At 51.5% G+C, this 140,343-nt stretch overlaps 4 protein-coding genes, 1 long non-coding RNA gene and 1 other non-coding gene across 16 annotated transcripts in view; 4 read left to right on the top strand and 2 right to left on the bottom strand.

The window, feature by feature from the left end:
- Positions 1–2,348, bottom strand: part of LOC136115850 (procollagen galactosyltransferase 2-like) — a 16,367-nt gene extending 14,019 nt beyond the window's left edge. Inside the window, 2 exon segments of the mRNA XM_065862066.2 lie at positions 215–350; positions 1,028–2,348. Coding sequence (XP_065718138.1) covers positions 215–350; positions 1,028–1,182 — 291 coding nt within the window. The 5' untranslated portion in view covers positions 1,183–2,348.
- A 31,699-nt stretch (positions 2,349–34,047) lies between these two features.
- LOC136115846 (uncharacterized) lies at positions 34,048–38,176 on the bottom strand. Its single transcript, XR_011735983.1, has 2 exons — positions 35,182–38,176; positions 34,048–34,477 (listed from the first exon to the last, which is right to left on the bottom strand). It is a non-coding gene; the product is annotated as an uncharacterized lncRNA (long non-coding RNA).
- Positions 38,177–46,021: 7,845 nt separating this feature from the next.
- On the top strand, positions 46,022–52,371 carry LOC139825443 (dynein axonemal heavy chain 11-like). Its single transcript, XM_071799822.1, has 4 exons — positions 46,022–46,418; positions 50,508–50,704; positions 51,358–51,516; positions 52,267–52,371. The coding sequence occupies exons 1-4, from the start codon at positions 46,071–46,073 to the stop codon at positions 52,316–52,318; spliced, it is 756 nt and encodes a 251-aa protein (XP_071655923.1). The 5' UTR covers positions 46,022–46,070; the 3' UTR covers positions 52,319–52,371.
- An 8,497-nt stretch (positions 52,372–60,868) lies between these two features.
- Positions 60,869–89,087, top strand: LOC136115863 (dynein axonemal heavy chain 9-like). The gene is made up of 16 exons (XM_071799836.1): positions 60,869–60,948; positions 61,928–62,041; positions 63,869–63,937; positions 64,885–65,011; positions 66,900–67,155; positions 68,996–69,237; positions 71,989–72,124; positions 73,151–73,347; positions 73,442–73,866; positions 75,861–76,083; positions 78,351–78,517; positions 78,884–79,754; positions 82,785–82,915; positions 84,027–84,153; positions 87,547–87,699; positions 88,911–89,087. Exons 2-16 carry the CDS (start codon positions 61,950–61,952, stop codon positions 89,085–89,087), a joined length of 3,393 nt encoding a protein of 1,130 aa, XP_071655937.1. The 5' UTR covers positions 60,869–60,948; positions 61,928–61,949.
- A 548-nt stretch (positions 89,088–89,635) lies between these two features.
- LOC139825453 (dynein axonemal heavy chain 9-like) lies at positions 89,636–133,333 on the top strand. Of its 11 annotated transcripts, XM_071799819.1 has the most exons (22): positions 89,636–89,907; positions 90,998–91,158; positions 92,191–92,347; positions 93,750–93,854; positions 96,504–96,661; positions 96,966–97,104; positions 98,309–98,596; positions 99,072–99,282; positions 101,554–101,681; positions 102,160–102,268; positions 102,950–103,097; positions 104,366–104,540; positions 107,495–107,668; positions 109,052–109,259; positions 113,886–114,051; positions 125,932–126,218; positions 126,333–126,915; positions 127,203–127,324; positions 128,797–130,914; positions 131,621–131,668; positions 131,792–132,333; positions 132,789–133,333. In XM_071799819.1, coding segments are annotated over exons 1-16 (2,433 nt in total). In that variant the 5' UTR covers positions 89,636–89,802; the 3' UTR covers positions 125,933–126,218; positions 126,333–126,915; positions 127,203–127,324; positions 128,797–130,914; positions 131,621–131,668; positions 131,792–132,333; positions 132,789–133,333. The 11 variants fall into 11 exon arrangements, with proteins under 11 accessions (XP_071655920.1, XP_071655921.1, XP_071655919.1 ...); XM_071799820.1 differs by lacking the exon at positions 125,932–126,218; XM_071799818.1 differs by having other exon boundaries at positions 125,932–126,915; positions 132,789–132,930.
- On the top strand, positions 127,796–127,880 carry LOC136115866 (small nucleolar RNA SNORD45). Its single transcript, XR_010653318.1, has one exon. It is a non-coding gene; the product is annotated as a small nucleolar RNA SNORD45 (small nucleolar RNA).
- Positions 133,334–140,343: the final 7,010 nt, after the last annotated feature.

Here is a 140,343-nt window from a genome sequence, read left to right as displayed (position 1 = left end):
CCACCAAGATTTGGGATGCTGCCACTCAGAGAGGCGCAAGCTGAGCTGAGTGCACGTCACCGAGCTACAGCAGCTTCTTTTCAGAAAAGGACGCTACAAAAACAGACAGGAAAGCCCACAGGACAGAAACCACAACCCACCACTTCACAGACACAAGAGGCCTTTGCAAACACAGCTTGCACAGTCGCCCGGTAGCGTTCAGGAGGTCACTTGCCTGGGGGGTGATGCCACACCAGAAATTTGAGTAGAGAGAGCGAGACTCGAGCATTGGTGCCACCAAGGTCTTGTTTTCTGCTATCAACAGGGTCAGGGTTTCTGCGTTGGTCAGTGAGTTATCTGTATCAATAAATTAGAGAAGAGGGGAAGAGAAAAATAAATTTGTTATTAGATTAAATGATATGCTTGCCCTGATGCTTTCTTGGGAACAAGGCAGCCAGAGGCATGAGGTTGTCAAAAAAAACCCAAAAAGCACTGAGCTGCTGGTTTTGATACCGTAGGACACATCTCTGTTAAAGGTACATTATGAGACGGGAAGAGATGCGGAGTTTCCCTCGCACTCCACGGAATGTTCCTCCAACACTGGGGCAACGGAGCTGCGAGGGAAAACATCACTGCTGAAAATTCAGGGTGCGTTTATTCTGCGAAGAGGATCACTCTTAAAAAGTGGCTGCTGCAGTCACCAAAGCCACACATCTGTTCACAACTGTTCCGTAGAACTATTCCCCTTACATTCCATCACTAACAGGTGGGGTTTCCATCTGAGGGCCCCTTGCAGGTACCTACCCACCACCAGGACTACGTTCAGTCCTGACCGCTGGGCAACAAACCTTGGGTTTACCCATGGACTTCTCTCTCCAGCTGCAAACTCTCTTGCTCATCAGACCAAGAAACGATACACGGCATCTCACTGCAGAGAGCTTTGTCTTTAGATGGACAGGAAACTTTTTGGCAGCCCCGGAGTTATCAGAGTGACTATCTGAAAAGCTTTTGCCTGAGGACAGTTAATAAATCAAACCTTGTACTTACCAGGATGTGGTCTGACCCCTTCTCTCGTGCAGCACGCAGGGCTGCCGGTCGGAGTTTCGTCCCGTGAGTGAATCGGGAGCTTGGCCAATGTTTTGGCCCAAATTCTTCTGGGTAAGACGTAGCAAAAAAAACCAAAAGAAAGTGACTGCAACCCATGTCTAGAAACCTATTGCGCTAGTTAGAAAAATAAAAAGTTCCCTTACTATCTTCTTTCCAAAATAAAAACAGTGTTAGAGTCACCTCAGGCAACCCAGGAGCGGTTTTGAGAGAGAAAGATTCCAAGTTTCGTGCTGGCGTGTGTACACAGGGCACTGGAAAACAAGCAGCGCTGCAGCGTTTTGGGCTGAGCAAGTGACTGAAAGCAAAACAGCACCATCAAACACACCCAGGAGTTTCTTCAGCAGCAACAGGCCCTGATGGAAGCAGAGGTTACACCACCAAAATGGGCTGAAGCTGATTTACCTCACCTGACCCTCTGGTAGAAAGTCATCTCTCCTCTGCTACAATTCAAGTTTAAACTATAAACACAGCTTCCTTGAGCCCAGTAGAATCAACAGAACGGAGGAGGAGAAGATGAAGGCAATCTGGATTCCCTTGGGGTCTGGGCATCACTAGCAACTGTTAACACATCCTGCTAACAGCTCTGAAATCTACAGACACCCAGCGCCCAGCGCCAGGGGCCCAAGCACGTGAGTGAAGTTACCCACGTGTCTCTGTTCTCAGGATCAGGTCCAAAAGCAAACGCTTTGTTACAAAGACGGAAGGAAACACCGGGACAGAGCCCTATGTGGAATAACAAGTCAGGATACAAACCAAACACACAGAGTTCTTCCTCTTTGAAATTCTGCATATAAATAGGTGTTGCTTTTCATTCCTTATAGGAGGATGCTCTTTAAACCTACTATCGTATTTCAAAGCAATGATCCTGCAAGTCATGCAAAGGCATAATATGCTGAATTAAATCTAGTTCTCTGGCTCAGAACTTACTGAGAATTCAATGTCTCGAACAGAACTTTCATAGACACTAATGGGAATGGGCTACGATTTCTCTGTTTCCTTGAAAATAAAGAATGACAGTTTTTATTCCCTGTAGTTTTTGATGTGATTTGTTTTCCAGGCACAGAGAGCAGCTGCAGACGTTAAATAACTGAACGGAAAATATTTGCTAAAGTTCTGCATGAGTTGCTTCACCGAAGTCAGAGACCTTTTTATGGGCTCCATAAGGACACAGTTTAAATGGGACAGACCCGCCTCCCCCCGCAAAATCTACATTTTAAGTACACCTCCTTATTTGAGAACAGAAAATCTAGAAAACCGGAGATACAGACCAACCAGTCAGCCCCTCACTGCAGTGCTCACTGGGGCTCTTCCATCGGCCTCCACTCCACACCGTGGTAGAGGTTCTGCATGTTCTTCAGCCACTCTCTAAGCATTGCTGTAGTGCTGTCAACATTGCGGGCAGTGGCCACCCTGGAAAAACGAGAGCACAAAGAGCCCCATTAACACACGGTTTAGGTCCTTCGCTTTTTCCCAGCCAGCAATTGAGTCAAACAGAGGCACGAGCTATTTATTACAGGCACATCCAGTTCCTGGAAGAACTCGGGGCAGCTCCACAGAGGTGCAAGTCCTTGTTTAAGCACAGAGCAAAGCCCAGATTCCCCACAAAGCCAGAACGCGGGCATCCTTGCACATCTCTCCCCTCTGCTCATCTCCTCCTGCCTCATCGAGACCACAGCAGCTTTAGCACCGAGCAGGTACAGGACTGAATTCTGTTCTTAATGACCACACGGTGAATTCTCCTTGCCAACTGTCACCATCCCTGGGAAGGTTTAAAAGACGCACAGATGAGGCTCTCAGGGACGTGGATTAGAGGTGGACTTGGCAGTGTGAGGTCAACGGTTGGACTTGATGATCTTAAACATCTTCTCCAACCAAAACGGTTCTATGATTCCAGCCACGTCCGTTTAAATGTCCAGTTCACCCACTGGGAAAGACACGACAGGCCACCACCACATGAATGGCCGCAGGTAAGTTATTATAGCTGTGAAGATCCTACCTCTAGAGGCACGGGGATTTTGTTCTGCTTGCTGTATTGTCCCCATACTCTGTGTTTAAGCTGAAAGGGCTGGGGCTCAGAGACGGCTGCTGTTTCCTCCCATGGAGGTTCTAAGTTTGTAAAAACACAGAGGAGCTTTGTGCAGATGCTGGGCTCTCTTAAAACGCTGCAACAGCGCTCAGTCTCAAACAACGGGGTGGAAGGAACCCGCCTGCTCCTTCCCCCACCCTCCCCAAAAGCAGCATCTGAAGAATGTTGGTTTTTTTTCCTCCTTGGGGTTGAGCTGTGCAGCTGCACAAACTGGAACAGGATGCACAGATCCATGTTCCTGATGGGAATCACATGGAAACGCTCCCAAAGAAGCCAGGAGCTCATCGGCACAGCCCGGCTCCTCATTCCCAGCCTGCGCTTCCCCGGGACCACGACTTTGCGGATCCGACACCTGGCCATGGTAGATCCCACCGAAAATTCCCTCCAGCCAAAGGGCTGCTCATTTTTCCCTAGGCAAACGGCAGCACAGCCCCATGGCAGGACACAACCTGTGCAGCCACAGCTCCTCTGAGAATTTACACCTTTAAATTCCTCTGGGAGTAGAAATACTCCCAAAAGGTCTCGTGGAGAGACAGCAAAGAGGGTATGGAACACATCCCCAAGGGGAGGGGGCTGGAAGGCTGTGCTAAGCCCCTGTCAGCTGCTCTTAATCGCCTCTCTTGTCCTCCAGCTCCAGAGACCCAAAGGCATCTCCCACAGCATCCTCCATCCTACTTGAAGTCAGAGATCCCTGTAGCTGGGAGGGAAGAAAGGAGGGGGGGGAGACACTGAAGGGAGAAAGGGAGCACATCCCAAACCCTAGAGCTACTCCAAACTATTTCAGGAAAATACCTCCACCCCAAGCCATCGTGTGATCCTCCAGACGAGAATCAGACCATGAACCCTTTCTAGCTCATGCAATGAGAGGACATCAATCCCGTGGGGTTTAGCCTGGTTTAATTTAAAAATAAAAGGAATCAAGAACGCAGAAGAATGCAATAATTTAAGGACAGGAAGCTTATTTGTTGAGTATTTATTCCTGTCTAGCAAAGCAATAAATAAGGAAAGTTCAGCAAGTGAATGAGGGTTGGTTTCTTTGCTATTAGCTGCTCTCCTATGCCAGAGCAAGGCTGGGTTTCGTCATAACTTCGGGGTTTGCTTTTGACCAAGACCCTGGGTTGGACTGCACTGCAAATCCAGCTTCGCGAGGATGTTTAACTGAACTAAACCGTCAGTGTTGACTTGGTAGAACAGACTCGTGTCCAACTTGCTCCATGTATTTCACAGATCGCAGATTCCACCCCAGTCCCTGTTCTAATACACTTGCTTGGGCTTCCTGCTGCCCTTGCGCATTTCACTGCTCTCGTTCAGCTTTCCTCCCACACGCCGGCTGCACAGTCAACAGCTCCAAAATTCCTAAAATACCAAAGAACCGTGAAAACGGTTTTGTTGTTCATTGTCATTGCTGGAGCTGCAGTGGCACCAGGAAGCTCCTGCCACACAGCAGGACCACACTGCAAGTGCGTGTCATGCAAACCAAGCAAAGATGATGGTGGCCTTCCTGAAGAACGTCAGAGTCCATCTTACACCACAGAATCACAGTTTGGGTTGAAGGGACCTTCAAAGCTCCCCCAGTGCCCCCCCTGCCATGAGCAGGGACATCTTCACCAGCTCAGGTTGCTCAGAGCCCCGTCCAGCCTGGCCTGGGATGTCTCCAGGGATGGTTCATCCACCACCTCTCTGGCTGGTGTTTTACCACCTCTTTGCCAGGCCCAGGCTAGTCTTAAAGATCTTGCAAACCCTTAAAGTAAGCCTACAAACCCTAGAGTCTGGTGTACATGCCCGTTTCTCTCATCAGGCCCCATCCCAGACCTTCTATCCTTGTGTAAGATCAGTGGGGACAACCAGATCCCATACACCCGGGGTTCTCCATCCTGCTCCTGGTAGGGCAGCATGCTCTGCACACAATCCACCCCAGAAGACCCCAACACCTGACAACCCCCAGACAGACGTGAGACACAGGAATCTCTACATCTACCCACAAGGAAACTGCCAGAAGAAAAATGGCATTTTACTGCCCAAGCTGTAATGGTGGTGTTATTTAAAAGGTAAATTCACAGCCCAGTAGACCTTTAACAAGGACATTGATGAGACAAAACTGGCACAAATACCTAACTCAAGTCTCCAGGACCATCCACCCAGCAGCATTTCTAAGCCCAAGAGTTCTCAAAGGCAGTAAAATTTGTCACACCCTGGACGAAACATGCCCTACGACCAGCACATTGGCAAACCTTTGTTTTTCCAGCTTGGAGCCTCAAAAACAACACAATTTAAAAAAAAACCCAACAAATGACTCAAGCTATTCTGAAAAGTAATTATCACTATTAGTCTCTGAACAATTAACATTTAAGATCAAACAAAATTTGCGCTTACTCCTATTTTAATATCTGAACCAGTCCACCTATCCCCCCGGAAAAAAAATAGCAGCTATAGTATTTGCGTTATCACTGTATGGAAAAACAGACACTTCTTTTTTTCCTCCCTTTTTTGAAATAACAACCCCCGCACAAGAAAAAACAGGCAAATAAAAATATGAGCAGGACTTCCCACTGGCAGTGAGAGCTCCTCAAGCCATAAGAGGAACATCAGGACAGGCCCCATCGTACACATTCTGTAATAGTTTGTAGGATGTCAAGAAGCTGAGTAGACAGTTAAAACTTCATTGTTCTAACTCAGATGGACCACTTGGATTCTAAATCCATTTTGGAGACTCATAAGGGCATTTCTGCTGCAGATGTCACCACCGTCACTGGTGGTCTGTTGTCCATGGTGCACATCTCCTTGTTTCTGGAACACTGAGCGTCCTTTCCCTGGGTGAGGACGGTCAGGAAGGGTTGAGATGCAGGGATGGAGTTGTCAACGCTTGTGACAGGGCTGGTACAGTGAGACGAGGCCATGGGATGAGGCCGTAGGTGTGATAAACCAAGGGTAAGAAAGCACCACATGGAGGACACTGTTGGCAGCATCCCGTGCTGACTCCCCTTGGGAAATGCTCCTGATAGGTGAGGTAAATCACATTTTTGGAGTGGATTAGTTAGTCCCCAGACTACATCCCTGTGAAGGGTTCTTCCACCCCAGGTGCAGGACCTGATGAAGTTCAGGAGATTCCCTGCAGGCACCTCTCAAGCCAAAGCCAACACACTCCGCCTGCAACCAGTTATTGGGGGAGACGGCTTCAACAGCAGGATTCCCTCAAAAGAGACCAGTTAGACCCACAACCTTTGCACTAAAAGGGAGGCAACTTCATGTTCAAGAGCTGATTAACAAAGGCTAAAATTTAAAGAAAAAAGGTCTCCTGCAAGATTTACAACCTACAGCCTGTGCGACACAACCAGTTAAGGTTGGTGGAGTGACAAGGAAGAAACAACAACGAAATATATATTAAATTCCTGCCACTCTTTTCTGAAGATAAAGCTTAATAAATTAAACTGGAACAGCTCTACAGATGGACACACCTATTCCAGTAACACGGCAACTTTTTCCATTCAGATTTAAACCTATTTCCAATAAATAGAAGTTAAATTTTAGAAAAGCTTGAGCAAGAATGTTCATATAGGGGCTTATGTCGGTATAACTATAACCACCTCAATATTTACTTTGGCTTTAAGCAGAAGTCTTACCATGGACACAAACCCTCATTGTCCACGTTCAGTAAAGTAGCCCCCTCCCAAAAAAACACAAGTACCGCTAATAGCGGAAAAGTAAGCGCAACATTAAGCTCCTACTGTTTTAATTAAGTAACATGTGAGCAGTAGCACAGGAGGAAAACTGCTCCTTTTACAGACTGCTCATATATTTAGCCTGATAATGTCTGATCAAACTGTGTTTGCAAGAGGGAGTTAATTTAGGCTTCGATGGTTCTCCTCCTGTTTTCCTCCACACCCTTGAGAATCAAAATCACCCTTTTTCACTCCTCCACATCCCAGCCTGCTCTCCCAAGCTATTTACAGTTTATTTACCCCAGGCACTAGGTCAGAGGAAAAAAAGTCACCTTCACCATCTGTATAGGAAAAGTACTACAGGACAAAACCAGCCCTGTGTGCCTCTGGTTCGTCAGAATCTGGGTCACCTCGTAACACAAATTGTGGGAAACTCTATGGCCAGGGGCCTGCAGTGATTTTGCTACTGAATTTAACATTTATCAATTCTTCCCTTTGGCAAACAGGCAGGGAGAAAGGGCTTTGAAGAGATGTAAGCACTTCACATTCAAGAAGTGCGTCCTGCAAAGCAGAGCCAGAACTGGAGGCAGTTTCTATGATTCTATGGAAAATTGAAGTTCCTTAGAGGATCCTTTCCCATCCTGATGATGTTTCAAAGACTGTAAAGGCTTGAGGAGGGCAATGGGTTCTGCCCCCATCCCAGTGTAACATAACACAGCAAAAAAATGGACACAGAGAATGGATCAGCACTGTTTGAGTCATCTGCTCCCAAATCCTTGATTGCTACGAGAGCCAAATTCAGCCCCTCAGGTCCAAGCGGCCCCTTCCCATCGCCCTGCCAAGCACGTACATGGATGACGATGGTCAGGGTGCTGCTGACGGCTGGGGCTGCATTGAGAACGGCTCCCAGGAGGAGGACACCCTTGGCTTTCCAGGGTTGCTGCAGGACTGAGCTGGGCACGTAACCAAGTCCCAGGAAAAGCCACAGATATCCAGTTCAGCCATCCCTCTCGCTTTTTCTCCGCTTGCAGCCAGAGATCCAGTTTACCCACCAGGCTTGCTATGGGATGTAGTCCAAGATTGAGTTCCACTGAAACAAGAGCCATAAGTTGGCCATGTACCCTAAATCTGCGGAGCCTCGTCCAAAGCGAAGCCCAAAGTCAATGGAAAGCCTGTTAGCAGATCACTCCCAACAACCATAGCACAGAAACTGGTGACAAAAGCACCAGTAGCTCCCCTTGGCCATCCTCCACAAAGCAGAGCAGCAATAAAGCATTCAGAGAGACTCTATGTCTCAAAAGAAACAGCGATGGAGGAAGCATATCTCTGCATGCCAGAGATACCCAAATACTCAGGTTGGACCTTGAACCCCTCCGTGCCCTCACATGTTTGAAGTAGCAAGACAGAATAGGAAGGAGATCACCTGCAGAGCCCCATCTTTCCTCTTTTATTAGAAATAACACAGACTCACAGGCTATGGCAGCTCGGGCCCTGCTCTCTTACTGTTGGTTAAAGTTTGGCAAGGTCAATTGACCTGCCACCTTCCAGCCTACTAAAAAAGGCTGAATTCTACAGTTATTTCTAAGAAGTTTCCTCACACAAGCATAAACCCTCATGGGGAATCTGGCTAGTCTGGGATCTCCAGAGAAGTCTAGGAGACAAAAAGGTTCTGTCACTGTCACCAAATGGCTTGGTCTTTGAGTCAGAGCTGTGTCCCCCACTCTTGCTATGAGGGCTACAGCCAAAGCTGGTCCCACCCGATGTTTCCGGAGAGCTCAGCCCTCTAAAGCAGGACTCAGCATGTTTGTGAGAGACTAAAGAAGATAGCAAGGTACTTTTGGCTTTGTAAGGGTCGCTAGAGCCCTCAGAATCATTTAGATGCTGCAGCAAAAGCCCACTTCAGCTTTCAGTCACTTTGGGCAGCTCCAAACGCCGTCTGGTCCAAGCAGAGAACCGAGCTTAGTGTCACACAGACCGATGACTGCGCTTATTCTGGAGGTGAATTCGGCCCTGCCAACAATGGCAAAAAGAAAAATAAAATCCAGCACTGGAGTCCTAATATGAGTCCCATACACATTTGGATTTAGATTTCCCAAAACAAGCATTAAATTAAGTAACAGACGAGTCATTTCTCCCTGTCTTTGTGTTTGGATGCTGCCAGACTTAGAAAACTAACTCAAAACATAAACCCCACCAAACTGGCAGTTTCCACTGTGAATCAGTGATGAATTCGCTTGACTAGGAAACACTGCGGCTGGGAGAGCCTAGAAGAGAAGGTATGGATCCTAAAGGGAAAAAAACATTCAAAACACGACAGAGGCAAAACACTTTTAAAATCCAGCGAGAGGGAGTCTGCCAAGGCAGCGGAGAGCGACCAAAAAAGCAGCTGTACTATTACAATGGCTTAAGACAAAGCTTTTGTAGGTCTGGCTCCATCACCTTCCTGCCAAGAAACAGAACACACTACTCACCCCGTGGCTTGATGCACAAGTGAAGAGCTGTTCAGCACCCAGTATACCCAGATTTCCCAAATTCCGGTGTTCTATTCCAGCTGTGAAAACGCCCTTCTTTACCACACAATAAGTGGCATTGCTACTGTTCATGACTTATGTTCTCCAGCTCAGCACCTTTCCCAAAATTCTGCAAACCAAGCAGGGTTCATTGTATTTTTTCAAGCACTCCTGCAGCAACAGGCAGGTATGAGGCTCTTGTTCACCCAGCACTGACCGAGGAGGCTCAACTAATTAACAATTTTCTTTTAATTAGAAACACTCTGTTGCTTTGTAGATATTTTTGTGTGTGCCTGTCCTACCTTGCATGCATTAATCTGGGACTTGACACCTCAAATCCTGCAGATACCAACAGATCAGGGGATAACAAAGCTGGTGAGGGGCTGGAGCACAAGTGTGATGGGAGCAGCTGAGGACCTGGGGGTTCAGCTGGAGAACAGGAGCTGAGGGGAGACCTTCTGATCTCTGAACTGCCTGAAAGGAAAAGTTTCTTCACTAAAGGGGCTGTTGAGCATTGGAACGGCTGCCCAGGGCAGTGGTGGAGTCACCATCCCTGGAGGGGTTTAGAACACACGTAGATGTGGTGCTTAGGGACGTGGTTCAGTGGTGGACTCAGCAGTGTTGGGTTAACAGTTGGATTCAATTATATTAAAGCTCGTTTCCAACCGATATGATTCTATAACGCATCACGAGATGTCACCGAGCTATCTCACAACAACGCAGTTCAGCGCCTGTGAGCAGATTTAAACCTTCCTTGCCACCACTTATTTTACCACAATTATACTCACACAATTAATAAAGCCTGATCCTTCAGGCCCGAGTTCAAATATTGTTTAAGCATTTAATCAACTTGCTAAAAATCTGAATGTAAGCATAAGACTTTTTGGCTTCATGGGGACTTGGCATTTGTTCTAGGGTTTCCATAATTCAGGACAGACTTTTGGAAGTACCTTATTTTTTAACCACTTTACCTTGGTCCCCCAGACGTCAGCTCCTGTGCAGAGATGGTCTGAGCCCCGAGCAGTGGCAGGAGTTGTGTGGGAGTGTGGAACCAGTGACAAGAGCAGCAACGCTCCCGGCTGGGCAGCTGGACAAAAACAGGACCTCACAGCCCAGGAATGCAACAAATAGGTCTCTTCTCTGACTTTTTCCCTATGCCCTTCAGCAGCTTGTGGATAATGCATTTTGCTGGCAGCAGCAGCGATTTTAAAGCCTTCAATGATCTTCCAAGGCCAAGGGAATGATTCACAGCTGTACATTATTGCATACATACGTTGAAACACACCAGGATCTTGGCTCTTTCCACACAACTTCAAACCAGACATGGGGAAGACATTTTTTTTTACACCAAGGGTAGTGAGAGCCTGGCCAGAGAGGTGGTGGCTGAACCATCCCTGGAGACATCCCAGGCCAGGCTGGATGGGGCTCTGAGCACCCTGAGCTGGTGAAGATGTCCCTGTCATGGCAGGGGTGGCACTGGGGGAGCTGGGGAGGTCCCTTCAACCCAAACTGTTCTGTGATTTTATGACACAACAAGGGAAACAACATCTCCCCAGAAAATCCATCAGGCTGAGGCTGCTTATGGTTCTCTCATGCCCATAGTTAAAAATCCCCATGCAACAGCTTCTTTGGCATCTGTGTGAGGGGAATTGTCTTACAGTGCAGCAGAGGTTCTGACTGCTCCAACCCCAAGTTCTCTCTTAATCTTACTTTAGTTCTCCCCACGGTCACCCTGTTGCAGACAAAGCTTTAGAAGCAATAAAAAAAAACCCCAAAACAACAAAAAACCATCTGCATCTGGCCTTGTCAATATTTCCAAGCAGACTTGGCTTCCAGGAAACAATTCCCATAAGGAAAGCCCAGGAAATCTCATACGCGCAGGATCAGGGCTGTGAGGAGCCTCTGAAATCAATTTGCTCAAACAAAGAATTAACTACATCAGCACTGTAATTTCTGAGGGGATAGTTTGTTCCCACCAATGCTAATTGAGACACCAGCTAATGCAGCTGTTCAAGATCAATGAAAGTGAGTAAGCCACTGGGAAGGAACACTGGTGTTTAGAAATATTCTTGGCTCTGCTCATGCAAAATGGACAGGTTTTTCAAAGAGCAGAATCAGCTCAAATTTAGGTGCCCAGCACCACTGATTTTTCAATGGGCACATTGAAGATGGACCCATACCACGTTACCAAGGGTCCCCCAAAATAGGAACATCTGCAAAGCTCTCCATCTCCGTACCAAGCTGGCAGAAGAACGAGCACAAGGCTCCCACCAGACACCCGGTATTGGAGTGAAAGGCAGACCCAGTTTATCGCACCCAGTGGCTTACTTTTTTAATTTAGTGGTGTGTTTTGTTCTGTTTTTTAATGTTTTTTCTCCCCAAAAAAGTGAGAACCATGCCCTGTAAGTACTGGTAAGCACACAGCGCTTACCTCCCAGCCCGAGATTTCATCCTCAGGTAGATCTTACAGTTCTACATACACAATACTGAGATTTTCAGAATGGAAAAAGTAGGTTTTGCGATCAGGAAAGAAAACCTAATACCTCTCTACATCTTCCTTTACCTTCCCTTGACCCTCACCTCCTTTCCAAGATTAAAGGTCCAAAGCTTGTCAGTATTACTGCAGACCAACATCTGTTTTGCGACAGTTCTGGTATGGATGGACAGACTTATTTTCCTTCAAAGTAGGCAACAAATAGTGGCATATTTATTTCACTATTATTTATCTCAGCATTACCCCACCCTGCAGAGAACAGGCTTAGCTGAACACAGCCAGGTTATGGGGTTGAGACAGTGTCCTGGTTTTGTTAAAAACAAGTTTCTCTTTTAGTGAATTTGCCTGTCAGCCAAAGCCTTCATGTCAGCTGCATTTTCCTGGAGAACCCAACACATGTTTTGGTTAAACCCAGCAAGGGAATGCAAACTTATTGATAAGCACGGATGGACATCTCGCGAGGGGGGCAACGAGAAACTGATGACTGAGAGACTGACCAACAGTGAATAACATTCCGTTCACGTGAATACTTCATATAAAAGTGGGAGATCACGAGGATCTCGCCCCTTTTCCCTTTTTTCCCTCATGGCCGACATCAGGAGAGGACCTTGCTGGTCGTCCATGCGAACGGAGGCCAGTGAGAGACTGAATCCAGCTCCGGTTGGCTACAGAGCCTAATCCAGGACTTTGGGTGCTGGCTCTGCAGTTGCTGAGACTTACAAGATGGGTTTTGTATATTTTGTATTATTTTCTCTATTTTATCAGTAGCATCAGTAAAACATCTTTAACTTTTCCAACTCCCTTCTCTCTGTCCTTCTTTCCCTCCCAATCGCCTGCCCGGAGTGGGAAGGGGGGAGAGGGAGGGGCAAAAGGGGGAAGTGGGGGGGAGAGGAGGTTGACAACACATCTGCCAGGGTTTGATTGTCACCCCGCAATCTTAACCCTCGACAGGGACAAAAGCGGTCCCCAGGATGTCACAATGGGCCCTGGGGACAAGGGGGGGTCCTCGGACGTCACAACAGACCCTGGGGACAAAGGGGGTACACACGGTGTCAATAGTGGCCCTGGGGACAATGGGGGGTCCTGGGATGTCACAAGGGACCCTGGGGACAAAGGGGGCTCTCCAGGATATCACAATGGGCTCCGGTGACAAAGGGGTCCCCAGGATGTCACAATGGGCCCTGGGGACAAAGGGGGGTCCCCTGAATGTCACAATGGGCTCTGGGGACAAAGTGGGGTCCTGGGTTGTCACAAAGGGCCCCAGTGACAAAGGGAGTCCCCAGGATGTCAAAATAGGCCCTGGGGACAACGGGGGGTCCTGGGACGTCACAGTGGGCCATGGGGACAAACGGGGTCCCAAGGATGTCACAATGGCCCCTGGGGACAAAGGGGGGTCCTGGGATGTCACACTGGGCCCTGGAGACAAGGGGGGGTCCCCAAGATGTCACAATAGGCCCTGGAGACAAAGAGAGGTCCCCTGAAATTCACAACGGGCCCTGGGGACAAGCGGGGTCCCCACGGTGTCACAATGGACCCTGGGGACAAAGGGGGTCCCCATAGTGCCACAATGGGCTCTGGGGACAAACGGGGTCCCCAGGATATCACAATGGACCCTGGGGACAAAGGGGGTCCCCATGGTGTCACAATGGGCTCTGTGGACAAGGGGGGTCCCCAGGATGTTCACAATGGACCCTGGGGACAATGGGGGGTCCTGGGATGTCACAATGGGCCTTGGAGACAACGGGGATCCACATAGTGCCACAATGGGCCCTGGGGACAAACGGGGTCCCCAGGATGTCACAAGGGGCCCTGGGGACAAAGGGGGGTCTCCTGAATGTCACAATTGGCTCTGGGGACAAGGGGGATCCCCAAGATGTCACAATGGGCCCTGGGGACAACGGGGAGTCCTTGGACATCACAATGGACCCTGGGGACAAAGGGCGTCCTCAGGATGTCACAATGGGCCCTGGGGACCAAGGGGGCTCCCCAGAATTTCACAATGGGCTCTGCGGACAAAGGGGGTCCCCAGGATGTCACAATGGGCCCTGGGGACAAGAGGGGATCCTGGGATGTCGCAATCGGCCCTGGGGACAGAGAGGGGTCCCCTCAATGTCCCAATGGGTCTTGGGGACAAAGTGGGGTCCTGGGATGTCACAATGGTCCCCAATGACAAAGCGGGTCCCCAGGATGTCACAATGGGTCCTGGGGACAAAGGAGGTCCCCAAGATGTCACAATGGGCCCTGGGGACAAAGGGCGTCCTCATGATGTCAAAATGGACCCTTGGGACAATGTGGGGTCCTGGGATGTCACAATGGGCACTGGGGACAAAGAGGGGTCCCCTGAATGTCACAATGGGCCCTTAGGACAATGGGGGGTCCTGGGATGTTCACAATGAGCCCTGCAGACAAGGGTGGTACCCACGGTGTCACAATGGGACCTGGGGAAAAGGGGGTCCCCAGGATGTTACAATGGGCCCTGGGCACAACGGGGGGTCCCCATAGTGTCACAATGGGTCCCCAGTGACAAGTGTGGTCCCCACGGTGCCACGATGGGCCCTGGGGACAAGGGGGGGTCCCCATGGTGTCACAAAGGGCCCTGGGGTCAAAGGGGGTTCCCAGGACATTACAATGGGCTCTGGGGACAATGGGGATCCTGGGACACCACAATGAGCCCTGGGGACAAGGGGGGGTCCTGGGATGTTGCAATGGACCGTGGGGACAAAGGGGGGTCCTGGGATGTCACAATGGGCCCTGGAGACAAAGAGGGGGTCCCCAAAATTTCACAATGGGCCCTGGGAACAATAGGGAGTCCTGGGACGTCACAATGGGCCCTGGAGACAAGGGGGGGTCCCCTGGATGTCACAATAGGCCCTGGAGACAAAAAGGGGTCCCCTGAATGTCACAATGGGCCCTGAGGACAAGCAGGGTCTCCACGGTGTCACAATGGGCCCTGGGGACAAAGAGAGCTCCCCAGGAAATCACAATGGGCGCTGGGGATAAAAAGAGGGGTCCCCAGGATGTTCACAATGGGCCCTGGGGACAATGGGGGGTCCTGGGTTGTCACAATGGGCCCTGGGAACAAAGGGGGCTCCCCAGGATATCACAATGGACTCTGGTGACAAAGGGGTCCCCAGGATGTCACAACAGGACTTGGGGACAAGGGGTGTCCCACCCTGTCACAATGGGCGTTGGGGACAATGGGGGGTCCTGGGATGTCACAATGGCCCCTGGGGACAAAGGGGGGTCCCCAGGAGGTCACAATGGGCCCTGGGGACAACGGGGCGTCCTGGGACGTCACAATGGGCCATGGGGACAAACGGGGTCCCAAGGATGTCACAATGGCCCCTGGGAACAAAGGGGGTCCCCATGGTGTCAATATGGGCCCTGGGGACAAAGGGGGTCCCCAGGATGTCACAATGGGCCCTGGGGACAATCGGGGGTACTGGGATGTCACAATGGGCCCTGGGGACAAAGGGGTCCCCAGGATGTCACAATTGGCCCTGGGGACAAGGGGTGTCCCACCCTGTCACAATGGACCCTGTGGACAAAGGGGGTCCCCACGATGTCACAATGGGGCCTGGGGACAAAGGGGATTCCCAGGACCTCACAATGGGCTCTGGGGAGAATGGGCATTCCTGGAATGTCACAATGGGCCCTGGAGAGAAAGGGAGGTCCCCAGGATGTCACAATGGGCCCTGGAGACAATGGGGGGTTTTGGGATGTCAGGATGGGCTCTGAGGACAAGGGGACATCCCCATGGTGTCACAATGGGTCCCCAGTGAGAAGGGGGGTCCCCATGGTGTCACAATTGGCCCTGGGGACTAAGTGGGGTCCTGGGATGTCACAATGGGACCTGGGGACAAAGGGGGTCCCCACGGTGTCACAATGGGCCCTGGAGACAATGGGGGATCCTTTGATGTCACAAGGGGCCCTGGAGACAAGGGGGTGTCCCCAGGATGTCACAATGGGCCTTGGGAGAAAAGGGGGGTCCTGGGATGTCACAATGAGCCCTGCGGACAAGGGAGGTACCCACGGTGTCACAATGGGACCTGGGGAAAAGGGGGTCCCCAGGATGTTACAATGGGCCCTGGGCACAAGGGGGGGTCCCCATAGTGTCACAATGGGTCCCCAGTGACAAGTGGGGTCCCCACGGTGCCACGATGGGCCCTGGGGACAAGGGGGGGTCCCCATGGTGTCACAAAGGGCCCTGGGGTCAAAGGGGATTCCCAGGACATCACAATGGGCTCTGGGGACAATGGGGATCCTGGGACATCAAAATGAGTCCTGGGGACAAGGGGGAGTCCTGGGACGTCACAATGGGCCCTGGGGACAAAGAGGGGGTCCCCAGGATTTCGCAATGGGCCCTGGTAACAATAGGGAGTCCTGGGACGTCACAATGGGCCCTGGAGACAAGGGGGGTCCCCAGGATGTCACAATAGGCCCTGGGGACAAAGAGAGCTCCCCAGGATATCACAATGGGCCCTGGGGAAAAAGAGGGGTCCCCAGAATGTCACAATGGGCCCTGGGGACAACGGGGGCTCCTGGGATGTCACAATGGGCCCTGGGGACAACGGGGGATCCTGGGATGTCACAATGGGCCCTGGAGATAAAGGGGGTCCCCATGGTGTCACAACACACTGGGGACAATGGGGGGTCCCCAGGATGTCACAATGGCCCCTGGGGACAAGAGGGGTCCCCGCGGTGTCACAACGGGCACTGGGGACAATGGGGGGTCCTGGGATGTCACAATGGGCCCTGAGGAAAAAGAATGGTCCCTAGGATGTCATAATGGGCCCTGGGGACAAAGCGGGGTCCTGGTATGTCACAATGGGCCCCAGTGACAAAGGGGGTCCCCATGGTGCCACAATGGGTCCTTCGGCCAATAGGGGTCCCCAGGATGTCACAATGGGCCCTGGGGACAAAGGGGGTCCCGACGGTGTCACAATGGGCCCTGGGGATAAAGGGCATGCCCAGGATGTCACAATGGGCCTTGGGGACAAAGAGGGGTCCTGGGATGTCAAAATGGGCCCCAGTGACAAATTGGGTCCCCATGGGGTCACAATGGGCCCTGGGGACAAAGGGGGGTCCTAGGACATAACAATGGGCCCTGGGGACAAAGAGGGGTACCCAGGATGTTAACAATGGGCTCTGGAGACAATGGGGGGTCCTGGGATGTCACAAGGTGCTCTGGGGACAAATGGGGGATCCCCATGGTGTCACAATGGGCCCTGGGGACAAATGGGGGTCCCCAGGATGTCACAATGGGCCCTGGGCCCTGGGGACAAAGAGGGTCCCCATGGTGCCGCAATGGTCCCTGGGGACAAATGGGGTCCCAGGGATGTCACAATGGCCCCTGGGCACAAAGTGGGGTCCTGGGATGTCACAATGGGTCCTGGGGACAAAGGGGGTCCTAATGGTGCCACGACGGGTCCTGGGGACAAAGGGGTTCCCCAGGATGTCACAATGGGCCCTGTGGACAGAGGGGGTTCTCACGGTGTCACAACGGTCCCTAGGGACAAATGGGGGGTCCTCTCGGTGCCATGATGGGGCCTGGGGACAAGGGGGTCCCCAGGATGTCATAATGGGTCCTGGGGACAAATTGGGGTCCTGGAATGTCACAATGGGCCCCAGTGACAAAGGGGGTCCCCATGGTGCCACAATGGGCCTTGGGGACAAAGGGAGTCCCCAGAACGCCACAATGGGTCCTGGGGACAAGAGGGATCCCCAGGATGTCACAATGGGCACTGGGGACAAAGGGGGGTTCCCCATGGTGTCACAATGGACCCAAGTGCCAATACGCGTCCCCACAGTGCCACTATGGGCCCTGGAGACAAGGGGGTCCCCCGGATGTCACAATGGGCCCTGGGGACAAAGGGGTTCCCCAGGATGTCACAATGGGCCCTGGGGACAAGGGGGGTCCCCAAGATGTCACGATGGGCCCTGGGGACAATGAGGGGTCCTGGGACGTCACAATGAGCCCTGGGGACAAAGGGTGGTCCCCATGATGTCACAATGGACCGTGGGGACAAAGGGGAGTCCTGGGATGTCACAATGCGCCACAGGGACAAATGGAGTCCCCATGGCATCACAATGGGCCCTGGGGACAAAGGGGGTCCCAATCGTGCCACGATGGGCCGTGGGGAGAATAGGGTGCCCAGGATGCCACAATGGACCCTGGGGACAGACGGGGTCCCCACGGTGTCACAAAGGTCCCTGGGGACAAAGCGGGGGTCCCCTCGGTGCCACGATGGGCCCTGGGGACAAGGGGGTCCCCAGGATGTCACAATGGGTCCTGGGGACAAAGGGGGTCCCCAGGATGTCACAATGGCCCCTGGGGACAAGAGGGGTCCCCACGGTGTCACAATAGGCACTGGGGATAAAGGGCATCCCCAGGATGTCACAATGGGCCCCAGTGACAAAGGGGGTCCCCATTGTGCCACAATGGGCTCTAGGGACAAAGGGGGTCCCAATCGTGCCACGACGGGCCGTGGGGAGAATAGGGTCCCCAGGATGTCACAATTGGCCCTGGGGACAGACGGGGTCCCCACAGTGTCACAGTGGTCCCTGGGGACAAAGGGGGGGTCCCCTCGGTGCCACGATGGGCCCTGGGACAAGGGGGTCCCCAGGATGTCACAATGGGCCCTGGGGACAAATGGGGTCCTGGGATGTCACAATGTGTTCTGGGGACAAAGGCGGTCCCCAGGATGTCATAATGGCCCCTGGGGACAAGAGGGGTCCCCACAGTGTCACAATAGGCACTGGGGACAAGGGGGGTCCCGACGGTGTCACAATGGGCCCTGGGGATAAAGGGCATCCCCAGAATGTCACAATGCGCCCCAGTGACAAAGGGGGTCCCCATGGTGGCACAATGGGCCCTGGGGACAAAGGGGGGACCCCAGAATGCCAGAATGGGCCCTGGGGACATTTGGGGTCCCCAGAATGTCACAATGGGCCTTGGGGACAACGGGGGATCCTGAGACCTCACAATGGGCCCTGGGACCAAAGGGGGTCCCCATGGTGTCACAACACCCTGGGGACAATGAGGGGTCCCCCGGATGTCACAATGGCCCCCGGGGACAAGAGGGGTCCACACGGTGTCACAATGGGCACTGGGGACAATGAGGGTCCCCATGGTGCCGCAATGGTCCTTGGGGACAAATGGGGTTCCCAGGATATCACAATGGGCCCTGGGGACAGAGGGGGCCCCACGATGTCACAATGGTCCCTGGGGACAAAGCGGGGGTCCCCTCGGTGCCACGATGGGCCCTGGGGACAACGGGGGATCCTGAGACGTCACAAGGGCCCTGGGGACAAAGGGGGTCCCCATGGTGTCACAACACCCTGGGGATAATGGGGGGTCCCCAGGATGTCACAATGCCCCCTGGGGACAAGAGGGGTCCCCACGGTGTCACAATGGGCACTGGGGACTATTGGGGGTCCTGGTATGTCACAGTGGGTCCCAATGACAAAGGGGGTCCCCATGGTGCCACAATGGGCCCTGGGGCCAATAGGGGTGCCCTGGATGTCACAATGGGCCCTGGGGATAAAGGGGGGTCCTGGGATGTCAAAATGGGCCCCAGTGACAAATGGGGTCCCCATGGTGTTCACAATGGTCCCTGGGGAAAAAGAGGGGTCCTAGGACATCACAACGGGCCCTGGGGACAAAGAGGGGTCCCCAGGATGTCACAATGGGCTCTGGGGACAATGGGGGGTCCTGGGATGTCACAATGTGCTCTGGGGACAAAGGGGGAGTCCCCATGGTGTCACAATGGCCCCGGGGGACGAAGGGGGGTCCCCAGGATGTCACAATGGGGTCTTGGGACAAAGGGGGTCCCCAGGATGTCACAATGGTCCCTGGGGGCAAAGTGGGGTCCTGGGATGTCACAATGGGCCCTGGGGACAATGGGGGTCCCTTAATTGTCACAATCAGCCCTGGGGACAAAGGGGGTCCCCATGGTGTCACAATGGACCCTGAGGACAAAGTGGGGTCCTGGAATGCCACAATGGGTCCTGAGGACAATGGCGGTCCCCATAGTGCCACAATGGGCCCTGGGGACAAAGTGGGTCCTGAGACGTCACAATGAGCCCTGGGGAAAAGGCGGGGTTCCCAGGATTTCACAATGGGCCCTGGGGATAAGGGGGGTGTCACAATGGGACATGGGGATAATGGGGGGTTCTGACATGTCACAATGGTCCCCAGTGACAAAGGGGTTCCCCATGGTGCCACAATGAGCTCTGGGGATAAAGGGGGTCCCCAGGATGTCACAATGGGCCCTGGGGACAAAGGGGGGTCCCCAGGATGTCACAATTGGTCCTGGGGACAATGGGAGGTCCTGGGATGTCACAATGGGCCCTGGGGACAAAGGGGGTCCCAGGATGTCACAATGGGCCCTGGGGAAAAAGTGGGGGCCCCATGGTATCACAATGGGTCCTCAGTAACAAGGGGGGTCCCCATGGTGTCAGTATGGGCCCTGGGGACAAGGGGTTCCCCAGGATGTCACAATGGGCCCTGGGGACAATGGGGGGTCCCCATGGTTTCACAATGGGTCTCCAGTGACAAGGGGGGCCCCATCCTGTCACAATGGGCCCTGGGGACAATGGGGGGTCCTGGGATGTCACAATGGGCCCTGAGGACAAGGGGGGTCCCAACCCTGTCACAATGGGCCCTGGGAAAAAAGGGGGTTCCCAGGATGTCACAATGGGCCCTGAGGACAAGGCAGGGTCCCCATGGTGTCACAATGGGCTCTGGGGACAAAGTGGGGTCCTGGGATATCATAATGTCCACTGGGGACAAGAGGGGTCCTGGAACGTCACAGTGGATGCTGGGGACAAGGGGGGGTCCCCAGGATGCCTTTGAGGTGCAAGGTTTGGAGGTGCAAGGTTTGGGAGGGAATTCTTTGGGGTGCAGGGTTTGGGGACAGGTTTAGGGGTGTAGGGTATAGGACGGAAGGATTTGGGAATGCAGGGTTTGGGGTGCAGGTTTCGGGGTTCAGGAAGGTAGGGAGGGCAGGATTAGGGGGTGCAAGGTTTCAGTTGTAGGGTTTAGGGGTGCAGAGTTTGGTGGGGCCGAATTTGGGGGTGCAGGATTTGGGGTGCAGGGTTTGGGAAGACAGGATCGGGGTGGGGGATTTGGGGGTGCAGGATTGAGGGGCAGGGTTTTGGTGCAGGGCTTGGGGTCAGGATCTGGGGTGCAGGATTTTGGGTGCCGTGTTTGCGGGGCAGGTTTGGGGTGATCACTGCTGATCCGCACACACTCGCTTTCTCTGGTATTCACCTCCACTCCTGCTCCTCCACCTCCCCACTGTTCTCTCCATCTCCTCTCTTCTCGTTCCCACCACACTCTGCACACAGACCCGACCACTGAGAATGTTCCAGAACACGCTGATCCAAACCCCGCTGGGACCTCCGGGCTCCATGGCAATGTGAAAATTGAGTGTGCCACAGAATCCCTTTGGGTGTCAAACACCTTGAAGGTGTCCAAGCACAACCCCCCGGCACTGCCCACGGCCCTCAGGAGCTCCTGTGGAAACCCCTCCACGGATGGCGGCTCCAGCCCTGCCCTGGGCAGCCCGTTCAGTGCCCGACAGCCCTCGCTGGGAGGAACAGCTCCCAGGCTCCAGCCAGAAGCTCACCCGGTACCGCTGGGGCCGTCTCCTCTCCTCCTGCCGCTCGTTCCCGGGCAGAGTCCCCGAAGCCCGCTCTCCGGGCGCTCTGCGGGCGGCTCCTGGCCCGGCCGCCCCCCGCACTCCCGCTCTGGCTCCGCCCCAAGGCTCAGGCGGGAACGGCCGCTGCGGCCCGGCCGGCCAATCGCAGCTCGCCGCCTCAGCCCCGCGCGCCGCCGGCCGGTGGCCCCGCCCCCTCATCCCCCATCCCCTGAGGAGGGGCCGCACCCGCTGGTGCTGAGCGCGGAGCTGCTGGCGCCACTCGGAGAGGCTCCAGGGGACACCCCCAAAGGCAATGGAGCCCTGCCCTGCTGGGCAGAGGGGGAGGGCCTGAGACAGCCCCTGCCCTGTCGCTGTCGGGCACCGCTAGGGGACCGAAAAGATGACGAGGGTTGGAGGCGAGTTCCAGTTCGGCGCCACGGGCATCCTGGGAAAAATATGCAGGCTGACCCAGAAAGGTACAGCGACCGAGAAGAGCTTAGCTGAGAGAAAATCGCTGAAAGAGACCCGGTCTGGTTTGTGACAAAACCAGGACACCCCCAAATTGTGTACTTTGCCCAAAAAATGTGCCCCAAAAATGCTTTTTCCCCATAAAAATGGGTTCCCCGCGAAACTGAGTGTTTTCCCCCAAAAATGGACCTCAAGTAGTGGAAGTATTGGTTTTTTCCCAAAACAATGGGTCTTGTTCCCTCCAGAATGGGTACTACCCCACGAAAAATGGGACTGAAAATGGGTGTTTCATTCCAAAAATGTGTCCAAAAAATGGTGTTTACCCACAAAATGTGGGCCCAAAAGTTGTTTTTCCCCCCCAAAAAAAATGAGTGCACCCAAAACTGTGTGCACCCTCCAAAAATGGGTCCAAAGATGGGTGTTTCTCCCCAAATATGGCGCTAAAATTGGGGTTTTCCCCAAAATATGCACTTGTTTCTAATAAAAAAATGTGTTTCCCCCGAAAAAATGGATCAAAAAATAAGTGTTTCCCCCAAAAAGGTTATAAATTTTTTTGCAAATTTGCCAAGTTTGGGCAAAATTACGGATTTTCTTGTCAAGATTTGTAGATTTTGGCGCAAAATTGCAAGGTTTTGGGGCAAGATTTGCGATTGGGGGGGAAATTAGTATTTTGAGGCAAGATTTGCGCATTTTTTGGTTAAATTACAAATTTATTTGCAAGAGTTTGGAAGATTGGCAATTTCTTTTTGGCAAAACTACTCAGTTTGGGGGCGTTATTGTGCAAGATGATGAGAGAGGTTCTCCTGCCCCCCTGCTCTGCCCTGGGGAGACCACCCCTGGAATGTTGTGTCCAGTTCTCCCTCAGCTCCAGAAGGACAGGGAACTGCTGCAGAGAGTCCAGCGCAGCCACCAAGATGCTGGAGGGAGTGGAGCATCTCCCGTGTGAGGAAAGGCTGAGGGAGCTGGGGCTCTGGAGCTGGAGAAGAGGAGACTGAGGGGGGACTCATTGCTGGGGATCAATATGGAAAGGGGGGTGTCCCAGAGGCACCCCAGGTTCGTTTAAGGGACAACAGGGTCCAAAACAACTTCTGTTAAACCGGTGAGAAACAGGGTTTTAGCATCCAAAAGTGACTCGAATACAGGTTCGGATACCAGTTGAGGAAAATGATGAAGGGGCAGCAACCAATACGACAGGCGGTGCACAGAGTGCATGCACGTGGCTTCACCAAAACAGTGCCGGAGCCGTCCCTGAGTCCGGGAGGAGTCCGCACTTGCCTGAACACGGTGTGGGGTTATTTTGAAGAGATACACGTACTGCAGTGAGTACGGAAAGTGCACACTCGCGATTCTGCGAGGGTAAATTTACAATACACTCGCAGTCCTGCGAGGGTTAATACACGTGCAGATGTGCACGGAAAGTTACACGTGCTTGTGCGGAAGCAGGGGAGGAAAATACACCCGCGATTGTGCGAGGAAATAATTGATACACGTGCTTGTGTTAAGCACGGAAAGTGCGCGTGCAAACGTGCACGGTGTTACAGATGATCACGATAAACAGCACGCACTCGTCGGAATAAATTGCTTAGAATTTATTGCAGCAAGCGGGCAAAAGAGCGCTGGGCGGCCGGGGAGCCTGCGCTGCACCACGGCACCTTTCCAGGAGCGGCCAGCTTGGTTACATGTGGTAAAGGATTACGTGTTCATGGTTATTCCAGGAACGCCTATACACATTCATAACTTTTCCTCAACAAGGCCGTTCTTATTAAAATGAGTTCCAAGGAATTATATCTATAGTCTTCAGCTCTGGCTCCTTCCTGTTGCTCCTGCGCGGTGTCTGCGGGTGGTCACGGGCGGGGGTCTTTTGGATGAAGGCTGCGGTCCGTTTTTTTGTGCATTTCTTATCCTTGGCCTAGCACGCTGGGTTTGGCCAGGGCTCCAAGGCCTTGAGCTGGTTTTCCTCCCGCTTTGTGCTGAAGACCCCGTTATCCCGTTCACACAAGGGTGCAACTGGGCCCTTCTCTCTGTCAGTCTCTTCCTGAATGTTCTGCAGGGTACGCTAAATTAGGCTTTTACACGTATCTGTGGAACAAGTTTTTTACAAAGACTACGTACAGGTTGCATTGTTTAATGGCAGCATATACTAATATCACACGCTCAGGTTTCACAGCCACTGATAACATATCCATTTAGACCGGTTTGATTAACAAATATATCGTTAAGTCTATTACAGTCCCTAACCCCAGGAAAAATACACCCACGTGTTTAGAGAGAAATTATCTTACGGATATACGCTTGCCTGAATCTGGCAAGGAATTCTTCAAGAAAATCCACAGCTCCACAAGGCAGAAAGGCCGGGGCACTGCCTGTGCGGCCCCAGGGATGGGTCCCCAGCTTGGTGACCTGCAAACCACGTTTTTGTGCAGACGGGGAGGAATGGGGACTGAATCATTGTTAGGGAGGACGAGACAGGAGGGTGCTGGGGACCCGGAGGGTTCTGAGAAAAGGATTGTCAGCGTTGTGGCGATGAGGAACGATTCACACAGACGCAGACGGGGCGCACAGGCACAGGGTTCTTGTTGGCAGCAAGAGCAGAGCCGGGCAGAGCTGAGCTCTCTTTTATTAACGGTTCTCCGTTTATAGATTTACAGGGATGAGCTTGGGCTAAGAGGTTAGACAAATGACTTTGTTCAATAATTGTTATTCTAAACACACCACACTCCTATTGTGACTGGTTTCAGTCACGTTCCCATGCGTATCTTGTGGGCGGCGTTCCGACCCACTCGTTCACACGCCCAGGCCCAACATTCACACATCGCACACACGGGGGTGGTTTTCTGACCCGAGATATCGTTCTCACCGGTCTGGGCCATCACGTCTTACACCCATAGAAAACACTTCCGTGTAATCTGTCCAAGGCCCTTTAGCTGGAACCGCACACCCTGCCATTCCCGCAAGAGTTATCGACCCTGAGCCCTTCGACGGCCCGTGGGACCAGGCGGGCGGCCTGGAGCCGGGCGACCTGTGGCACGGAGCGTTAATGAGCCCTAGGGCACCGCGAGTGCTGCTGCATGGACCAGGCCTCTCTCCTGGGAACACCAAGGGAGCAGCGGCCATCCACCACCACCCGGTTTGGTTCGGCAGCCTGAACCCCCTCCCCGAGTTTGGCAACGGCACCCCCCTCAGCACCTTCAGCAAATCAGAGCAGTGCTCTCCATGGCACTGGGAACCGTGAGCAGCGGGAGCTGCAGCGGGACCCGTGTGGGAGCAGGTCCGGGGCTGCCGGGGCCGGTGGGAGAGGGGTGCAGCCGGCTCCAAAGCCGGTGTGAGCAGCCATCGCCTGCCCAAGCTGCGCCAGGCAGGGCAGCCGCGCTCCCCGCTGCAGACACGTTGGGTGAGAGGGGCAGGAAGAAGCGGGGAAGGGTGGAAGGAAGCCCATCGGCCCTTGCAGCCCGGTGTCCCCATGTGGGGACATGGCAGGGGTGGCCTGGGGAAACCCCTCCCGCTCAGGAGACAGTGGGGTGGGGGCAGCTCCCGGAAGCCCCTGCCCACTGCAGAGCCCCTGGCAGGGCCTGGGGGGAGGGTGTGTGCAGCCCCTCTGTGACACGGTCCGAGGTCACAGTGGGACAGCCACACGTCACAGTGGTGACAGCCCCCCTGTCCCTGTCGTGACCAGCGTCTGCCCCACTCACCCCGTGAGGCCGAGTCGACTCCAAGTGCTGAGAGCTGCTCTCGCACCGCTCTGCTCTGGAGTAGCTGCTCTGCAGTGAGGAGGAGAAGGCGGAGAGAGGGAGCAGGACAGCACCAAGGAGGTGAAGGGTGGAGAAGGAGAAGGAGGAGGAGGAGAGAGAAAAAGAAGGAGGAGGAGGAGGAGGAGAAGGAGAAGAAGGATCAGGAGAAGAAGGAGGAGGAGAAGGACGAGGACAAGGAGAAGCAGTAAAGCCATTGTCCAGCCACTCTCTGCAGTTGTTGACTTGAAGCAGGAGTGGAACTAAGATGGCAAGACAGCTCTTCTTGCAGCCTCACCTGAGCCCAACTATTGAGAAGCTGGAGCGTTATGGTAAGGCCTTCAGGCCCAATTCCACATGTGTGTCTGGGTCAAGGACATCTCTGAAATCAGGCATGGAAACCCGAGGGCTGTGGGGGGTGGTTGCTCAGGAGTGGTGAGTGCAAGGAGGGACCTGCTTGACCATCCCAAAGGGCTGAGGGGCTGATGTGGCAGCCAGGGCTCCTGGTTCCCTCCCTGACGTGGCCCCTGCCTTCCTGGGGCAGCCCAGGCAGAAGCCCCTGACCCCAAGGGGCTGCCCTTGCCTGGCGCTGGGCATTGCCCACACTGAGCTCACGTCTGAATGGAAGAGCTGAAGGTGCTCGTGGGCCACGTGGGCTCTGTGTGTTCAGAGATGTGAGCCAGCAAAACCGGCCCCTGCTGGGGAGACACCAGGGCCTGCCCTGAGCCTCCGAGAGCCGCGTGGAGCGCAGCCCCGTGCCCCGCGGGCAGGGCAGAGCACTGCCGGCTTCCCGTGGGAGTGGGTCACACCCTGGAGAGCTGCACCCGCAAGGAAAGGAGCCCCTTGGAGGCAGCAGGAGGTGTCCCTTGGTTCTTGCCGGGCTGGAGAGAGACCACCTGAAATGCCTGAGTGGAAGATGCATCGCTCCTTGGACAGGAGTGGGCCGAGTGGTCTTGAGCTTGCTGCCTCAGAGCATGACGGGTCTTTCCCTTGTTCTTCCAGAGTTCGCTAAGATTTGGGCCAGCACATCGTATCACCTCAGCCTGCAGCTGGCTCTCCACCAGGTGGGCCTCACCTCCTTCTCCCCTCACACCCTGATGAACGCTGATCAAGTCCTGACAGCCCTTTGCCATCGGGTGCAGCTGTTCTTCCCCTGCGTTGAAAGCAGGAGCAACGCCCCAGCACAACACTGCAATGCACACCGTGACATGGACACCTTCTCTGTCCATTCAGATGTACAAGAAGGTCCCCCCGTCAGAGTTGCATGTGAAAACCTGGAAGCCTGGGACACATCTGGATTTATTCCAAGCGTGGGAACCCCCTGCCTTCTATCTGATTGAGCCAGAGGGTGTTTGTCAGCTTTCCCTCACCTATTTGGTTCTTCGTAGCTGAAGGGGGGTGCGAGGGAAAAGCGCAGCCCCTGTTTGTGTTCTCCCAAGGAGCCCATCTTGCTCCTTTGTACCTCAGGCCAGGGCAGGGCACTAAGCACCATCAGCCTCCTCTGACAAGTCACCCGTCTGCCCCTCCAAGGCTTCTTCCCATCCGCCATCTCCTCTGTTCCAGGCTGTCCGCGTTCCCGGAATCGGGACTTTTGCGGTTGTCACGAAGCGAGTAGCCCTCAGCGAGCAGGATCTGGTGATCGTGGAGAGACCCGTGTTCCAACCTGAAAAGGCTGTTGCGCAGGACCGTGAGCTCCGCTGTGCTTGCACAGACTTTCCTGGTGAGCAGCGTGAAAGCGGCGCTGGCCTTGAGCAGGGTGGGAGGGGTGCTGTGCTCTCCAGAGGTGACTGAGGGGAGCACCAACCACCCACCGCGGCCCTGCCAAGAGCTCCACTCGACAAAGCCGGCCGGCTGTGGAAGGACCCTGCCTAGCTGTTTGTTTTAAAGAATCACCAGAGGACAATGCAGCTAAGAGCGCACTCTCTTTGTCCTGCTTCAACAACAGGGTCCCTCACAGCTTCCTTGGGGTGGTGTCTTCTGGTTCCATGATGCTTCAACTCTTGCTCCCCCTTTCCGCTGCTCTAGACCTCGTCCAGGCAAATGCCGGGGCTCTTCCAGCTCCCTCAGCCTCCTTGCACGGGGGAAAAGCAGGGGAAACCCAGGGGGGAAAGACGGTTCCTTCCAAAAGCCACTGGCGGGACACCTGCGCCTTCTCGTCACTGCTGCCTTTGGGGCAGCTGTTGTGGGACCCCGGGGAGCACCAGGAGCTTGGGGCTGTGTTTGGGGTGCGTTTCTCTCTAAAGACAAAGACAGCACCGAGTGTGGGCTGGCACCCTCCAGCTGCCCTGGGACCTGGCGCCTATCTCCCCACTTTGTCCCGCAGTCACTCTTCTTCCCACCAAGTCCCTAAGACTCTTTGTTTCCCTTTCTGTATCAGAGAAGCCACCGCTGTCTGCTCCGCACCTCACTGTCCGCTTTAAGAGGAAGGGACAAGCCGAGCGTCTCCTCAGAGGCGCTGGCCCAGCCAGACAGCCCAGTACCAAAGTGTTGCCCGAGGGCCTGGAGGCTGCAGGCCTTTGATTGTAGCCTGCCCAGCAGGTCTGCAAGCTCATGTGTTCCTCTTCTCTCGTCTTTCAGGCCACCAAGATTTCGAGCAGCTGCCGTATGCTCAGATAGCCTCAGAGAACGCTGTCTCTGAGGGCACCGTGCAGCTCTACATGGAAAGGACCACGCACCTTTTCCATGCCTGCGTAGAGAACGGGCAGAACGTTGCCATCATCTGGAGGGACGTGGGCATGCTGATTGTCCAGGGAAAAGACGTGAGAATGAGATTTTACTTAGACTTTCTGGAAAGGCTGAATGGCGCTGGCAAGATGCTGCAAGCTCTTCTCGAGGTAGGATTTTCACTTTCCCAGCGCCACTCCTGCTGCTTCTGAAATGCTTTCTGGGGGCTGCTTTCCCCTGGCCGGCCATGCCTCGTTCAGCCCCTGGGCTCCTGGAGCTCTAGAGCACAGCAGGCTCTCTGCAGAGCACCTCCCTGGCGTGCAATGGCCGGGCTTTGCAAGAGCCGCCCCCAGAGGAGCTGCCCTTTGCGAGAAAAGGCCGGCGTTGATGGCGGGGAGCGCTGCGTGCCCCACTGTGGGGGCCGGGAGCAGAGGCACAGGCAGGGCAAGGCTTGCTGAGCCCAGAGCCCTTGGGCGGCTCTGGCTCTTTGCTGGCGCTGGGCTGAGGCGGAGCGAGCAGCCGGCCCTTCCCAGCGTCCGCTCCTCCCGTCATCCGCCTCTGTCCTCGTTGCAGATGCCGGAGATGAGGGACTCGGTCATCTCACGCCATGACACCGCTGCTTCCCAGACCTCTTCTGGACGTGTTGTCGTCCTGCCATGGTACGTTTGACTTCACTTGGAGGAACGGGGGACAGTGGCACAGCTTCTGCATCTGTCCTGCTGTGGACCTAGAGACGCATTTAGGCAACATTTCCCGCTACGTTTCTCCTGCTCCTTTTCTTTCCTCTGTGGGAGAGACTGCTCTTAGGTCCGGAAACGTTAATCTGCAAGGCTCTACGAGGAACTCGGAGGGCAAGATCAGAATTCAAAGGCGTCTTAGAAAACCAGAGCACTAGATAATACTCTGCTCTCCATGTGCGCGATGAGCAGAGTCATTTCCCCAGAAGCAGCAAGGGGGTTTTGTGGGAGGACGGCCATTCTCAGGGAAGGATGGAGAAACGCGGGCACAGGCTGACGGGGCCTCTCCCGGCACTGGAGCTTCTGCTGCGTCCCTCCGGGTTGGGCTGCGGTGGGAAACAACGTGGTGTCCTTTCTTCAGCCTGCTGCCTTCTTCCTCTGCCAGGTACCAACTTGAGACCGTGCCCAAAGTGCCAGCGCTGATAGACCTGAACGGATGTGTGAAGGGAAAAGGTGACGGCCTGTGGTGTGAACCTGCCCCAGCAGCAAATCTGTGTGCACGGGACCAATGCAGAAACCCCAGAGCCGGGTTCCCGTGAGATAAATGATTCCCCTCCCCAGAATGACTCCTGGACAGCACCAGTATCTGCCATGGAACCCCCCGTTTCAGCACACGGATGAGAGAAAGCCATGCAAACAGTCTTCCCCAGGGAATAACGGTGCACTGTGGGCATGGGGCGTTGGATGAAAAAACAGTGTCAGAAAAGGCCTAAGACCTCCCAGGAAACATGGCTTTCCCCCAAAGGGACGAAAAGGACCACCTTCCCCAGTGTTACCACAGCCCTGAGCAGACCCGCACGTCACTCTCCTTGGAACTGGCACACGAGTGGCACCCGGTTCCCAGAACAACACCGAGATGCTGTTCTGAAGAACCGTCTCCTTTCCCGTTTCTAGAGGATGCTGCCGGGAAGCGCCTCCTCCGTCGAGCCAGGCTTCCTCCACATCGGTTACCTGCCCTGACTGTGATGCCGGAGCAGGGTCAGAAAGCCGAGGGGAGTGAGCCTCGCGCCAGGTGAGACACTCGCATAAACGGGTGAGCGTGGCCCCCTGCTCCGGTCTCTGTGGGAGCGAGACGTTTCTCCCGGAAACACCCCACGTGCGCTTTGCCCACGTCCCACTGACTCACGGTTTCTTGCTCATGGCAGTGTCTGCAGCTTCTTGGCAGACTCTGCTGGCACCACCATTTCTTTCTTCCCTTCCGATGTGCAGATCTCTTGAGTAGCCAAGTGCAAAGGCTCGTTCCAGGAGCAGAAGGTCATTTTGGCTTTCCCTTCAGGTTGAAATGAGCCTGGCCTTTCTGTTTGCTGAGAACAGAGTTCTGCAGTTAGTTACTGCAGAGGATGGCCCTGAGTAACCAGGAGCCTCTTCTGCGCTGACGCCTGTCTTACGGAGAGCTCAGTGGCAGGATGGCCCTTCTCGTGGGGTCGTGTCCTCCCCCCTTTGACACTGTGTCCCCAGCGCCCAACCTGCCCGTACAGGGCGTAGCGCTATCTCCGGGCACAGGACCCTGTTCCTCTGGGTGCTCCAGCAAGAGAGGGCCGAGACCTGGGCATCCTGGGTTGCAGGGGGGCTGTTGGGCACATCCGAGGCTGACAGCTTGGGGTCTTCTCTGTGCCTGGGGACTTGATCACAAGGCTGTGAGCAGAGCCCGTTCTGCTGCAGAAGCAGGTGCGCCACCTGGAAGCACAGGATGCAGAACCAGCTCCTCCTGCGCTCCTGCCAACACGCCCTGTTGTGTCTTTGCAGGCAGCTACCGGTCATCCAGAGGAGCTGCTTGAAGGAAAAGGAGGAGAAAGGAAAGCTACCGCCTCTGGTTGCCCCCAGAGAAGTGGACTTCATAGCCAGAGCCATTGAGAGGAGAGAAAAGGTACCCGACACCGGATGCTGCAGGAGCACATCCTACTGGACTGTAGAGCAGCGTTGCTCCACACACGCCAGCGCTCACAAGATTCTTCACTGGGTGTTCACGGGACCACTGACCGGTTGCTTTGGTGTTTGCTTGGAGAGAGGCGGGTCACTGTCAGTTGAGAATATACTTGTCACTTCCAGCAGCCTGGAAACACCCCCAGAGCCCTCACGCGGGGCTGTTTCTGTCGGCCCGGTGGCTGCAGGGCTGGTCTGGGCTCGCCAGCTGCCGGCTGGTTTGTAGCCCGGTGGTGGCCGATCTCCCTGGTCATCCCAGACGGGCTCCTCGGCGGAGCCTGCGGGAACCTGGGAGCAAACCAGCGTGGACAGCGAGGCAGAAGAGAAGGGAGGGAAGGGAGGGAAACAGCTCAGCTGTGGCAGGACAGACTAATGCTGCCTGCTATTGCATTTCATTCGGCCTCCAGAATAAACGGCAGAAGAAGAAAGAGGAGAAGCTTCCACAGTATATCCAGAAATTCCTGGAAGGAGAGGAAAAGAAGAAAAAAGAGGCGGCGGTAGGGGAAAAAAGTAAACGGCCGTCAGCCGGAGCAATGACAGCAAAGGCCGAGGCAGAAAAGGAGACACCCGGTGTGGAAGGAGAGGCAGAAAACCCAGAGGAGATGCAGAGGAGCCAGGTACTTGGGATTCCTGCAGAAGAAGAGCACTTTCTCCCGCGGGGCGGCTGAGACCGCAAAGCACCTCTGGCACCCAAGCCGTCACAGCAGCGTTGCTGCAGCAGAGCCGGGCGGGTGATGCTGCCCTTCCTGAGCAAGAAGGGGGACACAGAGCTGCAGTGAAACCCTGGTGACACTCAGAGGTCACCCCAGGGCCTGCTGAGCTCCTTCTCCCGGTTCTCCCTGTCCCCTGTGGTCCATTCAGAAGTGTTCTGGGGTCTGCGTGCTGGGAAGCAGCACCCTCCGGGTGCGGGGCTGTTGTGTGAGAGTCTCCTCCTGTGCAGGAATCCAGCTCCCCCGAGTGCTCCTCAGACAGCTCCCCGAGCAGCGTGGAGTCAGACGAGTCCAGCTCGGACCTGCTGGAGATCAGGACCATTATGGAGGACTGGGAAGAGGCCGGAGAAGAGCCCCCCACAGTCCCTGAGGACAACAGCGTCCCCCCGAAGCGGTACGAGTGTGCCCGCTCCAGCCGAGCCTTGGGGCCGTGGGGGGTGAGCCAGAGGTGGTGGGTACAGGGAGCCAACCCCCGAGCCACGGGGCTGCACAGGGCGCCCGGGGATTTCTGCAGCCACGGGAACGGGCTGGGTTAGACCCCACGGCAGGGGCCAGAGCAGGGGCTTGAAACCCCTCCTGCCTCCAGGGGGCTGTGGGGCAGAACGGGGCCGCATAGCTGTGGGGCTGAGTGTGGGAAGAGGCAGGACGGTCCCAGCTGCAGAGTCAGGGAGACTTTGTCCTTGCTGTTGCAGGAGCCTTTCCCCACGGACAGACCGGGCCCTGCGGGAGGTGGTGACCTGCATCCTGGGGCAGGTGGCCCGCAAGAGGAGAGGGGAGAGGGATGAGCAGCTGGATCTGCAGGACAAGCTCCAGTGGTAAATCTCTCCGGACACGGGCAGCGCTTCCTCTCCCGCAGTCCCTTCCTCCTGCTCCCCGCAGCCCCGCGGGAGAGAGCCGCTTCTCCTGGCACCGGCCTCTCGGCAGAGCCGCTCCTGCGGCCGCGGCTGGCGCCCAGCTGGGAGCCCGGCTGGAGCGCGCTCCTGTGCTCACACCGCCTCCTCCCGCTGTGTGTCTGCAGCGAGCTGGCCGTGCTGCGCTGGGAACGGTCGGGGAAAGAGGCAGGCAGCAGCCAACACCTGCGGGAAGCTGCACCCCAGGCTGCACCCCCTGCCAAGGCGGGGGAGAGGAGGGCAGGACCGGTACGTCCCCAAGGTTGATGTGGTGGCGTTTGTAATGGCGACGGCGCAACGGTGCGGCCAGGCTGGTCTGGGACAGCAAGCAGCCGGGTTGCTTTCAGCCCCGCGCTCCCTTGGCTCAGGGGTCCTTGCAGAAAGGCTCTGCAGTCGGGACCGTGAGCAAAGCAGGGCTGATGGAGAGGCTGAAAAGAAGGGGCAGGAGGGAGGGGGGCGCTGAAATCCCCCCAGCCCCTGCCAGGGACACCAACACTGCCTGCTGCTGCATTGCCGTGGTCCTGCAGGCGCAGCCCCGCGCGTGCACGGAGGAGGAAACACGCAAGCTCTGGGAGTCCTTGTGCAGCAAGATAGAGCAGAAGCGCAGCAGTGGCACCGCCAAAGGCCTGGAAAAAAGAGCCAGAGCAATGGGAGGCCCAGGTACCGCAGGCCGTGAAAAACAACTGGGGAAAGAGCATTCCCAGTTGAGTGTTTGCCTTTTGGAGTGCTCGCCTCTGAAAAAGGGGGTGTGGGCCAGCTTCAGGCCAGAGCTGGGCAAAGAGGGTGTTTTCCTGACAGCCCTGGGGGCACGGAGAGCAGCAGGGTGGGACTGCACCCCAGGGACCTGGACCTGCTCTCTCCAGACAGCAGCAGATCCCACCACAGGTGTCCTGACCAGACTTGTTGCTCTGCACCTCTGTGCATACAAGACTGCAGAGCTTTGTACTCAACTCCGCAGCTCTGGAGAGCGGATCTGCTCCACGTCGGCCAGTGCCAGGAGACCGTCTCAGGCGCTGAGGCTCGCGAGAGAGACGTCCAGCAAGAGCCTTCTCCGGCGTGATGAGCGCCAGTGCCGGCCAGGCTGCTGGCACCAGCTCTTGCCCCCATCAGTAAAGCCCCCCCTGCAAACCGCTGGGTCTCACGCTGTGGGTGTTTCCTTGGTGGCTGTGAGGCTGCGCTGGGCAGTGGGTGAGCGCTGGGGGGGCAGGGCAAGGCCTGCAGGGAGAGGGCTGGAGCTCCGGCCCTGCTCCAAGGGCAGCCCTCCCCAAGGCTCTGCTGGACCCGCTCGGCTGCAGCCCCGCTCTTGGTGCCCCTGCACCTTGTGGCCCTGGCACTGAGCCTGCTGCAGCTGCACATCCCGGACAGGAGCGGGAGGAGGAGGAGGAGGAGGATGTGAAAAATGCAGTTGTGATTTGTGCTGATGTCAGCAATCAGGACACAGAACCACGGGCACAGTTCCATGCGGTGCTTTATTCCAGCGCTGGGAAACCAGGGGTTTGCACCCAAAGCTTCCAACAGCTGATTCAGACCATACCTTATTATACAAGTCGGTCACATACATATTCATTACACCCCTGACAACCATTAGAATATTCCACACCTGTAATAACACAAACTTCCTATCTAAAAGATGCTACAATTATCAGTTATTTTCTACGGTACCAACTTTAAAAGAATATATCGTAAATCTATGTCCACCTTAAGAATAAGGCTCGGTTACAGTTACCTGCCTTGTAAGAATATACCATAAATCTATGTCAGCTTTAAGAACAGAGTTTGGTTACTGATTACAAGAGTTCTATGGCTACAGGGCTGGTTGCCGTCCTAATATTAATCCAACTGTAAGAGATCCAGCGATATTCAGGGAAGACCCATCCTGTCCTGTTCCATGGAACAAAACCTCTTGTCAGGTTGATTCCTCTCAGCCGCAGGCCCTGCCGGCCGCCCTCACGCATCCCGGGGGCGCCGGGGGCTCCCGCCCCGCGTTGCCCCGCACGCAGCGCTCCCGCAAGGCCCCGCACACCGAGGGAGCGGGGGGAGGAGGCGGCTGCGGGGGGATTCGAACTCGGCACCCGGAGCACAGGGGGGGCGGGGGGGGAGGAGAGGGACGGGGCCCGCGCGGTGCAGGGGCGGAGGGGGCGGGGCCAAGGAGAGGGGGGCGGGGTGATGGGGGGGCGTGGCCACGCAGCGGGATCGCCCGGACGCCTGGGTCCTCTCTCCCGAACTCCTGGGTCCCTTGGGGCACTCCTGGGTCCCCCCCCAACTACTGGGTCCTTAGGGGTACCCCTGGGTCCCCTTTCCCGAACTCCTGGGTCCCCTCTCCAGGACTCCTGGGTCCCTTTCCCAAATTCCTGGGTCCCTCCTGAACTAAATCCCCACCTGAACTCCTGGGTCCTCTCTCCCGAACTCCTGGGTCCCTTTCCCGAACTCCTGGGTCCCTCCTGACCTGAATCCCCACCTGAACTCCTGGGTCCCTTTCCCGGACTCCTGGGTCCTCTCTCCCAAACTCCTGGGTCCACATTCCTGAAAACCTGGGTCCCTCCTGAACTGAATCCCCGCCACTGGAGTGCAGCCATCAGACTCACAGAACAGTTTGGGTTGGAAGGGACCTTCACAGTTCATGCAGTCCAACCTCTGCCATGAGCAGGGACATCTTCACCCAGATCAGGTTGCAGCTGGTAGAAATGATGACCTTTCAGAGCGTGCTGGTGGTACTTTGTCCCTTGTGCCCTGCCCTGATGTGCAGAGGAGACAGAAGGGACACTGGGAAGCTTTGGGGAAGACCCCCCGTATGCTGAGGTGTTGCGTCTCCTTCCTCTTCAGCCTCTAAAAGGTATGTGGTAAAGAGCAGAGCTGGAACCGGGGGTTCCCATCATTTGGGATAAACCCTAAAAACTCATTAATCATTTTGGTTGGAAAAGACCCTCAAGATCATGGAACCCAACCATAACCCACCCCTGGCACTGACCCATATCCCTGAGACCCTTGTCTAAGGCTTGACAGGAGCTCCAGCGCAGTTGTCTGCAGCCAGTGCCGGCGAGAAACCTAAAATAGGACATGGGAGAATTTGCATGGGAGCGTTCACCACGCGGAAATATCTCTGCCTTGGGAGGGCTGAGATTGAGTGGGTTGGAGGTTCTTTTTGTTTTCAAGGATGTGATCAAAATCACATGAAATGACACACAACGAAGGGTAGGCACAGGCTGGGACTGACACCGGAGCCTCAGCACCGCGTTTTATCCTTCATGGAGAAAGGGAACCAGGCTAAATCAGCCAGTTGGAGGCCAAAACAAGGGGCTCCTTTGGCTGTTCTGGGACGGGAGATGCAGGCAGGGCCACCAGTGTGGGGTCTGTCCTGGAGCTGCAAGGGTGGGATGCGGGACGAGGCAGCCAGAGCTGCATCCACACAAGGAGGCACAAACATCTGCCATTTCCATGTTGGTTTTAGGAGGGTTAATATATGTGATGGTGATTTTTGACCCACACATCGCCTGGGTTGGCATCACCAGCCACAGGTTGGGTTTTAGGATCGTTCTAAAATGCTGGAGGGAGCAGGGTGGGACTGAGGCAGCACTGGTGACAGAGGGACAGAGCCCCTGGGGTCCATGTCTGTCTTGTGCTGGACAACCCAGAGTTGGACTCGGTTCTCTGGGGAGCCCCAGGAGAGCAGAGCAGAGGGGGAGCATCCCCTCCCTCCACCTGCTGGTGATGTGGCCCAGGAGACACTTGGCTTTCTGGGTGCGAGTGCACATTGCCAGCTTATGTCCCTTTTGTCACCCACCAGCCCTTCTCCACAGGGTTGCTATCCATCCATCCATCCATCCATCCATCCATCCATCCATCCATCCATCCATCCATCCTTCCCCAGTCTGTGCTGGTACTGGGTATTGCCCTGACCCAGGTGCAGGACCTTGCACTTGGCCTGGTTGAATTTCATGAGGTTCACATGGACCCCCCAGCCTGTCCAGGTCCCTCTGGATGCCACCCCTTCCCTCCAGCGCATCGACGACACCACTCAGCTTGGTGGAAAAGCAGAACTGAAGTGTCTTGGGTGATGCAGAGGCCAGGGAAATGTGCCTGGCTTTAGCTCTCTGCCAAGAACACCTGGGGAAACCCTTTGAAATGCTTCAGCCACTTTAGCAGAGAAAAATAACACCCCCACACAGCTGCCAGGCTTTCACTGCTCACGCAGGGACAAAGGACAGCGCGGGGACAGCACAGCGCTCACTCTGGAGCTCGCCGGCTCTGACACCCGTGCCTGTTTGGGAGAAATCTCAATGGGAAAGATTTTGTGCTCTGGGATTCAGGTCATCTGAAGAACACCAGCAAGGAGAACGACTGCCAAAACCTGCACAACGATGTGACCAGCTCCAGCTCCCCTGGGGAAGGAGGCGGCTGGTGCTTGTCCCAGCCCAGCCATGCCATGGGCGACCCAGAGCGGATGACAGCAAAGCCTCTTTCCAGGCTCTCTTCGCTGTGAGACCGTGGGGCAGGGTCCCATCCAGGGGGAACACGGGGAGCACATCCTGCCCGAGCTCTCACAGGCCGCTCTGCTGCACGGGGAGCAGAGGAAGGGACAGAGGGGTCTGGGTGGCCCCAGAGGAGCTTGGAGCAGAGCAGGGGGCACAGAAACCCAGGGAGGGTCTTGGAGACGGGTCCAGAGAGGATCCAAGTGTATATGGGGAGGGGGAAAGGGATGGGACGGTGCAGGGGGTGTCACACAGGGTGGGAGTGAGCATGCAGGGACCAGAGCCAAGCTGAAGGTGCTCGGTGGGGATAGAGGTGATTGAGCAGGGGACAGGAGCAAAGTCCTGCGGAGGGCAACGGAGCTGGAGGGGATTTGGAGGGGTAAAGAGGAATGGGGGAGACCCAGGAAAGAATCTGGGGCATGGGGGGTGTGAGGGGGAAGCACAGGAGCTGTGATATTTGGGATCAGAGGAACTGGAGAGAGGATGCAGAGGGGAAGAGGGATGGGGAGAACCTAGAGTGCACAGAGAGGGGGGCAGAATGGGTGCCCCCGGGGTGGGGGGAAGGCTGGTTTGCCAGTCATTGCCCCCCAAATGAGCTGGGGCTGCAGGTGGTCCCAGCACCCCCACCCTGGGCAGCAAAGGGGGACCATGGCAGCAGCAGCAGGTCCCACTGCACATCCAGCATCCATCAGGGGGAAATAAAACACCTAAGTGGGGGCAGATAAAGCAGGAAACCCCCAAAGTGGGCACAGGGAACAGAGCTGAGCACAACACATCCCAGCACTGGGGCTGCTGGGCTTAAATTGGTGTCCAGGAGCATGGGGGTGCAGGTGAGGATGCTCAGGGTGATGAAGGCATCAGAGTGGGGATGCCTGTGGGAGGGGGTGGTGGGGGCTCTGAGGTGCTTGGGTATGTGTGTGTGTCCCCAGCCCTGCAGGGGACAGGGGGACAAGCACAGCCCTGTGACACACACGTAGTGGCTGCTGCTGGGTGTCACGGTGTGGGGACCCAGGATCACCCCAACATGCTGCCCTGGGCTGGGGCCAGGCGGGTGCTCCCCCAAACTGTCAGCACCCACTCCTGGGCACCCCCCACTGGCTGCAACCCCCTGGGCAGGTGTAGTGGCAGAGCCCCCCCGCCCCAGGGGGATGGGGTTGTCCCCGGCCTGGCTGAGAGGTGAAGCCAGAGACAAAAGAGACTAAAGGAGCACCATTAGAAGGTAATAATGAGTGAGCAATCGCCGGACACACGCGTGCAGAGCGCGTGGACAGTACATGCAGCCTATCATGTTATTGTATAACACGAGTTACAACCAATCACGTTGTTGTAAGGCGCGTGGACAGGGCAGCTTTGCTATAAAGCCAGCCCGGTCCGACAATAAAGCGAACTCTGTGAACATCACATTGGTGTGTCAGGTTCCGTGGCTCGCATGGATAAAGCAACACTTTGGTGACCCCGACGTGATCCTTCGTATCGAAGCAAGATCGCCGGAAGTGAAGACGCGAGGACGCCACCTGGGGGCGACACCAGCCCAGCACTCAATCATAGCGGAAAGTAGGCCTGGGGGGAGCAGGTGGCATGGGAAACACGGCATCCGTGGAAGGAAAAATAATAGTGAAAAGTATTCTGCAGCTGGCTGCAAGAACAAGAAGAATTTTGGAAAAAGACGCGGTGGAGCGCCTTTTACTATTCGCCCAGCGTAAGGGCTGTGTTCGTTCGACGGACGAATTTTTTTCTCCCGGTACATGGGAGGACATAGGGACCGAACTATGGGAAGCGGTTACAAGGGGGAGCCGCGAGGCTTGCGATCTCGCCGGACCCTGGCGGGAGGTCAGGCAGCTGATGCAGGAAGTCTCAGAGGAGCCGGAGCTGTGTGCCGTCCCCTCGGAGCCACCCGCCGCGAGCTGCCCACCCTCCGAGAACTCCGAAGAATCAACACCGCTGGTATGTCCCGTATCAGATCTGGAGTTCTGGGGCGGAGAGCAAATTACACCCTCTGCGCCCGTTGAGCCATTGCCTGGCTCCGACAACGAATGGCAGCAACCGGCAAGTTTCAACAAGCCAGGACAAGTTAATCCAGCCGACGTGCCCTTGCCGGAGGACCCGATGGAACACCAGGACGGAGCGCGCAGAATCGCCCTGACTGCCAGGAGGAGAGCCACGTGCAGAGCCTGAAGGACTTACTGAGACGGCAGGAGAGCCAGATGCAAGAAGTTCTAGAAGCTATGAAACGACTGGATGGCGGTAACAGTAAAACTTCGCGGTTAATAGCATATAAAAAGGCGTCAGATGCAATTAAGGACGGGCTGGAGGCAATTGGCAGGGAATGTGAAAAACGGGGAAAACAGGAAAGGGAGGGGGTGGAATTAGACCTCACTCCGGAGGAGCTCCGTATTAAAAGGGAGCGAATACAAAAATGGGCTAGACAATGTGTTGAAGATGGAATGTGGTCTGTAAGAGAAGCAGATGAATATTTGAGAGCGCGATATGGAAAAGGGCTGGAGACTGGGTTAGCAGATCGGTTTGCAAATATGCGTCGACTTACTGATCCACAGGGAAACACAAGGGAATTGTATAGCAGTGATAATAATGATAATTTGGGTGCTGCCCCTGTGCGTCAGGGTAGAGATATTCCTCGAGATCATTCTTATAATGCAGGGCAACGTTGGCAAGGGGTAATCAGAGATGCAACCATTGAAGGGATCATGTTACCTGGTAGTATTACAGCAATGCCAGTGCACATAGATAATAGAGGACAAAGGCAGTGGTCGCCTTTTGATTGGAAAACGGTTAAGCAATTGCAAAGTGCAGTTATGCAATATGGTATGGATAATAAGCATGTGATGCAGCTAATCAATTCATTTTTCAAGGGGCAAGTACTAACTCAAACAGATATTAGGGCATTGATGGAGTTATTGCTTCCTCCAACGGGGTATTTGCTGTTCTTGGACACGTGGCAGGGGAAAGTGGAATTGGCAGTATTAGAAAATGTTCGTTTACCAGCTGATGATCCGTTGCGGTTAGCTAGCATGGACCAGTTACTGGGTCGTGGGCAATATGCGGATGGTGCTACTCAGGCAGCACTTCATCCAAGGATTTTGCAGCAAACGCAAGGGCTTGCCTTGGCGGCAGTGAAAGAATTGCCAAATATAGGTAACCCTGTGCCACCCTATTCTACAATAAAGCAGGATCCTGGGGAACCATATATGAAGTTTGTAGATCGTTTGAAAGAAGCTATAGATGCCTGTCCTAACTTGACTCCAGAGGCAAAAGCTGCTGTGGGGAAAGATTTGGCTATGATGAATGCAAACACCCAATGCCAACAGATACTAGCCGGTTTGGGAAAAAGTGCTTCTTTAGCAGAGATGGTGGAAGCTTGCACACGGGTACCAATTATGCAACAGGAGGTAGAAAAAGCAAAAATACATGCTCAAGCCCACGCTGCGGCCTTGGCTGCAGCACTTAAGCCTGCAATGAAAGGTCGAAGCCCTTCTTCTCGCGGCCTAGCGTGTTTTACTTGTGGACAAACAGGACATATTAGAAGAAATTGCCCTCAGTATACTCGGAGAGGGGGACCTAGTAATGGCACTAGTCAGTCACCAGCCCCTCTCAATAATTTGCGCTTTGATGGCACGTGCAGCCGGTGTGATAAGTATGGACACCGAGTAGTGGAGTGTTGATCAAGATTTAAAAAAGATGGGACACCGCTGCCGGGAAACGGGAGGACCAGCGCCAGGGGCTGGGGCGCGATGACACCACAATACCAGCCGAGAGGGGGAACAGCCATGGTTGCTTGTCCGAGCTCAGGGCAGCAACCTCAGGAAGCGCAGGCGTCGATCTGGCCGTGGGAACAGACGTCACAATAACAGACCGGTCTGTACATGTAGTTCCATCTACAGTAACAGGGCCCCTAGGGTATGGATTGAGTGCACTTTTAATAGGTCGTTCTTCTGCTTCAAGACAGGGGTTGTTTGTTTTGCCAGGATTAATAGACTCTGATTATGTTGGACCCATAGGTATTATGTTGCAAGTCTTAACACCCCCTGTGACTATTAAACAGGGGACCCGTATAGCACAATTGGTACCTTTTAAAGCATGTGTTCCAAAGGCTTTAAATACAGAAAGAGGTCAGAAAGGTTTTGGTTCTACTGGAGCCCCTGTGGTTGCTTTCACGGAAAAACTGACTTTGGACAAACCATCTAGGGTAGTTTCCATTATTGGGCCTGGCAGTGAGATTAAGAGGAAAAGAATGCTTTTAGATTCAGGCGCAGATGTGACGATTATCCCTCGCACTGACTGGCCTTTGTGTTGGCCTTTAGAAGCAGTAAATACCATGGTAGTGGGGATAGGGGGGGCCACTCCCACCCACATCAGCACACATATGGTTAAGATAAGGGAGGAGGGGGAGGGCTTAGAGGCATGGGTACGACCTTATGTTCTAAACACAACAATTGCATTATTGGGAAGGGATGTGATGTCTCAGTGGGGAATAGTTATGCAGTCACCTTTTTAATAATGGCCATTGCAGCGAGCGACACCCGGCCATGTATGAAGCTGAGTTGGGAAACAAATGATCCTGTCTGGGTGGATCAATGGCCATCACCAAAAGAAAAGCTCGCACATTTAGAGGAGCTGGTTGAAGAGCAACTCAGTCTCGGACATTTGGTCCCTTCCACCAGCCCGTGGAATACACCTGTTTTTACTATCCAGAAGAAATCAGGGAAGTGGCGTTTGTTACAGGACCTCAGGGCAATTAATGCAGTAATGAAAGATATGGGGGCACTACAACCAGGTCTTCCTACCCCAACCATGCTTCCAAAAGATTGGGATATAACTGTCATTGATCTGAAGGATTGTTTTTTCACGATTCCTTTACACCCAGAGGATTGTGAAAAATTTGCCTTTACTGTTCCAGTGCTTAATCATCAAGCTCCCACAAAAAGATATCATTGGGTAGTGCTACCTCAGGGAATGAAAAATTCTCCTACTATTTGCCAATGGTATGTAGATTTGGCTTTAAAATCATTCAGGCAACAACACCCTCAGATGATCATCTATCATTATATGGATGATATCCTTTTGTGCAATAAAGAGAAAATTAGTAAGGACATAATAACTCAGTTGACAAAGCAATTAGGTCAATGGGGTCTGGTTGTGGCACCAGAAAAGGTACAGCAAACCGCACCATGGAAATATTTAGGATATGAACTAACTCAGGCCATGATTAGACCTCAGAAGCTTACTGTGAAAGCAAAGATAGCAACCCTTCACGATGCAATGAAGTTAGTAGGGGACTTACAGTGGATAAGAAATGTTGTGGGTATTACAAATACAGATTTGCAACCGCTGTTTAGTCTCCTCCGTGGGGGACGAGACCCCCAAGAACCACGGTGCCTCACACCAGAAGCACAGAAAGCCCTTGAGCAGATTGCAAGAAAAGTTTCACAGAATACTGCTCAGCGGGTAAGATCAGAATTGCCTGTTACTCTCTATGTCTATAATACCAATAAGGAAGTGGCAGGACTTTTGGCCCAGTGGAGCACGGAAGAAAAGGATCCATTGGTAATATTAGAATGGATATTTTTAAACAGCCAAAAACAAAAAACCATCATTCAGAGGTGGGAAGCCATTGCCCAAGTGATAGTGAAAGGACTAAGCAGATTTCTGACATTGTCTGGACTATATGTTGCTAAAATTGTGATCCCTATTTCCCTCAATTTGTTTGAACAGATCCTTCTCAAACATGACGATCTTGCCTCAGCTCTTGCCCGGATTCCGGTGCAGGTGGACAATCATTATCCACCACATCCTATATTTAAGACCAACCTCCCCTTAGAGCCTATGTCAATTTTTAGTGAGCATCCACTAGATGCTATAACCATTTTCACAGATGCGAGTAGTCGCTCATGCAAAGGAGGCTTTGTATGGTTTGAGAATGGTCAGTGGCATTCACAGATTGTCATAGCTGAAGGATCGGTTCAAATTTTAGAATTGCGAGCGGTGACAGCAGCATTGCAAAAATGGCATAACTCTCCAGTTAATCTGGTAACAGATTCTCTTTATGTTGTGGGAATTGTACAAAGAATACATAGAGCACTTTTGCAGCGAGTTTCCAATTCCTTATTGTTTGAAGCATTGTTAGATTTGTGGAACGTATTAGATTATAGGACAGCACCAGTATTTATCATGCATATAAAAAGCCATACTAACATACCAGGTGGTCTAGTAGAGGGAAACAGCACCATAGACAAACTTGTGGCAGTAGCAGATATATCCCCTTTTGAACAAGCCAGACAAGCTCACGAATTCTTTCATCAATCCTCAGCAGCACTCCGAAAGCAGTTTACAATTACAAAGGAACAAGCTCGAGCCATTATTGCAGCTTGTCCTGATTGTGCCCGCATAGTCCCTCTCCAACAAAAGGGAGTAAATCCTCGGGGCTTGCAGCCAGGTCAGTTATGGCAAACTGATATTACTGAATTTGCACCATTTGGCAGACAAAAGTACATTCATGTCTCCATAGATACCTGTTCAGGACTGCTGTGGGCTACAGCCTTGACCTCAGCAAATGCAAAGGCAGTAAAACGTCATTTACTACAAGCTTTTGCTGTCATGGGTGTCCCTACACAAATCAAAACAGATAATGGCCCTGCATACCACTCTGACAGACTTGCAGCCTTCCTCACCCAGTGGAAGGTACAGCACCTGTTTGGAATCCCTTATAATTCTACTGGCCAAGCAATTATTGAGCGTGCACACCGTGCATTAAAAATCTCTTGTCTGTTTTGAAAAAACAAGGGGGAATTGGTGTGAGCCCAGAAGAGGTATTGATGAAGGCATTGTATGTGCTGAACTGGCTTAATCCTAAAAGTGAAACTGAAATGGAACCGGTTGTTATGCACCAAATCAAAAATGTCAAAGATTTTTCCGAAAATGTGCCTAAGGTTAGTGTGTTTAATCCGACAACACAACAATGGGAAGGTCCTATGTCACTAATAACCTGGGGAAGGGGATATGCTTGTGTTTCTACAGGTAACCACAAAAATTCATGGATCCCAGCAAAGTGGGTGAGACCTTGGCCAGCTAACAGAGAAGAAACCGGTTGCAGTGATGACAACCCTTAACCTCAGACTTGTTATCGCTTTAAGCAATGAATGTAGCCAATGTTGAGAATACCACTTTGTAAAACAGAGCAGCAATTAATTTTTTGTTATTGGACATGTTCACAGTTATGAAGAGTTTGATTGTATGTGTTGTTTGAACTTAAAAGTTAAAAAGATAGAAGATTTGCAGAACAAGAAAATAACAGAAGATACTGGGTTTTTTGGGGTGAATGCCTTGTTTGGTTAAAAGGAATATTGAAAACAGGTTTGTTCTTGTTAATTGTAATTGTATCAGCCTTAATGTTCTTACCCTGTATTTCACACTGTATTTAAAGCATGATATGGCGTATTGTTAATATTAAATAAAAGAGGGGGAGATGTAGTGGCAGAGCCCCCCCCGCCCCAGGGGGATGGGGTTGTCGCCAGCCTGGCTGAGAGGTGAAGCCAGAGACAAAAGAGACTAAAGGAGCACCATTAGAAGGTAATAATGAGTGAGCAATCGCCGGACACACGCGTGCAGAGCGCGTGGACAGTACATGCAGCCTATCGTGTTATTGTATAGCACGAGTTACAACCAATCACGTTGTTGTAAGGCGCGTGGACAGGGCAGCTTTGCTATAAAGCCAGCCCGGTCCGACAATAAAGCGAACTCTGTGAACATCATATTGGTGTGTCAGGTTCCGTGGCTCGCACGGATAAAGCAACACCTGGGCAGTGCCAGGCGGTGTGAGCAGGACAGAGCTGAGCACACAGCGGGTGGGACGGGGTCTGTGACACGGACAGGGAGCAGACCCAGGGACAGAGACACAGCTGCAGGAGCACAGACATGGGCAGGAAGAGTTAACTGCTACCAGAAATGCTGGGGATGGGATTTAGGAACCTCTCTCACATCCCCTGCAGTGCAGACACATTTCCCAGTGCAACCCCTGGTCTCCTCTCCTCTCCATCAGAGCCTCTGCCCCGAAGCCATGGGGTCCAGGTCCTGAGTCTCCACCTCAGCAGCTGGACCTCCAGGGGAAGGGTTCCTGGAACGTGAAACACAAAAAAGGTGCTAAAAGTACTTGCTCTACAGTGTCATTTCATGAGTGGCAGCAGCACAGCCGGGTAAGGAGAAGGTTCCACAGCATGCCCGTCTGCCTTTCTGTCCTTGCTTTATTTCTCAGAAGCACTGCAGTGTTCTTCCCTGTTTCTCCACCTGTTCCTGGAGCTCTTGCTCTCTGGGGTTGGGGTGGGACATGCAGCTGAAATATTCCCATGGTATGCATGGTCTTAGGAGCAAAGCACCGTGACTCAGCCTAAGTAGATCTGCCGCTTATTCTTTTGTACTGCCAGCAGATTGTGGAAGTAGAGTATAAAACCCATCCTTATGGAGAGATCTGTGCATTTTAGGCTTAGTCTAAGTAAGTGGGACCGGCGGGCAAGGACTGAACCGGAACGGCGGGGCGGTTGGTCCTACGCAGGGACAGGAGCTGGACGCGACCGAGCGAGCCTCTCGCGGGTGGCTGCGGGACAGCGTACGCGACTCTACGAGTCGAGCTTTTCGACCCTCGCGATCCGTGCACACGCTCGGCGAGTCCGTGTCTGGAGTTTCGGGGCTCGCGCGTGGCGTGGGGATGCGGGTTTCGTGGCGGTGTTTTTTTTTTTTTTGGTGGGGGTTTATTTCGGCAGGGGCGGCGGGGTCGTGGTGCTGTCGTCGTGCCCCCCACCCGCACCTGCCGCCGCCGCCGCCGCCGCCGTATAATTTCACTTCGTGTTCCGGCTCAGACTGCACGGCGAGCACAAACACCCCCCGCCCCGCCCGCACCCCAAAGCGCGGTCTCTCCCGCCCTCGCCTTGCCCCCCGCCCCCTCCGGCCCACCCGCGGGAAGGGCCGGAGGGGGTCGGCAACTGCGCGCGCCGCGCATGCGCGCTCTCCCCGCCGCCCGGCAACCGGCCCCCTGCCCCCCGCCAGGTGCCCAACGGTCAGTCGCTCGGAGTCAAGCCCGTCGGGCGGGCGGTCGCGGGGAGGCCAGCGCGGGAGCGTCTTGCCGATCGGCCGAGGAACCCCGCGCGCGGGTAGGCAGGGAGGCAGGCGGGCCGGGACGGGGGGACGGGGACGGGGACGCGGTGTCTCTATGCCTCCCCGGGGGGAGGCAAAGCCGCTGGCGGGGTCGGTTTCTTCTTCAGCCCGCGGCCGGGGCGGGCAGCGGGCCGAGGGACCGAGCGAGCGAGCCACCGAGGAAGAAGCGCGGGAGGCGGCAGCACGGGCAGGTGAGGGGGTTAGGCCTCCGACAGCGGGGCTGAGAAACCGCGGGACGCCCGCGTGCCCCCCCCGCCCCCGTCCACCCCCCCCCGCCGTCCACCCCCGTCCACCCCGGGCACGGAGCCGGCAGGGACGCCCCGGCTTCCCGGGGGGGAGGCGAACTCGCTGGCGGGGGGTGGGGAGGACTTGGACTACTGAATGTATTAACTGAACAAAGCACGGGGTCGTACGTGGCACAAACAGTAAACCCAGAAATGCACATACTATCATGAAGCCTATTTTCTTCCACCAGGCTCCCCCAAATAAGTTACCCCACCAATGGCTAGTAAGTATAGAATTCCACTTCTGTACTGGTACATGTGCAACGCGTTTTATCTCCTCTGCTATTTTCATTATGGCTTCCCCATCGTTATCTCTTTCCAAACAACACTCCGAAGTGTTCAGTTTCCCACAGACGCCCCCCTCTCTTCAGCTAAAAGCCAATCTCACGCTCCCTGATTTTGGTACACTGCAGCTCTGGTCTGAGACAATTGTCTCGCTATGAGATTCGGTGCCTCAGCCGTCTGGTTGCTTATTATTTCAACCACTGCTTGCAACCGAATAATTTGGTTTAGCATATATATAGGGGTACGGGATCCCCAGTTTCCACCCCCCGCAGTGAATCACTCCCTGACAGCCGGGCAGGATGGGGGTCTCGGGCCCGGTCCCACTGCCCTGGGCGCTGAGCAGGCAACAGCTGCAATAAATGGTGATGGGCAACCAAGCACTGGTGTGGTCTGAGTGGGGTTCCATGGGGCAGGATGGGAGAAAGCCCCACTGTGTTTGCTTTTTCAGGAGAAAAATAAGTGCTAAAAAGCCACTTTGGGGGTGCCCAGGTGGATCCAGTGGTATCCAGACCCCCCCCAGAGGGAGCATCCCCCAGCACCCCCAAGTCCTTCGCAGGGCTGCTCTCAGGCCCTCCATCCCCAGCTTGTGTTGATACCCGTGGTTGCCCGGGGCAGCTGCGTCTCCCAGGCGAGCTGGGTCCCGCCCCGGCCCGCCCCCGGCTCCTCGCAGTGTCCCTTCCCCCGGGCAACGCGGCTCTTCCCCGCAAACACCCGCCGGTGCCGGCCGGATGGAGCAGGCGGTGGAGCCGGTGCCCGGCGCCGAGCGGCTGTGCCGGTGCGCGGCGCGGGGGCTGGGGGTGCCGGCGGAGCGCTGGGAGCGCTGGGCAGGCGGGGAGGCGGCGGGGCCGCTGCTGCGGAGCTTCCTGGCGGGGCCGGCGGGGCCGGCGCTGCTGCTCTGGCGGGGCCCGGCCGGGGAGCTGGAGCTGGGGCCGCCCCCGCCGCCCCCCGCCGCCCGCCGCAAGGGGCTGTTCTTCCTGCGGGCCCCCGGCGCCGGCCCCGGGGAGCTGCTCTGCGGGGACCTGCCCGCCGATGCCCTGCGGCACTTTGCCGCCCTCGTGGAGGAGGTGAGGATGAGGGGCCACGGGGGCAGGCTCAACAGGAGGAGAAATTTGTTTGCTGGGAGATGGCAGAGCCTGGCCCAGGCTGCCCAGGGCGGGTGTGGAGTCTCCTTCTCTGAGACATTGAAACTCGCCTAGACCCACCTGTGTGATCTGCTCTGTGACCCTGCGTGAGCAGGGCTTGGACTGGGGGATCTGCAGAGATCCCTTCAACCTAACCAGGCTGGGATCCTGTGAGGCCTGGGCAGCCCCGGAGGTGCAGAGGGAGCCCTGGCACCCATGAGTACCGGGTGCCCCTCGCACATGGCAGCGGGGAAGGTGTCCCCTCCTACAGACAGGCTCCTTGGCCTCCCTCCCTTCTCTGCTGATGCACTTGTACCCTTAACTCTGCCCTTTGCAGTACCATGGACGGCTTTAGAACTCATATAAACCACCTGAATGCTGATCCACATCAGCTCTGTCTATCAGTGGGGTCCTTGTGGGACTGATGTACCCACAGGTGCTGGAGGGGACATCTGCAGGTCACCTACTCCAAACCCCTGCTCAAGCAGGGCCATCCAGAGCCAGTTGCCCAGGGCCATGTCCAGGTAGCTCTTCATTATCTCTAAGGATGGAGACTTCACAACCTCTTTGAGCAACCTGGGCCAGTGCTCGATTACTCTCATAGTGAAAAAGTGTTTTGTGATGTTCAGGAGCCTCCTGTAGCTCAGTGTCGGGTTATCTCAGGTGGGCTGATGTTTTCTTAAAGAGATCGTCAAGAGGTTCGAGTGCTTTTGCTTTGCTGTGTTATTAGCCTGAACTAGACAATGTTGTTTCGGTTTATTCCTGATGGCTCCTCACCGGGAGAAGTCTCAGGAATGAGGCTGTAATGGGAAAGCAGAGGAGCTGCTGGATTTGAGAAGCTCTGATCATGATGTTTGGTATATTAAGATGGTGACTGATAGATTGGATTCCCAAGAGCAGGCTGCCAGACTGGTTATCCTGGTTTTGTGAGAAAACACATTATTTATACGGGTAGCTTTTGTTTTGATGAGCCCCGTGGTCTTGCGAAGTCTGCACAAACAGTGGTTTTGCATCACGGCTGGCCAATAGCATTGCAAGCACCGTCTGCTATGGGTAGATGGTGGGGTAGGAACACTTTGGCAGATCCTGTTAAATCCTGTTTTCTGGATGCCTTTGGGAGCCGGGATTGTGCGTCCCAGCTGCGTGTTTGCAGGCTTTGCTCTCCCCTGTGCAGACATGCAGTATTTCTGCAGGGAGCAGATTGTGCCTGGTTCTCATCCTATTTTCCTCTCAAGCTTCACTTGAAGGCAAAAGCAGCGGTGGTGCTGGGTCAGGCAGATGGGGTGGGTCTGCGTGAAGGTGAAAAAGGTCTTGAATTTCCTGGGGTTGGGGTCGTGTGTTCCTCTGCCCACACTTTGTCTTTATTCAGTGAGGGGTCACAGCTGGTGACCTTGTCCACTTGTTGCTTCACTCCTGCGGTGCCGAAGGGAACACACCTGCTCTGTGGGCTGGGGCTTCATCCTGAGTCCAGTTATCATTTTAACAGTCAGAAAGAAAATGAACGGCTATCATTTGCCTGGTTACAACATCACTGGCATTAGCAGTCCACATGCTTTAAGTAATAGAGACACATCTTGCTAATAATGCAGCTAAAACTGCTGAAGGTGAACTCGTCAGCACCTGCCCGTGTGTTCCCTGGGGTTGTGCTCCCCCTTCCCACGGCTCCCTGGGCACGAAGGTGGCTGGTCGGGTCTTCTTCGGGTCTACAGAGCCAGCCACAGTTCCAAAGAGTCTTCAGCATCCTGGGACAGCACCATGGAGGTGCTGAGCTGCTTTATTCCGTTTCAATTTTATGTCCATTTGCAGCTATTTTTATGCCTTTAGTCACCTCCCCCCCCTCCCCTACCCCCACCCTGAGTCCAGTAACACAAAGGGCTGTTGTTTGTCACTAGGGACAACCTGGCTTTGTTAGGCTGTTGCCACAGGCTGGTCCCAGTGCAGAGCCAGCCAGGATAGGTGACAGACACGGTGTTGCTGTCACAGCTCAAACAAGCCAAAAGCAGCTCAAATCTGGGCAAACCCCGACCAGCCCCACAACCCCATGCTGCCGGGTCAGTAAAAGTGCTGATAAAGGCAAAGCTCCTGTTTGGTGGGCTGCAGCTGGGACCTGGGGGACCCTCACCACCAGTGTATCCCAGGGGGTACCAGCAGACCTTCCCTTGCAGCACACTGAGCTCAGCCCAGCCCTGGCAGGCTCAAAGGGCAGCCTGACGGCTGTGCCCATGGGCAGGGACATGGGGACCAAGCACCGGGGACAGTTGTGAGGGCAAGGGACAGCAGCCCATGGGGCCATCTCCAGTTGCGGGCTTGAAAGGCTGGGAGAGCCTGGGGATGGGGCTGCTCACTTTGCCTACTGGCTTCCACCCTCCTTGGCTGCTTGGATTTGGGGAAAAGGGTGTTCTGCTGTATAAAGTGGGCCTGTAGAGATGCCCATTCATCATCAGCTGCCTCTATTTCACATGGGAACTGCTTGAGACAGCAATGAATATGGGTCTCCAGGCTTGGCCAAGCACAGACCTCAGAGCCTGGTGGCCCGTCCGTCTCCTGCTGCACTTTTTTCTCCATTGGTCTTCCGTGACTCCCGCTGTAGGTGATCGTGCCCATCCTAACGAACAAGAAGAACCATCAGGGCTGGCCACAAGTGGTGTCACAAGACATCGTGCGTCATGTCCACAACCTCAAAAGTACCATTTTCACAGTTGTTGGCCAAGTAGACGGCAAGACCTTGCTGCCTCTCCCAGCTGGCTCAGAGGGAATTGAGGACATTGATCTGGAAAATGAGAAATCGTGAGTACCACCCCAAAATAACAGGTTCTGGAAGGTCCAGAGAAGCAGATGCGTTTGTACATCAAGTTGTCATCGTGTCTGGGCTGCGTGCGTGCCCCTGTGGAACCCCAGGAGATGTGTGGGTGCAGTGGAATGAATCACTCCTCAGACAGGACGTGGTGCGGGTGGGATTTTGTGAGAAGTTACTGCTTCCAAGGCAGTGGGGTGACCTGTCCTCAGCTTCCCAGCCCACTTGGTGGTGTTTCTTGCTGAATTAAGTGAGTTAATGACTGCAGGGATGTAGAATATTTTGAGGGAGAATGGTATGGGGAGAGAGAATCTTGCTGGATGTGTGAGTCTCCAGGTCAGATCCTGAACCTGAATGGATCTGATGTGACAATGACTGGCTGTGCAGAGAGGTGGCGACTGGCTCTTCATTTCCACCATTCACTTTATGAACAGTGTTGTTGCCCACACTGCTGCAGACGTTCAGCCATTTTCTCCAGAGTGTAATTCCTATATTAAACCAGTGACAAAATCTTATGGGGTTTGATTGTTTTGTGGTTTTGAAATGTGAAACCCTGTAAAATCCAGCTGCCCACACGGCCATTGGAAGTAGATCCAACTGAGCAATGCACATCAACAAAGTTAATCACGTACTCTGTTTACTACAGCATGGAACGGATAGATAAATCTCTGGTGTATGCCATGGAGTCGGCCATCATAGACTGGAGCCACCAGATCCAGGAGGCACTGAAGAAAGAGTCTTCAGAGCCTCTCCTGCAAGGCAGCAATCCGAACCCGAAGGTGGAGCTGGAGTTCTGGAAGAACAGGTACCCAGAGCAGCCTGGCCAGTGCATGGTGCCCTGTGGTGCTGGTTTTGTGTAGAGGGAGAGTGCTGGTGGTGGAGCTGCTAATTCCATGAGTTGAGAAGAACAGGCCACTTGGGGTTCATGTAGGCTTCAACTAAGGAAAATTGCTCCCGCACAGAAAATCATCATGATCTGCAAAGTGCCTGGGAGGTCACTGGGCAGCTGGCTGTGTTTTAACTTAGCCCCACCACAGGGGCTACACCTCAAGGGACTTTTTTCAGAAATGCCCTTTACAGGATCCCAGGCTGGTTGGGCTGAAGGGACCTCTGCAGATCCCCCAGTCCAAGCCCTGCTCACGCAGGGTCACAGAGCAGATCACACAGGTGGGTCCAGGCGGGTTCGAATGTCTCAGAGAAGGAGACTCCACACCCGCTCTGGGCACTCTTTCGTCACTGTTCACTAGGAGCCATCCACAGGAGTAATTGCTGGTGGACACCTGCTGGGGGCTGTCTGGAAATGGTGCATCTCAGCTGGCTGCTGTTCATCTGTCAGGGCCAGAGGGGCTTTAGATGCTCAGGAGCCTGGGAGTGGTATTTCCTCCTGCCCTTTGAAAACCTTTGTGCTGTACTGGTTCAGGCTGACTCGGGGCAAAGCCCTGCTGGCTGGAGAGCTGTTGCTAATGCCTGCAGAAACACGATGGCTTTTTTTCAGCGATGTTCTGTCAGTAGCAGAGCTGCTGTCATGCTGAACTCAGCACTTTCTGTCCTGTAGGGTTTGTCTGTGCCTCATGCAGCTTGCTCCCATTTCCACAGTCCATGTGTAGCTGGAGGAAGCCCTGAATCAGGCCCAGGGGAAACAGATGATGTTGGGGGACAGCTGATGGCCCAGTGTAGGTGGGTAACATGGCCACCAGCATCCTGGTGTGCATCAAGAACAGTGTGGCCAGCAGGCCCAGGGCAATGACTGTCCCACTGTACTCAGCGCTGGGGAAGCCAAACCTCAAATCAGTTTTGGGCCCCCCAGGCCAAGAAAGACCTTGAGGTAGTGGAGTGAGTTGAGAGAAGGGAATAGAGCTGGTGAGGGACTGGAGCACAAGTGTGATGGGAGTGGCTGAGGGACCTGGGGGGTTCAGCTGGAGAACAGGAGCTGAGGGGAGACCTTCTGATCTCTGCACTGCCTGAAAGGAGCTTGGAGCCAGGGGGGGTCGGGCTCTGCTCCCCAGGAACAAGCGCCAGGATGAGAGGAAACGGCCTCAAGTTGCGCCAGGGGAGGCTGAGGTTGGATATTAGGAAACATTTCTTCCCAGAAGGGGTTGTGAAGCATTGGAACAGGCTGCCCAGGGCAGTGGTGGAGTCACCATTCCTGGAGGGGTTGAACAGTCACAGAGATGACATTCTCAGGGACACGGGGCAGTGCCAGGGGTTAGGTTATGGTTGGACTCGATGATCTTGAGGGTCTCTTCCAACCAACTGATTCTGTGATTCTGTGTCTCGGTTGCTGTAGGTGTGATGACCTGGAATGCATTTACAACCAGCTGACAACGAGGAAGGTCAGGAACATGATGGAGCTGCTGGAGAGAGTTGAGAGCAGCTACATCCCAGCCTTCAAAACCATGCTAATGGATGTTGAGGCAGGTGAGATGCTGGGGCAACTTTATCACAGTGCTGGCTTCTGGCCTTTCTTCATGGCCTGGTGTGACTGATTTCAAGCCAAATCTTTCTAGTTTGTGAATTGAGACTGGGCTGCTTGTGCTTGAGTCTAGGCTTTTGTTTCCAGGCTGGGACAAGCTCCATCGCTGGTCTGTTGAGCCAGACTCTTGCCAAAGTTCAGGGTGAATGGGTTTGGGAATTTATTCTGCTGTAATAAAGTGTTTGCATTACTCTAACAGGACTCACCTCAACTTCCACCAGCTCCTCTGGTGTTATTATGCAGGAATGGGAGTTCAGACTAAGAGGACAGATCTTGTACCTAAGACTGCTTTGTTAGAGCGCTGCTTCTCAGGCTTTGGCCACTGCAGCCCGAATTTCCTTGCTTTGCTTTGCTTAGGGGAGTTGAGCGCAGCCCAAGGAAATATTGCAAATCCCTGTCTGTAGTGAAAAACAGTGTAGTCCTGCTGGTCTGTCCCTGCAGACCAACACAGCTGGACATCCATGTCCAACCCAGCTGCTCTCTGGCACAATGAAACCATCTAGACTGTGTTAGCTGTGCACGTGCTGGCAGAAAACACTGTTCTTCACCACTTCACGTGCAAACATTGAATCTCTTAAGGATCTGTGTCACACTCTGCATTGTGCAGTTTAAATGGGCTGGAGAAACACCCCTTATATAAGGAGCCAAGGGTTCATTGTTAAACTAATTAATACTTTAAGGGTTTAATCAAAATACAACAAATATTTGGTTTTAATCCGGCTACAGCGATACTAACCCTAATTGGATAATTTGGACTATAATTGTTAATTTCCATTACAGCGCAGTTCAGATTTGTGTGCACCTGCTTTTAAGTCTCTGCCCCTTTCCCTGGCATTGTACTGGTGTGGCTGCTGTTGGTGGACTTGCTGGGAGGGTGATGCTGATAGTGGGAGTCTCTTCTTCCTTGGTCTTGGGCCTTAGGGGTTATTTTTGCATGCATTCAAGCACTTCTGTCACTTCTTGTTGGTCCACAGGTTTAATTGCACAACGATCTGGTTTTATTAATGCTTGCGCTCTGGGGTAATTCTTCAGGGTAAAACCACACAGCTGTACAGAGCTAAGCTAAAGCTTTCGACGAGTCAGACATCAGTTGCTTTACTGTTGACAGGTTTTCTATTACAGTCAGGACTAGTGGGGCCGTCGTCATCTGCCCACTGGACAAGGAGTTGCTTGAGCCAAAACTGAGCTAAAAAGGGCTCAGGCCAAGGCTGTACAGCCTGTCGTGCTGTACAGCAAGGCCATGGCTCACAGCCATGGCAGCACTGTATTTTTGGTGCTGTTGGGCAAATTCCGTGTGACTTTTTAGCAGTTGTGGACTCAGGCTCTCCACGAAGCCCTGTCCCAGCTCCCTGTCCCCTGCCATCACATCAGCTTATTTCTGTTCTGGTTACTGCCGCAGGTGAGTGATGTTCACGAGTGAGTGACCTGCAGCACACAGGTGGCTGAGGGTGCTCAGTGCTTGTCAGGACAGTTTCTTTTCCCAGGCACTTTTCCATGTGGTGAGGCCAGCACCTAGCTGGGAACCCAGCACACCGCAGCTGGGTGGTTCTTACCGCTTCTCACGTCTCTCAACACAGCTTTGACCGAAGCTCAGGACGTTCACCTGCACCTGACACCCCTCAAGCGCCGCTTGGAAGACGTAGAGAGGGTTGAGTTCAGCGAGGGGAAGCCTTTCCTGCTCCCCCTGCTCCACGTGGTGTGTTTGATCTGGGTCACCTCCAAGCACTACAACATGCCCGTGCGGATAGTGGTGCTGCTCCAGGAGATCTGCAACCTTCTCATTGAGCAGGTCTGTGGCTGTGATGCCTGTGTTTGCAGTCCCCTGTGTCCCCTCTCCCCTTCTTCCTATTGTCCTTCCCTGGAAAAGTGATTCTTTAGGCAACATTTAACTTAATAAACGGGTTCAAATGTGTTCAACACAAGAAGTCCTTGTTTTCCATGATGGCAGAAGTGACCTCTCAGGTGTGATTTTGCTCTTCCAGGCCCTGGTGTACCTGTCTCCAGAAGACCTTCTGAAAGGGGACATGGAGGAGAGCCTGGGCAAGGTGCGAATGGTGCTCGGTATCCTGAACATGTTCAAAGAGGCATTTGAGGAGAGAAGGGAAAAACTGCACATGTATTATGAACCAGGCCAAGAAGTGAGGGAGTGGGACTTCAGCTCCACGATGGTGTTTGCGAGGCTGGACACCTTCCTGAAGAGACTGGAGATGGTGGAGGTGAGACTCTGGTCTTGAAAAACATTGCAAACCGTCAGGAGAACTCTGTAGCCAGGAGATCACTTGCTGGCATCTTTCCTTTCTATAGCTTCACCTGATACCAGGGAATGGGGCCACTCTTTTGCTGTTAGGTCTCCTGTTACAGCGAGTCTCAGACTGTGTTTTACTATGTCCTGCTCAGTGCATATGTAAGCTGGTCAGGTTGATAGGTGTGTTTTTTGCTCTCAGGAGTCCCGTTGGACTCCTTGCTCCTGTTGGGGCAAGAGAAGGAGGATTACTGGAGGTGTGGTTTGCACAGCTGTAAATAAAGCAATGTAATCTCCCAGGTCTCCTGGTGCCATCAGAGACAGATTTAGGTTATGGTTGGACTCAATGATCTTAAGGGTCTCTTCCAACTGAAATGGTTCTATGATTCTACGACACCCTAGAGCTGGGTCCTGCCTGTCTTGGAGAGGCCAGATGGCAGGATCCCCTTGGCTGTGCCACGTGGGCCTGGGGAGGAGCAGGGACACGTTCCTCACCAGGTTGTCCCTTCGCATCCTCATAGTCCATCAAACTGGGGTGCTGTGGCTCAGGGGTGTCCCTGTTTGCCAGATCTGTCACCTGAGGCAGGGACATTGGGGTGTCATCCCTGAGCTCCCAGTGTGGCCAAGGGCTCCTTGAGCCACAGGAGATGTTCTGCAGAGAGCAGGTCTGAGTGTGAATGTGGGAGCTCCCTATGCTCTCCTTACCACATGGCTGTGTCTGGAGACCACAGACATACAGACACCATATGTACCTGTTATACAGACACTGTATATACCTCTTATACAGATACTGTATGTACCTCTTGTACAGACCTTGCATGTACCTGTTATCTCTCACGTGGCTAACCACACACATTCATCTGCTCTCCACACACATCCCAAATGAATTTCTTTGTTGATTGTTGCTGCGTTCTCAGTGTGTAGGGTTGGATGGCCAGTGTACAGGTTGCTGGTGTTTGCAGTTTTACTGCTTTAAATGTGCCATATACTTTTATGTGTTCCTTAATTAACTATGTTGAAAACTGTCATGACTGGTGCCTATTTTAAAAGTATTCATAATGATGGTTTCCAGTAGGGTTTGATGTGAAATAAACCAAATTATGCTGGTCAGTGTAGAGAGGAATATAAATAGACACAGGAATAACTGCAGGTTATCATGAGGACAGTGTTGGTGACAGGTTTACTGGGACCCTGTAAAGGCTCTGGGGCACTGACTGCTGGGATTCCATGGATGCCATGGGCACACTGTGGATATGGGCTGCAGACAAAAGCCAGTGGGGAGGTTTTGAGCTGGGGCACTGTGCGTTTTGACCAGTGTCTGTTTCCTCCTTCCGTGGCTGTCCCACACTCCAGGGACAGTAGAAGCTGCAGTATCTGGAGTCAGAGGGAGAGCCTGCGGAGTGAGCTGTAAAACAATAATTAAAAGCATAGTGCACACCAGCCTGTTAATGAGGAAAACTGCTGCATCCCTCTCCGTCTCAATTTCCCCTCATCACTTCATTTCAAGCAACCTTGCAAGACAAAGCAAGGGACAACTGGTATTTCCACATTATTTTTTTGCCTTACTAGGTATTTGTTCAAGCGGATGTGCTGGTGTGTCGAAGTGAATATGAATGCATATGTGCATTTGTTTTCGAATTTTCATAAAAGCTGCAGTTACACTGGTGCATGGGTAGCCCATGAGCACGTGAAGAGGGAAGGATCCCTTTCCTTTGGTTCGTTGCCCTGTTTCATATTACGTGTCTGTGGTAAAACCTGCTGCCCTGCTCGGGTGGCCCCAGGACAAGTGCAAGCAGAGAGTGGCCACCAGTACATTCCTGTGCACATTTCTCCTGGTCCTCTGAGACAATGGATGTTCAACCAGCCCTTACTTGGCCCTACCTAGGGAGACAGATGAGGTGGGATGGCAGCAGAGCTGCCCAGTGCTGCCACCACCACTGGGGGAGCGGGACATTTTCCCAAGAGGTGACACTGCCAGGCTGCAGAGGATGGGAAGGGAAGGGAAGGACCCGTGTGCCACCTCAGCAGAGAGGGCCAGCGGGGCAGGTGCTGCAACACCCACTTGGACACGTGGAGGTTTGACTGCGCAGGAGCTTTGGACAGTTTGGGTACCTGTAAATATTAGAAATCTGTCCTTGGTTAATACCTATAAAATTGGGATTCTTAGCTATGCTGGATGACATATAAGAGTCTCATATCCTGCTTTGGATCTGTCCTTTAAATACACTTAAAAGCGATTTTACAGTTGTCATGGTATTTCTAGTGGCTGCAGCAGGTCTCACTGGGCAGGGACGTGTTATGAGCAGCCACTGATGCTCAGGACAGGCAGATCAGGCTCCCCCCTTCCCATCCCTGCCACCCAGCCTGAGCACCAGCGCTGTGCTTGGGAAGGTCCCTCAGCAAGTGCAACTCTGTCGTGACAACTGTTGTCATCTTCTTTTGTCAACATCATGACCTGTGTCTCCCTCCGTTGACTTTGAAGGATCTCCTGGCAACTTCCTTGGACTTGATGAAGCTGGAGAAAATTGAATTCAGTGGGATTAAAGGGAAGACCCTGGGCCAGCAGGTCCTGGACATGTATGAGGAATTCCAGGAGGCATACAAGGTGTTTTCAGAGCGAACCTATGACTGTCTTGACCTGACCAACACGGTAGGTGGGACCAGTTTGCGGGAACATCAGGAACATGTGCATGTTTCCAAAGCAGCAGTTTCCTGCTATCTTCTTCCCAGCTCTTTCCTCCTTTCATTATGATCTGATCTGGTACTGGAGGGAACAGGGAGCCGCTGGCCTTTCCTGCAGAGATTTGGGACTTCTTGCACGTCTGTATCTAACATATCTTGCTAGATCAGCACCTTAGATCAGTGCAGCTGGGAAACTGGGATTTCCATGAGTTATGCACAAGCTTTTGCTGTACATGGTGCTTGCTGAGGTATAAGAGCTATACCAACACCCACATCTCTTTGCTTTCCTGCTCTTGGTATTTACCATGTTTCCCCAAAAATAAGACCTACCCCAAAAACAAGCTATAGCATGATTTTTCAGGATGCTTGAAATATGAACCCTATTCAAAAAATTAGCCCTAGTTACAGTTCATAAAAAAGTCAATTTAAATAGGGTCCAGGCAGCTATACATGTAAAAAAGTAAGCATCTTTTGCAGCAAAAATTAATATAAGACTCTGTCTTAGTTTTGGAAAAACAAGGTAGTTTGCCTGATGAGGGCCAACTCAGATCATCTCTGGGATGTGTTCGCTCCTGCCTAGATGAACACATGGCATCTGGGGCTCTCAGAATTCAAGGATGCTCTATTTTATTATCAGTAGTGCTTTAATTAAAGGAATATTCCCAGCCCTCTGGGACCTGCCTGGTGTGGGGATGGGTGGCTCGTGCTTTGCTTCCTGCAGCTCCCAGTACATCTCTGCAGGGGGTGGCACGTCCCCAGTGTTTCTTGCTGGAAAGCTGCTTGCTCCATAGCACCCCTCCTTCAGCAGGGCAGGCACAGAGGAGAGGTGACAGTGGCTCTGCAGGAGGTGGCTTGGGTTTGGTGACCCCATGGCCATTTGTGTGACTCTGAGTCATGTTTGTTCTTTCAGTGCTCTAGTTTTGCACCCTCTGCCACTGCTGGAGCCGTTTTTTTTAGCTAAAACATGGCATCTGGATCTGCTGGAGCTCAGCAGTAGCAATAGTAAAAGCTATTTCCTTGCACTTTGTCCTTTGGAAAAGAGACACATGACCTCATTTTTAGTGGTTTTGTCCAAGCTAGAACAGAAGGACTGTCACGGACTGTCAAGTTCAGTCTTTGATTTGGACTCTTTTACGTGTAGGAAAACAAATATAGATGTTACTCTTGAAGTTCAAAGGATTTATTACAATTGAAGCAAGAAAAGCAGTGCAAGAAGATGATGGAAATTACAGAAACCCAGTACTGTTGAGTTTGAAAAGGACCTCTGGAGATCACCCAGTCCACCTTCCCTGCTCAAAGCAGGCTCAGCTAGAGCAGGACTGTGACTGGTCAGGTGAAATATCTCCAAGATTACCTATGTCCAAGTGTGGAGACTCCACAGCCTCTCTGGGCAACCTGTGCGAGTGTTTTGAAACGGCCTCACTCACAACCAGCTCACCATGGAACCACAGGCTTGTTTTGACTTGAAAGTAGGTTGGATTTGGGACTCAGCAGGTGCATCCGTGGGTTTTCTGGATGATGGTGTGGTCTTCAGGCCAAGTGGTGGGGGAGAGGGTGTGGAAATAGTCCATCTTGCCTGTAGGCTGAAGATAGTGCCATGTGGGCTGTGGAAAGCCCTCAGGACCAAAGGGTCCCTCCCAGAGAAAGGGCCAACATCTCAGCCATGGGACAGCACAGAAATGTTCTCAAGCTTCGTGAGGACTTTGCCACGTTGCGATGGCTGAAGATTGGCCAGAGGAGTGGCTTAGTTCACGGTGAATAAGAGAGGGCATCTCTGGATCGAGGAGTTACAGGTACCTTCCTAGTGCCATCTTGCAGCCTCACAGCTTGTGTTTTGCCTTTGTGCAGGACTTTGAGCAGGATGCCTTTGGTTTCCAGCAGAAAGTAGAAGACATGGACCGTCGGCTGGGCACCATTTTCATCCAGGCTTTTGATGACGCCTCCAACTTGGACCACGCCTTCAAGGTTTGTTTATCGCTCCCTTGCTCTTCCCTAAAAGGGAAATCAGGGCACCCGGCTCGGTGAGAATCACGCTGAGGAGACCAGGCAGTGCTGGAGCCACAGGCACATGGGGCTGGTGTTTGCTGGTGGGACAGTGGGACTTGTAGCTTTTGGGCTGCTCTTGGTTTGGGATGCTCAGGCTGGTGGGTCCCTCACAAAGCTTTTGGATGCCAGGAGATATATTTGTGTCTCTCTCTGCAAGTTGGGGGAAATCATGCTTTTTCTAGGATTTCCTGGTGAGAATTGATATTGTTAGTATCAATTTGTTAATATTATTAATACATGGATCTGTTTCAGTTTTGGAAACAGGTTTTCTAGAAACAAAGCTGGTTTATTTATCAATTAATCTATCTTGCAGAAATAATAAATGGTATTTTTTTAAAAAAATCAATATAAGCATTTGTAGAAAAGACTTTAGCAAGTGACAGTGTTTATCTTTGTAAGTTTTTTGAAAAAAATAGAAAATCTTGAAGCATTTGAAGAACAACAGTTGGAATGTGGTCCAACCCCAGAGAAAGTCTGAGAGGCCCCGTAACAAAGGGAGCAAATTTCCTTTTTCCAAAGTGCCCATCGGTGCGGACAGTATTGAAGCATCTGGGCTGGGGAGGAAGGTCCCAGCTGATCTCTCTGCAGGAGTCGGGGTTGTAAATTTTTCCCCTCTTCTTTTCCTGCGTGTTCACCCCAACAGCTGCTGGACATGTTCGGGAGCCTTTTGGAGCGACCGGTAGTCGCTGCAGATGCTGCTGGCAAATACTCCGTCCTCATCAGCATGTTCAGCAGGGCCCTGGACCACGCCAGGCTGATCTACTCCCGGCACATCCAGGCAGAGCTGAAGCTCGGTAGGTAGAACGTGCTGAGTAAAATGGGTTTTACAGGGAGTTTGATTGAGATTAATTTGGGGGGGAAATGATTTATTTTTCTAAGGAACCCAAAACTTTACAAATTGCAGATGTTTTCAGCCTCTGTAGCTCCTAGTGGCAATGGAAATGCCTGGGAAAGCTCTGTTCTTAGTATTAAAGCAAATAATTGGTTAGGAGTAAAAATACCCTTTTTCAAATGTGTATGCATGATATGTGACTGGGAATGGAGACACATGCTGAGCTTTTCTCCCAGCGAGGCTGTGACAGGAGGTTTCTCTCCACATTTGTGTGCTGCCTCCAACACCCCATGGGACCTGCAAACCCACTCATGTGCTCCTCAGAATGAATTTATTTTGTTTCCCTTACAATGCTTAAAATGCAAAGTATGCGAGTGGGACTTTGTAACCAAGGGTTTAATCAGCCTTTTCCAAGTTTATTATTCCCCGTGACTGTTGGCACAGGGGGGAATGGGTGGATTTCTATCAGATTATGAGGATTCAAGTGTGTCATTTTGAACAATAACCTATTTACTTGCCTCAGAAAGATCATACTGGAACGAGACAAGTCCTGGACTGGAGAGAATCATGGAGAGAATCATTTGCTGTGAATTTGTGGTTATTGTTCTGTGGCTGTTAGATAAGATGGACAGAAGTAACTCCTGGTCAGAAATCCCTATGTCAGTGTTTGTGAGGGGCGGGGAATGTGTCCCAGGCAAGGGACACCTCACATCAGCTCAGGTTTGGACATAGTCTGGGCTTCTCGTTCGATCTCAGCTCCTTATTCAAGATCCAGAGGCACTCGCCTTGGTCACAGACCTACATCAGTGTGGCAGATGTTGGATTTAAGGAAGGAAGCTGGGAAATCAGAGCAGTTTTCTGCAAATGAGGTTCTGTTGTTGCATCTTTGGGGTTACAAGTGCAGTGTTCAGTCCAATGCTGTTCCAATGTGCCCTCCCCAGGATCCCCCCTGTGCACAAGAACATGCCGCCGGTGGCTGGAGCGCTGCGCTGGGCGCAGGAGCTGCGAGCGCGAATCCAGGTGCCGTTTGATCACTTCAGGCACATCCCACATCTGTGCGTGTCTGTTCCAGCTAAGTTGCTTTATGACCACCTTGCTATCTTCTCTGTAATCAATCTGATTTTCTTTCTGTGGTGAACATTATCCCATGGTTATAGCTGAAATAATTCTTAGTCAAAGAGGTGTGAAGTGGTTGCACTGGTGCTTTTCAGCTTCCTTGTGATCATTATTTTTTTTAAGAAACTCATTAACTGGATTTGTTTTGAAGCGATTAAGAGGCACAGTGGGCTATTCAGCTTTCAGACATAGTTCCCGGGTTGCAATTGAAAGAGGTATCAGAACCTTTCCTGCTGCAATCCCACTCAGCATGTTCTCCAGGACCTCCTCAGCTGCAAGTCCTGGTTCTGGCATCATCCAAACTGTGAATAGCAGAGAAGTGCTGGGCTGGACTCAGCTGAGATGGATCGATGGAGCTGGGTTTGCATGTTGGGGAGCAGACGAGCATTTTGTTGGGCAGAAGAAAACTTTCTCAGCGTTAAACAAAGGAGCCATCTCCCAAGATCAAGGAAAGAAACCAATGCTGGTATATTTATCACCCAAATGCTTGTTATAACGGATGGTGTCAGGGAAGTATGGCCTCATACTCACAGCTGGCACCACATGAGACAACATTTAAGAGCTCCGTAAGCAAGGCGGTGTTGGACTTATGACAACTGAGGATGTTCTAGGGACTGCACCTGGTAGCTCACAGGAATGGCTTCACGTGTGCTGGTCAGGATTCTGTGTAAATGGATCCACTTTTTTAATGTACTTGACCAAAATAACTTGACCGTCACTGTACCATGTTTGTAACCTTCTCTCACTGTATCTTGCCATTAAGTGTCTTTAAGTGCACAGTTATTCTGCAGCAGCAAAGACATTGGTGCAATGAAACAAACTCTTGGGCTGTTCCCAGCACAGAGCCCAAGTTATCATGTCTGATTTGAACCTAAATGGCAAATTTTTGTCCACCATGAAGGACCCAGATCTGCATTTCACACTGATTTTCTGTCCTCTGTTTAGAGTAGTTAATAACATGCTCTGCAACGGTGGTGACATGATGCTGTTGAAAGGGAAAAAGGATTAAAAAGGAGAAACAAAAGTGGTTTTGCTGGGATTTACTTGGATTTGCTCAGAGGACTTGTTTACTTCCAGCAGGTTTCTCAGCACTTGCCCAGCGGTGACTGCTCAGGCGCTCCTTTTTTCCAGCTTTTGGTTAAGTTAATTCAGGTTTTGTCAATATGTCCTCCAAAATCAACAACCATCTTGAGGAAAACTTGGATATTGTAGATGAAACAGTGGGGAAAAGACAGCATGATAAGAATTCCTCTGGCCTGCTGTTCCCTGGGCTGTACAGCCCTGGCAGCGTGGCCAGGGCTCTGCCTCCCGCACTCTGGGACACCTTTGCTCTTCGGTTTGAGGGGCATGAATTGGGCACCGCCAAGAGCTTCATCTGCCGGGAGCCACACTCTGCTTCTTTCTGTGCCTCTTTGACCTCAGAAAGTGGTGGCTGGTGAGCAGAGGTTGCCCTGCTCTGTGCAAACACCGGAGCATTGAGTATGTTACGGAGACCAGTGTTCCTCCAGCAGCTCTGGGCCCTTGTTCTTCCCCCAGGACGTGGTTCTCATTTGCCAGTTGCCATGCAAACACCCGCAAAAGGGCGCACTGGGGCTTGGAGAGCTTTTGTGCAGTGAAATGGTTTTGGGCGATATGGTGGGGTTGGAATGTAAGATCCCCAGCCAGGCTCTGCCTGCAAGGTGGTGGGTGGTTTTGGGAAGGGGTAAATAGAGACTGCAGCCTCACAGGGCTAAATGTAACGCTGAGCTTGTCTGTTGTGCCACCAGCTGCTTGGACTCTGCTGAAGGAAGAAGGGTGATAGAGAAGTATGAAGAAATGATCCAGCTGCTCGACAGGTAAGTGGTGGCTCAGGCATGACTGTAACTATATGAAAAAAAGCCAAACCTTATAGAATCATAGAATTGTTTTGGTTGGAAGAGACCCTCATGTCCATCCATTAACACAACCCTGGCACTGCCCCGTGTCCCTGAGAACCTCGTCTCCACGTCTGTCCACCCCTCCAGGGATGGTGACTCCACCACTGCCCTCGCAGCCTGTTCCAATGCCCGACAGCCCTTTGGGGAAGAAATGTTTCCTAATATCCAGTCTGAACCTCCCCTGGTGCAACTTGAGGCCATTTCCTTCTCCTTCTCTAAACCACCTTTCAGCACATTTGCAAGCCCAGGGCCTGAGAATGTCTCTTTCTAAGCCAGAAGGAATTTTGTGATGAGAGAGGAGGAGGAATCCTTTGCTACACACCACAGTCTTTCTGTGATATCTTGAAATGAGGAGTTTGCATGGGAGGGACAGGGGCTGTGCAGCCCAGCAGAAATGTTGGAACGAGATTCTTTTGGATGTAGGAGATGCTGTGGTAGAAAACCTGAGCTGACCAGAAGTCTCAATCCACTTGTGCCCATTCACAGTGTACTTACCGTGGCTGTAATGTGTGTGTTCCACAAGTGGGAGTGGGATTCGTTGCACCTCACTTAATATCTTAATGTTTGATGCTAAAACTGAACTGATTGCTCTGAGCTTTTGAATGTTTGTCCCCAAATTTGAATCCTCTGCTAAGAATGGTACTTGGGGGATCTTTGTTTTCCTGACTTGATGCTGTCACTGGTTTTCAGGTGTTTGTCTTTGAAGCCAAGATCTTTATGGAGGTGGTGTGGGTGGGTTTTAAATATTCCTTGATGTTCTTCAGCCCTCAGAAGTGGACTTGGCTTTTATTTGGTTATATGTCTTGGTGTGCGGGCTTGGCAGCTACGTGGTGGATGTTTTAATTTGTTTGTTTGTTTTTCGGCAGGTATCAGGAGAAGCTCTATGCAGACTGGTCCCAGACAGTCTCTGAAAAATCACAGTACAACCTTACTCAACCGCTTATCCGGCGAGATCCAGAAACCAAACTGATCACAGTTAATTTTGATCCCCAGGTAAGAACTAGCTTTCCTGTCTGCTGGAGGGCACGTCTCCAAGCTGTGCCCCACCGTGCATGGCAAGTCTGGTGGGATCGCTACTAGATCTGTTCTGCTGAGGTCCCTGGAGCATCTGTTATGGGTGACATGAATTAACCATCCCCTTTGTGGGCTCTGTCTCCTGGTAAAATATCAGGATTACAGTTTAAGCAGCGCAGATTGTAATTAAAGCCAGAAAGTCTGTGAGTAGCCAGATGTTAACTGGTGTCAACATCTCCAGAGCAGGTTGGTTTGACGCTGGTGTGGGGAGCGTAGGAGCATCATCCTACAGACGTGGGTTCGTGTAATGTTTACCTGAAATCTGAGCTTCCTGAAAGGGTATAAAAATCCCAGGAAAGGTTTGTTTTGTTACTTCAGTGTTGTGGCTGTTGGATTTCCTTAATTGTGGTGCAGGAGGCTTCCAGTAGGTCTCTGTTCCCTAGGGCTGCCCTCTCCAGCACAGGGAGGCCTGACCATCCCCCTGCCCAAAGCAGAGGCAGGGTCCAAGCCAGCAGAGTGCAGAGGTGGATTCAAAGGTTCTGGGGCCTGATGAGAGCTGGGGCCTCTCAAATGTGAAATGCCATTTGCTGCGGAGGTGCTGAATCTCAGGGGCCTGGGAAAACATCAAACACTTCCCCCTTTCCCTGGGACTTGCTGCTGTTAGAGAAAAGTGTTGAGGTTCCAGAGCTCATTCCAGCTTGGCTCTCAGACAAAGGATTTGTCCAGCTCCTTGGAATCTCCTTGCTAAGGTGGGAAGCAAATGGCCCCAGGGGATGTTTTCCACCCTTCACCCTGGTGCCAGGGTTTGGAGCCTGTGACGTGCTGAGCATGTTCTCAGCTCCAGTCTCTGAGTGCTTCTGCGCTGCTCTCAGCTTTCCGTACTGAGGACTGCCTCATGTCCTCAGGTGCCTGCTTAGCAGCCCCTTCATGCCCTTCAGAGCAGATAGGAGCACCTCATTTTGCCTAAAGGGAGGATGTATTTGCAACCCTTCAACATTAAAGAATCTTCCAGAGCTCACCTTCCATGGAGGAGAGGGAAAGAGGGTAAGACATCCTTGACACCATGGTGGGGATGTCTCAGACATTCCAGTGCATAAAAGGGAGGGGAGTTTGGTTCTATCTCACTTGGCCTCCTGCTCCCTCAATCCCCTGCTTTTCCCTTCCTCCCATCCCATCCTCTTCCATCCACCTCCTCAAACTGCTCCCTTCACCCTTCTGCGCTCCGTCTTTCTTTCCTCTTCTTGTCATTGTGGACATAGTCACTTTAGTATTGTAGATACTCCTCACCCCTGCCATTGCCCATACAATATACTGAATTTCTGTCACCCAGCCAAAATGTGCCGTTTCAGGAGCATTTTCCCTCTCACAAGCCACTAAACTGAGCAAAGATTTTTTTTTTTTGTCTTAGAAGTGATATATTGCGTTGGAAGACCTTGCTGCTCCGTTTGTTGCAGGGACTCACTTCTACTTGGGTTTATAGTTTAATAACCCACTCAATCCCGTTCCATCACAACTCAAAGATGCTTTTGGTTGTGCCTCCTCCTGCAGGCACAGTATTGCTGAAAGACTGTATTGATGAGGATAGCTGAGAAGACCAGAGATCATCATGGCTTTTAGAGGCTGCACAGGGTTTGCTGGCTGGGTAGTTAACAGAGCTATATGTCTTTGATTGGGAAGCAAATCAGAGGCAAAGATCAATGGGAGGGAGATGGTCTGGACTAGGAGGTGTCCAGGCCCTTCTCAGAGCGTACTGCTTTGTGAATAAAACAGCAGGAACCCCCTAAGATCCCCAGAATTGACGGGAGGGTGTCTACCAGGTGAATGGGGAGGATTGTCTCACATTCAGCTCTCTGCCTTGTTTCTGCAGCTGGTGTCGGTGCTGAGGGAGCTGAGCTACCTGTCTGGCAGCCGCCTGGGAGCCATCCCACCCACGGCAGCAGAAATCTGTTCCTCCAAGGAGTCATACCGGCAGCTGGCGGCCAACTTGGAGCTGATGGTGAACAGATACAACAAGGTCCTGAAGACAGTCCTGGAGGTCGAATACCCTCTCATACAGGAGCAGCTGTGGGATATTAACTTGAAGCTGAAGAAGGCAGAAGAAACACTCAACTGGAAGATGGAGGGTGAGCTAGCTCTGTGTTAGGGCAAAAGAGGCCGTACAGGATTTCACAGAATCCCAGACTGGTGAGGGCTGAAGAGACCTCTGGAGATCTCCCAGTCCAACCCCCCTGCTCACGCAGGGTCACAGAGCAGATCACACAGGTGGGTCCAGGCGGGTTTCAATGTCTCAGAGAAGGAGACTCCACACCCGCTCTGGGCAGCCTGGGCCAGGCTCTGGCACCTCCCAGCAAACAAGTTTCTGCTCATGTTCAGATGGAGCCTCCTGTGTTTCAGTCTGTACCCGTTGCCCCTCACCCTGGTGCTGGGCACCACTGAACAGAGTCTGGTCCATCCTCTGACAGCCACCCTGAGATATTGATCCCATTGATCAGATCCCTCTCAGCTTCTCTTCTCCAGCTCAACAGCCCCAGCTCTCTCAGCCTTTCCTCAGAAGAAAAATGCTCTAGACCCCTCAGCATCTTGGTAGCCACCGCTGGGCTCTCCCCAGTAATTCCTTGTCCTTCTTAAACTGGGGTGCCCAGAACTGGACACACCACTCAGATGGGGCCTCACGAGTGCAGAGCAGAGGGGGAGGATTCACCTCCCTCGACCTGCTGGCCACACTCCTACTCACGCAGCCCAGGTACCATCAACCTTCTTGGCCACAGGGCACATTGCTCATGGTTAACCTGCTCACTTGGGTCTCATCAGATTCCTCCCATGTCCCCAGCCTCCATCACCTGGTTCCCAGTGACAGTTCACAGCAGGGCAGGGGACTCTCCAGCAGAGCCAGCACTGGGGAGACAAAGGGCAGCCCCCAGCCTGCCTGCTCCTTCCCATCTTACCTTGATCTGCTTGGGCTGGGGACAGGATCCTGATCCCTTCAGCTTCCCTCTGGGCTTTTGGGGAAGAGAGGCTGCCCTGTAAGCAGTGATGCTGAGGAAACGGCAAGATTGGGGTTTGTGAGAGCTGGCAAGGCTGGGGTTGAAGAGTCTGCTCCCTGCCCGTGCCAGCCAAAGTGACCCACTGTGTGGTCATGTCCCTGTGTCCCCAAGGCACTGCTTTCTCCCTGAGTTGTGCAGGGACTGGGACCCCTTGGCCCAGCCATCTGGCTTGGGACAGACTTCTCCCGGTGGGGGCCAGGGCCACCTCGTTATCCTTTCCAGCCAGATGAAATACTGTGGTTAGTGGTGAGGTTTGTGCACCGTGACTTTGGGATGATTTAACCAGTGTTCTTGCTTGATCAGTTTTAACTGCAAAGCAGAATGGAGGAAGACAATTTGTTTCCTCTTGGTGAAAGCAAACTGCTCGCTGTTGGAATATATATTTCTGTCATCAGGCTTGTGGTATGAACAGGAACAAGTGTCCTCCCTTGGGAACTTGCAAAGCAGAATTCCTCATGCTGAAAAACTCTTTCTCCATTGCACAACAAAGATGAAGGGACTTTCCTGCAGATGAAGTTCCCTGAATCTAAATGCAGCCCTCGCTGGTACCTTGGGCTGTCACAGCCTGTGTTTGTGGGGCTGTGGGTCCCTGCTCTAGTGACAGTGGCAGGAACACTCAGCCTGTTGTCCTTGTTCTCTCTCTGGTAGCAGATTAAATCTGGGTACGGGAAAGGGGGAAGTGTCAGACGTCCCCACGGTGCTGGTGCTCCTGGCAGAAAACAGAGGCTGCAGCTGTACCATGGATTGTTGGGGTAGGAGGGAGCTAGAAGTGACTCTTTTGGTTGAGGTGGTAAGTCTCTTGTGTTAATGATGGGTGAGAAATACATGAAACCGTGGGGGAAAAGTCTTATGGAGAGTGCACAAGAGCTTGGCCATGCAGCTCTGAAAAAAAGTAGTCAATCATCTCATTTTTTACCAGGTGTCTGGGATCACATCTCCATGGTGATGGATGATGTCCATGACCTCGAGCAGAGGATACAGAAAGCCAAAAACAATGTTGAGGAGATCCAGACCATCGTGGGATCGTGGGCGTCGCCCATATTTGTGAGAAGAGATTGTAAAAGAGAATCGCTGCTGAGCCTGGAGGACTGTCAGGACCGCCTGGAACGGCGTTACAGCCTTGTCCGAGAGTCAGGGCAGAGGATTCATCTGCTGGTGAAGGTGAGGGGGGACCTTCTCCAGGGGTTTGTTGACTCTTCATAGGCTCTGGGTGTCTCTCCGCTCTGGTGAAAATGTCCAGAGCTGCTTCACCTTAAAATTAACTCCCTTAACTCATTTGAAAAACTTACCTGTTGTTGATTAAGGAATACTTTGATGGGTGAGCTGGTACAGCTGAGTGTGCGGGGCTGCTGACCAGGCACCGAGTTTGGAGCAGGAGTGGGAGCCGATGCAGCCCAGTCTGGCTCCCAGTCCTGGTTCTTGTGAAGCCACTAGAGGGGAGTCGTGCATCAGGCTTTGGGATCCTGCTCAGAGGAAAAACTCCTCCGAAATATTCACCTTAAAATGGAGAGGCAGCTGGCTGTGGCTGACCTTTCTGCTTTAGGCTTGTTGTTCCTCTGTGGGAGCAGGAGGTGACGCTGTCAGTCCAGGGAGAAGCTGAGTAACAAGAAAAAAGCTGCTGTCTGAACCCTGGGTTTTTTCCAGTGGCTTTGCCAGAGCTGAGAGTCCTCTTTGCAGAGCAGGAGAAAGCCCAAATCTCTGCGCCTCACCTGCCCAGAGGTTTTAGCGTGTCAGGGACAGCACCTTGGCTGGAAGGCAGATGGATTTTAGGTCCAGCCCACTCCTGAGGGTCACCATCTGGCCTTGGACTCTGGAGAGACTGGGCTGACCCTCTCTGGGACACTGAGCCCTTGTTGCTCACCTTACTTCACTGTCTGCACTCAGCCTTGGGCTTCTGACCCACTTCTGTACCCTCTGAACCCACGGCGAGGATTTTACTATGCCCACGTTGTCCTGCTGCTACAGCTGTGACAGGCTCAACCACCTCCAGCTACACCCAAAAGATGGGAACACTTCCTAAATTGACCGGAGAGAACATGGGGCTGTGGCCAAGGCAGAAGGGCTGGCACCGCTGCTCTGGTGGCTCACAGGGCAGGACCAACTGCAAAGCAGCATGAAGGTCCTGGGGAGGGAAAGGCACCGTGGCCCAAAATAGGATGTCCCCATGCCTCTGTCCTGCTGTGCTGGTCAAACCTGGAGGAACAGCAGCAAAGGGGCCAAGAGCTGGTCTGCTGTGTTTCCCTTGGGTGTTCAGGTCTTCTTTTGAGCAGGTGAGTCTTGAGGCTGCTGAGAGAAGAGCACAGAGAGTTTGGGTACGTGCACCCACAAGCACAGGCAGGACAGTGAGATGCTGGCTTGCATTGCCCTTTTGCACCAGGATGAGGCCTCTGGAGTAAAGGTTCAGTAGAACACCAGTGACAAGGGGCATTGTCAAATACAAGGGCATGGGACGGTGAAGAGGGGGTGGTGCTTTCAAATGGGCATTCCCATAGTGTTCAGTCCTGTGAAGTTCCCCTTTCTCTTGTGTCAGCAAAATGTGGAGGTGAGTCTGCAAGGCACCAGAGCCCTGGCTTGCTCTGTTAACAGTTTAATCACTCAGCGTTGATGTGTAAAGTTGGGGAGCAGCAACTCTGGGTTGACTCAAGCCCAATTGGCAATGCCACTCTATCTTGAGGAGGCTGAGGCCAGACCTTCTTGCTCTCTGCAACTGTCTGAAAGGAGGTTGGAGCATGGAGGGGGTTGGTCTCTTCTCCCAAGTAGTAAGAGATAGGATGAGAGGAAGTGGCCTCAAGTTGCACCAAGGAAAGTTCAGATTGGATATTAGGAAAAAATAATTCACAGAGAGGATTGTGAAGCTTTGGAATAGGCTGCCCAGAGCAGTGGTGGAGTCACATCCCTGGAGGTGTTAACAAATGTACAGATGGGGTTCTTAGGGACATGGGTTAGTGGTGGAGTTAGGTTATGGTTGGATTCGATGATCTTGAGGGTCTCTTCCAACCAGAATGATTCTATGATCTCATGTGTGCCAAGCTGCCATGCCACTGGGAATGGCACCCTCTCCTGTGTCCCCAGAGATGAAATACAGCCAGCTTTGAACCCCTGGCAGCAGACTGCAAGCTGGACCTTACGTTTTTTTTGAGCCCGTGCCTGTGTTGAGAGCCCCTGGCAGGCTTAGGAGAAAGAGCCCTCAGAGGGCATAGCAAGGCCGGAACAGGATCACGGCAGAGCCTGGGAGGTGCAGGGGATGGATACCCAGGCTGGTCTTGTGGGTGTGGAAGAGGAGACGCAAGAAGGATGGGGCCATTCTGTGGCCTAGAAAACCGTGAATTTCCTGACTGTGAACTTGCCTGGAGGTAAGGAACGCAATAAGCTGAGAAGGGAGGCTGTAAGCCAACCCTTTGTCTTCTGATCCCAATCTTTAACTATTTTCACTTGGTTTATTTAAAAACCCTTTTCTGAATTTTAAAGTTCTCTTGTTTTGAGATGACCATTTGTAGGGCAGAGGTGTAAGCAGTCCACTTGGAAGGACTCATCCACCCAAAGTAACATTATACAGGCCACAAGGACTGAGGCTTCATGCATTGGGATGAGCCTTTGGCCCAGGTCTGCAAAGCACCCTTGAGCCCTTTGGCCTCAGAGAAGAGGGAGGAGAAGGTTGCAGGGCTGCTAAGTCTCTCACGCACTCCATTTTTACCTTGTGATTATTTTGAGTTGCTTCAGATGACAAAGCAGCCCTTGACAGAAGGAGAAAATTGTGGCCATGCTACCAGCAGCAACATCCGTCTGTCTGGTTTCTCACCCCCCGCAGGGCTGGTACCTGTGTGCTCATTGCCATGAGTCCTCAGCTGTGGGCAGCTCTTGTAGGACAGACTCAGCCCCGCTGTATTTCAAAGTGTCGTCTTTTTCTTCCAGGAAAACCAGAGCCTCTTACTTGCAGACCCAGCATCTGACATCTGGAAGGCCTATGTGGATTACGTGGATGAGATAGTTCTGGATGGATTCTTCACTGCCATTGAGTGCTCACTCAAGTACCTCCTCGAAAACACAGGTAACTGCTGGTTCCTCAGCTCTGGCCGTGATACCATCTTCAGTCTCACCAAAAGGAAGTTTCTGTTTTGTGCTTTGACTTGTGGTGGTCTTTCTACTCTGCCTCTTGCATTGTCTACAGCAAGTGCTGGAGGAGCCTCCAGACTCAGAGGGTAACTCTGTCCCCTGGTCACTGGAGCAAAGCCTTGCTCAAGGGAAGGGACAGAGATGACTGTGCACCATTTGCTGGGATTTGTGAACAGACAAAATTGAGGCATCATTCCAAGTCTGTTCTTGGGCATCAGCCATCTCCTGACCTCCCATGCACAAAGCATCAAGGTGACACAACCTTTCGTTTGTGGAGAGTCTCAAGAGTTGGTTCTGTGGATGAAAGACATGAAAGAAAAACCTCCATCACTGAGGAGTGAGGAGAGGGGTCACCAAACCAGAGCTCCTGCCTAAGGCTGCCACGGAGGGTCACTCTGCTGAGAGCAGCTGTGTCCAGCTAAAGCACATCTTCAGAACGCTTCCCTCCTGGATGTGGAGGCACACTGAGCTGGAGAATTGCATCCAGTTCCTCACCATCTTGTTAAAAACAAGCACATAATTTCGCATTTGTGAAACCAGTTGGTGTTTTATTTTTTCATGCCTTTCTCCACTAAATTAAAGAGCCTCTTGGTTCCTGTTGTTTTTCTCCTCTTTAAGTACTTATGCGCTGTAATTGTTCAGCTCTCAGACTCCCTTTTGATCAGCTGAAGAGCCTGGTCTCTTTAAGGCTTCCCTCCACAGCATTTTTCCGGTCCTTAAATCACTTGTGTCTCATCTGTTCTCCAGTATCTCCTGTGGGTACCAGAACACCAGCTGGTTTGGCAGCCTCCCCTCTGCGTTGTATGCAGACACAATGTCACTGGACCCAGCGAGTGGGTGTCCCACCTGCCTGGTGTCCCTGTGGGGCATGTGTGTGTCTTGTGGTGGGATGTTAGTGGTGGCTCTAGATCACTTTTCTCCCCTTCAAAAATAACCTGGCACCTCTGTTCTTCCCTACCAGATCCCAAGGCAGGGCTTCCTCCCCTGTTTGAGGTGCAGCTGGATTTGGTGATCCCAGATTTGATATTTCAACCCTCCTTGGACCCTGGCACAAACGACGGCTTCTACGACGTGGTGGAAGGTCTTCTCAACGACATCTACCGGATCTCATCGCTGGTGCCCAGGCTGGCTGAGCACAGCGGCTTCCTCCACTACCAGGTCCGTGGCTGTGGAGCTCCCTCACGCTGTGTGGCAGTGAGGAGGTGCCACGCTGCCCCCGCATCACTGCGAGCTCCTCTCCTCTTCTCTCCAGGCTGACATGGAGGACATGGCTGACCTGGCCGACATGCGCCATGAGCTGATGGGGCGTGTGCAGGCCGTGATGGCGGCCTGCTGTGATTACCGCAGTGCCTTCGACCACTACTCCTACCTGTACGGGGAGGACAGAAAGGAGTTCTTCCGCCAGTTCCTCCTCTACGGGCACATTCTCACTGCGGCAGAAATCGAGGCCCATGCAGAGAACGGGGTCCCTGAGTCACCTCCCACGCTGCAGCAGTTCCGAGAGCAGATTGACTCCTACGAGAAGATCTATGAGGAGGTGAATCGCATCGAGCCCATCAGCATTTTCCAGAGTTGGATGAAAGTTGATGCTCGGCCTTTCAAAGCGTCTCTGCTGAATGTGATTAAACGGTGGAGCTTGGTGTTCAAGCAGCATCTCATGGACCACGTCATGCACAGGTAGGAACCGTTCTACCTCTTCTTCCCAGAACCAAAGTGGGTTTCTCTTGTGTTGGCTGGGCTTTATCATTTCACACCGATAAGCAAAAGGCTAATACAGGAGCAAGAGGAGGGGGCACACACCCCCTGCCAGCTCCATCGCATCTCTGCTAACTTTCATCCCCTCGTCTCTGCTGGGAGCAGCTGGTCCAGCTGAGTGTGTAAAGTGCAAACAGTTCCACGAACTCGGTACCATCGACATCCTGCGAGCTGATGCTCCTACGACCTACTGTGTGGTGTTGGACAGGATGTCTGTTTGTCTGTTCATCCTGGTCCAACTAATCTAATCTCTTCTAGGGCTCTATGCTTATTTTGTTGAATTTGCCATCAGTAAAGCTGCATTAATGCCATGAGATACTTGCTCCGTTTCTAAATGCAGTGCTCTTTTGAGTGCACTCTTTGTAAAAAAAGTAATTTGGGTTGCCTGGCATGAGCAGTCATGGGGAGGCAGTTTCAAGGTTACAAAAAGGAGGAGCTTTGGATGTAAGTTTTGAATTAACATGTGTTCCCTGCTCTGAATAGCTGCTCAGCCGCCTGGTCTCTGCAGGATGATGTGTTAGGTGATTTATTTGAGTAGTAGCAGCTGAAGGATGCCACAGGGCTTGGATGCTTACGAAGAAATATTTACAGACATATGTACTAGTGAAGGCTGCTGCGTGTGGTGGCTGCTGTGATCTCTTGCGTTCTTTTCAGCACGATAATTCCTGTGCAAAGAGGTTTTTGCATAGGTTAGAACAGGCATTTAGGAGTTCTTATTAAGAGCTCCTGACTCAGCAGTTTAGTCTTTAATAGGTGAAGTGTTTAGGGCTCTGTTTTGGTCCAGCAGCATCCACAGAATTTAAGCGGGCACTTCAAAAGTAAGCGTTTTGAGAAGGGAAGAATGGAAAGGACCAAAGATCCAGGAGCCCATCAAGCTCTGCTAACAGTGTCCAGCAGCTGGTGAGATCAAGAAGCAGGTAGGGAAGCTTCCCCCAAATAGTCTCCTTGTCTCTAACCATTCATACCTGAGGACTTTGAGAGTCATGGGTTGTACCTTTGTATCTAAAGACCTGGATGGATTTTTTTTTCTCCCACAAATGTTCGGTTGCTTTTCTGAACCGCTGTGAATTTTTAACATCTGCATCCTTCTGCAGCAGAGACTTACCCTCTGAAATAAGGCAGCGTGCGAAGAAGAATCCCTGTTTGTTGTAGCTTTACAACCTACCAGGTTCATTTGTTGAATTCTTGTATTGGAAGAGATGACATGAAAACTGTCCTTTCAAATTCACTCTCTTCAGACCACAGACCCGAGCTCACAGGTCTCCCTTATAGAATCATAGGATAGAGTCATAGAATCTGTTTGGTTGGAAGAGACCATCAAGATCACAGAGTCCAACCATAACCTAACTCTGGCACTACCCCATGTCCCTGAGAACCTCATCTATGTGTCTATCCAACCCCTCCAGGGATGGTGACTCCACCACTGCCCAGGGCAGCCTGTTCCAAGGCCCGACAGCCATTTCTGTGAATAATTTTTTTCCTAATACCCAATCGGAACCTCCCCTGGAGAAATTTGAGGCCATTTTATCTTATCACTTGCTACCTGAGAGAAGAGACCAACCCCCTCCATGCTCCAACCTCCTTTCAGACAGTTGCAGAGATCAGGTCTCCCCTCATCTCCTGTTCTCCAGGCTGAACAGCCCCAGCTCCCTCAGCTGCTCCTCGTAAGACTTGTGCTCCTCAAATGCCTTTTCTCCAACCTGTGAAGTCCCAACCCATTTATCCGTTCCTCACAGGAAGCTGTACCACATCTATGGATCCCTGTGAGCATGAACTGTGGTTCTGATGCCCTCAGCATGTTGCCATGTGATGGGCAGAGTTAGCCAGGCCTTTCCCTCTCCGTGCCAGTCCAGCTGCCTGGATGATTCCGGTAGGAACTGCTCTCATTTGGTGCTTTCCTGTTTTGTGTTCTACAGCTTGTCTGACCTGGACGAGTTCATAAAAACTGCTGACAAAGGTTTGAGCAAAAAGGTTGAAAAAGGCGATTATGATGGTTTGGTGGAGATCATGGGGCATCTCCTGGCCGTTAAGGAAAGGCACAGTGTCACCGATGCCATGTTCGAGCCCCTGAAGCAAACCGTCGAACTGCTGAAGACGTATGAGCAAGAGCTGCCGGAGGAAGTCTATAAGCAACTGGAGGTGGGTGAAAAGCTGCGGTGGACACGGCGGTTTGCCAAGTAGCCAGCGTCAAAGAGTATGAGCTTAAGAGCATTGCAGGAATATTTAAAGCCCCACTCCCTGTCATTAGAGGGCCTCAGTGGATAGTATTTTACTATTGTGGGATGTGCCTTAATAGCTCTAAATTTTGGAGTTATATTGAGGTTTTTCTTTTAAAGCAGAGATTAAGCCTTTTGTTATGTATGAAAAACATAGAATTGCCTGCTCCAACTCTCAGCGATTACTCTTGAAAAAAATTAATGCATTTTCAAATACATCTGTTAATTAGTTTGAATTATAATTATTTTTAAATAAGCCAGTTCTTGGCAACTGTGGAGATGGGAAGGATAATGTTGGCAGAGGAGTCGCCTTCTCATAGGACTTCAGTCCTCCACTAGGTCTATAACACCCAATCTGCTTGACCCAAAGGACATCACTGGGAGCACGTTATGAAAGTATTTCAGCACCTTTCCACATCTGGCCCTGATGAATCAATTTTTCTTTGGGGAATTCTTCTCATTTCTGGACAGGGGACCATGAGGTGAAGGTTGGAAAAGCCTGTGGGATGCCCAGCCAGCCTTGGGGAACTGGCAGCAGTCACCATGTTACGGTGGAGGAGCGTGTGGCTACATACTGATGGATACCCCTTAGTCACGGGGCGTTGTGTGCAGAGGGCTCTGTGTAGGACACCAGGTTTAAGGCAGAGCTTTTTGGGGAGAAGTTCCTCCCTCTGCTGCAGGCTTGGATGGGACCTGAGCGGGGTTTAGCAATCCCCCAGTTTTCTGCTGGTGCAGCCGTGATCCACGGATGGTTGTATCACCAAATCTGACACGGGTAAGGGTCCTAAAGATAACTGGATTCCTACAGACACCCTGAAAAACAGAAGAGCTGCATTAAATGAATGTTTTGGCTGCTACAGCAGCTTCAGTTCAGCATAAAAAATGGTGCTATGGGGAACCCAGCTCTGCTGATTCCTCTGCCCAAGAGCTGCTTGCTTGGTGCCTGTTTGTGCGTGTAGATTTGAACAACTGATTTATTTTTCTGACAGAAGAAATGAGGTATGCAGGGCAGCCATTCAGATGGAGGAGATAACAAAACAGTTTCGTTCTTTCTGGCAAGTGACAGCAACACATAGTTGAATAATTCATTCACTGCTGTACACAGTAGGAAAACCAAAGTAAGTTCCTCCAGGTACCGCTCCCTCCATGGCCATGAAGATGGATGGGCTGGAGCTGATAGTTTGTATGAGAAGGACAAGGAAGCAGCTCCATGTGTGCCCTGCTATGGTCATGGATAGTGATTTCTACAGAGACTGGAACATGAAGTGCCAGAAAGAGACCCCTCAGGAGGGACTGGCCCTGCTCTGGCCGCCTCTGCTGCCTCCAGGTTATTTCGCTTCTTTGCATAGTGTTGGTGCATCTCCATTAGTCTTCTCAACTATGTGCACTGGGATGAAAAGAAGCCCAAAGTCTTTCCTGTAGGCTGGCACAGTACCTGGGGAAGTGGGAGAGCAAAGCTGTGGGACTTGAGGACAGCAGAGCCCTGGCTGGTGTCACTGTCTGGGGTGAGGATTTGGCTCGAGAAGTCTAGTGAGAAGAGAAGAAATCAAATCTCTTTCTAAATAAAATCCCAGGTGCAAAGGGTGGATTGTTAGCAGTGCTGTGCACCAGCAGCTTGGATGCAGTCCTGAGAAAGAAACTGTCTTATTTAGTACTAATATTATACAGGCAGGCTGGAGGGATTTGCCCCAGAAAGCTCTGTAGAAGTCCTTCTGGCATAATATCTTCTGCTCTAAGAGCTGGCTGGAAATTTCCCAGGCTCTGTTTCTTAATTAGCTCTGGGAAGCCGGACGATCTGATGAACTTGCATCCTCAGCCCACCCTCCTGCCTCCAGCCAGCTCTGGGTCCCGCTGGGCTCGGTGTCAGGAGAACTGTGCTCTCTCAACCACCGAGCCATCCTGGGAGCCCAGGATCTGGTCTGGGACCCTTCTTCTGAAGTTATTTAACATGTTTTTGCAATCAGAGCAGTCAGTTTTAAAGTCTCAGTCTTCATTCGTCTTCAAAATTGTGGATAACTGATAAGTTTTATCCCAAATTGTGTTTAGCTTTTGCATCACAACAAAACTTCCTTGCAGTTTTAGGCATGGAATCTGTTGCTTTTCCTGTTCTGTGATTGTCCATAAACAGATCAGTCACATCTTATATCAAATAGCAAATACTGCCTACCGTCATTTAAATTTTGCTTGCAGGAGCTGCCAGAAAAATGGAACAATATAAAGAAGCTGGCGATAGGTGTGAAGCAGCATGTGGCTCCTCTGCAGGCGAACGAAATGACAGTTGTGCGCAAGAGCTGTGCGGCGTTTGATGTTGAGCAACACAGATTCAGAGAGCGATTTCGGAAAGAAGCACCATTCAGGTACAGTGAAATTATAACATCAGAGAAGCCCTGAGGAAGAAAAGCTTCATGGGATCATCTCGGAGTGTCCTGAGGATGTGTTCTTGAACCCTTGCATACATTTCCTACCTGCTCACGGTGTTGTATCTGTTATGCCCTGGGTGTTTTGTCCCTGCAAACACTGTAAGGTGTTAGAAAGAGATTCAATCTGGATGCTGAGTGCACAATATTGCTTAAAGGGGTTGTCAGCAGTGCCATGTGGCTGCACCATCAATGGGTACTATAGATGTATCATGTCTGCTTTGTGTCTCAGAGGCACCATTTGTTTTATGTTTTCTTTAGAAGTTGTTACAATATCACTTATGAAGAATAAACATTTCTTTCTAGGTTTGACACCAAAAAGCCTTATCAACTGCTGGATACAAAGCACATTGAGATTAAACAAATGGAGTCAGCCATGACCTCGATTTATGAATCAGCTGGTCTGTTTGAAGTCATAGTGCCAGACTATAAACAACTGAAGCAGTGCCGAAAGGAGCTGTGTCTTCTCAAAGAGCTCTGGGATATGATCTCCCTTGTGGGCACTTGCCTTGATGACTGGCAGACCACCAAATGGGCGGATATTAACGTGGAAAACATGGATCTGGAGTGTAAAAAGTTTGCAAGAGAGATTCGGAATTTGGATAAGGAGGTGAGGGCGTGGGATGCTTTCACTGGGCTGGACAGCAAGGTGAAGAACATGCTGACGGCCCTGAAAGCTGTGGCAGAACTTCAAAATCCCGCCATTAGGGAAAGGCACTGGAATCAGCTGATGCAGGTGACGGGTGTGAGGTTTGTGATGGACTCGGACACCGCGCTGGCTGACCTCCTGAAGCTCAACCTCCATAACTTTGAGGATGAGGTTCGTGGCATTGTGGACAAAGCGGTACGAGAAATGAGTATGGAGAAAGTCCTGAAGGAGCTAAAAATGACTTGGAGCACCATGGAGTTTCAGTATGAGCCTCACCCCCGGACGAACATCCCGTTGCTGAAGTCGGACGAGGAACTCATAGAAACTTTAGAAGACAACCAGGTGCAGCTGCAGAATTTAATGACATCCAAATGTATTGCTTTCTTCTTGGAGGAAGTGTCCATATGGCAGAGGAAGCTGTCCACAACAGATTCCGTCATTTCTCTCTGGTTCGAAGTGCAGCGTACGTGGTCTCACTTGGAGAGCATATTCATAGGCTCAGAAGATATACGGGCACAGCTTCCTAAGGTATGAAATCCCAAATCCTATTTTTCCTGTGTGGAAAGCGTTGAAGAAGAGCCTCCATTACACAGAAGAAGGTTGTCTATATTGCCGTGTTCCCCCAAGCAGGACTGTTCTCTTGCTGCATTGCTTTCTTGGAGGCTCCCTTAATGCTACAGCAGTTTCCCCAGTGTTGCCCCAGGATGTTTTTGTACTGTTGGTTGTGCCTGAACCCTGCTGAGAAACTGTTTTTCCTCCCCTCCACCATTGCACAGCAGATGCAGAGTTCCTGGAGGCTGAGCAGGAGGCTGCTGGCTTCCTTCAGTGATACAGGCATGTTCCCTCTTTCCTTGGAGGGGAGAAGACGGAGATAATTACTCAGATGGTGCAAATTGTCAAATCAGAGCTGGACCAGGCAGCTTTGCAGTATCCGCTTCCCTGCCTCCAGTGCTGGTGCAGCAGGAGAGCAGCTCTTCTCCCACTTCAGCTTCAGAAAATTGAGCAGAGTTGTCATTGATGCCCTCCTCAGGGTTGTGACCTCCTCAGGGCTGTCTTTGAGTCCAGCTTCCAGTCTTATTCCCTATTCTCTTGATTATTTAGAAAATCTTCCAAGCTTGTTCCTGGCCCCGCTGGACCACTCGCAGCCCTGTGGAGGAACCTGCCTTTCACTCACGAGTGACCCACAGTTGGCTGTGTGACCCCCGTCCCTGTTCACGAGCAGCATCGCTGACAGCACCACTGTGGGACGAGCACCCACGAGGGGATGTGCGCAGCCCATTGACCCCTGGACAACACACTGTTCTGTCTCCAACCCTGCACTCTGCTCTGCTTGGACTGTTCCTCCATCTGCTTCAGAGAGCACGCTGTGCTGAGTGTCCTGGGGGCAGTTTTTGGCCCCTCACACCAAGAAAGCCCTTGTGGTGCTGGAGCAAGTTGAGAGAAGGGAATGGAGCTGGTGAGGGGCTGGAGCACAAGTGTGATGGGAGCGGCTGAGGGACCTGGGGGATTCAGCTGGAGAACAGGAGGTGAGGGGAGACCTTCTGATCTCTGAACTGCCTGAAGGGAGCTTGGAGCCAGGGGGGTCGGGCTCTGCTCCCCAGGAACAAGCGCCAGGAGCAGAGGAAACGGCCTCAAGTTGCGCCAGGGGAGGCTGAGGTTGGATCTGGGGAACAATTTCTTCCCCAAAGGGCTGTGGGGCATTGGAACAGGCTGCCCAGGGCAGTGCTGGAGTCACCAGCCCTGGAAGATGTATAGATGAGGAACATGGTTTAGTACTAGATTTAGGTTATGGTTGGACTCAGTGATCTCAATGGTCTCCTCCAGCTAAATGATTCTATGATTCTGGGCACACCTCGCTCACTGGGCAATATATACAGGTGCTGATAACCAGTGCCCTGAGGCTGTACCATGTGCCAGCAAGCTCTTAATATCCAGGAGCTATCTAATGTCATGTATGAAATTGCATCATGATTTACATTTGCATCCTGCTGGGCAGCTGTCTGCATCTCAGTAGCTGTCTGGCAGTGGTATGAACCATAGAACCATAGGATGTCCTGACTTGGAAGGACCCATCAGGATTGTCAAGTCCAACTCCTGTCCCTGCACAGGACACCCCACAATTCACCCCATGTGTCTGAGGACGTTGTCCAGTCTCTCCTTGAACACTGTCAGGTTGGGGCTGTGACCCCTCCCTGGGAGCCTGTTCAGTGTCCAGCACCTCTGGGTGAAGAACCTTTTCCTCATGTCCCACTGCCCTCCCTGGCACATCTTCTGCCATTCCCTGGGGTTCTGTCACTGTCACAGAGAAGAGCTCAGCCCTGCCCCTCCTGCTTCTGCTGAGGAACCTGCAGCCCCATGAGCTCTGCCCTCAGTCTCCTCTGCTCCAGCTGAGCAAACCCAGGGACTTCAGCCGCTCCTCATACGGTTTCCCCTCCGAACCCTTCACCAAGTTCATGTCCCTCCTCTGGACACCCTCCAGTAGCTTTATCTCCTTTTTTCCTGTGTCCCCAGCCCTGCACACAGTGAATGCTCCAGGTGAGGCCGCCCCAGCACAGAGCAGAGCGGGACAATCCCCTCCCTGCCCGGCTGGCCGTGCTGTGCTGGATGCACCAGGACACGGGGCCCTCTTGGCTCCAGGGACACAGGTGGCTCAGTCAGCAGCTTCTCTTCCGTAAAAGAAAGACTGAAGCTCAAAGTCTCTGTAGCTGAGCACCCTCAGGATGCATCCAGGGCTGGGGGGATGTGCTGACAGGCTGTGGGATGCTCACCTGGAGCTGGATCTGTGGCGTGAGTGTAGGGAGGGCTCAACCTTCCAGATGGAGCCTTGCTCCTGGGGCTGAACACAGGGTAGCGTGGAAGTGTTACCTGGACTGCTTGGAACACTTGTTCAGTGTCCCGCCTCACTTAGGAGGCCTGACCTGGGAAGAAGGGAGGAGCAGAGATGTTTTGAACATAGCTTGCTTTATTCTTCAGTGTTTAGCTCCAGAAATTCAGAGTCCCTGTTAGATATGGAGCATAATTGTTGACGTGGGCCTCCGGTGCTGACATGGGGTTTCCATACCCTCATTGAAGGCAAGGAAGGGCTCTCCTCTACAAGAGTCATCATACCCGTTTTGTGGATGGGTGTTGGGATTCCTGTGCTGTAGCAGGAGGGGAGGAGTGCACTCACATGAGGCTGGTAGCCTTTCCACGGTGTGGGAGCATCTCCTGCTGCTGCAGCCAGGGAAACTTGGTACTTCACCTGGACATGGGAGAGAGAGATTTATGAGGTTTTCCAAGGGGAATTAAATCCCATGAAAATGGTTGGTCCTAGACATTGCCTCCTGCATGGAGCACTTTATCCACAACCCCTTTGGGATACAGTGACAAGAAGGCAAGTGCCTGTTTGAAGACTAGTTTCAGGCAAGTCAGTGGAAGAGCCATTCTGGAATGGTGGAGGGGTCCCTGTCTGCACTGGACAGAAGGTTTTCCCCTCAACCCAAAGACAGCACCCAGAGGATGGAGACCTTTAGCACAAAATCCATGTTTTACCATGAACATGTTTGTGTTGCTTTTTAGGACTCCAAACGCTTTGAAGGGATTGATGTGGACTTTAAAGAACTGGCCTATGAAACTCAGAAAACCCCAAATGTGGTTGAGGCCACCAATAAACCAGGTCTGTCCCAACAACTGGAGGACATTCAGAGTAGGTAGGTACAACTTCAGTCCCAGGATTTTGTCAGAGACTGGGATCAGCTCTAATAAGTTGGTTTAACCTGTGCTCCAAGGCTTTCCTTCTGGACTGTGCGTTCTTTGCATTCACACATTAAGTCTTTTTATTCATGATCCATCACCCTGAAGCCCCCAAGGTGGATTCTGGCTTTGCGTATGTGCAAACTCTTATCTTGAATATTGATTTGCACACATACAAAGCTAGGCACTCAGTTGGTTTTAATAACATGTGGCCTCACTGCCACCCCAAATTTGGTGTCTTAAATATCTATTTAGCAGTCCAAGCAGGGATATCTGCAGCAGAGCTGATCCCATGTGCTTTAATTAACAAAATTATCTTTGTGTGTGTACCCTTCACAGATGGTATAACTAAACTCCCTGAGAAAGACCTTAATGTCCAGAGATGGATACAGTTCTCACCTAACATATGAGCTACTCTACCTGGAACACACCTAACAAGTTAACGTGATAGCTGTTGTGTCAGTAATAACTATCCATTTAAAATAGAGATCTAATTTTACTTCCTAAACAGATAAGGCCCGTGTTCCCCACAGAGGACTAACTGCATGTTATTTATGAACTTTGAAAGCTCAGCAGCAGTTTAACATGTAAACACTGAGAGATTCATTTTAGAACGGAGCAAACAAGTTTCTTTTCAGGCTTCACAAGCACAAAAAGCTGAGTAGGTTTGAATCAGGCTTTAAAATGTGCTCATTAGAATAAAAGCAGTTTTGGAAACTTTCATCCTAGTGTGAAATCACCTGTGGCAGTTGAGAGCTTGTCTAAAACAGTAAGTCAGACTGCAAAGCCTTTCTAGCCTCTTCTTCCACCTGTGTTTCTGCTTTTTGGTGAGGATTCTCTGACTCTTTGTCTGTTTGACCCTTGGGAGTGGAGAGAGATCTATGAGTTACTATGTGCTTTGTTATCTATTTGGAAAATGCTGTAAAGGACCAGCCTGCAGGCTCAGCTCATGTCTGGCATTTCCCCATGGGAGGGGAGAATCTGCTCGATAACCCAAACTGTAGCACGACACATTAAAGGATATTCACCCGCCTGTCCTGGGCTCTATTTTTCTGCTCTTCTCCCCAGGTTGTCCCTGTGTGAGAAGGCTTTGGCTGAATATTTGGACATGAAAAGATTGGCCTTTCCCAGATTTTACTTTGTTTCTTCAGCAGATTTATTGGATATTCTTTCCAATGGCACCAACGCACAGCTGGTAAGCCTTGCACTATGTCACCTTCACATTTTCCAGCTGTCAGTAATGTCAGGGTGGAAGATGCTGTCTAGGGACTCAGCTGTAGCTTATCCTTTCTTGAGTGCCTTTTCTCCCACCCTCACTTGGATTAACAATAACTCTTTCACTGCTGGCCTTCATCTGTCGTCTCTGAAAGGCAATGCGCACACTGTATGTTGTCCCATCTGTCCCTGGTGATGCTTGCAGATGGTTCTGAAAGCACTGCACAGAGCAGAGCTATGTTCTTGATACCATAAAAACAGTGGGTTTGTTTCTGCTGGGATACAGTGAGGTTGGGGGAAACCATTTCTTGAGGATCTCAGCCAAAACTTGTTGCTGAGCTTGGTTCCCCAAGCTGGGATGCCAGCAAACAGCATCTGTTGTTGAAAGAGCCACAGACCGATCATTCAAATGTGACAGTGTTGACAACCGAGGGCTTGGAGACGTCTCTGTTTTTAGGCAGAGGAGACATCTGCTAGTCAGCCACTTCTTCCTTCCCCCATGCAAAGGTCTTTGGGGTGGCCTGTTTACAGGGGAAGAGCAGAACACAGCCTGGAAGAGGTAAGACAGCTGGTGGTCAGACAGTGGCTGTGGCCAAGGCAGGACTTCCTTGGGTTGCCACCCACCCCTGCACAGCTCTGCTTGGCCTTGTTTGGGACGCATCTTTTATTCAGAGGTTGGTGCATAAAACCAGTCAAAACGTTCACAGCAAAAGGCGAGTGTTGGATGATGAACAAAGTCCTAATTCTGTCTTTTGGTAGCGAGTATTTTCACTTTCTTCAGGCTTTCCACCATTTTCAGTATTGATGTGAGCACAGGAATGGAGCAGGTTTGCATGTGTATTTGGAAATGCTGTTGTTTACCTCTAACCTTTAACGCTGCTTCTATCTGTGTCTGCTGCTGGGTGATTTCAGCCCACAGAGTATCATAAATACATAGTTGATTGATATTTAAAATGAAGAGGAAAAAAAAACCACAGGAAGCAAAGATACTGTGTTGAAATGCTCTGTTGAGTAGGAAGAAATTCCTGGTGTTTTCTGTTATTCAAAAGTATTTGCAGTAAAATCAAAGTAAATGTCAAGCAGTATCATACATAGATACACTCTCAGCCTTCCCAATGTAGTTTCAAAGTCTGATGATTCCTAAAGGAGGATTAAATACACAATGACATTATCCTCGTGAACTGGGTGCTGAACTTGTGCAGATTCAGGTGCGTTCGGGCTCTGGCAGCAGGATCGCAGCAAGTGCTGGGGTTGTGTCCGAACCCTCCAGACTGGACAGGGTCTGGGAAGGGGCAGCTGGGGATTTGTGACCAGAAGCTTCTACATGTAAGAAAAAGTTTCTACGGTTTACTTACGGTTTGAAAAGAGATAAGCTTATGGCCTCAAGATACGCTTAATGGCCTCAAGTTGTGCCAGGGGAGGTTCAGATTGGATATTGTAAAAAAATTCTTCCCAGAAAGGGCTGTGGGGCATGGGAACAGGCTGCCCAGGGCAGTGCTGGAGTCACCATCCCTGGAGGGGTTTAAAAGACATTTAGACGAGGTTCTTAGGGACATGGATTAGTGCCAGAGCTAGGGTATGGCTGGACTTGATCCTGAGGGTTTCTTCCACCCAAAATGATTCTGTGATCTGGGGGGATGCTGAGTGCCCTGTGCTTCTCAGAGTCACTTAGCACCTCCCAGGGTTTGGCCCTGCTTGTATGTGTGTGAGAAGCTGCGTCCGCTTGCAGCACAGCTCATGAGAGGGAGGGTTGTAGTTCTTTGTGAGTCAGTGAGTCAGAATTAGATGGACAAATCCACCTCCACCCTTCCTTCTTTGAAAGCATCAGAGCATTGGGCATCTCACGCAGAATCCCAGAATGTCAGGGTTGGAAGGGACCTGGAAAGCTCATCCAGTGCAATCCCCCCATGGAGCAGGAACACCCAGCTGAGGTTCCACAGGAAGGGGTCCAGGGGGTTTGAATGTCTGCAGAGAAGGAGACTCCACAACCCCCCTGGGCAGCCTGGGCCAGGCTCTGACACCCTCACTGAGAAGAAGTTTCTTCTCAAATTTAAGTGAAACCTCCTGTGTTCCAGTTTGCACCCATTCCCCCTTGTCCTATCACTGGTTGTCACCGAGGAGAGCCTGGCTCCATTCTCCTGACACTGCCCCTTTATATATCTGTAAACATGAATGAGTCCCCCCTCAGTCTCCTCTTGTCCAGCTCCAGAGCCCCAGCTCCCTCAGCCTTTCCTCACACGGGAGATGCTCCACTCCCTCCAGCATCTTGGTGGCTGCGCTGGACTCTCTCCAGCAGTTCCCTGTCCTTCTGGAACTGAGGGGCCACAACTGGACACAATATTCCAGATGTGGTCTCCCCAGGGCAGAGCAGAGGGGCAGGAGAACCTCTCTGACCTACTGACCACCCCCTTCTAACCCACCCCAGGTACCATTGGCCTTCCTGGCCACAAGGGCCCAGTGCTGGCTCATGGTCACCCTGCTGTCCCCAGGACCCCCAGGTCCCTTTCCCTCATTTCTCATCTCCCCTATGGGAGTTTTTCTACCTCTCTGCTGTAATTGAGAGAGGCAGCTCCTGTCTGGGACTGCTTTGGGAGCTTCCCCTTTCTGTGGGGACGTCAGTCCTAGGAGAATCTCACCTTCATTGGCGTGGGGCGCGCAGTGATGCAGTTGTGTGTTACGCAGTGGTCTGGAAGAAGTGCTGGTGACCTGCTCAGCTCCCAGCAGGCAGATGCTGATGTTGAGAGCCCACAGCATCTCCCTGTTGGCTTTGCAGACTCAGATGGAGGTGAACAGGAAAGAACTGAATTATTCTTTTCCTTCTGGAAGAGTGCTTTTGGTGAACATGGTTGTTCTATAGGAGGTCTGGGCTGTTTATCATAGGTCTTAGGCAGAAATAAAGATCTTTCTTCTCCATGAAAGAGAATTTAGGATATTTCACTAGCACAAAATCAGTTTCTAGTAGTGGAAAAACAGGAAAGTTCATAGTGAAGAAAACTCCACGTTGTGCTGAGAATAGGATGAGGTGGAGAAATGGCTACAGACTTCTCATCACTACATGTAGGGAAATTTGGGGTAGGAGTCATGAGGTGTTTCAATGTTTTCTATGCTTTTGCTCTGTATGGAAGATTTCCCAATGGAGAAACATGATTTATTAAGGCATGTCTGTTTTCTAAATTACGTAGAAATAGGTGGAAGTATTACAAGAGACAGCAAGAGGCTTTTGTTGGCAGTATGTTGGCCACATTTGAGAAGATGTGGTGCTACCTAAATATCCAAGATATTTTGTTAACATGATTTTGCTTGTGACATGTATAGTGATCTTCATTCCGCTCGTCCTATCTCGGTTGCTTTATTTATACAACCCGTTTTGCAGGTGCAACGTCATCTTTCCAAACTCTTTGACAGCTTGGCCAGGATGAAATTCCAGCTGGACTCTGAGCAAAAGCCAACCAAGGTTGGCCTGGGAATGTACAGTAGAGAGGAGGAGTACGTCAGCTTCAGCGAGCCCTGTGACTGCAGTGGGCAGGTGAGAGGGAAGTCCTTGTCTATCAGAACTGTCCGGTGGAGTCTGCTCCCCTGCCCCTCGTGTGAGATCCCTTGCCAAGACGTCATAGAGCTTCACTGCTCTCCCTTGGTGCATGAGAAAAGCTGGAAGAGGTGGTGATTTAGTACCTCCTTACACCACAACCTTTCGTGTCACTCTGGATAGGTCCTCACTAAGGGGGGACGTGGATGTCGCAGTCCACTGTGAGAGAAAGAGCTGTGCCATTTTTCTGACTAGGTTTTTAATTTGATTTTTTCTAAGACCTTTTGAAGGTTGGTCTTAAAGCTTGCTACAAATATCCTCGGTGAGGGAGGGGATGCAGACTGAAAAGAGACTAAGCTATTCCATAGTACCTCTGCACGGGTGTGTTTGGCAGGAGAAGGCCTTTTACCTGTTTCTCAAGTCTTCATTATTTCATACCACGAGTGAAAGTATGAAATGTAAGAATCAAGCTACTGCTCAGCTTATCTATCCTGGTAGTTTCACCTTTCTGCATGGTCTATTACAGGAAGCTAAAGTACGTAATACCGGCTACTGAGCTCCCCAGCAATGGAGCTTGCTGCGTTCAGTCTGTCTTCTTGTTGAGGGCTTTGCCTGTGAAATATGAAATTCAGCAGGAATTGTGTTCCCAAGTTTGGCAGCATCTTTCTTCTGCTGCTGGCAGACTGCCCACATCCCACCAGGGATTCTGTCATGGCCTGGAGGTGGAACACACCTGACCAAATTATTCATTGACGGAGTTCATTTTGGTTCCTCCTGTAGCTAGAGTTCAAGAAAAAAATCTGTCTTCTGTTCTTGGTGTCTGGAAGTAGATGCTAATCCTACAGTACCAGAATTAGCCAAATCTACCCAGTCTGAAGGAGGCTGTGAGGTTTGGTTAACTCATAGAATGTCCTGAGCTGGAAGGGACCCACCAGGATCATGGAGTCCAAGTCCTGTCCCTGCAGTGACAACCCCACAGGTCACCCCGTGTGTCTGAGGACGTTGTCCAGTCTCTCCTTGAACACTGTCAGGTTGGGGCTGTGACACCTCCCTGGGAGCCTGTTCAGTGTCCAGCACCTCTGGGTGAAGAACCTTTCCCTCATGTCCAGTCTAAAGAGAACTGAGATGCTTGCCTCATTTCCTATCTTCACTAATTACCAAAGGCACTTAAGAAGAGCAAATGTGTTACTGGGATTTAATCTCTTTTCCAGGTTGAAGTCTGGCTCAGTCATGTACTAGACAGCATGAGGGCTACTGTGAGAGATGAGATGACAGAAGCCGTCATGGCTTATGAGGAAAAACCAAGGGAACAATGGCTCTTTGACTATCCTGCCCAGGTATCTGCCACTGCTTCTTATCACCACTCAGGCTGGCTCGTGGAAAGGTAGCTCTTGGGTTCCCCATCAGTCCTGCCCTTCCCTTCTTTCAGCAGCTGTGGACAGGCATGTTTCTGGCCTCCACCTTGCTATCCAGGAGAGAGGGAGGATGAGTTGTCCTTTATCCTGGCGGTCTCCTGATGGAGTTTTCAGGCTGAGCTCCATGCTCTGGTTGGGGCTCTTGGTTGGGTGACAGAGCCCAGGGGCTTGGGCAGTGCAGTCTGTACAGCCAGAGCAGTGAGAGGTGCAGCAGGAAGGCAAAGTGGTGAGGCCTGATAAGAGTGAAGAGCCCCTCAGATGCACCTCTGACAACCTCGTGGTCTCCAACTCTTCCTCCTCTGCTGTGTCAGGCATGTGAAAGGTGCTGATTTACTTATAACTAGCTGCTAAATGTGTCTATCACTGATATGGTGTTTTAAATGAATGTCATGGAGCAGATCCTTGTTGTACTGTCTGCTGTGACTACTGTATGAAAAAATACTTAATTTCATGTCACGGATGTTTCATCCTTGATCTCCCTGTGGATCCGACACTCTTGAACATAAGGAAGCTTTGGTATTTTCCCTGATACTGAACCAGCCTATTTCCCTAGGTGGCGCTTTGCTGCACCCAGATCTGGTGGACAACCGAGGTTGGGATTGCCTTTGCCAGGGTGGAGGAAGGCTACGAGAATGCGATGAAGGAATAGCACAAGAAGCAAGTGACCCAGCTGAACACCCTCGTTACCATGCTGATCGGGCAGCTCTCCAAGGGCGACAGACAGAAAATCATGACCATTTGCACCATCGACGTGCATGCTCGGGATGTGGTGGCAAAGATGATAGCACAGAAGGTTGGTGTTGGCAGTTCAGCACAGTTCTGTGGGTGCTGGAGAGGGGGCTTCAGGGGGCCCAACCACTGGCCATTCAGATCACTGCCGGTCTCAGTGGGAGACGTATGACTAAATTTATTTCTACAATGTTTGTAGTAAGTGTGCAGAAAGCCCCTGTAAGCCTGCAGAGCTGTGCTGTGTCATGGCCCTGCAACACCAACTTGTAGTTGCTGCAGATTCACACCAGGAGTGAGAGCGCGGCACTGCGTCCTGGTGCCAAGACATGTGCTGGTGGATGATGGTGGTGTGTTGGGAGGCTGCTGGACTCAGTCTCAGTTTTGACTTTAGAAAGTAAGAAAAAGCATTCAAGCTTTGTTCTTTGTAGCGTCCTTTGTCTGGTGTGGGGCCACAGGGACTTATGTGGGACTCCCTTCTCCTGCAACACCTCTCCCACACTACTCCCCTGTCCCTGACACCATGCCAAGTGTTTAGCCTTGCAGGTGCGTGGGAAGATGCCCTGAATGTATTGGGTTGTGGCTCTTCCCTCATCTGTGTCATCTCAGAGGCAGCCAGGCTGCTCACAGGGTTTCTGTCTTCAAGGCTCAGCTGGGCTCAGTGGTGCCTCGGTCCAGCCTGGGGTGAAGTGATGCATCTGGACCTGCCTGCTGGTTGTGCAGAGAGCGCTGGCCATGCCTGTCTTTGTCCACCTGTCCCCAGTCTGTTTCCTTGGTGCTGTCTGCAACCTCTTCCTTGTCTAGATGGCCTCTGCTCCTTCTCTCACTCTGGTTGCATTATGAGACCTTCTTCATGACTTGCTGCTTCTTAAATCTATTCAGGAGTCTTTTTGTAAGGCTCTTTCTCTTGGCCATTAATTTTTTCCTCTCCCACCAATGTGGTCACTAATTTGGTTCCTCCCCTTTACTGATGGGAGATGGGGAGGTGACATTTCTCACCGCATTGCAAGGAGGCGGCCTTCCTCACCACACCTGCCTTGCAGTGAGGACCAGTCATCCCCCATGAAAATTTTATAGCAGTCGCTATTTTGGCCCCCGAGCTGCATGTGTCTGGCATCCCCGGCCTTCCTGTGATGGTGTTTGTGGGTGTGTTGCAGGTGGACAATGCCCAGGCCTTCATTTGGCTGTCACAGCTCCGGCACAGATGGTCAGATGAGGAACGGCACTGCTTTGCCAACATCTGTGACGCCCAGTTCCTGTACTCCTATGAATACCTTGGCAATACCCCTCGGCTTGTGATCACTCCGCTGACCGACAGGTAAGTCCCTGGGACACAATGTCATAGCTGGGCTTTGCCACACAGGTAGAGAGAGAGATGCCAACCAAAGATGGATTTAGTTCAGACACCTGTATCCCTCTTGTTCTGTCTCCATGTCCCAGCACTCCAGTGGTCGAGCTCTAACTCTTATCTGGTTTTTGGTGGTACCCTCTGGGGAATTTGTACATCAGATCCCTGGGTGGGATTCAGCTCACACATTAAAACACTTGTGGGTGTCTTCCTGTGCACAAGATGTCCACAGTCCATAAAGCTGGTGAGTCTAGAGAGCTTTCATCCCATCTTGAAGCAGACATCTACCTGGTTGCCTCAGTGGGGACACCTAGGGTTACTTGAGATACTCTGTGTTGTCCCACCTGGCTTCCAGCTGCCAATCCAGAAGTGTAAAAGTCTCCTATGGACCCCTTGTCATATCTCTCCACCCTATGTGACATTTCAGCAACCAAGAGCATCTCAGGTGGCTCTAGTCACCTGTGTTAGTCAGCTGCGTCAAGCCCCCAGGTATCATCAGGTTTTGTTGGCTATATTGACTACACCTCTGTGGCTTATACAGGTAGTATAGATACTCACATGTGGACACCACCCCAGTGTCCATCATCAACATGATGGAGAAACTTTGGGACTTGCTGCAGCTTTGAGTTGGGTTCACTCATAGGCCACCTGAGCAGGTTTCTGTCAGTGACAGGTCTTCCAGAAAAGCTGTCCTTTTCTCATACTGCCTGAGATGTGCCCAATATCCATGAGTTGTATGAGGATCCAGAGAGAACACAAGCTGGACATGAAGAGGTTTGGGCAGACCTTGGTGGAAGATGAGTATCTCTTGGAGAAAACAGAGCTGAGCAGAGGTGGTAATTAATGCCAAGAAGGCTTTCAGCTCAGACATGACCCCTGCTCACGTACAGCTTTTCAGAGGAGAGGCTCTGCTGAGTGCAATGCTCTAGTGCTATTGCCCTGCAGCCCACAGTTGACCTGTTGGACATATTTCCTTTTTTCATTCATCATTCACTGTGAAAGATGTTACATCACCCTGACCCAGTCACTGCACCTGACCATGAGCGGAGCACCTGCAGGCCCTGCGGGCACTGGCAAGACGGAGACTACGAAAGATTTGGGGCGAGCCCTGGGCATCATGGTGTACGTGTTTAACTGCTCCGAGCAGATGGACTACAAGGTATGGCTCCCACCTCGGCTGCAGTGCGGTCACATGGGGCTGGGGATGCTCAGGGCCCGAGCAAACCTGAAGGATGAGAGTAATCCAATGGTACCTGGGGTGCATTAGGAGAGGTATGACCAGCAGGTCAAGGGAGGTTGTTCCTTCCGCTCTGCTCTGCCCTGGTGATGCCACATCTGGAGTTGTGTCCAGTTCTGGGCTCCCCAGTTTAAGAAGGAATAACTGCACAGAGTCCAGCAGTGGGCTACAAAGATGCTGAGGGGTCTGGAGCTTCTTTCTTGTGAGGAGAGACTGAGAGAGCTGGAGCTGTTGAGCTGGAGAAGAGAAGCTGAGAGGGATCTGATCAATGGGATCAATATCTCAGGGTGGGTGTCAGAGGATGGACCAGACTCTGTTCAGTGGTGCCCAACGCCAGGGTGAGGGGCAACGGGCACAGACTGAAACACAGGAGGCTCCATCTGAACATGAGCAGAAACTTGTTTGCTGGGAGGTGCCAGAGCCTGGCCCAGGCTGCCCAGAGCGGGTGTGGAGTCTCCTTCTCTGAGACATTGAAACCCGCCTGGACCCACCTGTGTGATCTGCTCTGTGACCCTGCGTGAGCAGGGCTTGGACTGGGGGATCTGCAGAGGTCCCTTCAGCCCCACCAGGCTGGGATTCTGTGATCACCTCTCTCCAAATCCCTGCTACACTCCTTTAAGCTGAATGCCTTTTCCTTCTCCTCCCGTTCCTTCTCTAAGATTTGCACAAGGTTCTTCAGGAGGCAGAGACCCGAACTATCTTCTCTGCCTCATTATGCATTTCCCTTCCTTTCTGGAGTTAGATTTCATGTGTAATTCTTCAAACATGTTGGTCTGTTCAGTTGAGACCAAGGCTGTGCTGATAGTTGGACCCTGGTCGTTTCTTCTCGGCGTGCTCGCGACCTGGCAGCCCCTGGCACGGGGAGGGACCTGTCCTGGTTTTCTCAGGATCCTCTCCCAGAATAAACCCAAAACATAGTGAACCTTCAGCCGCTACAGAGCACTGAATCATTAGGCTGAGTCTTGCTCTCTGCCAGTCTGGCACGGTACAGTGATTTTGGTAGCCTCGGATCATATTTCATTTAGCTTATGGGCTCTCCCAGGAAACGGGACCATCAGTAATTCAGCACAAGTGACCTTTAAATGAAACTGGTGCACAGATATATCGAGAAAGTGCAATTAGCAGATAAAGTGGCAAGCTGCGCAGAGCTATAAATATTATAATTGAGTTGTGCCTGCTGTTTCCATGCACTTTTCTAAATACCCACAATAGACTGTAAATTGCTATAAATAAACAGGCTGGGAAATAAAATCAATTTTTTGCTGGAGTTGATTCCATTTATGATTTCACTCCTGTAATCTTTGTTTTTGTTTTGTTTTTCCAGTCTTGTGGGAATATTTACAAAGGCCTTTCCCAGACGGGAGCCTGGGGCTGTTTTGATGAATTTAACAGGATCTCAGTTGAGGTCCTTTCTGTGGTTGCTGTACAGGTGAGTGGAGAAACACTCATAAATAAATACAAACAGAGCAGAGCCATTCTGCAGTCTTTGGAGCAAGGGTAAAAATGGCAATTGCATATTGCCGGTTTCAGTTCTGTGTATAGGCAGGTGTGGGATTAGATCTCAAGATTAATCACATGAATATCACAGCACTGCCAAGATGTCGCAGTTACGTGCTGCAAAGATATTTGTCACTTTTCTTGCCCCAGTTACAGCATTTGTGCCAAGACAATTCTTTGTAGCATCTTTTCCCAGACCACTACGCACCATGGCTCTGTACCTGTTCCTCCTCAGGAAAGCACTCGTGTCATTAATCTGCTGTGAGATAATTGCAGCACATCGTTTCAAGACAGAGAAGCTGCCTTGACTTGCGGCTGCTCAGTCTGCAATGTAGGGAATAATTTTCACAGAGGGGAAGAGGGGTGTTTGGGGCAGATCCGCTGGACTTCTGGGGGTTCCTTATCACCCCTGGTCAGGCACAGGTTGTGTGTCATACTCAGGAAATGGGAATACATTCAGGATTAATTTTCTTAACCTGTCTCCAAAACTATATGGCTGTGGATTTAGTTCTGGTGTCTGTAACGACAGCTCTGCCAAGTGGCTTTGGAAGGTATTCCTGGCCAACTGGCACCATTCCTTGGAGGAATGTGCGCAGCCCCGTGGTGCTCCCAAAAGCCAGTGTCAGCTGGTGACACTCGGGAGCTGGAATCTGGGGCAGATCTGCGGCCCTTGCTGACGCGCTTGCCCAGGGTACCCTGACACCGTGGGATTAAACCTGGGACAGAGCTATTGGAGCGGTGCCCAGCTGGGCATGGGTGTTTCCCCTGGCGAATGGTTTCTCATCTCCTCTGTAGTTTAGCTGCTCAGTGCATTGTGTTGGTGAGTCTCGTGTGAAGCGCAGCAGCATCCCTGGAGAAGGGCTGGAAGGGAGACTGGCCTCCCCATCGTGCCAGAAAGTCCTGTGCTCTCGTGCTTATATATATAATCTGTCACTTCGCGTCCTCCTTCCCCTCCTCTTACCAGCCCATGAGGAAACCTGGCATTATTTTATACAGGGGAAGCCTTGGGGGGCTTCAGTGCAGAAAACTGAGGTGCCAAAGTGCCCAAGTTCTTCAGGATCCAACTGTCAGCTGAGTGCGTGTTTTAGGATCCTAATATCTGATTGAGGTGCTGAATTGTTCCTGGACTCCCTTTTGGGCTCAGTGTTATAGAAAGATATAAAGCTCAGAAGTTTCTACACTTCTGTAAATGTTTCGGTCAAAGACATTGTTCTTAACCCCTCCATGAACTCCTTATTCTTCTCATCTGTTTCACTCATAATTGGTACCTTATGTGGCATCCCAGAGAAGCCCCAGGCAGGTACAAGAGTTTATGTATCATTCCCTCTCAATTTCTCTTCCGTCAGGTCCTAGTTTAAAGTTGTCATTGAAAAAAAGTCTTTGAGGATCTTGAAATAAAAAGGGAAGCTGAACAAAAGAAGCCCAGGAATGACTCAACTGCTGATGGTTCCCTGGCTCCTGGCTGGAGCGTGGCAGCTGAAGAAAGCGGCACGGCCGTCATTCCATCATGGTGTCTCCTGGCTGCTATTAGGAGTGTTACCATGGCGATGTTTAATTGGCTGTCTTACTCATGCAGCTGATGTCGATATGGTTCCTTACAGGGAAAAATTCGATTAATTGCTTTACTTTGAGATGGCAAACAGTAGTGAGGTTAGAGCGGTGAATAGAGAGAGATTTGCCCCTCGCTGAGGTGCTGTTTGCAGAGAGGTGAACTCTTCGGAAGGAGAGGAATGAGCAGAACAAAGCTGCAATCAGGCAAATATAAAAAACAATATAATATTAGTGAGTGAAGGTGTTAGGAGAGGTTTTACAGCTTCTGCCTTCTGGTTTTGGTTTTAAATCAAACGTCTGATGTCCCAAAATCTTTAAAAGTGATACCAAGTGGTCAGTTTACAACTGAGCTGAGGCCAAGCTTATTGGGAGGTGCTGCCCCTTCTCTGGGCCTGGTCAGGGAACGGAGCAGGCACAGGAGGGTTTTGGGATGTCCTGAAGAGCAACGCTGTGTGGGGAGAGGTGAGATGGGTAAAGGGAATAATGGGCCCATATTGTGATAGACTTTGGGGAGTGCGTTTGGGTGTTGGCTGTGTTGTGGATACCTGTACTGCCCTGTGTCTCTCTCACACATCAGACCTCTGCTGGGCTGGCTGGTTCAGAGATGGTGGAGCCTCTGGTGGTGTTTTTGCTGTGAGATGTGCTGAGCAGTGTCCCACAGGTGATGTCAAAAGCCAAGGTGAATGCAGGCAGTGCTGGGGACATTTCCCGCTCCTGAGTTGCTCTTCCTGACCCACGTTCATCATTGTCTCATGGAGCAAAGGTGTGAAGTCTTGCAACTCCTTTGCATTTTGACTTTCCACTCTCTTCAGCTCTTTTTTCTGCTTTGCCAGAGTTTGACTGAGATGGGAAATTGATATTGCCATGCTGATGTACTCCAAACAGTGTATAAAGCTTTATGCTGCCGGTAAAAAATAAAACAGTGATTAGCCCCATTTGTCACGAGGCCAAGAGTAACGAAGGAAGCACCGTTGTCTGATGTGTTTTTCATAAGTGAACGCTGATACTATAGTACTGTCTTGATTTCTAGGTGAAGAGCGTGCAGGATGCAATACGGGAGAAGAAGAAATCCTTCCATTTTCTTGGAGAAGACATCAACTTAGTACCATCAGTAGGCATTTTCATCACCATGAACCCTGGTTACGCAGGGCGAACAGAGCTACCTGAGAATTTAAAAGCTCTCTTCAGGTGAGTCCAGGTCAGGGTTTGTGACCTGGCAGAAACTGTCTTTTGGAACATCCAGGCTCGACCTCATGTCCTTGGGGAATTCACTTGCACAGGGCATTCGCAGGTAGTTTAAGCCTTGCACAACAGGCCTGGGTCTGGGCACGCACAGGCAGGGCAAAGGAGCTCTGTCCCTTGTCGTGGGGAAGGCAGAGGGTGACCTGGCTCATAAAAGAAGGCCTAGAAGATGAAGCTGCAAATGCGCTGCCTGTAAGACCTGTAGTCAAGAAATACTTGTTCTGCGATGCCTCCTCACCTGTCATTTTAGGCCGTGTGCGATGGTTGTGCCAGACTTTGAGCTGATCTGTGAAATTATGTTGGTGGCTGAGGGATTCATCGAGGCCCGGGTGTTAGCCAGGAAGTTCATTACTCTCTACCAACTCTGCAAAGAGCTCCTGTCCAAGCAGGTGAGCCTGATTCTGTGGCTGAGTGGTATGATGAATCTCCAAAATCAGCAGAAACATGGCACTGTGCTGCTCAGCTCCATGGCTAACGTTTCACAGCTTTTATTTAATGGCTGCATTTGCACTGGCTGCTGGGGGAGGAGAGGGTTGGTGATCATCGGAGCAATAAAATTTTCAGACTGCTTTACTGGAGCATCTGCAGGGACAAAAGCATTTGACCAGCTGCATTAATGGGAGACCTTTCAGTGAGTTTAAATGACACCATGTTTGGGGTAGTATTCAGTGACCTTTTGCTTTCCAGTCTCTTCCTATTGATTCTCCTGCCTGCAAAGGGTTTATGGTGTCCCTCTCTGAGTTCAGCCTTAGGCTGGTTCCAGGTCTTGTTAGAGTTACTGTCAGTGCAAAGCAAATCAGATTTTTCCTTGTCATTATTTGTGTAGATCGAAGCTGGGTCCAGAGGAGACCTGAATCAGGATTCCTGATGATACAAACCTGATCTTGGCTGTGCCAGCATGAGGCTGGGTGGGATATGCTCTGTCGCAGAAACTTGGTGCTGTGCCTTGAGGGGCCTGGTGGAAGCCATGGCCTCCCACACAGAGCAGTCAGCTGTCGAGCTGTGCTCTGGAGGGTGTTAACAGGACAGAAATATGAACAGTTGTTTGTTGGCTTGAGAGTTCTTCTCATGCCGTTTTGTGGTACTTTTTCAGCAATGTCTTTACTGACCCCTTATTCCTGGACCTCCTCTGAGACCAAACAGGCTTGTCATCTTGTGATGGGCAGGGTGGAGAAACTTGGGTCTTTGGGGCCTCATAATGGACTCACAAGCCTTTCACCTTGGTGGCTCCTGCAGATGCAGGGGGCTGGCTGGCCTTGCTATAGGTGCTTTATGATTTAGGTGAAACAAATTGCTTTGGTCTCTGGAGTGCAAATCCTGCTGCTGTCTTACTGCCAACTGTGAGCCCATGTGATGGTCTGAACAGCTGAATTATTTGACTCTTTAATACTGTCCCTGACGGGAATCTCACCTACTGAGATGGAAACCAGGTCACTCAGGCTGGAGAAGGTCTCTGGCCACAATGCAAATAACAGATTTAGATGTATTTTCATTGCTTACTAGTCTGGCAGTTTGGGAATGGTGGTTCTTCACCCTACATGGTACTGTCTAAGCATAAACTCATGCCTCTTTTTTTTTCTTCCTCTGGTGTAGGATCACTACGACTGGGGCTTGCGTGCCATTAAGTCAGTGCTAGTTGTTGCTGGCTCCCTCAAGCGAGATGACCCAGAGCGACCCGAAGACCAGGTTCTGATGCGCTCTCTTCGTGACTTCAACATCCCCAAGATTGTGACGGATGATGTGCCGGTGTTTATGGGGCTGATTGGGGATCTATTCCCTGCAGTGGATGTGCCTCGGAAGCGTGACCTGAATTTTGAGTCGTTTGTGAGGCAGGCTGTGCTGGACCTCCGGCTGCAGGCTGAGGACAACTTTGTGCTCAAAGTAAGACCAAGAGATCTTCTGCTACACCCACATCGCCATCAAATCATTTGGGTTTTCTCAAACAGCTTTGCTTCTACAAAGAGAGCTCTGCACAGCATTGTCCTTGCAGGCAGATCTCGCTGGAGGGCAGTCAGCTGTGCTGGGTCTGAGGCAGCTGCACCTGCTCCTGAAGTCAGCACTGGATCAGTCTCTGGGCTTCCAAAGGGGCCAACTTTTGTAGGCTCATGAAAGTGTAGCCCCTGGAGAGCAGGGCCTCATCGGGTGGTGGTTGTCAAGTATAAACAGCGCTGAAAGTTTATCTGCAGGCTGAGGATTTCACCCATTGTGATTAGAGTGGCTGGACCAAACTCAATTGTCAAATCTGCTTGTGTCTCAGGGTCACGTCTTTCTAAAGAGGTGGCCCAGTGGGACCTATTTTATAGACCTGAACTTCAGTTTGGCATCTTTGTCTAAAATTTGGGAGTGTTTTTCTCAGGTGGTGCAGCTGGAGGAGTTGCTGACGGTCCGGCACTCTGTCTTCGTGGTGGGTAACGCGGGCACGGGCAAGTCTCAGGTGATGAGATCCCTGAACAGGACTTACCAGATAATGAAGCGACGTCCTGTCTGGGCAGACCTCAACCCCAAGGCAGTCACCAATGATGAGCTCTTTGGCATCATTAACCCAGCAACAAGAGAATGGAAAGACGGTAAATGTCATTTCATGTCTGAAATATGTAGATAAAGACGGGTATTTTTAATGAATTTCCCGAGCAGCAGCAGGGTGACTGGTTCTTCATGTGCAGGTCTGAGAGCCCAGGTGCTTGTCTGCTGCCTACAGCCACATGACAGTTTGTTGTTGAAAGGATACACAGGATGTTTTAGCTCTTTGATCTTCACATGGGAAATATAGCATAAGCCTACTTGATCCTATTGCCCTAAGAATAATTTTAATGCCCATTAATACCAACACTTACCAGTTCCTAAGTGGGGCAGGCAGTTTTTGGGAGTTGGCTGGACCAGTGATGGAAGAGATGTCCCTCCTGCACTGTGGTGTGCACTGGGACCCCAAAAAATGTCCCATCCCCAGGTTTTCATTGCTGATAGCACGCACAGCAGCCTTAACGTCAGTTTTTCCACTCAGTATGGCTGCCCGATCTCTGTAGCACACCAGCGTTTGCCAAGCTGTTGATCCTGCTTACTCCTGAGGAACATTTCAAACTTGCTGGAAGATTACAGAAAATCTGGAGTGGAAATGTTGGGTTGTGACTGATACATAAAGGCAGCTTCGATTTACGTGTGCAGCGGGTTTGGGAGGTGTGGGGGAGGTGAGGGAAGACATTACCATGAATCATCCACAGCAGCAGATGAGCTGCCACCCACCTCCCCTGGCCCCGCCATGGACCCTTCCCGACCCCCTGCTTTGCTCCAATGCCAGGTTAATTTCTTTCTAATTGTAATTAGGGAGCCTAAATCAAAGTGGCAGAGGGACGTGCAGGGTACAGCCTGAACTGTGCAGACTGGCTGCAGCAGTGGCTGCAGATCGAGGGCAGCGGTGACACCGAACAGCAGGAGGGACATTTTACAGGTGACTGTCCAGTGGTTTCTGGCCTGCGATGGTTTAAATGAAATAGTGGCACTCCTCCCTGAGCTTTCAAGGCAGATATTTTCTGCAGTAACCATTCCTGAAAATGTTGTTTCATGTTGTCAAAGACCAGCAAGGCAATCTTCACCACAGCCTAGCAAGAGGTGACCTGTTCCCTTACAGATCAGCCCCTGCTTTTCCGCTCCCCAGTTTTATCCTGTCACATTATCAGAAGTTGAAAAGGTCCTACATGTTAGGTGGTAAAAGGTCCCATATGGGAATCCCGAAAGTGTTCTTTGCAGAACAAAACTCTTCTTTTAAACCCCAAGAGAGCCGTGTGCTGTGGATGCACAAGGTCAGGACAGAGGCGCTTTCCTCTCCCCGCTGCCGCGGTGTATCCGAGGGAAGCCCTGGTGCCCTGAGACAGCAACTGTTTCTGATGCTAATAATGTCGGAGTGGTTCCCAAGGCGTGTGTCCAACACGTAAGGAACTGGCTGGAGGCAGAGGCGCTGAAGCGTTATTTTTGTTGACCCAGTCTCGGGATCACACACCTGTTCCAGGTGAGCCGTTCTGCATTTGCTGAGCACAAGCTTTGTCTTCAGTCAGATGGTGCCACTAGCTGTTCCTGATCTGGATCACAAAGAAATAGCTTGTCCTGGAGAAAAAAAGAAAAAAAAAAAGAGTTCTTGTCACAATTCACTGGAAGAGAGGCTTTTTTTTAATGTTTGCCTGATGTTTTTTCATGAAGACCAGCATCTCCCGAGGTATTTTCACATGTAGAGGAGAGCAATAGTTTTGTGGAGTTTTCATTTGCTCTGCAGTGCTGCTGCTCTATTCCCAGCCTTCGTGGTCTTCTTAACATTCATTATTTACTCCCCTTGAGACTCTGTATCCTCTCTCTCCTTGATTTTACCAACATTTTGTTCTGTCATTCAATGTCATTCTATGCTTGTTCTCCCCTCAGTCTCACTAAAGCCATGACCCAGCGTTTAATGCATCTTGATTGCCCTGATATACTTTGAGCCACAAAAAAATATTTATAAGGATTTCCTAGGCATATTCAGGTGGTTTTCTCTGCATTGTATAACTCATGCCGCCTTTTGCCTTTGAGTAGCTACTCTACATTTTTCTTATCCCTTATGATTCTCGGTGGGAATGAAGCTCGTGCGTAGGTCTGCAATCATTTTCAGTAGTGATAACTGATAACCCTTTTTTCACTTTAAAGCAAACTAGAACCGTATTGTGATATAGTAATATTTACGTATAGGCACATAGAGTTTTGCATGTTTGAGAGGAAAGCATTAATTAGAGTAATTTTTACTGTGTTGCTGGAGAAAACCGTTAGAGCAGGTGTCAAGTTCAGTGTTCATCACCATCTTCCTGTCACCCTCCCAGGCCTGTTTTCATCAATCATGCGAGAGCTGGCCAACATCACGCATGACGGTCCCAAGTGGATGGTACTAGATGGAGATATTGATCCAATGTGGATTGAGTCTCTTAATACTGTGACGGATGATAATAAGGTAATGAATATAAGTTAAAGAAGGAGATATTCTTTGACTGCATGGCATGGTTCAGCCTAAAAATGCAGATGCTGAAATAACACCTCCTAGAATAATGCGGTTGTGTTTCTTCAGATACACCAAACAATATCACATATAGAAAATGGTGCATGAGGGGAAATAGCTCAAATCATGGTTTCATTGTAATTTCCCTTCCTGGAACTGGGCTCATGGATAATCACAGATGTCCTGATTGTAACTCCAGGCCCTTCAAAAATAGGGTGGGGTCATAATTCCACACCTTTTTCCGCCGCTCGAAGGGAGTGCTGTTCCTTTGAGTCATGGAAGACAGTTCTACTACCTGCTGGAAATCAGCTGCATTCCCTCAAGGAACTGTGCTGGCAGCAACCAAGCTTTTTAGTGCAAAGTGCTGAATGCTTTTCATTCCTGTTCCTGGGGAAGATGTCATTCTGTCTGTCTGTCTGTCTGCCCAATGCAGGTGCTGACCCTGGCGAGCAATGAGAGAATCCCTCTGAACCCAACGATGCGGTTGGTGTTTGAGATCAGCCACCTGCGCACAGCCACCCCAGCAACCGTGTCCCGAGCGGGTGAGTCCTGGCCTGAGCTCCGCACTGGGATTTGCCGTGAACCCAGGAGGATCTAGTGCCATTAACCAGTCTTCTGTTGGCCAACTTGACTCCTGTTGCAAGTACCCAACCTGAGATCACAGCGGCCGTGGGTGGACAGGGCAGGTTTCTGACAGACAAACTGAGGATCCTGACCCCAAATGCACATGTGGAGCTGTCATCATCCTGGAGATTTACCCAGAGCACTCTGACTGTTGGTGGGTGATCATGGCTTCAGCGTTGCTGAGTGCTCCTGTTGTGCAAAGCCCTTTGGATGGACTTTATGAGGAGAAGGACAGTATCTGTCTCAAAGAGTTCTTGATCTTCTGAAGAAGTGCATGAAGTATGGGAGAAGGGAATGGAGGTGTCCCCTAGTTTTACACATGGGGAAATGGGGCCCAGAGCAATGAAACTGCTCAGACAAGACAATGTTCTGAATTTAGGGCAAGGTCATGAAAAGCGCCGTGGTTTCAAGGGTGAAGTTTCTTCACTGTTCATGTTTCTACTCTGCAGTGGGGCAGGAAAAGGGGGCAGGTAATGGGACGTCCCGTCATATTTGATAGGGTTTTAGTTGTGTGAAAGTACCTGGTAAACTCTGCTGGAAGAAAGGAACAGTTTCTGCTATGTCTTTACTATATGTTCTCTCTTACCCTGGGCCTAAAGGGATCCTGTACATCAACCCGTCGGATCTGGGCTGGAATCCTCCAGTGAGCAGCTGGATCGACAGGCGAGAGATCCAGTCCGAAAGAGCCAACCTGACCGTTTTGTTTGATAAGTACCTGCCCATTTGCCTGGACACCCTCAGAACAAGGTACCATCTGATGAGTGATTGTGTCACCCGTGGTGAGGGCATGGGGACACCTGCCACTGTCCAGCCCAGCTGTGCTGCGCTGGGTTGTGCTGCACATGATCCTCCTTGCCCCTGGAAGCCCTGAGCATCATTGGCTTAAGCTCAGAGAACCAGCAGGGCGAGGTGGGCAAAGTGACGCTCCTGCCTGTATCGTGTTGGTCAGATCTGGTTTTCATCTGATTTTGATTTGATTTTTATTGTATTTCCTGTATCAACTCTCTATCTCTTGGAAAATAATTCCGGCAGATCCCAAAGAGAAAGCTTTTCAGCCTCCTGATGTGTCAGGCTAGACCTGAGCCCACTCCACAAGTTATTTTTCATTAAGAACTTGGGTATTTGGAAGGGTCCTAGTGCTTCTTGGCTTGATTTGGCTTTAAAGCAGTGTCCACAGGGAAGTCATGTGGTTCTTGCTTATCATCATGTGAAACCATTCTCTTTCTCATACTGTGGTGAGGACTGGCCAAAGTAGAGTCCCAGAAAACTTAAGGGAGCATCTCCCATCCTCTGCTTGCTTCCTATAGTTGCACTTTCCTTTAAAAACAAAAGAAAAATCAGTGAGCATGGGAGATGTCAGCCAAAAGGGGGATGTGTCAGAAGGGTCTGGAATCAGGACTTAAACATTGTGCTAGGGAACTTCTCTCTGTGGGACCAAGTTGGTTTTGACTGTTGGTAGCAAAGTCAATCGGACGTTTCCCATTCTGTTTGCTGAACATTGTCTCAGAGCGTGAAATCCACGGGATTAGCTGCAGGCAACCCTGAGCTGAGTGTTTTGGTAGCTTGCTTAATTCAGAAATCGTAGAACCAACCTTTCAAATAGCTATAATTACTTTATGGAGGACTTCAGTGCAGCTACAATATTAGTTTGGAATTCTGTAAGTGTAGCTTAAATGAATGTAAAATGGCAAGATGAAAGGGTTTATTTTATTACTCCTCTATTTGACCGCTTTTGAACTCATCGTGCTCGCAGGAAATCATTGCCTTTAGCAAGTCTTCCATTCTGCTTCTTTCAAGAAGATCAAAGTTTTAAAATGCTTGAAACTTCTGATTATTGTTATTACTTGTATATGTGCCGGTGCCAGCGGGTCTGAGTGTGAGAATGGGTGTTCTCTTTATTGTACCTGGGAATAGGACACGTACCGCTGACAAGCAGAATGCCAGTATTCTGAAAGAGCATTTCTAGTCTTCCTGGGTTGTGATGGACGTATTGCTTTCTAATTTCCATCCCTTAGATTTAAGAAGATTATTCCCATTCCTGAACAGAGTATGGTTCAGATGTTGTGCTACCTCCTTGAATGTCTCCTGGCAGAGGAGAACACACCTCCTGACTGTCCCAAGGAGCTTTATGAACTTTACTTTGTCTTTGCTGCCGTCTGGGCCTTTGGTGGATCAATGTTTCGAGATCAGGTAAGACGGAAGATGCCTCTTCAGCATCTTTCACACAGTTTGTTTGTGTGGTTTTGTGTTGTTTTGATTTCTTCATACTTTCTGAAACATAGTGCTATGCCAGTAATGCTGTTTTCCTGGGGCTCTCATATAGGTGATAATAAACTAGAAACACAATTCCTTTTACGAAAGGCCTCGTTATCCAGGGTGTAACACCACCGGAGAACAGCTGAGGGGTCAGTGGTAAAGGTGGAGGGATGTTTGCTTATGCAGATGCATTTCACTGGGGAGAAACATAAGGTTAACTTATAGAAGCCTGTGGATGTGCATAATGTGATCAAATTAAGACTGATTTATCAGATGGATGTATCAGTGGAGCAGTCTTTCAGCCTTCTGACTGCACAGGTAGACGTGCTACATAACACAAACCAGCCGGTGTTTTGTCACCAGGGCAGAGCAGAGCCGGAGGAACAACCTCCCTTGACCTGCTGGTCATACTTTTCCTAAGGCACCCCAGGTGCCATTGACTTTCGTGGCCACAGGGGCACACCTACTCTTGGGTGGTTGCATCCCCTAGTCAGAGGACGCCTTATCCTCAGATCTAAAGTGTGTAGTCCTGATGTCTGGGTCTGCCCACACTGCACTGCTGTCAAGGGCTTGGAGATCCACGTCTGATCTCCGCTGGGCTTGTGTCAAACTCTGTGTTGTCTGGACTATGCGGGAGGTCTCTCCACGAATGTAACACCAGACACCCCTCCCCAGCTCGGGTGGAGGCACTGCCGTTCTTGATGGCTGCTCAAGTGCTCCCAGGGGTCTCTTTGTGTGTTTTCATGTACCTTAACGCCAGACCTAGAGTGTCTGCTGGTCTCTTCAGATTTGCTCCATGCCAAGGATCAGATGCTTCAGGAAGTGCTGAACAACACAGCTCAAGCTCAGCTGGGTGCTCACTTGGTGCCATCACACCTTGTGACCATTGAATGACCTGTGCGAGACCAGCTTCCTTGGTCCTTGTGGAGCCTCCATTTCCCATGTGCCAGCTGGGAAATACTCAGCCTTAGTGTTGCCAGTCTAGGATGACTTAAAGAAACAAAACAAAACACAATAAAGCCTGGGAAGCACTACTTGTCTTTGCTTCAGCAGTACAAGCGCAAGTATGCTGGTGTGCGGTGCTGTGGCAGCTGGCCGCTGTGTTCCCCATGCCGCACAGTCAGTCTCGGGTGCATCAGGCCGGGCTCCTGCCTGCGGTAGTGGCTCTGGGTGGGCTGCAGGAGCAGCTGCAGGCACAGCGACCCTCCGGGAGGCTCCGCCGGGAGCCTGGCTGTGCGTTACTGCCCGCGGTGCTCTGTAAATGTCAGAGCTGAGAGTGCGAGGATACAGCAGTCCGAGCAATGGGGAGCCTGATGAAAAATGATCCAATATAAAATCTGTTTATTGCTTTCCACCGAAGGTGCCCTTCGCGCTGACCTTTCGCGGCCGAAATGTCAGGAGAAACAGTCTGGGAGGCTTCCCACTACTCGGTGCTTGTTGGTGGGTAGCGGGGCCCCTGTATAAAAACAGATGATAGATTTGCCATTTCCTGGCTCTGAAATTAGCGGTAATCCATATGGGGTTTTTATTAAGGAAGTGGTTTGAATTCCACACCGTTCTGGCAATAGAGCTGGGGCTGGAGTGGCTCCATTGAACCGCGGGGTCAGGGAGGGCGGGCAGCGCGGCACAGCGCGCTTGCAGGCGGTTTGGCTGTGCGGGGTAAGGGCACCCTTGTGGGAAAGCTTTTAGCAGCCACGCACGTCCCGCTCCACTGCGGGCTACTCTGCTGCCGCTGCTGAGGAGTTATAACAACAGGAGAATGGAGAATTACAGGGATTCTGCCTCTCTGAATAGCACGAGTCTGCAAAATCGTGGATACTATTAATGTGTTTTTCAAATCCACTGGTCTTTTGAGGGACTGTGGCTCAGGAGGCTTTATGGAGGACACTTGGTTCAGTTCAGCAACAAACCCAGGTTTCCTTATGGAGGCCGAGCAGCCTATGGACAATGTGTTGGTGACCCCACATTGTATGGCTATGGGGAGGAGAGACCCGCAGACACCCCAGGAACAAACTGTGCTGTTAAAACGGGCTAAATGATGCGTCCGGTATTTCACAAACATCTTTCTCACAGCAATTTTCCTCTCCTCCTCCCCTCCACCTCTCTCCAGTTCCCATTGTCCACATGGGAAGGTGTTTGGGCAGAATGGCTGGCCCAATGTCATACAGGAGACCTAGGGCAGAGGAGGGGACTAAGCACATTTTGTGAGTCCTGACCCAGCATCTAAAGCAAAACTGTCACCCCAGTTGAAAAAATTCAGATGCTCCAAAATCTCCATGTGTAGAAAGATACAATGGGGAAAAGCAAGGAAACGGGTGCTTTGAGGGGAATGTGGCAGCGCAGAATCACGGCGGGGTCAGAGGGGCAGCCCCTCGCTGCTGCTTTGGTACGCTGGTGTCTGCAGTCCTGCTTGTCTGAAACGTTGTGGCTTGAAAAGAAGCCAGAAGACAACAACTCACTCTGAATAGAGTGGTGTGATTGATGAGGAAAGGCTTTGGTATGCATGCTGTGACTGACCATGAGCACAGATGTAGACGGATGTTGTGTCCTTGTCTGTTGGAAGAAGTAGGCACCAAGAATCAATCAAGTGGTCTGTTTAGTCATAGGCACGTATTTCTCTTTTTCAAATTGATCCATCTATCTAGTCTCAGACATACCAAGAGTGATCAACACAGAGGATGAATTATTTAGGTGAATAAATAGGACTGATGAGCAGAAATGAAGAAAATGAAAAATTAGGCTTAATAGCAGGAAAAATGATAAGAACTTTATGCTGTGGAATATATTTTAAGGACTAATCCCGCTCTGGTGGACTGGGATAGATAACATTCTCCATTACTAATTAATTGATCCAGATTAGTGTATTTTCTCCACTTTTTGTCTTATAGCTTGTGGACTACAGAGTGGAGTTCAGCAGGTGGTGGGTGGCAGAATTCAAGACTATCAAGTTTCCCTCTCAGGGCACAGTCTTTGACTTCTACATTGATCCAGAAACGAAGAAGTTTGAACCTTGGTCTAAACTTATTCCTCAGTTTGAATTTGATCCAGAAATGCCCTTACAGGTATGTGAACCTTGCACGTGTTTTGTCTGGGAAGAGCACATGCATTTTAGTGACTGTATGCAGGCATTTCAATTGAAGTCTCATTCGAGGTCAAGCACTTCATAATAAGAATGGCATTCCGTCCTGGTTTTGTTAAAAACAAGTTTCTCTTTTAGTGAATTTGCCTGTCAGGTAAAACCTTCATATCAGCTGCGTTTTCCTGGAGAACCAGATCCATGTTTTGGTAAACGTAGCAATGGAATGTGAGGTTATTGATAAGGACAGATTCGCATCTCGCGAGAGGGGCAATGAGAAACAGGTGACCAAGAAACTGACAAACAGAGTATAACATCCCATTCACGTGAATACTTCATATAAAAGTGGGAGATCACGAGGATCTCGTCCATTTTGCTTATGGCCGAGATTAGGAGAGGACCTTGCTGGTCGTCCCTGCGAACTGAGGCCTCATGACAGACTGAATCCAGCTCCGGTTGGCTGCACAGTCCAGTCCAGGACTTCAGGTGCCAGCTCTGCAGTTGCTGGGGCTTTCAAGATTGGTTTTGTATATTTTGTATTATTTTCTCTATTCTTATTAGTAGCATTAGTAAAACATTTTTAATTTTTCCAATTCTCTTCTATCTATCCTTCTTTCCCTCCCAATCACCTGTCCTGAGTGGGAATGGGGGAGAGAGAGGGGCTGAAGGTGGGGGAGAGGGGGCTAACAACACATCTGCCATGGTTGTATTGTCACCCCACAATCAAAACCCTTGACACATTCTTTATGAAGTACAACTCAATTACCCATCTTTCTTTACTGTACTTTGACTGTGAAGACTCATCCTCCATCCATCTTCCAGAGCTGAGTGATGTACATGAGGCGCAGGCTCAGAGACACCTATGAGCCAGGGCTGGTGTGCCCAGGGTGCGGGATGGAGGTGCGTTTGGCCTGCAGAGAGAAGCAGGATGTGGGACAACGTAGTGACAAAGTCCCTGAGACACCATCTCGTCATTCTGCGTGGCTGAAAATAGGGTTGTTTATATGATTTGGACGAAAAATGAGAGTTGCTGCAGGTAGTGAATTGCGTTTGCCAGCTATGCCTTTCTTTCCTTTTAGAGGTGCCACAGTGAGCAGATGACTTGTAAAAATTGTTACCATTTTAGCAAAATGTGTGTTTGCGGGGAGATCCAGATGTTGCTCTCAGCATCCCGCTGTCATTGTTTCGTCTGTACAGATAGTTTGACTTGAATGGTTGGTAGCAGTGTATTGTTCCCTTCCTAGCGCCATCTAGAAACTCAGGTCACCGCACTCATTCCTGGCTCTCCCAGTTTGATGTCTCCTCAGAACATGGCAGTGGGGTGGTGCCACAGATGGGTACACTTACCTGCTCGTTTTGCCCCTCTCAGGCTTGCCTGGTGCCCACCACCGAGACGGTCCGTGTGCGGTACTTCATGGACAGGCTCCTGGAGCGCCGGCGCCCCGTGATGCTGGTGGGCAACGCCGGCACGGGGAAGTCTGTGCTGGTGGGGGACAAGCTCTGCTCACTGGATACAGACGCCTATGTGGTGAAGAAGGTCCCGTTTAACTACTACGCCACCTCTGCCATGCTGCAAGGTAAGACAATGGCTGAGATGTGGGACTTCTGCCTGGCAGGTCACCAAATTCCTGGGGTGTCCGTCGGGGTTTGGAGCTGGGTGTGCACTGTGGGCACTGCACTGGCACCCACTGACTCTTAAATCCCACTGTGAAACTCACTGGTCCGCAGACTCCTGGTTTTATGGAAAATGGCATTTCCCAACATGAGGGATTGAATTCTGAACACCACGACTCTGGTTCAGGGCTGTGCAAAGCACACACTTCAATCTGCTGCTGTTCTCTACAGCACACAGCTCGTACTTGACTTGAGGTGTGTCTTTAATACGCTTGAATTTAAGCCCGTGCTGAATAGAATGGGTTGCTTGGCTGGGATCTAAGCTGTCCTCAGAGTGCAATGATGGGAATTGCATCCCAGTTGTCAGTGAGGACAGTGCTAATGGGGATGTGCAGGTGCTGCTGGTTCCTGGGCTGTCCCCCGCATCCTGATGCAGCCCCGTGTGCTCCCACGGAGCGGGTGCCACATCCCACCGCCCCAGGGGACACGGCTGCTGACCCTGGGAGACTCTGACCTGGGGAAGCCCATGAGAATATCTTTGATGAGGATTTTGGCACATCAGTGAAAGATGAAGTTTGAGACCAGGATAAGGTCAGTTCTGCTGTGTAGTCTTTTCACAGATGAAGAGAAAGAGGGAATTGTTGAAAAGTGACTCATTTTGGAATGGTATTTTCACTTTCAGTTGACCTAAAGAGAGAGGATAATTTTCTACATGTATTTATTAATCAGGAATGAAACAACCTTGCTTGTTTTGAGTTGAACAACAGCTGTGGGTCACTGTAAACCAAAATAACTTCCTTTATGGAGTTTGGTCTGACCCAAGTGTCCTGAAATCCCTTTACTCCCTCTACAGGACCAGCACCAGTGAGACCAAGGTTTTAACCTTCACCATGTGGGTTTTTCCTGGCCAGGTGGCCCTGGGGCGAACACGCTCACGGCCATGAGCATCACAGCCCCTGTCTGTGCTCTGCTGGGCTCCCGACACTGCAGATGTTTTAAGGAAGGTGTCAGAGTTTAAAGTTGCCCTGTGGGACTGATCCACTCGCAGAGGTGACAGCACAGGCTCAGCCCACGCTGTGTCACCTGGGGCTGTGTCGTGGAGTCACGGCAGCTTTCTGGGGCAGGTCTGAAGGGTTTTGGGTCTTGCTAGTGTGTGATGGCTGCAGTCTCCCTCCTCCCTCCCAGGTGCCCCTTTGCTTTTTTCCCTGTGTTGGGGTCTCTGCAAAATGCCCTTGAGCTGCTAAATGGGCTGAGCTGTCTGGCTGTCTGTCTGTCTGTCTGTCTGTCTGTCTCTCTGTCCAGCTGCCTGGGTGGGGGACAAAGATGCTGAAGGACCTAGAGATTCTTTCTTATGGGGAGAGACTGAGAGCTCTGGGGCTGTTGAGCTGGAGAAGAGAAGCTGAGAGGGATCTGATCAATGGGATCAATATCTCAGGGTGGCTGTCAGAGGATGGACCAGACTCTGTTCAGTGGTGCCCAACGCCAGGGTGAGGGGCAGCGGGCACAGACTGAAACACAGGAGGCTCCATCTGAACATGAGCAGAAACTTGTTTGCTGGGAGGTGCCAGAGCCTGGCCCAGGCTGCCCAGGGCGGGTGTGGAGTCTCCTTCTCTGAGACATTGAAACCCGCCTGGACCCACCTGTGTGATCTGCTCTGTGACCCTGCGTGAGCAGGGCTTGGACTGGGGATCTGCAGAGGTCCCTTCAGCCCAACCAGCCTGGGATCCTGTGATTCTGTGAATGTGCAGCCGTTTGTCTCCAGCTGGATGGGCGAGTGTGTGCAGGTGTTATTTGTACAGGCAGACCTGGCACCGTGTCCCTGGTCATGAGCTGTGGGCTGAGTCAGTGATTTTCTTCCCCTGCACAGAGGAGCAAGTTGTCTTGTGTGTGGATGAAGATGTGGTGGTGAGATTTGCATTGAGAAGCATGATTTATACTGCTTGGCCTGGATCCCTGCTGCTCATTTTTTAGAGTTAATTTGTCCCTTTTTGTGTAGTTTGTCACTTGGCTGCTTTATTCTTTTCCCCAGCAGGCACATCTTTAAATTTGTAAAACATGGGCACAAAGTAATTTTGGATTTTTTCTTACTTAAAAAAGATCCTAACCTGAGTTCCAGTAGTTCCTTAGACAAGGTGCCTGTTGCTGCAGAGATGTATAAGATGCAGCCCTTAGGGGAAGCAGAGTTGTTGTTCAACCCATCCCTGCATCCTGTGGCTTCCAGAAGCGCCATGTGCACAGGGGTTAAAAGGAGCCCAACACTCTCTCTGCCTGAACCTGGGGCCAGTTTGGGGATTTTCTGTAGTTTATTGTGACTAAATACCACATTCTGTGGCATTTGCCCTGGGCCTCGCTCTGCTTCGTGCCCTCTTGGGCCTCTGCCCCTCCATCAGATGTAGCCCTGACTTCTGTCATTCAGAGAAATTGCAATAAATCTTGTGGTTTTTTTTGTTTGCGTTCTTTTTTTCCCTCTCCCTTGCTCACCAACCAGAAGGTACGAGGTGTCCAGGCTGTTTCTTTGAGGTGCTGGTTTGAGTATGTGTCAGGATCTCACACAGACACACCGCCCCTTATTATTATTGTGAGATACGGCTTTGAATTAAAATACCACTTCCACGAACATGTCACTTGATCCCCAGTAATTGCATTTCAGTGTGATGAATCTCTTGCATACTTGTTTAACCTCAAAAAGGGCTGATTTTATATGTTAATTAGGGACTAATTAAATTTAAATTAAATGCTTATTTGAAACACTTAATTTAACTTGCTACCAGAAATTTCAAATATTGTGGTTTTATTGAACGGGGAGAGAGGCTCCGCTGAGGAAAGATTCATCATTTTTCGTAGCACAATCCATTCCTTTGTGCAGCAACTGTCTGTGACAAGAAATCAGCTGCGTTTTGAGTGGTGAGCAAGGCAAGCTGTCTGCAGTGCACCCAAGCAGGAAAAACCCAGCGTTTTGAAAGGTCTGTGATCTGAAACAAACCAACGGAATATAAATCTTCCTTAACAACTTTTGCACGTGATAATAAATGGCTTAAAAAAACTCCCAGTCCCGTTTACATTTGCCAGTCTTCCCTAATTACAAAGAATTGCTACTTACCGTGTGCTGCTTTATAGCACCTTATAGGTCTGTTGCCAACCCAAAACTGCTAATGAAACAAATTCTTCGAGTAAGCACAGGGCAGAAAACCCACCCGGGGTCTGGGCAGAGGAGCGTTGCTTCCGTTTGCTTTTCCACTTACTGAGACAGTAAAGGTTGCCTGGGCTGCAATCAGAGGAATCAATAACCTATAGAACATGATGTGCAGCGACGTGGGGTGATTTTTATTAAATATCAGCCCAGGATTATAAATATTCCCCACGTTTTATGAGCTAGAGCAACATATGACCCCAGCCTTCTGCTAAAACAAATTAAAGTCTTCCAAGGCTTTGAAATGCGAAACTGTTCTCTCCGTGCTTTCCTTTGCGTGTGCGTGACCCTACTTGAAACTAGGTGGTAATTTGACAGCTCGTGTTGGAATTAAGTCTTGTCACATTATCTGGAGGGTTGGGTAACGCTGGTGAGAAGATCAGGGAACTTATGATTATTTGATGCATTTAAATAAAAGTGTCATGTTGGTTGTTCTGAAGATGTCCAGGAATTTGGCCCTGAGATCGCCTATTTTTGTCTAACAGGGTAAAAGATGCATATATTAACAAAACCAGCAGCTTTGCTCGTGGGCTTCTGTGCCCACAGCATCCATCTCCCTTTCTCCATCGCAGCGCCCAGTGCCTGCTGCCCTGGCCACGCTGCAGTTGCCGCATCGCCGGGGCAGGCAGCAGGGGACGCTCACTGCTCTGGCACAGCCACCTCTGCAAGCAAGATTTCGTTTAAAAAATTATGCAGAAGAGATTCAAAAGGCTTTATCTTGCATGAAAAGCTCTTGTTTGCTCTGAGGTAGACATGTTTTGTAGCAGACGAAGTTTGTTGTATTTTTGTTTGGAAGGAAGAGTTGAGAGCTTTCTGATTTAAGTCAAACCAAAGTGCTGACCAAGGGTCCCTGCAGGGCTCCCAGCTGCACTGTAGAATCATAGAATCAGTTTGGTTGGAAGAGACCTTCAGGATCATCGAGTCCAACCGTAACCCAGCTCTAGCACTCTAGTCCCTGAGAACCTCATCTCCACGTCTGTCCAACCCTCCAGGGCTGGTGACTCCAGCACTGCCCTGGGCAGCCTGTTCCAATGCCCCACAGCCCTTTGGGGAAGAAATTGTTCCCCAGATCCAGCCTCAGCCTCCCCTGGTGCAACTTGAGACCATTTCCTCTGCTCCTGGCGCTTGTTCCTGGGGAGCAGAGCCTGACCTCCCCTGGCTCCAAGCTCCTTTCAGGCAGTTCAGAGATCAGAAGGTCTCCCCTCAGCTCCTGTTCTCCAGCTGAACCCCCAGGCCCCTCAGCTGCTCCTCATACAGCTGCAGCTGGGGGACATCTCAGCTCCTTGAGGGGCCGCTGTAGCTACACACAGCACAGCATTGAGCTGGGCTGAGAAATCATTTTTATTTTGCAGCAGTTGCTCTCCCAGTAGATGAGCTTTGCACCTCTGCCTCCCTACAGGTATGCTTGAGAAACCTCTGGAGAAAAAGGCTGGTAGGAATTATGGCCCTCCAGGTACCAAGAAGCTCGTGTACTTCATTGATGATCTCAACATGCCCGAGGTGGACGCTTACGGGACAGTGCAGCCCCATACGCTGATCCGGCAGCACCTGGACTACGGCCACTGGTAGGAGCCTGCTTGGGCTTGGTTGTCGGAGACCTTTTTGTTCAGCTCCAGTGCTGGGGAGTGGGTTTGAGAGAATCTCAAAGCGTGGGTCCCTCTTCCCATTGCATACTGCTGGGCTAGAGCTGGTTGGGAGGCTCTGGGTGAACTGAGAGTTGAGCACCCTCAGGGCTTCCCCTGTCCCCAGCAAACAAATTCACTTAGAATCACAAAACGTCCTGAGCTGGAAGGGACCCGCAAGGATCATCGAGTCCAGCTCCTGTCCCTGCACAGGACAACCCCACAGTTCACACCGTGTGTCCGAGGACGTTGTCCATCGCTTCTTTAATACCGCTTGATTGCTTACTCATAGCTGGGTTGAGAGGAGCTTTGCTCTGCTCTTGCTGTGGCTTGTGACTGTGGTCCCAGTGCAAAGCCTGCGAGGGGAGCGCGATGCTCGGCCTTGCTGCCCCGCGACGCTGAGAGCAGAGGCGGCTGTGGATTTGGCCTCAGCTGGGGTGAACCCCCCTGCTGTGAGCACCTAACATTGTCTTCTGTCAGGCAGCAGCAAACAACCATTATCTAGGCAGAGGTGATTTGAAGGAAAAGCAGTGACTGTTTTGGAAGGAGATTGGTGTGTTTTACACTTTAGCCAGCAGCTCTGTGTGGGACATGAATATTTGCATCTCTCCACAGGGAATACAGGGCAGGGACGCATTGCAATTTCCACTCTCCTCAGCTGTGTGCATGCCTGAGCTCTGCCAAAAGCTTCCGAGGAACAGAGACAGTGGAGCGGAGGCAGAAATCTTGGGCTGTGGGTGTCAGGGAAGTCAGGCAGATAGAGGGTGAGGGAGCTTCGAGGGAGCGTTGGAGGCACAAGGGGCTGCAGCGAGGAGTAGGGGGATGCAGTGAGGCGCAGAGGGATGCAACGAGGTGTGGGGGATGGAGTGAGGCATAGGGGGATGCAGCGAGGTGCGGTGGGATGCAGCAACGTACAGGGGATGCAGCGAGGTGCGGTGGGATGCAGCAACGTACAGGGGATGCAGCGAGGTGTGGTGGGATGCAGCAACGTACAGGGGATGCAGCGAGGTGCGGGGGGATGCAGCAACGTACAGGGGATGCAGCGAGGTGCGGGCGGATGCAGCAACGTACAGGGGATGCAGCGAGGTGCGGGGGGATGCAGCAACGTACAGGGGATGCAGCGAGGTGCGGGCGGATGCAGCAACGTACAGGGAAACACCCCCTGGGACTAACTGGGGGGACGGGGTGAGGGGGTAACCAGGGGGCTGTGCAAGAAGCCGGGCTGACTGTCGGCAGCCGGAGGAGGGGAGCGCTTTGCTCTGGGTCGGGGGACCCAGAACTGGGGGGACGCAGCAGCTCCGCGCCCCGCCCCGGGGGGCCCACAGCCCCATGTCGCAGCACTTTGCAGCCGCAGGAAAGCGCCCGGCACTTCCGGTTGATGGGCGCTCTGGTCACGCCCACAGCCCTCGGCTGACAGACGGAGCCCTCGTTTAGTGAAACGCCTGGGAGCGGAGAAGCTTCTGGAGCACTGACCGTATACGGGCCGAGCTCGGATTCCCTTGGGCTTGACAAGGAGGCTGTGGGACCTTCCGGCGGTTTCGGTGCGGGGCTGCGGGCGGAGCGTTGTCCTCAGACTGCGGACCCTGCGGGAGCTGCCCGGGCAGAGCCCCCCCCGCCCCGCCGGCCGGTGGTTGTGTCTGCTGGGGACCCTGCAGAGCCGCCAGCTTTCGTGAGTGGGGATGTGCCTTTGGAATTGTCATTCAAAGGGTACATGAGCACAGCTCGGCTTCAGCCGGGACGCCTCTGTGCCTTTAGTTTTTGTTTTTCCCTCACCTTCCCTTTCGTGCGGAGCGGCCCGGCCCGGCCCGGGACGGGGGGGTGTGGGTGTGTGTGCTGAGGGAACACCTCGTACCCAGCAGCCTGCTCCGTGCCGCTGCTCCTTGTCCCCGCATTTATATACGATACACAAATGTAAAGCAAACGGGGGGGGTGCGTGGGAGCAGGAGCGGCTGGGGGCTCCCGGGCCGGGCCTGACACCTGCAGCGCCTCACGCTTTCCCGCTCCCGTCGCGCCGCCATCTTCGGCGCGGGCAGTGAAGCCGCCGCACTGAGGCCGTGCCCTGTGCCGCCGGGGAGGAGGGGAGCTGGTCGCTCTGGGAGCCGCTCTTGGGAAGCGGGCGGCGCACCCCGCCGAGGAGGGGGAGTTAACGTCCTTCGAGTCCTCCTCCTCGGGTACCGGCGCCGATCGGGCGGTGGCTGATGAGGTGTCTGTGGCGGGGCGGGGAGAGCGCGGCCGCTGTGCCCTCACTAGAGATGGCGGCGGGGCGGTCTCTGGCGCGGACAGGACGGCGGCCGCGGGGAGCGGCGCTCCAGCCCTATCTGTGATAATAAGAATTAAAAGTGTATGGGGAAGGAATATATGAGTGGAAGATTCCCCAGCTTATTTATTAGAGACAAACGTTTTACAGGCTCTGGGTGTGGAAGCACAGTTACTGCCTGGGGGGGTGATAAGGAGAAAATTTGAGAGCTATTCTATTACCTGGAAGTTTGTGTTGGTTTTGGCCAGGGTGGAGTTAATGTTCTTTGTGGTACCTAGTATGGGACTATGTTTTTTGATTCGTGCTAAAAGCAGTGTTGATAATACAGAGATGTTTTTGGTACTGTTGAGCAATGCTTGCACAGGGTGGCCTGTTCTGCCTCCCACACTGCTCCACCAGCAAGTGGGCTGGGGGGAAGCGACAGCCAGTGGCACACTTATCTAAGCTCTTAGAGCCAGTGTCTTGAGTGTGTGCAAACTGCAGCAGTCACCGCTCTTCTGGTGAAAGAAAGCAGGAAATTAAACCCTGCTGCTTTCCTGAGGAGAGATGACAATGGGCTGCACCTCCTCATAGATGGGACTTCAGGGATAATTCAGGGGAAAAGACACAATGGGTGTGCCATCGTTGAAGGTGTGAGTGGTGAAATAAGAAACGGGCAGGTTACCTAATAACTGGTCAGCTCAAACATGCCAGCTATACGCTGTCAATCAGGCACTGCAAATGTTAGATGGAAAAGAAGGTACCATCTGTAACGGTTCTAGATATGCATTTGGAGTAGTGCACACCTTTGGGAAAATCTGGGAAGAATGGGGTCTAATGAATAGCAAAGGGAAAGAATTGGTTTGTGAAGAACCAGTTGGACAAGTGTTACATAATCTGATGTCACCAATAGAAGTGGCTGTAGTACATGATGTCCATTGGGACATCAGAGGGGAAACTCCTTTTGTGTCAGGGGAGATTGGTTATCAGATGAAATGGCCTGAGAAGCAGCCTTAAAACCTGAAGTGATAACTGTAAGTTATCTCGCGCTTGAGGTCCTGGCCTCACAGGAAATTCCAGTTTTTGATGAAAAATAAGAAGAAGTCCTCCAAGAATTAGGAGCCAGGGAACAGAGTGGGAAATGGGTACTCCCAGATGGTAGAGAAATGTTAAATAAGCAAACCATGAGGGAGGTATTAGCGATTCTACATCAGGAGAGTTATTGGGGAACACAAGCAATGTGTGACGTAATACGGGAATTTATAGTATAGCCAAGCAAATTTGTGAAAGATGGGTGGTTTGTAAAAGAATAAATAAAAAGGCACTTAAAAAGCAGCCTGCAGGAGGGCAGGGTCCAAGTTTACAACTCTCTCAAAATATTCAAGGTGATTTGCCTGTAGCTGGTGGAATTAAATACATACTAGTGTTGGTTGATCACCTTGCCAGCTGGGGAGAAGCTTTCCTCCTGAGCACTGCCGCAGCAGCAGTGGTAGCAAAAGTTTAATAACAGGTGGACCTCCACAGTTTGAAACTAAGGATTGATTTCTCAAAAACTGTATACTCGGGTTGTCTTGCCTATCTTCTCTCAGGCACAAGGCCGTCTGGCACAAACTCTGCCTTTAGAGTTTGCAGCTCACAAGTTTCAGCCTGAAAACTGGGTCCTGGTCAAATCCTGGAAAGAAACGGAAGCTTCAGCCAGATTGGGAAGGAGCATTTCAAGTTCTGCTGCTCACCGAGACAGTGGTACGACCAGCTGAGAAAGGGTGGACTCATTAGACACAGATTAAAGAGCCAATCGAACCTCCAAAGGACAATGACGAGTGGCAAGTATTGACAACTGATGACCCCCTTCGACTAAAGATACAGAGATGAAAATGAAATGAAACCTTTGGGGATTGTTAATCCTGTGTATGTAGAATTTACAAATGGGTTACTTAACAAACGTCACTGAAACTGAAGGTTCCCTAACAATTTGAGTAGATGATTGCCACATCCTTAACTGTGGGGATGTACAGAGCTAAAGAGAATGGAGTTATGAAAAGAAACGTGTCCAAGGGGCCTGAGTCTAAGGATGATTTAAAGAAGTGCACAGTTTTTGTTGCTGTCTCTCATTGCCCCTCCTGGTACAGTGTTATTTGGAGCACAGAGTTTAGGGGATGGACAGTGAGCAATGAACGGTTATAGAGTTGCAAAGAAAAATGACCCTATCTAAAGGACAGTCTCTCCCAGGATGTGAGTCTCTGCAGTGCAACCCTTTGCTAATTGCAAGACAGAGAGCAGATGATTCAGTAAGTGGGGTTTATGGATCACAAATAGACATTAGTAGAAAAGATGCCCTGGGAAGGTTCAAAATATATGGAGGTACAAATGCCTGGGTAGAATGGATCAAATATATGGTGCAAAGCCTAAACAAGAGCAATTGCTATGCCTGTGCGGCAGGAAGGCCTGTGGCCCAAGTGGTACCCTTCCCTCTGGGGTGGAGCGAAGATTGACAGGGGATGGAGTGCGTCTTAGCCTTATGCCAAGACTCTACGGCATGGAGAAATAAGTCGTGTCATACTCTCTCCCTACTGTTTCCAGCTTTGCAGGGAAAAATATCAAAATCCCCCTGGCATTTTCAGGAATAATTGAAAATCATACTGCCTGTCTCTCACGACGCGGCAGGAATGATACCAAGTTCCTAGGAACATGAGTAGGTGTGCAGAGACACGGGAAGTTGGTCCTCATATGTCCTCAAATGCTTCTTGAGTGGATCTTTGGTGGTACTGTGGGAAGATGACACTTCATTCCATTTTATCCCCCACTGGGAAGGTACCTGTGACGTCGTACAATTGGAAATTCCTTTTACCCTGGCATTTGAACACTGTGATCCATCAGGGCAACAGAAAAAGGAGTTGAGGGCTTTCCTCTGATGACAGGGTTTATTTCAATTAGATTGGGGTCCCCAGAGGAGTCCCCAAGGAACACAAAGCAAGAAGTCAAGTTAGCTGCGGGTTCTGAGTCCTTTTTGTTTTGGTAGGTAACTACAAACAAGAATGTAGACGGGATAAATAACATTTATTTATAAGTTATACTAGACAAGCAGTTAAATGAATCACCAAGCAATTAGATGCTACTAGTAGAATGGCATGGGAAAATAACATGGTCCCAGATACGATGTTGGCAGAAAAAGGTGATATATGTCTAACCACAGCTTCAGCAGAAGAATTGGCTGAGAATTCAGGTGTAGATAGTCCACTCATGGGATTGTTAGAATCTTGGTTTGGAATATTGAGAGAAATTACTTCTTTAATCGAAGTAACAGAAGCACTGATTTCTATAGCATGCTACATCATTGCGTGTCTGCGAGGACTTGTTCAACACCTTATTGGACAGCTCTATCAAAGCAAGTGCCTTTAGGGCCACTGCCATGCTCAGATAAAATGATCCTGCTAAAAGAACAAGAAGAAAGAAAGAACAGCAAATGCATAACTCCAGAAGAAAAACGTGAAATCGTGTTGTCTAGGCTTGAAGCCACCTATACAACTGTATCATAAGAAAATGCAAAACCTCCTCCATTTCAGTCCTGCAGCTCAGCACTAGTTTTTCCTCTTCCCTCCCTTTGTCCTGCTCCCTTTGCTTTCTCCCTTTGTTCCATATCCTTCTGCACAAAACCACCGTGACTCAGCCTAAGTAGATCTGCCGCTTATTCTTTTGTACTGCCAGCAGATTGTGGAAGTAGAGTATAAAACCCATCCTTATGGAGAGATCTTTGCATTTTAGGCTTAGTCTAAGTGTCTCAAGTAGCCGGGGTTTTTGTTTGGGCCTAATCCATCAGGTCTGATGGCTTCCCTGCTCGTCTCCAGATGTATGTGGTAGAAAATATAAAGCAAGGAAACGTCCTTTGGCCCAGCCTTGCCTTATTTCCTTCTCATCCTGTTCTCTGTGCCAGCCTCTCTCACTAACCCCTCGTCTGGCTGCATGTCTCTTCTTTCCTCTCTCCTTTTCTCAAACTCTCCTGCTTCCTGGCTTTTGTCTTTCCATTCCTCCATTTCAGACCTGCAGCCCGGCACTAGATTTTCCTCTTCCCTCCCTTTGGCTTGCTCCCTTCGCTTTCTCCCTTTGTTCCATATCCTTCTTTCCGACTTGTCTCTTGGAGACTTTTGGCCACGCTGGACCCAAGTCTGGGGATGTTTTGGAAACTTTTCCGAGGCCTCGCTGCTGACAGGGGGGACAGCAGGCAGTGACAGGCCCGGGGCTGACAGGCTCCCCCTCCCCTAGGGGGCGCTCGGCTGCCACACCCAGCTGACATAGAACCTTTGTCACAATGCCCGCTACCGTGGGGAGGATGCGGGCACTCTGCGGGTGACAGGGACACAGCAGGACTTGGTGTCAGCTCAGCAAGTTCTCAGTTCCCCAAAGAAGCTGAATGAGGTGTGTTTAATACAGTAAGGTGTTACGTATTCATAATGACCCCAGGAACGCCTCTACATATTCATAACCTTTCCCGCTTCTTCTTAAAATGAGTCCCAGGTGATCATTTCCGTAGTCTCCTCCTTGACCCCTCCCTGTTGCACCTGCGCAGTGCCATCTGGTGGTCTTGAGGAGGGGTCTTTGGATGAAGGCTCCTTCAGCCTCGTCACAGTGACCTCTTTACCTTTGGCTCATTATGTTGAGTGGACTGGAACCCAAGCTGCCAAGTCGATTGAAATCAGACTGGTTCCCCCCTTTTGCTGTAAATCTTCGTTATCTCGTCTTCTCAAGTTTACATCTAGGTGCTGTAAAACCTCTTACCTTGGCATTCGACGAGGTTCTGTTTTTTCTTAACAGAATGGGTTAGTTAGTTAGTTAGTTCCCTCTGTCAGTTCCCCCCTTTTCGGGAAGGTTAGTAAATTCTTGTACTAACATGATGATTCCCTATTTAACCTTTTCTCGGACCACAAGTAAGAAGGCTGCTTCGACAGGAGAAGACTTATCTTTCTCCCTCAAAGAACAAACAAGTTCTCATGTTGAACAAAACATTCGTGTTGCTCTTCTGGGGCAGCTGATGACCGGGTGGCTGGTGCCCCGGCAGCAATGGCATCTGTTGGGCTGCAGCGGGAGCTCGCGCTCTTTGGCGTGGTGACCCCGCTCACTGCAGTTCCTAGCGCTTTCCTTTTGGGTTTCTTCTTCCCAGTGCGATGGGCAGGTCCAGTTTGGTGTTATCTTTTAAAATCATTAGTTTATACCCCGTTCCTTTTGCTGCCATTTCAGGATCTATAGGCGTGCCTGAGATTTGCATGGCTTGGACTACTGAATGTATTAACCGAACAAAGCAGGGGGTCATACGTGGCAGAAACAGTAAACCCAGAAATGCACATACGATCATGAAGCCTATTTTCTTCCACCAGGCTCCCCCAAATAAGTTACCCCACCAATGGCTAGTAAGTATAGAATTCCATTTCTGTACTGGTACATGTGCAACGCGTTTTATCTCCTCTGCTATTTTCATTATGGCTTCCCCATCGTTCTCTCTTTCCAAACAACACTCCGAAGTATTCAGTTTCCCACAGACGCCCCCCTCTCTTCAGCTAAAAGCCAATCTCACGCTCCCTGATTTTGGTACACTGCAGCTCTGGTCTGAGACAATTGTCTCGCTATGAGATTCGGTGCCTCAGCCGTCTGGTTGCTTATTATTTCAACCACTGCTTGCAACCGAATAATTTGGTTTAGCATATATATAGGGGTACGGGATCCCCAGTTTCCATCTTGGGCCCATGTGGCTGGATCATAGTATTCAGATATTTTTTGTGCAGGCCATTCACCATCTTTCCAAGTTTGCATTCCTCCTATGGGGCATTTATTAAACTCCTCTCTGTTTCAAGTTTTGTCTTGCACTCCCCCTCCATCTGAATAGCCCCACTCACCACCTTGTGTAAAACAGATGCTCTGTTCTCCCCTAGGGCAGGAGGCAGAGCCTACAGCGAGTCCACCTTTCTCTAGGTTAGTTGCTACCCATAATTTCTGCCCTTGGATTTCACACTTCTCCAATTTTGTTCTATCATAACATCCAGAATTAATACGAGTGTGATAATGTAGAACATACTGGGTTAGTCTTCCTATTCTCACACGCTCGTAGCACTTGGTACAGGGATTAGCCAGGCTAAGTTGGGAAGAATAAGTCACCGCTCCTGGCAAGAGGATCAGGTCCAGGTTTCCACGCTCGCTGGCCGAGCAGGTTGCAGCCGGCAGCCGAGTTCGTCGTCTTCTCGGCAGCGAGGGCCGTGTCCCCGCCTTTCCTGTTTTTGTCGTTAGCGTGGCGATTATCGTTGCCCAACTCTTGGCCTTCACTTCCTAGGAACAACAGGAGCAACACGGAATTTGATTTCTCTGTCTGCACTCTATTCTTTTCATCACTGGTGGACTCTCTAAATTCTCATTCACCCCTTCAGTAAATACCTCCCACCATTCTTGGCTATTTTTTTTCTATTCTTCCAGTGGCAACTGGAATCCTCAACCAAGCTCTGGTTTCCTGATCTTCTATTCTTAGACATTTCTTACACAATCCCGTTGGTAAGTTCCCTTTGTGGATATGCTTATACCACAGTCCATTTACAACCCCGAGTCAACTTCAATTTCAGTTTGCCCGGTTCTTGAGATACTTTCAAGGTTCTTTCTTCCGTCAGGGGTCCTTTAGCTTGAGAGACGTGTGTCCATCCTTTCCCTGCCCTCCAAACAGCTGGTTCTGTAGTTAACAAAACAAGAAAAAGGCCATGAGGAAAGAAAGGGAAAAGGGAAAAGGGGCGAGATCCTCGTGATCTCCCACTTTTATATGAAGTATTCACGTGAACAGAATGTTATTCACCATTGGTCAGTCGCTCAGTCATCAGTTTTCTCATTGCCCCCCTCGCGAGATGTCCATCCGTGCTTATCAATAAGTTTGCATTCCCTTGCTGGGTTTAACCAAAACATGTGTTGGGTTCTCCAGGAAAATGCAGCTGACATGAAGGCTTTGGCTGACAGGCAAATTCACTAAAAGAGAAACTTGTTTTTAACAAAACCAGGACATAAACGTAGCAATGGAATGAAAACTTATTGATAAGCACGGATGGACATCTCACGAGAGGGGCAACGAGAAACTGATGACCAACTGTGTATAACATTCCATTCACGTGAATACTTCATATAAAAGCGGGAGATCACGAGGATCTCGTCCCTTTTCCTTCCCTTTTGCCTTTTTCCTTCCCTTCTGCTTATGGCCGACATTAGGAGAGGACCTTGCTGGTCGTCCCTGCGAACTGAGGCCAGTGAGAGACTGAATCCAGCTCCGGTTGGCTGCAGAGTCCAATCCAGGACTTTGGGTGCTGGCTCTGCAGTTGCTGAGACTTTCAAGATTGGTTTTGTATATTTGTGTTATTTTCTCTGTTCTTATCAGTAGCATCAGTAAAACATCTTTAACTTTTCCAACTCTCTTCTCTCTGTCCTTCTTTCCCTCTCAATCACCTGTGCTGAGTGGGAAGGGGGGAGAGGGAGGGGCAAAAGGGGGAAGTGGGGGGGAGAGGAGGTTGACAACACATCTGCCAGGGTTTGATTGTCACCCCGCAATCTTAACCCTCGACACCAGCCTATCTCCATTTCCCTGCCCACCTCTATGTCCAGGCCTCCTGGGCACTGGTGCCCTCTGCGAGGAAAAAGTGGGTGGCCCTGTGGCATCCCCGGGGATTTTGGGCCATGAAGGCACCCAAGAGTGGCCGTGAGCAGGCGAGCAGGTGCCACCTGCCAGCGATGCCCTGACCACTCAGGACAAGGAGCCTGGACCTTCCTGTGGTCTCAGGGGAGGCGCCCACCGCAGTGGCCCAGGAGGGAGGGGCCGCAGCTTTTGTTGGCTTTTGTTCACTTTTAAGAGAGGCCTTTGGAGGAGTCAGGTGGGAATCAGGAGCTCCCTGCCGCAGGTTCCCTGTACACTGCCTTTTAGGGAGTTTCATTTGCAGACAAATGATTAAACTCCACTGCTTCATCAGATGAAGTGAAAAGATCAAATGCAGAACTTCAGAACATCACTTTGTGGAGCAGCAGTGTCTACATTCATGGCAATCTATCCAAGACAAACTTACACTCAGAGGTGCCCCAACAATATCACTCCTGTTACACAGTTCTAGCACAAATGCCCAAGTATTTAAGGACAAGAAAAGGAATCATTTAGCTGCACAGAACTGTCTTCCAAACATATGGAATGTATTGGTTTGGGTATTTCTTTGAAGCCCCAAGTCACAAGAAAGAAACAGCACCAAGTTTAACAATAACGGTTTCTCAGTGGTTTTTGAGAACTTTTCCAAAAACCATTAGGCAAAAAAAAAGCATTGAAAAACAAGAGCTGAGTGATACAATGTGAAAATGGCAAAAACCACACTCCAAACAATTGTTATTGCAAGAAACAGAAATCACACACAAGCTGTACAAACATACACGTTACCGGCTCTGGACAGACAGACGCACACCACGGCAGCACGTTCAGCTGTGCAAACCTTGAACCCACACGATCTAAAACCAATCTGACATTATCTGTACAACACAAAGTCAGACCGGAAATATTCTGGCGCATTCACAATGAAATACAATGTGTTGCTGGGCACAAACACCAATATTCACATCAGAACTGTGCAAACCATGGCATTACTCGCTTTGGATTTACAACACAGCCTATGTTTTACTGGAAAACACATTATGTTAATGTTTGGAAAGTTAATACAAGGCTACATTCTTTAGAATTCAGTGTAGTGTGGAGGGAAAACAGTGAGAACGTGTGTTTTTCGTGCTGCTTTTGACAGGCTGTGTCTCATCTCGGTGTACTAAATGTGGCTTTTCTTCCGTGTGCACAGCGAGTACAGACCCCTGGTTTTGGGATAACAGTTGTATCACCCAGATGGACACCAATCAAAGCCTTGCCCAGCCCAGCTCGCTGGAGCAGCGGGGCGGGTGCCGATGGGGCTCCAGCCGCACTGCCCTGTTTGTCAGGAGCCCCAGTGGTGCCTCCACCCGGCTGAGCAGCGAGCGGCCCAAAGGCGCAAGGCTAAAATCGAGATATTGTCTTCAATGAATGTAATTGTGATCTGTTTGTATATTTGAGCTTGGCGTGCGGTTTGCGTGTCTGAGCTCAGCCTTTTACTTCGCACGTTTATATTTGGTACCAAAAGAATTTTGTTCGGGGAGATAATTACAAAATGAGAACCGGTTCCATTATTAAAGCGCCACCACGCTCCCCGTTCAGATGCATCTGTACACATGAGAGTAAATGAGAGGGGGAAGTGATGTGAATGTGAAATTCTGGGTTAGCTGTGTTGCAGTCAGTGTTGTTCTGCGCACAGACTGATCTGGGTCTGAAATTAGTGTAAGAAACTACAAAAGGGAGGAGCTGAGGGATGTAACTATTGCTCAGCTAATTGAAATTGCATATGAAGTTTATAGTCGCAGGAACTAAATGAAGGGAGAAAGAGATTTTAAATCAGACTCTGCCTTTAGGGTTTCCGATTCATAAAATACAACCTGGGGATAAAGTACTAATTAAAACCTGGAAGAGGAAACTCTGACCCCACGATGGGAAGGACCTTTTCTTGCCTTATTAACTACAGAACCAGCCGTTCGGACTGCAGAGAAAGGGTGGACACACGGCTCTCGAGTTAAAGGACCACGGACGGGAGAAAGAACCTGGGGAGTAACCCAAGGACCAGGGGAATTGAAATTGAAATGGACACGGGATTGGTGATGTAACCACTATCAGCACTGTTAATGTGAATGTCCAGTACAAAGAGTGAATCGCCCGTGCACCCAGCGCTGTTTGGCTTGTGCTCTAACGAACACGTGTTCAAGGAATACAGTTAAGGAATTGGATTAAATGTTGTTTATCCATAGAAAAAGCGTAAGCTACGTATTTCAGTTCCTCATTTGCAAAAATGCTGTAACTCTGTGCAGCACGACCCCTCATCTTTATCTCTCTATCTTTCCACCTCTTTCTGGCATTAACAACGCCCAGATCAAACCTCTCAGCACAGACACTGAGAAATGCCCGCGGCCCATGCTCTGTCAGTTCCTTGGAGCTGCTGCTGTTCTGAGATCCCAGGAGGAGAAACTTCTCTTCAGCCGAGTTTAACACGGAACCTGTTCTCAGCAGCCGAGCCTTCTCCTCTGTGCAAGGGCAGCAAACCGCAGGTTTGGAACCCACAGCCCCTCAGTCCCGCTGCAGCCAGCGAGGAGGCGACGAACGAGCGCGGACACCGAGTCCGCCCGCGGGACGCGCCGGTCGCGCTTTGTGCTGCGGGGTCAGCGGTGCGGAGGGCGGGGAGGAGCTCATCTGAGAGCTGAGGCTGACCTGCAGTTCAGGGGGTTTCCCACTGCACTGAGCCACCATGACGGCACGGCTGCCAGAGACTTTGTTATTTTAATAACTGTTCAACTCATTCACATTTCGTATAAAAATTTGGCGGGTCAGGCGAATAATCGGACAGCTCTGTCGGGGTCCTGCCGGCAGCGCCGCTCGGCTCGCCCCTCCCGGTGACGCAATTTCCGGCTACAGGGCTGGGGCGAGCGGAGGCTGCTGAGCGGAGGCTGCTGAGCGGGTCCGGGGGGGCGAGCGGCGGGTCCGGGGGGGCGAGCGGCGGGTCCGGGGCGGGGAGCGGCGGGTCCGGGGCGGGGAGCGGCGGGTCCGGGGGAGCGAGCGGCGGGTCCGGGGAGGCGAGCGGCGGGTCCGGGGGAGCGAGCGGCGGGTCGGGATGGGGGCGGGAGAGGCGCCCGCGGTCGGGGCGCGCGCACAAGGATCCGTGTGCGAACGGGCCCTTGGAGACCCCGGTCCCGGGAACCCCCGGAGCTGAGCCCACAGCTGCCGGTCTCTTGGTGCTTTGTGCAGGTGACAGCGCAGAGGCCGCCATGAGAAACCCGGGTGTCCCCAGCACGTTCCTGTTGGAGCAGCGCGTGGCCTGTGCAGCTTCGTGTGGGCCAAGGGAGGCGGCTGTGTCCGTGTTGGCTCAGGTCGGTGCAGCTGCGCTTGGATTTAGAGCAGTGACCCTGGCTGGCTGGTTGAGCCTTGGGGGTTGTTTATTGCTGAGAATGGCAGGGGTCTGTTCAGCAGGTCTTGAATTGCTGTGCACTTTACCCTGCAAGAAGGGTTCATTTTCAGTGTTATTCATTCAGCGTAGCTCTCTCCATTGTACGGATAAGTTTTCCCGCTCTCAAAGGTTCCCTCTCCATTTGGTGGTTGAATTTCTCAGCGTCTCTTCTGCCGTTTGTTTTCCTTCTCCTGCAAAGTGGGGTGGGAAGGAGAAGGCAAAAGGCTCCGCTGCTTCCAGGCGGGGACTTGGTTGCTTGTATAACGTATGTCTGGTTCATCTCGAAGTAGACAGAGAAGAGTGGTGTTAGAAATCAATCAGCTGCCTCCTGTTGGAGGGACAAAGTGTGCTGGATTTGAAGGCGTTGAGCAGGACAGGAAGAGCTGCCTTCCTGGGTCAGTGATGGGCGTTGGCATGTATTGTCTGAGCTGGAGCTGATGGCTGTCACCACTTGAGCTCTAGAATTACTGTGAGACCCAGGAATCTCCAGTTCCTTGTGGAGCTTTTCCAGGCTGTGGAAGCCCCTTTCTGTCACAGATTGTAACGCAGCCCTTGGAGAAGGGGGCACTGCTTGAGGTTCCTCAGTTTGGGCATTGGGGAGGCGTCGTTCTTGGGCTCACAATGAGCGTGAGGAGACGTTTTCACGTGAGCTGAAGGCAGCTCTGGGTAGCCAAAGCTGTTAACCGGTGTTAACAAACGCTGCTGCTGAGATTTGGGGGTGAAAGTGCCACAAATGTGATTTCCCAGGGAAAACAGAGAGATTTGTCAGTGCCTGGTTGTTCCATGGCACATTGTAGTTAAGCACAGTGGTAATTTTGCATCGATTTTACACAGGATTACTGGCTCTAACAGACTGGTTGCATCAAATGAATGTTGACTTGCTGCACTGGTGGCCTTGTGAACAGCAGATGGCTTCTGGAGGGGGTGACATCTCCTGTGAGCCCAGGAGTGCTGAGCCCATCATACAGGGAACGACCTCCCCTCCCCGAGCAGGGCAGAGGACCCAGGGGTCCGGGCTGCCTGTCTGTGCTCCTCCCCTGCCCCAACACCAAAATACATTCCTTGGGGACAGATATGGGCCTGGACTAAGATGGTACATAAGATGTTTTTCCAGTAATTGTTATTAAAAACACACTAAACTCATGTGATGTTTATTTCAGTTACGTTCCCACTCGTTCACAGACCAGGCCCAAGGACATCACAAATCCCATGCACTTGGGGGCAGTTATCTGGCCCGAGATCCCATTCTCACGAGTCTGGGCTATAACGTTTTACAGTTATGAGAAACGTACTTCAAAGTACTCTGTCCAAGGCCCTTTCTATGTTATTATGTTAGTATTATGTCTTTGACCGTCCAGATGGTCATGTTAGTATTGATCTTCCTTTATCATCCAGGTGGCTGGAACCGCACATCTTGCTTTTCCACATTTACTTTCCAAGAGGCTGCTGAACTGTGGCAAGGTGTTGCTGTCTGTACGGAGAACATGGTTGTAAAAGTACATCATGGAGATGCTCACACAGCCCAGAGTCAGCCACTGAAGAATATCAAAGCAAACACAGGTATGTCCCTGAAGGGCTGCCAGCTCTGCAGGGACAGAAATCGGGTCTTGGGAATCTGAGATCCCTCTTCTGCTCCAGTCAGTGAGCACAGACTGGTGCTGGAAACCGCTCAACATCCAGGTTGCCCGGGCAGCAGCCACTGAGACTGGAGTTATAAACCCATTGATTCCCCCACTGTCACACTGCCCCACAGTGCCCAGAGGATGCTGACCAGGGCCCCCAGGATGGGGATGTTTGGGCCAGGGGTGCAGTGAAGGGAACCCCGCGCCCCGCAAAAAGCCAGGGAGAGCTGCAAGGCGGGCGGGGGAGAGGGCAGGGGAGGCCGTGCCCCTGGGGACACAGCTCCATCCCCCAGCTGCTCTGAGCCCCACTCCGGCAGGACTCCCCAGGCTGTCCCGAAGCAGAGCGGCACCCCGGCTGTCCAGCTGCTCCCCTGGGACCCCCCGGCCTCTGGGCTCCAGCCTGTGCCCAGGGCAGCCAGGGAGCCCCAGGCGTGCGGGTGCCCCAGGACCTGCTCCTCCCCGCTGCCCCAGCACTGCCCTTCTCTGTGGGCTCTGCCCGCTGCCAGGGCTGGGGGAGCCCAGGCTTCCAGGCTGCTTTAACTGCCCTGGATCCCCTGATCGGTCACTCTGTGAGGCACTGATCTTGGTGAACGGGCTTCTTGTGCCATGGGCCCCGGGCAAACAGAGCTGATCAGAGCCGCTGTGGGAGCAAACATCCCTCCTCGTGCCAGGGGAGCTCCGTCCTGCAATGAGCTCCGAGCGGCTGCCTGGGAACAAGCGCCCGCTTCATCACGTCCCTCTGGATGGCCACGTCCTGCTCAGGGACAGCGCTGGCCTGGGCCGAGGATGGGGGCATTGAAGGGACACTCGGTGGGGACAAGGGCCTTTGGTGAGCTGTGGCCAAGTCCCAGGAAGGGACAGGGCTGGAGCCAGAGCCTTGTTGGGGACAGGGACACTGGGACCCACCATGTGGGATCAACTCTACAGGGCGGGACCCAGGTTGTCTGGGAGGGCGCAGTGACCCCAGGCAGGGACAGGTGAGAGCCAGGGCAGGGGATGTTCCCTCTGCTCTGTTCTCAGCTGTGGCTGCAGACTGGACCAGTTGGGGGCTGGCGGTGCAAGGGAAATGGGGTGGGCTGGAGCTGGGCACTGACACCACCCCAGCACTTCCCCCAAGCCCAGCCCTCCTCTCCCAGAGCCCAGGATTCACCAGTGCTCCCCATTGGCAGCGCCACCAGTGACTGAGGATCCCAGTCACCAGCTGTCCACATTGCCCCAGCTGTCCTCCCACCTCCCAGAGTTCCCTAATCCTGGGGTCCCTGGTGCCCCAAGAAGAGGAGTGACTCCCAGCCCCTCATTTATTTAAGGGGCTGGAAAGGGCTCAGAGATAATTGTGCTTAGAGACCCCAGATTTGAGGCTGGTGTCATCTCTAGGGGGGGTTCCATAGGGAAAGACTGGCCTGGGAGTTGAGGGGCACTGGGAGATGGTGGTGCTGGGAGGTGAGGGGCACTGGCAGGTGGGGGGATCAGGCTTTTGGGGTTGTTGCAGGATGGTTTCGAGTTGGAGCAGTGGGTCATCACCATAGGGTGTCTGGCTGTCAGGGACACACTGCTGTCCCCCCTCACCACTGTGGATGCCTGGGCCCTTCCCCGTGCAGCTGCCCCATGCAGGAAGCGGCACTGATGCCAGGGAAGGCAGCTGGATCAGTGCTCAAGGCGGGAGTGACTCTGTGCCAAGGCTGGGTTGCCAGGGCGGGTGTCTCTGCCAAGCTTTGCCCTGGGGGCTGGAGGCGTAGGGAGGGGCAAGGAGTCGTCCTGGGAGGGATAAAGGTGCCCTCACCTTTTCTGGCATCACCCAGGACTCGCTGCACCGCAGAGGAAGATGAAGGTCGCAGTGCTCAGCGTGGCCCTGCTCTTCACCATCCTGCTGTGCACCCTGGAGGATGCGCAGGTGAGGCTCCAGTGAGGGCCCCTCCCGGTTTCTTGTCTTGGTGCCCCCACACCCCTCTTCTTTGGGCCTCCCCACTCCATCCTTTAAGACCCCTCAGGTATCTCCTCCTCAGGATCTCCTCTGTGTCCTATAGAGGGTCCCCAAATGCCCTCTCTTTGATGGATGCCAATGCCTTTCTTTCCATCTTTCCACTCTGTCCTTTGCCTTTCACCCTGTCCCCTGCGGTAGTGCCCCCAGATCCCCCTCCTTGAACACCCCCTCCCAAACACTTTCCCGATCCCCGCGTTTTGTTCCTCTGCTGTCCTCTTCCTCCTGCCCCCGCCAACAACCTCACCTGAATTCCCCATGTCCCCTCCCCTTGAATTCTTTACCCCTCACTTGCATCCCATGCAGTCCTGTCCCTCCAGCACCCCCAGCCCGGTCCCTTGGGTTCTGCGAGTTCACAACAGTGCCCTGCCTCTGGGTCCCCCCCAGCCACCGTCCTCCTTGGAGGCCCCAAATTCCCATGTTATCCTTTTCTCCAACCCAAGCCCTGGTCCGCCATGAACAGGTATCCCAGGTGAAACTTGGAGGAATGAGGTTGGGGGGAGCAGAAGGGATTTTCACGCTCAGATGAGGGAGAATCCATGGGCCTGGGTGGGGCTGGGGACACCTGTGCCCCACCCACAGCCCCATTTGTCTCCAACCCCTTTCTCTTCTTCCATAGGCATTTCCAGGAACATTGCTGGAAGCAAGTGGAGGGTCTCTCCTGCATGTGAGTAGGGGGGCGGACTTGGAGGGCATCCAGTCTGGGAACTGGAGGGCACCTTGGTCCTCCCCTCCCTTGCTGGGGCTGGGACATCCCAGTGACCAGTGAGGTCTCATGGTCTCTCTACAGGAGGGACTCAAACTGGGGCGAGTGAAGAGGGCTGCGGTAGGTGTCACAAGTTCTGCTGCCCCACACCCTCCCTCCCACGGCCACGAAACTCCAGGGCATCCCAGTGTTCCCCAGAACATGCCAGTGTGCCCCAGTACACTCCCATGCACCCCCTGCAGCCCCACAGAACATCCCTGCTCCCCAGTGTTTTCCCAGGGATGCCCCATTGCCCAGGGCTCCCATTGCATTCCCTTCCATCCCATCACAACCCACTACAGCCCAGTGCACCCCACGATACCCCAGGACACAGCCCCTTCCCCAGGACCTCCACTGCTTTCTGTGCCCCACCACACAAGCTCACGCACCCCATTTTCCCTGGAGTCACCTTCCCAAGGACCCCATCGCTTTCCCCTGCCTCCCAGTGCACCCAAGTGTGTCCCTCACCCAACCTTTCTCCCCAGCTCCCTCTGTCTCTCAGGGTGGATGATGTTTTGCAGCAGAAACACCAGGTTCCAGATCTTCCAGATGCTGAAGTGCTAGTGCACCCATCTCCTCCATTGCTGGTGAGCAGCATCAGGGCATCTCCAGCCCCACAAAGGGTCCTGGGTGGGCAGAACGTGGATCTAGAAGCAAACAGAGGAGACTGTCCATGCCCTGTGTCCCAGGCCACGCTGGACAGAGCTGCCCCCATGACTTTTGTTGCACCCAGCGGGGCTCTACGGACCCAGAGGGTCACCGTGCAGGCCAGGCTGGGGCTCTGGGGCCTTACAGACCCCAGGGATCACCCTGAGGGCTGGGCAGGGTTCTGGGAGATGTAGGGGCATCCGGGGCTAATGACACACTGGCCAAGGAGCTCTGGGTGCCACATGGATCTCAGGAGAACCGAGTCTTGTCCTGGGTTGATTGAGGGCTCCAACTCTTCTCTCCTTCCCTGGGTCTCTGCAGAGAGACGGTGGGGAGAAGCCTCCCCTCATGTCCCAGCTGACACTGGAGATCTCATTTTGGGCTCTGATTTCAGAACTGAAACTGATGGTGACAGCCGTGTCCTGTCCCCCTCCAGTGACATGAGGAGATGATCATCCCTGGATGACCCCGTCTGATCCCCTGGGAGCCCTGGGCCATTTCCCTCTCATGATCAGTAAATCCCTTCAGCAAAGCTACGCCTGCGTGTGGATGTGTGTCCGTGTCCATGCTCCCACTGCTGTGCCGGTGCCCGGACACCTGGGTCCTCTCTGTCACTCTGCCCGACACGTTGCCCCTCGTGTCGTGGCCTCAGCAGAGGAGGTTTTTACCCTCATGATTCTGCAAGTATTGCACTAAAAAGCTGCACCCAGCGCATGTGCCTGATGTGCTGCTCTGAATCACATCAATAGTCAAAACTGCTGTGTTTGCTCCCCTCCCAACTAGAGCAAAGTGAACACCTGCATTTCACTCTCTTTCCCAAAGAGCCGATCGTAGGAAGTTACATTCACATCCTAGGATGGAAAAAAAAAAAGAGAAATAGGAAAAGCAGTCCAGACAATGGAAAACAAAATGGAAAAACATTCTATAAGGAAACAAAAATTTTGCAAGAGGCATCCACCTGTATTTCATATCAGAAATACGCTCAGTGCCGATGTTTGCAACACGAGGTGTACAACGTGGCATTCTCTGCACTGCTTTAAATCTGTTATATAGTATTACTAGATAAGTAAAACAATGATTAACTTGTATGAAACCTTGTTTTCATCAGAGTGCACCCACTTCACCTTGTTTCCTCTGACAAGCTGTTCAACTGGCCATATGGGAGAGATTCTAAGGTAATGTCTTGAGGACTCATGTTGGAAAGTAAATGTGGAAAAGCAAGATGTGCGGTTCCAGCCACCTGGATGATAAAGGAAGATCAATACTAACATGACCATCTGGACGGTCAAAGACATAGTACTAACATAATAATATATAAAGGGCCTTGGACAGATTACTTTGAAGTACATTTCTCGTAATTGTAAAAAGTTATAGCCCAGACTCGTGAGAATGGTATCTCGGGCCGGATAACCGCCCCCAAGTGCATGGGATGTGTGAATGTCCTTGGGCCTGGTCTGTGAACGAGTGGAAAAACAAGGGAGACAAACATCACATGAGTTTAGTGTGTTTTTAACAACAATTAGTGGAAAAACACCTTTTGTAAACATCTTAGTCCAGGCCTGTACCTGTTTTTGAACAGTGGTACTGTCTGATGGCTTTCCTCCTCGTCTCCAGATGAATGTGGTAGAAAATATAAAGCAAGGAAACGTCCTTTGGCCCAGCCGAGCGCCCCCTAGGGGAGGGGGGGCCTGTCATCCCCGGGCCTGTCACTGCCTGCTGTCCCCCCTGTGAGCAGCGAGGCCTCTGATTCAGCTGCAGTTTGTACTGTAACCGTGCATTTCTTGCTGTGGGCAGTAGCGCTCCAGGCTGAGTTGGACACCTCTGTTTCCCTCTAGACACTCTTCCAGAACGTTGTGCCCCACCACTGCCTGGGCTGCATCTGGTCCCGAAGGGACAAGAAAGAGAACAAACAGCTGGCACAGAGCATCAGAGCCACCATCTCGCAGTTCAACGCCGTCACCAACTGCGTGCTCAGCACCATCCTGGAGAGCAAAGAATTAAAGACACAGCCAAGAGCGAAGATCTTGGAGAAGTGGATCCGTATCGGACGTGTAAAGCGTTTATTCACGACTGTTTAACGTTCCTTGTGCGGGTGCCGTGGAGCTGGGAGGGGACAGGGGGGTTGTAGCGGGGAGTGATATTTTTGATGCTCAGTATTTGTAGAGCTGCCCGCTTAGCAGGGAGAATGTGCAGCAAGCAGGACACGGGGCAGACAGAAGAGCACTGACTATTGGTGATGCTGACGTTTAACGCTCCTGTGTTTCTAACCGCTCCTTTCACAGCAATGTAGGATCCTGAACAACTTTTCGTCTCTGAAGGCCATCGTTTCCGCCTTGCAGTCCACCTCGGTTTATCGCCGGAAGAAGACCAGGGCCTGCGTTCCAAAGTAAGGCTGTGCAGTGTGTCACTGGATGTGTTTTGGTGCTTTTATCTGTTCTGTGCCCAACTGTTAACGATTCTTGAGAAAAAAATTGTCCCCTGATCTGATTCAGAGTGCTTACAAACAACTTAAATCATTGAATCTTTTCCTGTACAGGGACACAATGCTGATGTTCGAAGAGCTTTGCGAAATCTTCTCCGACTGTGACAACTTTGCGACGAGCAGGGAGCTGCTGCTGAAGGTGGGAATGAGCTTGAGTTGCCAGGTTGTGATCTCACCCAAAGCCGAGCTCAGCCCTGTTCCTAACCAATGAGCTCCCGTATGCGGTGCTTTGGGGAAGACGGGTCTGTAAATCCCGGCTTTTCTGCTGGGGCGAGAGGTGCCGCACAGCGAGATTGGACGCAGAGGAGTTACGAATGAGCACTTTGGCTTATATACCGCTCTGTGCAGACATGAACCGCTGGCTGAGATACCAAGGATGATGTCGTGAAAGCATCATTTACAAGAGCGCTGTTTGGTGAAGCAGACTAGTTGTATTTGGTTTGCTTCCACAGGAGTATTCTAATTAGTATAATTATTACTTCTCAGTCAATTAATCCACCATTGCTCTGACCGTTTGCAGGGAGTCACACAAGGCACGGTACCTTACCTGGGTACCTTCCTCACTGACCTCGTCATGCTGGACACAGCCCTTCAGGACTATCTCGAGGTAATTTGGGGCAATTTTTGGAATCCTAAATCTCCTCCCTCCCTTGCAGACACTGTGTCTGCTCCTGCATCTTCCACTGGGTGCTAGTGCAGTTCTTAAAAAGAGAGGAATGTATTTAACAAATAGACTCAGGTACACGAGTGCTGTGGCTTATCCTAGAGCTGGAAACGGGTCTTTGTAGAGGCCTTTGGTCAGGGCAGCTCTGGCCTGTCCCTTGGTGTCGCTACTTCATCCTGTTCATCCTGTTTGTGATCAACTCCAGCCGAGCCTGTGCTCTTCTTCTCTGATCCCTTCTCTGTCCTTCCAACAGGGCGGCCTGATCAATTTTGAGAAGCGGCGAAGGGTAAGTGGAACGGTGACTGTTCTGTGATCGTTAGTGCCTGACGCTCTCTGCTAGAGCGTTCTCTTGGCGAGGCCTGTTGTCTTTGCTGGGCGTATCCAACAGCCGCTCACGTTACTCAGAGGGTGAGGAAGGAACAGTCCCCGGCACGCTGTGAACCTCTGCCGGGCTGTGCGGGGCGGCGCGGGAAGAGAAATTCCTTTTAGATGCGGGCAGCAGGGGAAGAGGAGCCGCAGGGCACTCGCTGCCGCGGGAGTTACGTCTGGGGCACGTTCCCCCCGTTTGGTGTTCACGGGAACACGTTACACGAGCGTGTTCTGTGTGCTGGGAGCGCATCAGACCTGCTGGCGTGAGACCTTTGCTGGCCACAAGATGCAGTCTGTGACCATCTTCCTTGTGCTGCAGTAAATAGTTGTGGGTCAAAGGTGCAGCGAGCGAAGCGGGTACCTGGGACCGAGAAATCAAGGCTGAGCGTTGCCTTCCAGCCTGAGCCTTGTTGGTCAGAGATCAGTAGGAGCGAAGGTGCCGGGGTTTCCTCTGTCCGAGGGCAGTTTGTCCTGGATCTGTTGCTGCGTGTGTTTAGTGTATTAACGAGACTGGCTTTATTTTTCTAATTAGAATTCCTATTTTATTATTTGTTTTCTTAGGAGTTTGAAGTAATCGCACAAATTAAGCTGTTGCAGTCCTCATGTAACAGCTATTGCGTGACAGGAGATGAGAAATTCGTGCAGTGGTTTAGGAGGCAGCGGCATTGAAGTGATGAGGAGAGGTAGGGTCTCAGCCCAGCTGGCGAAGCAGCTTTTCTTCCCCCGCAGGCAGGTTCAGGTTCTCTCAGCCTTGAGCTCTGCGCTGCCAGGAGCTGCTCCCGGAGAGTGGAAATACACACGCACAGAGCTGCGCTCCTCCTCGTGGGGATGAACCCTCTGGGACGTGGGAGTGACCCAGGGCTTCTCAGATATGGCCACTTTGAGATATTTAACTAACGGTATTGCCTGTTCTGCAGTTTCCGTCTGTCACGTGAAATCGAAGGAGCAGCTCCTGACCAGAGCACCGCAGCGGGCAGAGCTCAGAAGAGCGTGGTGAAGAGATTCAGCCTGTGAGTACAACGGGGAGGGGGTTTGGTGTGTGAATATGAACTGGAATAAATCAAACACCAGCTGACAAACCTGGCTGGGGATCCAGAGCACTGCAGTGCTGCGAGGAGACACCGCCAGCTAGAAATACGTATTGCCGTTGTCTCTTTCTATTGGTGTAAGTAGCCATGAGGGTTATCGACTAAAGACTTCAGAAATAACTCTAAGGTGTCAAACAAAGGAACAATTTTAGTGCTGGATTATAAATTCAATTCAAATTTGCAGCAGCAAAACAGAGCAAATAAGGATAGAGTCTAATTTGCTATACACACACAAACAATAGGCCACTCGAGATAGGAAAACACAACAGCAGGTCAGATTGTTGAAGCAAGTGACAGCTGTGCTCAGCCCAGCTCTGTTGTGCTTTCTTTTCTCCCCTAGGCCGTTCCTGGGCTTGGGGGTGAGCGCCCTCAGCACCCCCGTCAACGCGCAGCCCAAACCTGCTCCAGGTGGGAGCTCTGGGGACAGCACCGTCACCATCGTCCCTCCCACCGACACTGCTGAGGAGCCTCAGCACAAGGTAGGGCCCGGGCCCTGTGTTCAGCACAAACAGCCTGTGCGAGGCTGCTGACGCTGCCGGCGGCCCCAGGCGCTTGCCCAAGCCTGTGGATCTTGACTGGAGCGTTGCTGGCAGTGGAATGGAGGGACCTGAGCTCTGGGAAAGGCGATTTTGGGGGGAGGGCTCATGTACATCAGCCCAGCCTAATTCTGGGGCAGGCAGAGCAGCTGAGCAAGTGAGAAGCAGGTGAGGTCAGAGCTCACCAGCCCTGTGGTTTGACCTGCCAGGAACTGCCCAGACCAAGCCTGGGCTGGGCTGGGTTCCGTTCCCAGGGAGCTTTGTCCTGCAGACTCTGCTCTCTTGACCTAAGCTGCCTTAACTGGGTTGCCGAAGCCCTTGTTAAGGCTGTTGTGCTGAAGAGTGTCATCTTTAGCTTTTGGATCTTTGAAATTCAATGGTAATGAATGTGTTTGATCTCGTCTCCCCCCTTGCTGCCATCTGATGACAAGTGCTCCAAGAAGTGCCCCGGCCCCGTGACTCCCGTTCCATCAAAAGAAGTGCCGCCAGTCCTGCCAGTCTACAACCAGCAGAGCGGAGAGAGCTGCGTCATCCGCACCAGCGTAGAAGAGGACAGAAGCGGCAACATCTACAGGAGCATCCTGGTGAGCGGTGGGAACAGCAAAGCGCTGTTACTGTGGGTGGTGTTTTCACCCCAGGTGACTTGAATGGTGCTTTTAGTTTCGGAAACACCTATTCCCCGATCAGACCTCCTTGACAGGGAACGTGACCGATGTTACAAATCAAAACATGTGGAGCAGGGGATGAATGAGAGGTTTGCAAAGAGCATCTCTCAAGGTTTCTGGCTTTGAAATTGAAGCTTGTATTTGATCAACAATGCCAAGGGAAGCACTCTGAGCAAGTGCCGGCTTTGCTGCCCCTGCTCTTCTGCCAGCGCCGGCTGTTGTGTGTCCAGCTCAGCACTGGGGTGTGTGAGCTGTGACACAAGGTGCCCCTTCCCCAGCAAACCCAGCTCCAAGGCCCAGAATCTTTGCAGGACATCGCAGAAAGTGTTTAGCAGGGGAGACTGTGGATTAATGGATGTCTGCAAACAGCAGCTGGGGCAGCTCTTGCTGTGGATTCGATGGCTGCTGAGAACAAGGTCTCACCTCTCCGAGCGGTTGCTCAGGAGAGCAGAGGCTGTGATTCCCTGCTGCATTTCTAGAGCAGTGTCTGTTGTCTTGAACTAACTCCACCCCCAGGTGTCGCAAAGAGCGTGTTTTAGCGTCTGGCAGAATCTGCGACTTGGTTACCAAGCGACTCCTTGCAACTCCCTCTTTGCAGCTGAGTAACCAAGAGAAGGCTCCTGCTGTCACCCAGCGAGCCATGGAGAAGCACAACCTGCAGTCTGGCTCGGCCGAGGATTACGAGCTGGTCCAGATCATCTCCGAGGACAAAGGTGGGGAAGCAGAACTCTGCTGCTGCTGCTGCTTGAAGAGCTCTGCTGCATTTTGCCGGCAAGAGTAACATGCGGAGCGACGTCAGAAACGCCATCGCCACGTTGTCCCAGCTGCCGGTGAGAATAAACCCCCAACGCTGAGTGGGGCGCCCATGAACGCTCGCTCTGCTCCCTCTCTTGCGGAGCTGGCGATCCCACCCAAGGCGAACGTGTTCTACGCCATGAGCACCCAGGGCAACTTCGACTGCATCCTGAGAAGAAAAGCTGCAGCACAGGAGGAGCCCGCACTTCATGGGTTGTAATGGCTGAGCTCTGGATAGGATTTACTGTTTATATTAGAAGTATGTAAACTTTTTTCCCCCCAGTTTTAGTCTGGAGTTCATGTATTTTAATATGTGACCTGTATATAATGTTTGAGCTTTGTATCATATTGAATATTTCTATAACGAGTATATTAACTTTTTTCCAGTTTTTGTCTGCAGTTAATGTATTTTAATACTCGATGTGTTTATCATATTTAATCTTTCCATACTTCTACGGAAACCTTCAATATTATAGAATCTTTTTTCTACTGATGTCTGCTTGGAGTTACTATATTTAAATAGCTTAGCTTTATAGAATATTTTAGCTTTGTATAATATTCAGTATTCATAGAATAAGTACGTAAACTTTTTTCCACTAATTTCTCCTTGGAGTTAATATATTTAAATGGCTTAGCTGTATCTAGTATTTGAGCTTTATTTAATATTTTTTATTTAACATACTGATATTTAATATTTATGTGATATGTTTATTTAATGTACTAATGTTTAATATTTATTTAATATGTTTATTTAATGTACTAATATTTAATATTTATTTACTATGTACATAGACCTTCCCCAATAATTATTTTCTGGAGTTGATATATTTTATTATTAAATCTTTATACAATATTTGATCCTTGTATAATATTTAATATTGATATGATAAGTATATCAACTTTTTTCAACCCATTTTTGTCTGGAGTTAATGTATTTTAATGTTTCTTCTGTAGATAGTGTTTGAGCTTTATATCACATATCTAGAGATGCATATAAAATAAATAGAGAAACTTTTTCCCACCCTTTTTTTCTGGAGTTAATAGATACTAATAACTGAGCTTTATAGAACACATCATCTTTATTTAATATTTATAGAATAAATACTTGAACTTTTTTCCACCAATTCTTGTCTGGCATTAAAATATTCTAATATTTGATCCCTATGTCATATTCAATCTTTACATGGATGTAACATCTCTATCATAAATACGTCACTTTTTTCCACTAATTCTTCTCTTGAGTTAATATATATTAAGATTTGAGCTTTTATATCATACATAATCTTTATTTAATACATAATCTTTATTTACATAAGAAATCTGTGAACTTTTTTCCCCCACCAATTCTTG

Source organism: Patagioenas fasciata, chromosome 28 (assembly GCF_037038585.1).
Source record: "Patagioenas fasciata isolate bPatFas1 chromosome 28, bPatFas1.hap1, whole genome shotgun sequence".
NCBI classification, from domain to species: Eukaryota; Metazoa; Chordata; class Aves; order Columbiformes; family Columbidae; genus Patagioenas; species Patagioenas fasciata.
The sequence above is the reverse complement of the archived record's forward strand: the minus strand, read 5'-3'. Positions and strand labels throughout refer to the sequence as shown.

What these genes read in the sequence shown, in the direction of transcription:
- LOC139825453 (XM_071799813.1), top strand. Translation starts at nt 89,803, where the DNA reads ATGCTGATCGGGCAGCTCTCCAAGGGCGACAGACAGAAAATCATGACC. An exon ending in CACCTCTGCCATGCTGCAAG is followed by an intron (nt 109,260 to 113,885) that starts GTAAGACAATGG and finishes GCCTCCCTACAG; the next exon opens with GTATGCTTGAGAAACCTCTG. An exon ending in CACCTGGACTACGGCCACTG is followed by an intron (nt 114,052 to 128,796) that starts GTAGGAGCCTGC and finishes TTTATCATCCAG; the next exon opens with GTGGCTGGAACCGCACATCT.
- LOC139825443 (XM_071799822.1), top strand. Translation starts at nt 46,071, where the DNA reads ATGCGCGCTCTCCCCGCCGCCCGGCAACCGGCCCCCTGCCCCCCGCCA. An exon ending in GGAGGCGGCAGCACGGGCAG is followed by an intron (nt 46,419 to 50,507) that starts GTGAGGGGGTTA and finishes CTCCCGCTGTAG; the next exon opens with GTGATCGTGCCCATCCTAAC. An exon ending in CTGGAGTTCTGGAAGAACAG is followed by an intron (nt 51,517 to 52,266) that starts GTACCCAGAGCA and finishes TCTGTCCTGTAG; the next exon opens with GGTTTGTCTGTGCCTCATGC.
- LOC136115863 (XM_071799836.1), top strand. Translation starts at nt 61,950, where the DNA reads ATGCCGCCGGTGGCTGGAGCGCTGCGCTGGGCGCAGGAGCTGCGAGCG. An exon ending in ATGATCCAGCTGCTCGACAG is followed by an intron (nt 63,938 to 64,884) that starts GTAAGTGGTGGC and finishes GTTTTTCGGCAG; the next exon opens with GTATCAGGAGAAGCTCTATG. An exon ending in CTGGAGGACATTCAGAGTAG is followed by an intron (nt 82,916 to 84,026) that starts GTAGGTACAACT and finishes TCTTCTCCCCAG; the next exon opens with GTTGTCCCTGTGTGAGAAGG.